Raw genomic sequence first — 144,179 nt, forward strand, 5'->3', positions numbered from 1 at the left:
TTAACCTCTTAAATATTTATGGTTTCAATGGAAAAATGACAGGTATGACCTTTTAGAAGATATACAGCTTTACATGCTAGGGCAAGTACCTTTAGTTGTAGCAGGATTTTAACTGTATCTTGAGCAGGAAAGATAGAAAAAGAGCAGGGGGAGATTTTAAAGTGGATAAGACTTCGATTTTACTTCAGGGCATATGCAGGGATTTTAAGCTTACTGACTGTTTTAAAACCATGCATCCCAGAGAGGAGGGCTTCACCTGGTTTAGTCATGATGGCACCAGAGCCTCTCGCATCGATTATTTCTTTACTAGAGATTGCCCACCCACTGATGTTAGATTAACCCCTGTTTTCTTTTCAAACCACCTTATGCTCTCCTGCACCCTTTCACCCCCTTCTGGTGTGACGGTAGGACGTGGTCTGTGGAAACTCAACTGTTCCCTGTTGGAGGATGAAATCATAGTCAGTCAGTACAGGGAATGTTATAAAGAGTGGCAGACCCTTCAAGACCTCTACGAAACACATGCACAATGGTGGGAAATGGTGAAGGAAACGACCCAGACTTTTTTTAAACAGCAAGGTAAACGTAAAAAAAGGAAAGAGAATAGATGTATGATGGGACAACAGAAACGCTTACAGCGCTACTTTAAACTAAATCAGTGTGGCATAAACTTTAATGAAGAAATCAAAGATGTCAAAAAGGAAATGTCAGTTTTAGCAGAAATAAAGAGTAAAGGAATTTTTGTAAGAAGCAGGGAGCAGGAAATTGAGGAAGGTGAAAAATGCACATGGTACTTTTTTAAGAAAGTTATAAATAAAAAGGAGTGTATTCAAAATCTAAAAAGAGAAGATGGGTTTTGAACAAAATCCACACAAGAGATGATTGAAACTGTACATACCTTTTATAGTAACATGTACAAAGAGAAACCAGTGCACTTGGAAACATCGGCAGAAATTTTAAAATTCGTTGACAAAACCGTAAAAGAGAATGCACACTTGACACAGGATTTTACTGCTTTAGAGTTAAAAAAAATGCCTAACAGGTTTTAAGAGAAGTCGAGCTCCGGGTTTAGACGGGCTTCCTGCAGAATTCTATCTGACCTTTTGGGACCTTTTATCATCAGACATTTTAGATGTTTTTAAAGATTTTGAAAAACTCGACCGACTGCCTGACAGTTTTAGAGTGGGAATAGTGATTCTACTTTATAAAAAAAATGATAAGACTGACCTAAAGAATTGGAGGCCCATCACACTTTTAAACTTTGACTGTAAACTTTTTAGCAAGGTTTTAGCGACACGGATGTCCTCTGTTTTAGAGGAGGTAATTCACCCAGACCAGGCTTGTGCAATCTCAGGGAGACAACTCACTGACAGCCTCGTACTGATTCGAGACATCATTGATTACGATAGAGAAAGAAACACCCGGCTTGTCATCTTAAATTTAGACTTTGAAAAAGCTTTTCATCAGGTCTCGCAAAGCAGTTTTAACATAGTTTGAGTGAAGGAATTCATTTTATAGATAAAATCCCAAGAGTCTGCTGAGAAAAGAGAGTGAATACGAAGTAGACTTTAACACGGCTCTGGGAGCAATCCGAGTGCGGGCTAACCGGGAGAATTGCTTGAAAGAAACGCGACACCGAATGAGCGGTCAGAAAAAAGCCTCAATACGGTGTTCCCATGGTGTTTTTGTTGCTGCCTTGTCTTTTGCACAGAGTAAAAGACAAGGCAGCCATCGAATAGGGCCCGATTGTTCCTACTTGGTCAGCCGAGGAGCAAGGGGGGGGAGCAAGCGTCTCCACCAAGCAAAGCTCACCATGGGGAAGGTGGCTATGCCAACTAGCCTGATGCCCTGCTCCTGCAGTGACGGATAATCGTACTCTGGTTTCTCTTCATAACGTACAAGTCTTTCGCCTTTTACTAAAGACTTCCGTGGAGAGCAGCACTAATGAGTTGTTTCTATTTTTGGCAGGCTTTACCTTTGCGGGTGAAGCCCTTTTTGTCTGTGCAAAAGAAATCTTGTTACTGTGCAGAGTGACTTCTCTGAGTAGAGTCGCCTTACTTGTTGCGACTGTGCCGATGTTCGAAGCTGGAGTGCAAAGTTGTTGCTTGAATGGTGCTTGCTGGAGCGTGCGGGAGTGCAAATTTATACCATTTGAAAGGGCTGAAGAGTGCTCAGTGCAGCGGGTGGGCGGAGGTGCAAAGTGACACTCTGGCCACCTATGGCCATAAAAAGAACACCGCTACAAGTGCGCATTGTGCCAGGAAGGGCCCTCGGACGTGAACCAGTGGACATTTATCGCTTCTCGGTCTTTTAGCTAAGATCAAGTGTGGTATCTGTTCTTATCAGTTTAATATTTGATATGTCCTCTATACGAGGACTACATATTAAATGGATTTTTAGCAATAGGAGTTGAAAAAGGAGCTGGCTCCGTTCACTCCAAACATCGACCCGGTACTGCAGTGCCGCTGGGAACGGTGCGATCTTCTCTGCTCTTGTGAAAAAGCAAACAGCGGTGCAGGATGGAAGTTTCAGGGTCCTATTCGATGGCTGCAACACCTGAAAGAGATATTGATGCGAGACCTGATGAAAAGCTTTTTCAAAGTCTAAATTTAAGATGACAAGCCGGGTGTTTCTTTCTCTATCGTAATCAATGATGTCTCGAATCAGTACGAGGCTGTCAGTGAGTTGTCTCCCTGAGATTGCACAAGCCTGGTCTGGGTGAATTACCTCCTCTAAAACAGAGGACATCCGTGTCGCTAAAACCTTGCTAAAAAGTTTACAGTCAAAGTTTAAAAGTGTGATGGGCCTCCAATTCTTTAGGTCAGTCTTATCATTTTTTTTATAAAGTAGAGTCACTATTCCCATTCTAAAACTGTCAGGCAGTCGGTCGAGTTTTTCAAAATCTTTAAAAACATCTAAAATGTCTGATGATAAAAGGTCCCAAAAGGTCAGATAGAATTCTGCAGGAAGCCCGTCTAAACCCGGAGCTCGACTTCTCTTAAAACCTGTTAGGCATTTTTTTTAACTCTAAAGCAGTAAAATCCTGTGTCAAGTGTGCATTCTCTTTTACGGTTTTGTCAACGAATTTTAAAATTTCTGCCGATGTTTCCAAGTGCACTGGTTTCTCTTTGTACATGTTACTATAAAAGGTATGTACAGTTTCAATCATCTCTTGTGTGGATTTTGTTCAAAACCCATCTTCTCTTTTTAGATTTTGAATACACTCCTTTTTATTTATAACTTTCTTAAAAAAGTACCGTGTGCATTTTTCACCTTCCTCAATTTCCTGCTCCCTGCTTCTTACAAAAATTCCTTTACTCTTTATTTCTGCTAAAACTGACATTTCCTTTTTGACATCTTTGATTTCTTCATTAAAGTTTATGCCACACTGATTTAGTTTAAAGTAGCGCTGTAAGCGTTTCTGTTGTCCCATCATACATCTATTCTCTTTCCTTTTTTTACGTTTACCTTGCTGTTTAAAAAAAGTCTGGGTCGTTTCCTTCACCATTTCCCACCATTGTGCATGTGTTTCGTAGAGGTCTTGAAGGGTCTGCCACTCTTTATAACATTCCCTGTACTGACTGACTATGATTTCATCCTCCAACAGGGAACAGTTGAGTTTCCACAGACCACGTCCTACCGTCACACCAGAAGGGGGTGAAAGGGTGCAGGAGAGCATAAGGTGGTTTGAAAAGAAAACAGGGGTTAATCTAACATCAGTGGGTGGGCAATCTCTAGTAAAGAAATAATCGATGCGAGAGGCTCTGGTGCCATCATGACTAAACCAGGTGAAGCCCTCCTCTCTGGGATGCATGGTTTTAAAACAGTCAGTAAGCTTAAAATCCCTGCATATGCCCTGAAGTAAAATCGAAGTCTTATCCACTTTAAAATCTCCCCCTGCTCTTTTTCTATCTTTCCTGCTCAAGATACAGTTAAAATCCTGCTACAACTAAAGGTACTTGCCCTAGCATGTAAAGCTGTATATCTTCTAAAAGGTCATACCTGTCATTTTTCCATTGAAACCATAAATATTTAAGAGGTTAAAGTCTTGCCCCATAAAATTCAAGTGTGCTAAAAGTGCCCGTCCGTCTCTCACCACTGTGCTACCTTTCACCAGAACATGCGGATTTTTAATTAGAATGGCCACACCATCATTTTTATTTTGATTTGAACCACTCCATATCGATAAATGGGGCCACATTTCCTCCCATTGTCTATGGTTTTTTAAAAAAGGTAGTCCACATTCTTGTATTAAAAACACATCTGATTTTATGGAGTCTAAGAAGGATAAAATACTCTGGGCTCTGGTCTTTGATTTCACACTTCTCACATTTAGTGTTGAGAAGGTGAGAACCATTAAAAGGATAAAGGAAAGTAGGTATGTCATTTTCGTTTTTCTAAGTTATCAAAACAAATTACACACTCAGGTTATTTCTTGGGAAACTAGCTCTTCCTTCATTTCTTTAGGTGAAAAGTGAGTAGGGTGATCTATATTTCCTTTTCGGACTCTCGGTGTTACCCGTTTGGGAGTAATTATGGCTGGACATTCACACCTACTTGCAGCCGAACACCACCTCTCCCGCTTTTGATGATGTATGGACCGGCATTCTTACCTTTTCTAACACATTTTCCAGCAATTATGGTCGGACATTCACACCTACTCACAGCCGAACAACTCCGCTACCGCAATTTCATGGTGTATAGTCAGGCATTCTCACCCTTTCTCATCAGCTTTTTGCAAATTATGATCTGACATTCACACCTACTTGCAGTCGAACAGCTCTGCTCCCGCTTTTGATTATGTTTGGTTAGATATTCGAAACTTTTCTTAACTGCTTTTTACAAACTTTGGTTGGACGTTCACACCTTCTTGCAGCCGAGCACCTCCGCTTCTGCTTTTGATAGTGTATATTTGGGCATACAAACCTTTTCTTACCCGCTTTTTACAAACCATGGTCGGGCTTTCACACCATCTCTTAGCTGAACAACTCCGCTCTCTCTTTTGATTGTGTACAGTCGGGTATTTTAACCTTTTCTTATCCGCTTTTTACAAACTATGGTCGGACATTCACACCTTACAGCGGAACACCTCCTCTCCCTCTTTTGATGGTGTATGTTTGGACATTGGAACCTTTTCTTACCCGCCTTTTACAAACTATGGTCGGACATTCAAACCTTCTTGTAGCCGAACACATCCACTCCTGCTTTTGATGATATATGGTTGGGCATTCGCACCTTTTCTTAACCATTTTTCAGTAATTATTGGTGGACATTCAGACCTTGAAGCTGAACCACCTCCGCTCCCTGTTTTGATCATGTATGGTCTGGCAATACTATCTTTTCTTACCCGTTTGTGAGTAATTATGGCTGGACATTCACACCTACTTGCAGCCGAACACCACCTCTCCCGCTTTTGATGATATATGGACCGGCATTCTTATCTTTTCTAACACATTTTCCAGCAATTATGGTCGGACATTCACACCTACTTGCAGTCGAACAGCTCTGCTCCCGCTTTTGATTATGTTTGGTTAGATATTCGAAACTTTTCTTAACTGCTTTTTACAAACTTTGGTTGGATGTTCACACCTTCTTGCAGCCGAACACCTCCGCTTCTGCTTTTGATAGTGTATATTAGGGCATACGAACCTTTTCTTACCCGCTTTTTACAAACCATGGTCGGACTTTCACACCATCTCTTAGCTGAACAACTCCGCTCCCTCTTTTGATTGTGTACAGTCGGGTATTTCAACCTTTTCTTACCCGGTTTTTACCAACTATGGTTTGGACATTCACACCTTCTTACAGCGGAACACCTCCGCTCCCTCTTTTGATGGTGTATGTTCGGGCATTCGGACCTTGTCTTACCCGCTTTTTACAAACTTTAGTCGAACATTCACACCTTTTTGCAGCTGAACACCACCTCTCCCGCTTTTGATGATGTATGTTCCGGCATTCTTACCTTTTCTAACACATTTTTCAGCAATTATGGTCGGACATTCACGCCTACTCTGAGCCGAACACCTCTGCTCCCGCATTTGATGGTGTATAGTCAGGCATTCTCACCTTTTCTCATCAGCTTTTTGCAAATTATGATCTGACATTCACACCTGCTTTTGATAATGTATGGTTGGGCATTCGCACCTTTTTTTACCCATTTTTCAGGAATTATGGGTGGACATTCACACCTTCTTGCAGCTGAACACCTCCTCTCCCGCTTATGATCATGTGCGGTTTGATATTCGAAAATTTTCATTCCTGTTTTAAAGCAATTATTGATGGACATTCAAACCTTCTTGTAGCCGAAAACATCCACTCCTGCTTTTGATGATGTATGGTTGGGCATTCGGACCCTTTTTTTACCCATTTTTCAGGAATTATGGGTAGACATTCAGAACTTCTTGCAGCCGAAAACCTCCGCTCACTCTTTTGATCATACATTGTCAGGCATTCGCACCTTGTCTTATCCGCTTTTTACAAACTTTAGTCGGACATTCACACCTTCTTGCAGCTGAACCACCTCCGCTCCCTGTTTTGATCATGTATGGTCTGGCAATACTACCTTTTCTTACCCGTTTGTGAGTAATTATGGCTGGACATTCACACCTACTTGCAGCCGAACACCACCTTTCTCGCTTTTGATGATGTATGGACCGGCATTCTTACCTTTTCTAACACATTTTTCAGCAATTATGGTCGGAGATTCACACCTACTCACAGCCGAAAAACCGTTCCCGCATTTGATGGTGTATAGTCAGGCATTCATACCTTTTCTTACCCGCTTTTTACAAACCATTTTTCAGTAATTATGGGTGGACATTCACACCTTCTTGCAGCTGAACACCTCCTCTCCCGCTTATGATCATGTGCGGTTTGATATTAGAAAATTTTCTTTCATGTTTTCTAGCAATTATTGATGGACATTCAGACCTTCTTGCAGCTGAACACCTCCGCTCCCTCTTTTGATCATACATTGTCGGGCATTCGCACCTTTTCTTACCCGCTTTTTACAAACCCTGGTCGGACTTTCACACCTTTTAGTAGCCGAACAACTCCGCTCCCGCTATTGATTGTGTACAGTCGGGTATTTTAACCTTTTCTTACCCGCTTTTTACCAACTATGGTCGGACATTCACACCTTCTTACAGCGGAACCCCTCCGCTCCCTCTTTTGATGGTGTATGTTCGGGCATTCAAACCTTTTCTTACCCGCTTTTTACAAACTATGGTCGGATATTCAAACCTTCTTGTAGCCGAACACATCCACTCCTGCTTTTGATGATGTATGGTTGGGCATTCGAACCTACTTGTTGCCCGCTTTTCATTAATTATGGGTGGACATTCACACCTTATCGCAGCCAAACACCTCCGCTCACTGTTTTGATCATGTATGGTTTGACATTCGCACCTTCTCTCACCCGCTTTCTACTATGGTCGGCCATTCACAGCTTCCTCTACACCATACTTGTATGGTGGGATATTCACACCCACTTGCATCCGAAGACCTCCGCCCCCACTTTTGTTGATATTTAGTCGGTCATTCGCACCTTACCCGCTTTTGGCAAACTATGGCCTTCTTGCAGCCAAACACCTCTGATCTCGCTTTTGATGATGTAAGGTTGGGCATTCAGACGTTGCTTCACCTGCTTTTCACCAAATATAGTCGGACATTCACACCTTCTTGCAGCCGAACACTTCCGCTCCACCTTTTAGTGTTCTATGGGGTATTCACACCTTTTTTTTCACCGCATTTTATAGATTATGGTTGGAAATTCTCACCCACTCTCATCCGAAGATCTCTCCTTCCGCTTTTGTTAATATATAGTCGGGCATTCGAACCTTTTCTTACCCGCTTTTTACAAATTATGGTCGAACAGTCACACCTACTTGCAGCCGAATACTTCCGCTCCACCTTTTAGTGATGTATGGTTGGCATTTGCACCTTTTCTTACCCTCTTTTTATACTGATAGCTGAAGATTAAGTTGTTCTTTCTCAAACTACAAAATTTTTTTAATTTTTGAAATTTGATTTGAAGTGGATAAATAAGGAGGACAAACAGTTTTAAGTCAGGCTGATAGAAGGAATTAATTTTATAGCAAAATCTGTATTTCGTCATATGTCGAGAGATGCTTATTGCTGAAGAAGTTCTTTCTCATTTTACAAAGTACAACGTTGTTTATTGTTGAAACTTGATTAGACATGAATAAATATGAAGGACAAAGCAGTCTTAACTTGGTTTGAGTTAAGGAATTTGTTTTATAGGAGAATCCGAATTTGTGCATAACTCGTGAAATAGAGCTTATTTTCGGATTCCTGAAGAATAAGTCTGGTTCTTTCTCATAATACAAAGTTTGTTGTTTATTGTTGAAACTTCATCAGAAATGAAGAAATAAGAACAAACCGTTTTAAGTCAGTTTGATAGAAGTATTTCATTTTATAGAAAAATCTGTATTCCTTCATATCTCCTCGAGAGAAGCTAATTGCTGAAAATTAGGTCTGGTTCTTTTTCATACTACAAAATACAGTGTTGTTTATTGTTGAAACTAGATTAGAAGTAGATAAATATGAAGGACAAAGCAGTTTGAACTTGGTTTGAGAGAAGGAATTAATTTTATTGCAAAATCCGAATTCATGCATAACTCGTCAAATAGATAGTGATGTGTCGTTCGTGAGCGATTCGTTCGATATAAACTAATTTTTTATATGACTCGGGAGTAACGAGTTGTCTCAGTGAGTGATTCGTTCATTTTCATGCAGTACCCTTCCTCACCACATGGCAGGCGGCAGCTTCATAAGCTCAGTCAGCAGGACAGGAAACAGTATTGATTCGTTCACGACTCAACTCCTCGGGAGACGGGTCCTCGCACAGGAAACAGTATTGATTCGTTCATGACTCAACTCCTCGGCTGACGGGTCCTTGCACAGGAAACAGTATTGATTTGTTTACGACTCAACTCCTTGGGTCTTCGTTCATTTGTCACGTTTCAAATTATACATTTCATTTGACAGGCTGAAGAGCAGTAGGCACAACGGTTCATTCACAAACCGGATCATTAATCTCAAAGACTATTCTACCATCAACAACTTGGAAGCCACAATCGACTCTATAGATGCAGAAAAAGCATTTGATGGAGTGAACTGGAAACTTTTATTCGCAGCATTAAACAAATTCGGGTTTGGGTCACACTTCATCAACTGGATAAGGATATTATATAGCTCCCCAAATGCAAGTGTCAGGACAAATGATCAAACTTCTCCAAGCTTCAGTCTGCAGAGAGGTACAAGACAAGGTTGCCCACTTTCTCCCTCACTTTTTGCTATTTTCATCAAACCTTTAGCAGTTTCTATCAGACAAGATAGAAATATTAAAGGCATCCAATCCCAAAATATTGAGCATAAAATAAGTCTTTATGCTGATGATGTATTACTTTTCCTTCAGAACTCACAGACGTCTCTCACTCACACGATCACACTCATAAATAAATTCTCAGCACTTTCTGACTACTCTATCAACTGGTCTAAGACCAAAGTTCTACCCATTAACTGCAGGGTCCAGAATATACCTGTGATCACTATACAGTCAGGAAATATTAGATATTTAGGCATAAACATTTCCTCCAGGCTCTCAGAGCTAACAAAGCTAAATTATGTGCAATTATTAAAGATAGAGATCTCTCTCGTTGGAAGTCCTCACCTATATCACTTATGGGGAGAGTTACAACCATTAAAATGATGATACTACCAAAAGTTAACTATTTAAGTTAACCATGAAGCGTTGTCCCTTTTTGTTTCTCTCTTTGTTCTTAAAATGCTGTTATGCATGTCTAAACCAATCCATTAAATTAGATCATTTTGGCAGTAAAGCGATCTACAATGTGCTTGGTCGCAAAGCTGCTCATCTGTGGTAAACAGCTCTTCAGAAAGGCATTCTTCAATTGATTTCACTAATTTTATGTAATAATTTTGTGATTTCCTACAAAACTACACTTCTTCTCCCATCTGTCTGAGTATTTAATATTGTCTGGGTCCCGTTAAAACATGTATTTTTCCCATCTAATTCCTTGTTTGCTTTAAAACAAGTATTCCCCATTTTCTATCCCTTCAGTAGCCAACCAGTTTGTATGGAGTACACTGGAAAACTTGACTGATCAGTAAAACACTGCTTTTGTTGTCACCGCAAGGCTTCCCCCGTCGGTTGTTTCACTGAGACACCACTGAGTAACTATAACCCAACACAGTTTATACACATAACATTCATATACATACTAACAAACAAACAATTATTTATCGCAATTTTTTCATCTCTGTTTGAACGTACACCCAGGTAAATATTCCTGTAGTCTTCTCATACCGACTATGGACCCATTCATTGTTTAACTTCACTGTTTTGCAAATCCTAATTGAATATTACACATTGACATTGAACTTTACTGGATAAGCAGGTCTTCATTGCATTCAGCAGCCTATATGTGAGCATCTATGTGTAAGCTGTTCTTCTTTGCATTTATCAGCAACAAGCAATTCTTCATTGCACATGCATATGAAAATAGTAAAACAATTCCAATGTGTTAGCGAAACCTTCTATATCAGGAGTGTCCATTATGACGCTGGGAATAGAACCTCTTTCCCAGAATAGTTCAACCTTCATTACTCAACTGAGCATAACTCCGCAATAAGCACATTTCAAAGTATCATTCCTCTACATGTATTCAAAAATCCATGTGTAAATGTTTAATATTTCTTATATTTGTTGAGGTCATTCTGTGTGCATGTGGCCTAAACCCAATCTCTGTGTGGCAATTTTAATTTAAACAAGTTGAACTCTGCCTCTGATCATTTAAAAAAGGTGTGTACCAATATCAACCTTTCTCAGGTAATTACTGATCCTACTAAACCAAACTTAAGAGATCCTTCAAGGTTGTCACTGATTGGCTCAATCTTAACAAATCAAAGGTAGAAAATCCGCATTATCTGAACTTGGTGTTAGTTATCACTGCTCAATAGCTTGTATCAGAATTGCAAAAATGAAAACATTAGGTCCACGGTTGGTATCCAGATCCTGAAACATCTCCATGAGCAGGCTTTTTTTTAACTGATCTGTTGAATAGTTCATGACACTGTTAAAATCCCAGATGAAGATCTAGCACTTGACCATTTTTGTAAATCTTCTAATTCTATAGTTGATAAACACGCCCCTTTTAAAAAGTATAGAACTTAGAACAGGTCTAGTCCCTGGCTTTCGGCAGAACTGTCTTCTTTACTTTTTTTTTTTTTTCCCTTGTCCTGTTCAGCATTATGGCAGCAGAATTGTAGTCTGAATACCTTTGATGCCAAACAGATTTGCTTTGCCAAGGGAAGTTTTATAAATGTAAAGCTCCCCTTGATGCCCATTTATTTATTTCTGTTTACAATATATGACATGTAATAGAACTGAACCTGACCGGGGGACAAGGAAAGAAGAAGAGGAAAGAAGAGGAAAGAGAACAAAAATAGAAACAAAAACCAGACAACCAGCTGCTACACCTGTAAAAAACAAAACAGACAACAATCCATGGCCTCTGAGGGGATTCCAGCCTTAGCGCCACCAGGAGCACCTGAAAGCAGACAAGCAGAGAAAAAACAAACACACAAACAAACAAAAACAAGCACAAGAAGCGGCAATCGCATACAACACAGCTGTGGATATAGATGACCTGAGACGACATGATAATACATCAACTGCTTAGCGACCATGCTACTGGACTAATGAATGTGTGTGTGTGTGTGCGAGAACATGCAACACCCATGGCACAGGACCTACATGATAACCGTGCTTAGTTATGAGTGTATAAGCGTACAGGGCCACAATCCACAGCCCCCCCAAGCAATCAGAAGCAGGCAGAGAGGGCCACAAGACCCAGGCCACCAGCAGCCCCCACAGAGCACAGAACCCAGGAAGCCCACCGCAGGGGCAACCATGCATTCACCCAGAAGACTGCAGAGGAATCCCCCGGAAAGAGCCCCCATAAGCATAGGGCAGAGGCCCTCCGGGAGCCTTTTCCTTCAGAACTCACAGACGTCTCTCACTCACACGATCACACTCATAAATAAATTCTCAGCACTTTCTGACTACTCTATCAACTGGTCTAAGACCAAAGTTCTGCCCATTAACTGCAGGGTCCAGAATATACCTGTGATCACTTTACAGTCAGGAAATATTAGATATTTAGGCATAAACATTTCCTCCAGGCTCTCAGAGCTAACAAAGCTAAATTATGTGCAATTATTAAAGAGAGTAGAGGACGATCTCTCTCGTTGGAAGTCCTCACCTATATCACTTATGGGGAGAGTTACAACCATTAAAATGATGATACTACCAAAAGTTAACTATTTGTTCTCAATGATCCCCATAAAACCATCTGCTACTTGGTTTAAGTCACTAGATTCATGCATCTCCAAATTTCTGTGGAAAAACAAACCACCACGTATTAGTTTAAAAACCCTATAGAAGACCAAGGACAGTAGTGGATTAGATTTACCTCATTTTCAGCACTATTCCTTAGCCAATAGGTTACAATATATATCAAAATGGTTTAAACCTTGTTGTTGTCACAGTTCCCAGAGACGTTGTAATTGTTGAGGATTCTATATTCACCCCCTCATTAGAGGCACGTGTTGCAGATTGATGACACTGAATCTTCTTCTCTGTTCATTGCTGGCATCATTCCCAGCATCGTAAGTGTTCGTGGCATTGTTAGCCTCTTCTTCTGGATCTTGATATCGAGCATCCTTTTGTATTTCTGGTTTGTCAGTCCTCTCTCTTCGTTCACCGGAGTCTTCGTCTCTTTGTCCTTGAGTTTGGTGATTTTTTCTTCTTTTGATGCCTTGAGACAGTGTGACAGGTGATACCACGTGGGAGATCCTTTAACTTGGACTGCTGTCCCTGTGCTGCGAAATGGCTGTGCTGCTCAAATGGTCTCTCCTTCATCATATACACAGTTATTTATACATCACCTTCCACCATGAAACGTTGTCCCTTTTTGTTTCTCTCTTTGTTCTTAAAATGCTGTTATGCATATCTAAAAAAATCCATTAAATTAGATCATTTTGGCAGTAAAGCGATCTACAATGTGCTTGGTCGCAAAGCTGCTCATCTGTGGTAAACAGCTCTTCAGAAAGGCATTCTTCAATTGATTTCACTAATTTTATGTAATACTTTTGTGATTTCCTACAAAACTACACTTCTTCTCCCATCTGTCTGAGTATTTAATATTGTCTGGGTCCCGTTAAAACATGTATTTTTCCCATCTAATTCCTTGTTTGCTTTAAAACAAGTATTCCCCATTTTCTATCCCTTCAGTAGCCAACCAGTTTGTATGGAGTACACTGGAAAACTTGACTGATCAGTAAAACACTGCTTTTGTTGTCACCGCAAGGCTTCCCCCGTCGGTTGTTTCACTGAGACACTACTGAGTAACTATAACCCAACACAGTTTATACACATAACATTCATATACATACTAACAAACAAACAATTATTTATCGCAATTTTTTCATCTCTGTTTGAACGTACACCCAGGTAAATATTCCTGTAGTCTTCTCATACCGACTATGGACCCATTCATTGTTTAACTTCACTGTTTTGCAAATCCTAATTGAATATTACACATTGACATTGAACTTTACTGGATAAGCAGGTCTTCATTGCATTCAGCAGCCTATATGTGAGCATCTATGTGTAAGCTGTTCTTCTTTGCATTTATCAGCAACAAGCCATTCTTCATTGCACATGCATATGAAAATAGTAAAACAATTCCAATGCGTTAGCGAAACCTTCTATATCAGGAGTGTCCATCATGATGCTGGGAATAGAACCTCTTTCCCAGAATAGTTCAACCTTCATTACTCAACTGAGCATAACTCCGCAATGAGCACATTTCAAAGTATCATTCCTCTACATGTATTCAAAAATCCATGTGTAAATGTTTAATATTTCTTATATTTGTTGAGGTCATTCTGTGTGCATGTGGCCTAAACCCAATCTCTGTGTGGCAATTTTAATTTAAACAAGTTGAACTCTGCCTCTGATCATTTAAAAAAGGTGTGTACCAATATCAACCTTTCTCAGGTAATTACTGATCCTACTAAACCAAACTTAAGAGATCCTTCAAGGTTGTCCCTGATTGGCTCAATCTTAACAAATCAAAGGTAGAAAATCCGCAGTATCTGAACTTGGTGTTAGTTATCACTGCTCAATAGCTTGTATCAGAATTGCAAAAATGAAAACATTAGGTCCACGGTTGGTATCCAGATCCTGAAACATCTCCATGAGCAGGCTTTTTTTTAACTGATCTGTTGAATAGTTCATGACACTGTTAAAATCCCAGATGAAGATCTAGCACTTGACCATTTTTGTAAATCTTCTAATTCTATAGTTGATAAACACGCCCCTTTTAAAAAGTATAGAACTTAGAACAGGTCTAGTCCCTGGCTTTCGGCAGAACTGTCTTCTTTACTTTTTTTTTTTTTTCCCCTTGTCCTGTTCAGCATTATGGCAGCAGAATTGTAGTCTGAATACCTTTGATGCCAAACAGATTTGCTTTGCCAAGGGAAGTTTTATAAATGTAAAGCTCCCCTTGATGCCCATTTATTTATTTCTGTTTACAATATATGACATGTAATAGAACTGAACCGGACCGGGGGACAAGGAAAGAAGAAGAGGAAAGAGAACAAAAATAGAAACAAAAACCAGACAACCAGCTGCTACACCTGTAAAAAACAAAACAGACAACAATCCATGGCCTCTGAGGGGATTCCAGGCTTAGCGCCACCAGGAGCACCTGAAAGCAGACAAGCAGAGAAAAAACAAACACACAAACAATCAAAAAACAAGCACAAGAAGCGGCAATCGCATACAACACAGCTGTGGATATAGATGACCTGAGACGACATGATAATACATCAACTGCTTAGCGACCATGCTACTGGACTAATGAATGTGTGTGTGTGTGTGCGAGAACATGCAACACCCATGGCACAGGACCTACATGATAACCGTGCTTAGTTATGAGTGTATAAGCGTACAGGGCCACAATCCACTGCCCCCCCAAGCAATCAGAAGCAGGCAGAGAGGGCCACAAGACCCAGGCCACCAGCAGCCCCCACAGAGCACAGAACCCAGGAAGCCCACCGCAGGGGCAACCATGCATTCACCCAGAAGACTGCAGAGGAATCCCCCGGAAAGAGCCCCCATAAGCATAGGGCAGAGGCCCTCCGGGAGCCTTTTCCTTCAGAACTCACAGACGTCTCTCACTCACACGATCACACTCATAAATAAATTCTCAGCACTTTCTGACTACTCTATCAACTGGTCTAAGACCAAAGTTCTGCCCATTAACTGCAGGATCCAGAATATACCTGTGATCACTTTACAGTCAGGAAATATTAGATATTTAGGCATAAACATTTCCTCCAGGCTCTCAGAGCTAACAAAGCTAAATTATGTGCAATTATTAAAGAGAGTAGAGGACGATCTCTCTCGTTGGAAGTCCTCACCTATATCACTTATGGGGAGAGTTACAACCATTAAAATGATGATACTACCAAAAGTTAACTATTTGTTCTCAATGATCCCCATAAAACCATCTGCTACTTGGTTTAAGTCACTAGATTCATGCATCTCCAAATTTCTGTGGAAAGACAAACCACCACGTATTAGTTTAAAAACCCTATAGAAGACCAAGGACAGTGGTGGATTAGATTTACCTCATTTTCAGCACTATTCCTTAGCCAATAGGTTACAATATATATCAAAATGGTTTAAACCTTGTTGTTGTCACAGTTCCCAGAGACGTTGTAATTGTTGAGGATTCTATATTCACCCCCTCATTAGAGGCACGTGTTGCAGATTGATGACACTGAATCTTCTTCTCTGTTCATTGCTGGCATCATTCCCAGCATCGTAAGTGTTCGTGGCATTGTTAGCCTCTTCTTCTGGATCTTGATATCGAGCATCCTTTTGTATTTCTGGTTTGTCAGTCCTCTCTCTTCGTTCACCGGAGTCTTCATCTCTTTGTCCTTGAGTTTGGTGATTTTTTCTTCTTTTGATGCCTTGAGACAGTGTGACAGGTGATACCACGTGGGAGATCCTTTAACTTGGACTGCTGTCCCTGTGCTGCGAAATGGCTGTGCTGCTCAAATGGTCTCTCCTTCATCATATACACAGTTATTTATACATCACCTTCCACCATGAAGCGTTGTCCCTTTTTGTTTCTCTCTTTGTTCTTAAAATGCTGTTATGCATGTCTAAACCAATCCATTAAATTAGATAATTTTGGCAGTAAAGCGATCTACAATGTGCTTGGTCGCAAACCTGCTCATCTGTGGTAAACAGCTCTTCAGAAAGGCATTCTTCAATTGATTTCACTAATTTTATGTAATAATTTTGTGATTTGCTACAAAACTACACTTCTTCTCCCATCTGTCTGAGTATTTAATATTGTCTGGGTCCCGTTAAAACATGTATTTTTCCCATCTAATTCCTTGTTTGCTTTAAAACAAGTATTCCCCATTTTCTATCCCTTCAGTAGCCAACCAGTTTGTATGGAGTACACTGGAAAACTTGACTGATCAGTAAAACACTGCTTTTGTTGTCACCGCAAGGCTTCCCCCGTCGGTTGTTTCACTGAGACACCACTGAGTAACTATAACCCAACACAGTTTATACACATAACATTCATATACATACTAACAAACAAACAATTATTTATCGCAATTTTTTCATCTCTGTTTGAACGTACACCCAGGTAAATATTCCTGTAGTCTTCTCATACCGACTATGGACCCATTCATTGTTTAACTTCACTGTTTTGCAAATCCTAATTGAATATTACACATTGACATTGAACTTTACTGGATAAGCAGGTCTTCATTGCATTCAGCAGCCTATATGTGAGCATCTATGTGTAAGCTGTTCTTCTTTGCATTTATCAGCAACAAGCAATTCTTCATTGCACATGCATATGAAAATAGTAAAACAATTCCAATGCGTTAGCGAAACCTTCTATATCAGGAGTGTCCATTATGACGCTGGGAATAGAACCTCTTTCCCAGAATAGTTCAACCTTCATTACTCAACTGAGCATAACTCCGCAATGAGCACATTTCAAAGTATCATTCCTCTACATGTATTAAAAAATCCATGTGTAAATGTTTAATATTTCTTATATTTGTTGAGGTCATTCTGTGTGCATGTGGCCTAAACCCAATTTCTGTGTGGCAATTTTAATTTAAACAAGTTGAACTCTGCCTCTGATCATTTAAAAAAGGTGTGTACCAATATCAACCTTTCTCAGGTAATTACTGATCCTACTAAACCAAACTTAAGAGATCCTTCAAGGTTGTCCCTGATTGGCTCAATCTTAACAAATCAAAGGTAGAAAATCCGCAGTATCTGAACTTGGTGTTAGTTATCACTGCTCAATAGCTTGTATCAGAATTGCAAAAATGAAAACATTAGGTCCACGGTTGGTATCCAGATCCTGAAACATCTCCATGAGCAGGCTTTTTTTTAACTGATCTGTTGAATAGTTCATGACACTGTTAAAATCCCAGATGAAGATCTAGCACTTGACCATTTTTGTAAATCTTCTAATTCTATAGTTGATAAACACGCCCCTTTTAAAAAGTATAGAACTTAGAACAGGTCTAGTCCCTGGCTTTCGGCAGAACTGTCTTCTTTACTTTTTTTTTTTTTCCCCTTTTCCTGTTCAGCATTATGGCAGCAGAATTGTAGTCTGAATACCTTTGATGCCAAACAGATTTGCTTTGCCAAGGGAAGTTTTATAAATGTAAAGCTCCCCTTGATGCCCATTTATTTATTTCTGTTTACAATATATGACATGTAATAGAACTGAACCGGACCGGGGGACAAGGAAAGAAGAAGAGGAAAGAGAACAAAAATAGAAACAAAAACCAGACAACCAGCTGCTACACCTGTAAAAAACAAAACAGACAACAATCCATGGCCTCTGAGGGGATTCCAGGCTTAGCGCCACCAGGAGCACCTGAAAGCAGACAAGCAGAGAAAAAACAAACACACAAACAAACAAAAACAAGCACAAGAAGCGGCAATCGCATACAACACAGCTGTGGATATAGATGACCTGAGACGACATGATAATACATCAACTGCTTAGCGACCATGCTACTGGACTAATGAATGTGTGTGTGTGTGTGCGAGAACATGCAACACCCATGGCACAGGACCTACATGATAACCGTGCTTAGTTATGAGTGTATAAGCGTACAGGGCCACAATCCACTGCCCCCCCAAGCAATCAGAAGCAGGCAGAGAGGGCCACAAGACCCAGGCCACCAGCAGCCCCCACAGAGCACAGAACCCAGGAAGCCCACCGCAGGGGCAACCATGCATTCACCCAGAAGACTGCAGAGGAATCCCCCGGAAAGAGCCCCCATAAGCATAGGGCAGAGGCCCTCCAGGAGCCTTTTCCTTCAGAACTCACAGACGTCTCTCACTCACACGATCACACTCATAAATAAATTCTCAGCACTTTCTGACTACTCTATCAACTGGTCTAAGACCAAAGTTCTGCCCATTAACTGCAGGGTCCAGAATATACCTGTGATCACTTTACAGTCAGGAAATATTAGATATTTAGGCATAAACATTTCCTCCAGGCTCTCAGAGCTAACAAAGCTAAATTATGTGCAATTATTAAAGAGAGTAGAGGACGATCTCTCTCGTTGGAAGTCCTCACCTATATCACTTATGGGGAGAGTTACAACCATTAAAATGATGATACTACCAAAAGTTAACTATTTGTTCTCAATGATCCCCATAAAACCATCTGCTACTTGGTTTAAGTCACTAGATTCATGCATCTCCAAATTTCTGTGGAAAAACAAACCACCATGTATTAGTTTAAAAACTCTATAGAAGACCAAGGACAGTGGTGGATTAGATTTACCTCATTTTCAGCACTATTCATTAGCCAATAGGTTACAATATATATCAAAATGGTTTAAACCTTGTTGTTGTCACAGTTCCCAGAGACGTTGTAATTGTTGAGGATTCTATATTCACCCCCTCATTAGAGGCACGTGTTGCAGATTGATGACACTGAATCTTCTTCTCTGTTCATTGCTGGCATCATTCCCAGCATCGTAAGTGTTCGTGGCATTGTTAGCCTCTTCTTCTGGATCTTGATATCGAGCATCCTTTTGTATTTCTGGTTTGTCAGTCCTCTCTCTTCGTTCACCGGAGTCTTCGTCTCTTTGTCCTTGAGTTTGGTGATTTTTTTCTTCTTTTGATGCCTTGAGACAGTGTGACAGGTGATACCACGTGGGAGATCCTTTAACTTGGACTGCTGTCCCTGTGCTGCGAAATGGCTGTGCTGCTCAAATGGTCTCTCCTTCATCATATACACAGTTATTTATACATCACCTTCCACCATGAAGCGTTGTCCCTTTTTGTTTCTCTCTTTGTTCTTAAAAGGCTGTTATGCATGTCTAAACCAATCCATTAAATTAGATCATTTTGGCAGTAAAGCGATCTACAATGTGCTTGGTCGCAAAGCTGCTCATCTGTGGTAAACAGCTCTTCAGAAAGGCATTCTTCAATTGATTTCACTAATTTTATGTAATAATTTTGTGATTTCCTACAAAACTACACTTCTTCTCCCATCTGTCTGAGTATTTAATATTGTCTGGGTCCCGTTAAAACATGTATTTTTCCCATCTAATTCCTTGTTTGCTTTAAAACAAGTATTCCCCATTTTCTATCCCTTCAGTAGCCAACCAGTTTGTATGGAGTACACTGGAAAACTTGACTGATCAGTAAAACACTGCTTTTGTTGTCACCGCAAGGCTTCCCCCGTCGGTTGTTTCACTGAGACACCACTGAGTAACTATAACCCAACACAGTTTATACACATAACATTCATATACATACTAACAAACAAACAATTATTTATAGCTATTTTTTCATCTCTGTTTGAACGTACACCCAGGTAAATATTCTTGTAGTCTTCTCATACCGACTATGGACCCATTCATTGTTTAACTTCACTGTTTTGCAAATCCTAATTGAATATTACACATTGACATTGAACTTTACTGGATAAGCAGGTCTTCATTGCATTCAGCAGCCTATATGTGAGCATCTATGTGTAAGCTGTTCTTCTTTGCATTTATCAGCAACAAGCAATTCTTCATTGCACATGCATATGAAAATAGTAAAACAATTCCAATGCGTTAGCGAAACCTTCTATATCAGGAGTGTCCATCATGATGCTGGGAATAGAACCTCTTTCCCAGAATAGTTCAACCTTCATTACTCAACTGAGCATAACTCCGCAATGAGCACATTTCAAAGTATCATTCCTCTACATGTATTCAAAAATCCATGTGTAAATGTTTAATATTTCTTATATTTGTTGAGGTCATTCTGTGCGCATGTGGCCTAAACCCAATCTCTGTGTGGCAATTTTAATTTAAACAAGTTGAACTCTGCCTCTGATCATTTAAAAAAGGTGTGTACCAATATCAACCTTTCTCAGGTAATTACTGATCCTACTAAACCAAACTTAAGAGATCCTTCAAGGTTGTCCCTGATTGGCTCAATCTTAACAAATCAAAGGTAGAAAATCCGCAGTATCTGAACTTGGTGTTAGTTATCACTGCTCAATAGCTTGTATCAGAATTGCAAAAATGAAAACATTAGGTCCACGGTTGGTATCCAGATCCTGAAACATCTCCATGAGCAGGCTTTTTTTTAACTGATCTGTTGAATAGTTCATGACACTGTTAAAATCCCAGATGAAGATCTAGCACTTGACCATTTTTGTAAATCTTCTAATTCTATAGTTGATAAACACGCCCCTTTTAAAAAGTATAGAACTTAGAACAGGTCTAGTCCCTGGCTTTCGGCAGAACTGTCTTCTTTACTTTTTTTTTTTTTCCCCTTGTCCTGTTCAGCATTATGGCAGCAGAATTGTAGTCTGAATACCTTTGATGCCAAACAGATTTGCTTTACCAAGGGAAGTTTTATAAATGTAAAGCTCCCCTTGATGCCCATTTATTTATTTCTGTTTACAATATATGACATGTAATAGAACTGAACCGGACCGGGGGACAAGGAAAGAAGAAGAGGAAAGAAGAGGAAAGAGAACAAAAATAGAAACAAAAACCAGACAACCAGCTGCTACACCTGTAAAAAACAAAACAGACAACAATCCATGGCCTCTGAGGGGATTCCAGGCTTAGCGCCACCAGGAGCACCTGAAAGCAGACAAGCAGAGAAAAAACAAACACACAAACAAACAAAAACAAGCACAAGAAGCGGCAATCGCATACAACACAGCTGTGGATATAGATGACCTGAGACGACATGATAATACATCAACTGCTTAGCGACCATGCTACTGGACTAATGAATGTGTGTGTGTGTGTGCGAGAACATGCAACACCCATGGCACAGGACCTACATGATAACCGTGCTTAGTTATGAGTGTATAAGCGTACAGGGCCACAATCCACTGCCCCCCCAAGCAATCAGAAGCAGGCAGAGAGGGCCACAAGACCCAGGCCACCAGCAGCCCCCACAGAGCACAGAACCCAGGAAGCCCACCGCAGGGGCAACCATGCATTCACCCAGAAGACTGCAGAGGAATCCCCCGGAAAGAGCCCCCATAAGCATAGGGCAGAGGCCCTCCGGGAGCCTTTTCCTTCAGAACTCACAGACGTCTCTCACTCACACGATCACACTCATAAATAAATTCTCAGCACTTTCTGACTACTCTATCAACTGGTCTAAGACCAAAGTTCTGCCCATTAACTGCAGGGTCCAGAATATACCTGTGATCACTTTACAGTCAGGAAATATTAGATATTTAGGCATAAACATTTCCTCCAGGCTCTCAGAGCTAACAAAGCTAAATTATGTGCAATTATTAAAGAGAGTAGAGGACGATCTCTCTCGTTGGAAGTCCTCACCTATATCACTTATGGGGAGAGTTACAACCATTAAAATGATGATACTACCAAAAGTTAACTATTTGTTCTCAATGATCCCCATAAAACCATCTGCTACTTGGTTTAAGTCACTAGATTCATGCATCTCCAAATTTCTGTGGAAAAACAAACCAACACGTATTAGTTTAAAAACCCTATAGAAGACCAAGGACAGTGGTGGATTAGATTTACCTCATTTTCAGCACTATTCCTTAGCCAATAGGTTACAATATATATCAAAATGGTTTAAACCTTGTTGTTGTCACAGTTCCCAGAGACGTTGTAATTGTTGAGGATTCTATATTCACCCCCTCATTAGAGGCACGTGTTGCAGATTGATGACACTGAATCTTCTTCTCTGTTCATTGCTGGCATCATTCCCAGCATCGTAAGTGTTCGTGGCATTGTTAGCCTCTTCTTCTGGATCTTGATATCGAGCATCCTTTTGTATTTCTGGTTTGTCAGTCCTCTCTCTTCGTTCACCGGAGTCTTCGTCTCTTTGTCCTTGAGTTTGGTGATTTTTTCTTCTTTTGATGCCTTGAGACAGTGTGACAGGTGATACCACGTGGGAGATCCTTTAACTTGGACTGCTGTCCCTGTGCTGCGAAATGGCTGTGCTGCTCAAATGGTCTCTCCTTCATCATATACACAGTTATTTATACATCACCTTCCACCATGAAGCGTTGTCCCTTTTTGTTTCTCTCTTTGTTCTTAAAATGCTGTTATGCATGTCTAAACCAATCCATTAAATTAGATCATTTTGGCAGTAAAGCGATCTACAATGTGCTTGGTCGCAAAGCTGCTCATCTGTGGTAAACAGCTCTTCAGAAAGGCATTCTTCAATTGATTTCACTAATTTTATGTAATAATTTTGTGATTTCCTACAAAACTACACTTCTTCTCCCATCTGTCTGAGTATTTAATATTGTCTGGGTCCCGTTAAAACATGTATTTTTCCCATCTAATTCCTTGTTTGCTTTAAAACAAGTATTCCCCATTTTCTATCCCTTCAGTAGCCAACCAGTTTGTATGGAGTACACTGGAAAACTTGACTGATCAGAAAAACACTGCTTTTGTTGTCACCGCAAGGCTTCCCCCGTCGGTTGTTTCACTGAGACACCACTGAGTAACTATAACCCAACACAGTTTATACACATAACATTCATATACATACTAACAAACAAACAATTATTTATCGCAATTTTTTCATCTCTGTTTGAACGTACACCCAGGTAAATATTCCTGTAGTCTTCTCATACCGACTATGGACCCATTCATTGTTTAACTTCACTGTTTTGCAAATCCTAATTGAATATTACACATTGACATTGAACTTTACTGGATAAGCGGGTCTTCATTGCATTCAGCAGCCTATATGTGAGCATCTATGTGTAAGCTGTTCTTCTTTGCATTTATCAGCAACAAGCAATTCTTCATTGCACATGCATATGAAAATAGTAAAACAATTCCAATGCGTTAGCGAAACCTTCTATATCAGGAGTGTCCATTATGACGCTGGGAATAGAACCTCTTTCCCAGAATAGTTCAACCTTCATTACTCAACTGAGCATAACTCCGCAATAAGCACATTTCAAAGTATCATTCCTCTACATGTATTCAAAAATCCATGTGTAAATGTTTAATATTTCTTATATTTGTTGAGGTCATTCTGTGTGCATGTGGCCTAAACCCAATCTCTGTGTGGCAATTTTAATTTAAACAAGTTGAACTCTGCCTCTGATCATTTAAAAAAGGTGTGTACCAATATCAACCTTTCTCAGGTAATTACTGATCCTACTAAACCAAACTTAAGAGATCCTTCAAGGTTGTCCCTGATTGGCTCAATCTTAACAAATCAAAGGTAGAAAATCCGCAGTATCTGAACTTGGTGTTAGTTATCACTGCTCAATAGCTTGTATCAGAATTGCAAAAATGAAAACATTAGGTCCACGGTTGGTATCCAGATCCTGAAACATCTCCATGAGCAGGCTTTTTTTTAACTGATCTGTTGAATAGTTCATGACACTGTTAAAATCCCAGATGAAGATCTAGCACTTGACCCTTTTTGTAAATCTTCTAATTCTATAGTTGATAAACACGCCCCTTTTAAAAAGTATAGAACTTAGAACAGGTCTAGTCCCTGGCTTTCGGCAGAACTGTCTTCTTTACTTTTTTTTTTTTTCCCCTTGTCCTGTTCAGCATTATGGCAGCAGAATTGTAGTCTGAATACCTTTGATGCCAAACAGATTAGCTTTGCCAAGGGAAGTTTTATAAATGTAAAGCTCCCCTTGATGCCCATTTATTTATTTCTGTTTACAATATATGACATGTAATAGAACTGAACCGGACCGGGGGACAAGGAAAGAAGAAGAGGAAAGAAAAGGAAAGAGAACAAAAATAGAAACAAAAACCAGACAACCAGCTGCTACACCTGTAAAAAACAAAACAGACAACAATCCATGGCCTCTGAGGGGATTCCAGCCTTAGCGCCACCAGGAGCACCTGAAAGCAGACAAGCAGAGAAAAAACAAACACACAAACAAACAAAAACAAGCACAAGAAGCGGCAATCGCATACAACACAGCTGTGGATATAGATGACCTGAGACGACATGATAATACATCAACTGCTTAGCGACCATGCTACTGGACTAATGAATGTGTGTGTGTGTGTGCGAGAACATGCAACACCCATGGCACAGGACCTACATGATAACCGTGCTTAGTTATGAGTGTATAAGCGTACAGGGCCACAATCCACAGCCCCCCCAAACAATCAGAAGCAGGCAGAGAGGGCCACAAGACCCAGGCCACCAGCAGCCCCCACAGAGCACAGAACCCAGGAAGCCCACCGCAGGGGCAACCATGCATTCACCCAGAAGACTGCAGAGGAATCCCCCGGAAAGAGCCCCCATAAGCATAGGGCAGAGGCCCTCCGGGAGCCTTTTCCTTCAGAACTCACAGACGTCTCTCACTCACACGATCACACTCATAAATAAATTCTCAGCACTTTCTGACTACTCTATCAACTGGTCTAAGACCAAAGTTCTGCCCATTAACTGCAGGGTCCAGAATATACCTGTGATCACTTTACAGTCAGGAAATATTAGATATTTAGGCATAAACATTTCCTCCAGGCTCTCAGAGCTAACAAAGCTAAATTATGTGCAATTATTAAAGAGAGTAGAGGACGATCTCTCTCGTTGGAAGTCCTCACCTATATCACTTATGGGGAGAGTTACAACCATTAAAATGATGATACTACCAAAAGTTAACTATTTGTTCTCAATGATCCCCATAAAACCATCTGCTACTTGGTTTAAGTCACTAGATTCATGCATCTCCAAATTTCTGTGGAAAAACAAACCACCACGTATTAGTTTAAAAACCCTATAGAAGACCAAGGACAGTGGTGGATTAGATTTACCTCATTTTCAGCACTATTCCTTAGCCAATAGGTTACAATATATATCAAAATGGTTTAAACCTTGTTGTTGTCACAGTTCCCAGAGACGTTGTAATTGTTGAGGATTCTATATTCACCCCCTCATTAGAGGCACGTGTTGCAGATTGATGACACTGAATCTTCTTCTCTGTTCATTGCTGGCATCATTCCCAGCATCGTAAGTGTTCGTGGCATTGTTAGCCTCTTCTTCTGGATCTTGATATCGAGCATCCTTTTGTATTTCTGGTTTGTCAGTCCTCTCTCTTCGTTCACCGGAGTCTTCGTCTCTTTGTCCTTGAGTTTGGTGATTTTTTCTTCTTTTGATGCCTTGAGACAGTGTGACAGGTGATACCACGTGGGAGATCCTTTAACTTGGACTGCTGTCCCTGTGCTGCGAAATGGCTGTGCTGCTCAAATGGTCTCTCCTTCATCATATACACAGTTATTTATACATCACCTTCCACCATGAAGCGTTGTCCCTTTTTGTTTCTCTCTTTGTTCTTAAAATGCTGTTATGCATGTCTAAACCAATCCATTAAATTAGATCATTTTGGCAGTAAAGCGATCTACAATGTGCTTGGTCGCAAAGCTGCTCATCTGTGGTAAACAGCTCTTCAGAAAGGCATTCTTCAATTGATTTCACTAATTTTATGTAATAATTTTGTGATTTCCTACAAAACTACACTTCTTCTCCCATCTGTCTGAGTATTTAATATTGTCTGGGTCCCGTTAAAACATGTATTTTTCCCATCTAATTCCTTGTTTGCTTTAAAACAAGTATTCCCCATTTTCTATCCCTTCAGTAGCCAACCAGTTTGTATGGAGTACACTGGAAAACTTGACTGATCAGAAAAACACTGCTTTTGTTGTCACCGCAAGGCTTCCCCCGTCGGTTGTTTCACTGAGACACCACTGAGTAACTATAACCCAACACAGTTTATACACATAACATTCATATACATACTAACAAACAAACAATTATTTATCGCAATTTTTTCATCTCTGTTTGAACGTACACCCAGGTAAATATTCCTGTAGTCTTCTCATACCGACTATGGACCCATTCATTGTTTAACTTCACTGTTTTGCAAATCCTAATTGAATATTACACATTGACATTGAACTTTACTGGATAAGCGGGTCTTCATTGCATTCAGCAGCCTATATGTGAGCATCTATGTGTAAGCTGTTCTTCTTTGCATTTATCAGCAACAAGCAATTCTTCATTGCACATGCATATGAAAATAGTAAAACAATTCCAATGCGTTAGCGAAACCTTCTATATCAGGAGTGTCCATTATGACGCTGGGAATAGAACCTCTTTCCCAGAATAGTTCAACCTTCATTACTCAACTGAGCATAACTCCGCAATAAGCACATTTCAAAGTATCATTCCTCTACATGTATTCAAAAATCCATGTGTAAATGTTTAATATTTCTTATATTTGTTGAGGTCATTCTGTGTGCATGTGGCCTAAACCCAATCTCTGTGTGGCAATTTTAATTTAAACAAGTTGAACTCTGCCTCTGATCATTTAAAAAAGGTGTGTACCAATATCAACCTTTCTCAGGTAATTACTGATCCTACTAAACCAAACTTAAGAGATCCTTCAAGGTTGTCCCTGATTGGCTCAATCTTAACAAATCAAAGGTAGAAAATCCGCAGTATCTGAACTTGGTGTTAGTTATCACTGCTCAATAGCTTGTATCAGAATTGCAAAAATGAAAACATTAGGTCCACGGTTGGTATCCAGATCCTGAAACATCTCCATGAGCAGGCTTTTTTTTAACTGATCTGTTGAATAGTTCATGACACTGTTAAAATCCCAGATGAAGATCTAGCACTTGACCCTTTTTGTAAATCTTCTAATTCTATAGTTGATAAACACGCCCCTTTTAAAAAGTATAGAACTTAGAACAGGTCTAGTCCCTGGCTTTCGGCAGAACTGTCTTCTTTACTTTTTTTTTTTTTCCCCTTGTCCTGTTCAGCATTATGGCAGCAGAATTGTAGTCTGAATACCTTTGATGCCAAACAGATTAGCTTTGCCAAGGGAAGTTTTATAAATGTAAAGCTCCCCTTGATGCCCATTTATTTATTTCTGTTTACAATATATGACATGTAATAGAACTGAACCGGACCGGGGGACAAGGAAAGAAGAAGAGGAAAGAAAAGGAAAGAGAACAAAAATAGAAACAAAAACCAGACAACCAGCTGCTACACCTGTAAAAAACAAAACAGACAACAATCCATGGCCTCTGAGGGGATTCCAGCCTTAGCGCCACCAGGAGCACCTGAAAGCAGACAAGCAGAGAAAAAACAAACACACAAACAAACAAAAACAAGCACAAGAAGCGGCAATCGCATACAACACAGCTGTGGATATAGATGACCTGAGACGACATGATAATACATCAACTGCTTAGCGACCATGCTACTGGACTAATGAATGTGTGTGTGTGTGTGCGAGAACATGCAACACCCATGGCACAGGACCTACATGATAACCGTGCTTAGTTATGAGTGTATAAGCGTACAGGGCCACAATCCACAGCCCCCCCAAACAATCAGAAGCAGGCAGAGAGGGCCACAAGACCCAGGCCACCAGCAGCCCCCACAGAGCACAGAACCCAGGAAGCCCACCGCAGGGGCAACCATGCATTCACCCAGAAGACTGCAGAGGAATCCCCCGGAAAGAGCCCCCATAAGCATAGGGCAGAGGCCCTCCGGGAGCCTTTTCCTTCAGAACTCACAGACGTCTCTCACTCACACGATCACACTCATAAATAAATTCTCAGCACTTTCTGACTACTCTATCAACTGGTCTAAGACCAAAGTTCTGCCCATTAACTGCAGGGTCCAGAATATACCTGTGATCACTTTACAGTCAGGAAATATTAGATATTTAGGCATAAACATTTCCTCCAGGCTCTCAGAGCTAACAAAGCTAAATTATGTGCAATTATTAAAGAGAGTAGAGGACGATCTCTCTCGTTGGAAGTCCTCACCTATATCACTTATGGGGAGAGTTACAACCATTAAAATGATGATACTACCAAAAGTTAACTATTTGTTCTCAATGATCCCCATAAAACCATCTGCTACTTGGTTTAAGTCACTAGATTCATGCATCTCCAAATTTCTGTGGAAAAACAAACCACCACGTATTAGTTTAAAAACCCTATAGAAGACCAAGGACAGTGGTGGATTAGATTTACCTAATTTTCAGCACTATTCCTTAGCCAATAGGTTACAATATATATCAAAATGGTTTAAACCTTGTTGTTGTCACAGTTCCCAGAGACGTTGTAATTGTTGAGGATTCTATATTCACCCCCTCATTAGAGGCACGTGTTGCAGATTGATGACACTGAATCTTCTTCTCTGTTCATTGCTGGCATCATTCCCAGCATCGTAAGTGTTCGTGGCATTGTTAGCCTCTTCTTCTGGATCTTGATATCGAGCATCCTTTTGTATTTCTGGTTTGTCAGTCCTCTCTCTTCGTTCACCGGAGTCTTCGTCTCTTTGTCCTTGAGTTTGGTGATTTTTTCTTCTTTTGATGCCTTGAGACAGTGTGACAGGTGATACCACGTGGGAGATCCTTTAACTTGGACTGCTGTCCCTGTGCTGCGAAATGGCTGTGCTGCTCAAATGGTCTCTCCTTCATCATATACACAGTTATTTATACATCACCTTCCACCATGAAGCGTTGTCCCTTTTTGTTTCTCTCTTTGTTCTTAAAATGCTGTTATGCATGTCTAAACCAATCCATTAAATTAGATCATTTTGGCAGTAAAGCGATCTACAATGTGCTTGGTCGCAAAGCTGCTCATCTGTGGTAAACAGCTCTTCAGAAAGGCATTCTTCAATTGATTTCACTAATTTTATGTAATAATTTTGTGATTTCCTACAAAACTACACTTCTTCTCCCATCTGTCTGAGTATTTAATATTGTCTGGGTCCCGTTAAAACATGTATTTTTCCCATCTAATTCCTTGTTTGCTTTAAAACAAGTATTCCCCATTTTCTATCCCTTCAGTAGCCAACCAGTTTGTATGGAGTACACTGGAAAACTTGACTGATCAGAAAAACACTGCTTTTGTTGTCACCGCAAGGCTTCCCCCGTCGGTTGTTTCACTGAGACACCACTGAGTAACTATAACCCAACACAGTTTATACACATAACATTCATATACATACTAACAAACAAACAATTATTTATCGCAATTTTTTCATCTCTGTTTGAACGTACACCCAGGTAAATATTCCTGTAGTCTTCTCATACCGACTATGGACCCATTCATTGTTTAACTTCACTGTTTTGCAAATCCTAATTGAATATTACACATTGACATTGAACTTTACTGGATAAGCGGGTCTTCATTGCATTCAGCAGCCTATATGTGAGCATCTATGTGTAAGCTGTTCTTCTTTGCATTTATCAGCAACAAGCAATTCTTCATTGCACATGCATATGAAAATAGTAAAACAATTCCAATGCGTTAGCGAAACCTTCTATATCAGGAGTGTCCATTATGACGCTGGGAATAGAACCTCTTTCCCAGAATAGTTCAACCTTCATTACTCAACTGAGCATAACTCCGCAATAAGCACATTTCAAAGTATCATTCCTCTACATGTATTCAAAAATCCATGTGTAAATGTTTAATATTTCTTATATTTGTTGAGGTCATTCTGTGTGCATGTGGCCTAAACCCAATCTCTGTGTGGCAATTTTAATTTAAACAAGTTGAACTCTGCCTCTGATCATTTAAAAAAGGTGTGTAGCAATATCAACCTTTCTCAGGTAATTACTGATCCTACTAAACCAAACTTAAGAGATCCTTCAAGGTTGTCCCTGATTGGCTCAATCTTAACAAATCAAAGGTAGAAAATCCGCATTATCTGAACTTGGTGTTAGTTATCACTGCTCAATAGCTTGTATCAGAATTGCAAAAATGAAAACATTAGGTCCACGGTTGGTATCCAGATCCTGAAACATCTCCATGAGCAGGCTTTTTTTTAACTGATCTGTTGAATAGTTCATGACACTGTTAAAATCCCAGATGAAGATCTAGCACTTGACCATTTTTGTAAATCTTCTAATTCTATAGTTGATAAACACGCCCCTTTTAAAAAGTATAGAACTTAGAACAGGTCTAGTCCCTGGCTTTCGGCAGAACTGTCTTCTTTACTTTTTTTTTTTTTTCCCTTGTCCTGTTCAGCATTATGGCAGCAGAATTGTAGTCTGAATACCTTTGATGCCAAACAGATTTGCTTTGCCAAGGGAAGTTTTATAAATGTAAAGCTCCCCTTGATGCCCATTTATTTATTTCTGTTTACAATATATGACATGTAATAGAACTGAACCTGACCGGGGGACAAGAAAAGAAGAAGAGGAAAGAAGAGGAAAGAGAACAAAAATAGAAACAAAAACCAGACAACCAGCTGCTACACCTGTAAAAAACAAAACAGACAACAATCCATGGCCTCTGTGGGGATTCCAGCCTTAGCGCCACCAGGAGCACCTGAAAGCAGACAAGCAGAGAAAAAACAAACACACAAACAAACAAAAACAAGCACAAGAAGCGGCAATCGCATACAACACAGCTGTGGATATAGATGACCTGAGACGACATGATAATACATCAACTGCTTAGCGACCATGCTACTGGACTAATGAATGTGTGTGTGTGTGTGCGAGAACATGCAACACCCATGGCGCAGGACCTACATGATAACCGTGCTTAGTTATGAGTGTATAAGCGTACAGGGCCACAATCCACAGCCCCCCCAAGCAATCAGAAGCAGGCAGAGAGGGCCACAAGACCCAGGCCACCAGCAGCCCCCACAGAGCACAGAACCCAGGAAGCCCACCGCAGGGGCAACCATGCATTCACCCAGAAGACTGCAGAGGAATCCCCCGGAAAGAGCCCCCATAAGCATAGGGCAGAGGCCCTCCGGGAGCCTTTTCCTTCAGAACTCACAGACGTCTCTCACTCACACGATCACACTCATAAATAAATTCTCAGCACTTTCTGACTACTCTATCAACTGGTCTAAGACCAAAGTTCTGCCCATTAACTGCAGGGTCCAGAATATACCTGTGATCACTTTACAGTCAGGAAATATTAGATATTTAGGCATAAACATTTCCTCCAGGCTCTCAGAGCTAACAAAGCTAAATTATGTGCAATTATTAAAGAGAGTAGAGGACGATCTCTCTCGTTGGAAGTCCTCACCTATATCACTTATGGGGAGAGTTACAACCATTAAAATGATGATACTACCAAAAGTTAACTATTTGTTCTCAATGATCCCCATAAAACCATCTGCTACTTGGTTTAAGTCACTAGATTCATGCATCTCCAAATTTCTGTGGAAAAACAAACCACCACGTATTAGTTTAAAAACCCTATAGAAGACCAAGGACAGTAGTGGATTAGATTTACCTCATTTTCAGCACTATTCCTTAGCCAATAGGTTACAATATATATCAAAATGGTTTAAACCTTGTTGTTGTCACAGTTCCCAGAGACGTTGTAATTGTTGAGGATTCTATATTCACCCCCTCATTAGAGGCACGTGTTGCAGATTGATGACACTGAATCTTCTTCTCTGTTCATTGCTGGCATCATTCCCAGCATCGTAAGTGTTCGTGGCATTGTTAGCCTCTTCTTCTGGATCTTGATATCGAGCATCCTTTTGTATTTCTGGTTTGTCAGTCCTCTCTCTTTGTTCACCGGAGTCTTCGTCTCTTTGTCCTTGAGTTTGGTGATTTTTTCTTCTTTTGATGCCTTGAGACAGTGTGACAGGTGATACCACGTGGGAGATCCTTTAACTTGGACTGCTGTCCCTGTGCTGCGAAATGGCTGTGCTGCTCAAATGGTCTCTCCTTCATCATATACACAGTTATTTATACATCACCTTCCACCATGAAGCGTTGTCCCTTTTTGTTTCTCTCTTTGTTCTTAAAATGCTGTTATGCATGTCTAAAAAAATCCATTAAATTAGATAATTTTGGCAGTAAAGCGATCTACAATGTGCTTGGTCGCAAAGCTGCTCATCTGTGGTAAACAGCTCTTCAGAAAGGCATTCTTCAATTGATTTCACTAATTTTATGTACTAATTTTGTGATTTCCTACAAAACTACACTTCTTCTCCCATCTGTCTGAGTATTTAATATTGTCTGGGTCCCGTTAAAACATGTATTTTTCCCATCTAATTCCTTGTTTGCTTTAAAACAAGTATTCCCCATTTTCTATCCCTTCAGTAGCCAACCAGTTTGTATGGAGTACACTGGAAAACTTGACTGATCAGTAAAACACTGCTTTTGTTGTCACCGCAAGGCTTCCCCCGTCGGTTGTTTCACTGAGACACCACTGAGTAACTATAACCCAACACAGTTTATACACATAACATTCATATACATACTAACAAACAAACAATTATTTATCGCAATTTTTTCATCTCTGTTTGAACGTACACCCAGGTAAATGTTCCTGTAGTCTTCTCATACCGACTATGGACCCATTCATTGTTTAACTTCACTGTTTTGCAAATCCTAATTGAATATTACACATTGACATTGAACTTTACTGGATAAGCAGGTCTTCCTTGCATTCAGCAGCCTATATGTGAGCATCTATGTGTAAGCTGTTCTTCTTTGCATTTATTAGCAACAAGCAATTCTTCATTGCACATGCATATGAAAATAGTAAAACAATTCCAATGCGTTAGCGAAACCTTCTATATCAGGAGTGTCCATCATGATGCTGGGAATAGAACCTCTTTCCCAGAATAGTTCAACCTTCATTACTCAACTGAGCATAACTCCGCAATGAGCACATTTCAAAGTATCTTTCCTCTACATGTATTCAAAAATCCATGTGTAAATGTTTAATATTTCTTATATTTGTTGAGGTCATTCTGTGTGCATGTGGCCTAAACCCAATCTCTGTGTGGCAATTTTAATTTAAACAAGTTGAACTCTGCCTCTGATCATTTAAAAAAGGTGTGTACCAATATCAACCTTTCTCAGGTAATTACTGATCCTACTAAACCAAACTTAAGAGATCCTTCAAGGTTGTCCCTGATTGGCTCAATCTTAACAAATCAAAGGTAGAAAATCCGCAGTATCTGAACTTGGTGTTAGTTATCACTGCTCAATAGCTTGTATCAGAATTGCAAAAATGAAAACATTAGGTCCACGGTTGGTATCCAGATCCTGAAACATCTCCATGAGCAGGCTTTTTTTTAACTGATCTGTTGAATAGTTCATGACACTGTTAAAATCCCAGATGAAGATCTAGCACTTGACCATTTTTGTAAATCTTCTAATTCTATAGTTGATAAACACGCCCCTTTTAAAAAGTATAGAACTTAGAACAGGTCTAGTCCCTGGCTTTCGGCAGAACTGTCTTCTTTACTTTTTTTTTTTTTCCCCTTGTCCTGTTCAGCATTATGGCAGCAGAATTGTAGTCTGAATACCTTTGATGCCAAACAGATTTGCTTTGCCAAGGGAAGTTTTATAAATGTAAAGCTCCCCTTGATGCCCATTTATTTATTTCTGTTTACAATATATGACATGTAATAGAACTGAACCGGACCGGGGGACAAGGAAAGAAGAAGAGGAAAGAGAACAAAAATAGAAACAAAAACCAGACAACCAGCTGCTACACCTGTAAAAAACAAAACAGACAACAATCCATGGCCTCTGAGGGGATTCCAGCCTTAGCGCCACCAGGAGCACCTGAAAGCAGACAAGCAGAGAAAAAACAAACACACAAACAAACAAAAACAAGCACAAGAAGCGGCAATCGCATACAACACAGCTGTGGATATAGATGACCTGAGACGACATGATAATACATCAACTGCTTAGCGACCATGCTACTGGACTAATGAATGTGTGTGTGTGTGTGCGAGAACATGCAACACCCATGGCACAGGACCTACATGATAACCGTGCTTAGTTATGAGTGTATAAGCGTACAGGGCCACAATCCACAGCCCCCCCAAACAATCAGAAGCAGGCAGAGAGGGCCACAAGACCCAGGCCACCAGCAGCCCCCACAGAGCACAGAACCCAGGAAGCCCACCGCAGGGGCAACCATGCATTCACCCAGAAGACTGCAGAGGAATCCCCCGGAAAGAGCCCCCATAAGCATAGGGCAGAGGCCCTCCGGGAGCCTTTTCCTTCAGAACTCACAGACGTCTCTCACTCACACGATCACACTCATAAATAAATTCTCAGCACTTTCTGACTACTCTATCAACTGGTCTAAGACCAAAGTTCTGCCCATTAACTGCAGGGTCCAGAATATACCTGTGATCCCTTTACAGTCAGGAAATATTAGATATTTAGGCATAAACATTTCCTCCAGGCTCTCAGAGCTAACAAAGCTAAATTATGTGCAATTATTAAAGAGAGTAGAGGACGATCTCTCTCGTTGGAAGTCCTCACCTATATCACTTATGGGGAGAGTTACAACCATTAAAATGATGATACTACCAAAAGTTAACTATTTGTTCTCAATGATCCCCATAAAACCATCTGCTACTTGGTTTAAGTCACTAGATTCATGCATCTCCAAATTTCTGTGGAAAAACAAACCACCACGTATTAGTTTAAAAACCCTATAGAAGACCAAGGACAGTGGTGGATTAGATTTACCTCATTTTCAGCACTATTCCTTAGCCAATAGGTTACAATATATATCAAAATGGTTTAAACCTTGTTGTTGTCACAGTTCCCAGAGACGTTGTAATTGTTGAGGATTCTATATTCACCCCCTCATTAGAGGCACGTGTTGCAGATTGATGACACTGAATCTTCTTCTCTGTTCATTGCTGGCATCATTCCCAGCATCGTAAGTGTTCGTGGCATTGTTAGCCTCTTCTTCTTGATCTTGATATCGAGCATCCTTTTGTATTTCTGGTTTGTCAGTCCTCTCTCTTCATTCACCAGAGTCTTCGTCTCTTTGTCCTTGAGTTAGGTGATTTTTTCTTCTTTTGATGCCTTGAGACAGTGTGACAGGTGATACCACGTGGGAGATCCTTTAACTTGGACTGCTGTCCCTGTGCTGCGAAATGGCTGTGCTGCTCAAATGGTCTCTCCTTCATCATATACACAGTTATTTATACATCACCTTCCACCATGAAGCGTTGTCCCTTTTTGTTTCTCTCTTTGTTCTTAAAATGCTGTTATGCATGTCTAAAAAAATCCATTAAATTAGATCATTTTGGCAGTAAAGCGATCTACAATGTGCTTGGTCGCAAAGCTGCTCATCTGTGGTAAACAGCTCTTCAGAAAGGCATTCTTCAATTGATTTCACTAATTTTATGTAATAATTTTGTGATTTCCTACAAAACTACACTTCTTCTCCCATCTGTCTAAGTATTTAATATTGTCTGGGTCCCGTTAAAACATGTATTTTTCCCATCTAATTCCTTGTTTGCTTTAAAACAAGTATTCCCCATTTTCTATCCCTTCAGTAGCCAACCAGTTTGTATGGAGTACACTGGAAAACTTGACTGATCAGTAAAACACTGCTTTTGTTGTCACCGCAAGGCTTCCCCCGTCGGTTGTTTCACTGAGACACCACTGAGTAACTATAACCCAACACAGTTTATATACATAACATTCATATACATACTAACAAACAAACAATTATTTATCGCAATTTTTTCATCTCTGTTTGAACGTACACCCAGGTAAATGTTCCTGTAGTCTTCTCATACCGACTATGGACCCATTCATTGTTTAACTTCACTGTTTTGCAAATCCTAATTGAATATTACACATTGACATTGAACTTTACTGGATAAGCAGGTCTTCATTGCATTCAGCAGCCTATATGTGAGCATCTATGTGTAAGCTGTTCTTCTTTGCATTTATTAGCAACAAGCAATTCTTCATTGCACATGCATATGAAAATAGTAAAACAATTCCAATGCGTTAGCGAAACCTTCTATATCAGGAGTGTCCATCATGATGCTGGGAATAGAACCTCTTTCCCAGAATAGTTCAACCTTCATTACTCAACTGAGCATAACTCCGCAATGAGCACATTTCAAAGTATCTTTCCTCTACATGTATTCAAAAATCCATGTGTAAATGTTTAATATTTCTTATATTTGTTGAGGTCATTCTGTGTGCATGTGGCCTAAACCCAATCTCTGTGTGGCAATTTTAATTTAAACAAGTTGAACTCTGCCTCTGATCATTTAAAAAAGGTGTGTACCAATATCAACCTTTCTCAGGTAATTACTGATCCTACTAAACCAAACTTAAGAGATCCTTCAAGGTTGTCCCTGATTGGCTCAATCTTAACAAATCAAAGGTAGAAAATCCGCAGTATCTGAACTTGGTGTTAGTTATCACTGCTCAATAGCTTGTATCAGAATTGCAAAAATGAAAACATTAGGTCCACGGTTGGTATCCAGATCCTGAAACATCTCCATGAGCAGGCTTTTTTTTAACTGATCTGTTGAATAGTTCATGACACTGTTAAAATCCCAGATGAAGATCTAGCACTTGACCATTTTTGTAAATCTTCTAATTCTATAGTTGATAAACACGCCCCTTTTAAAAAGTATAGAACTTAGAACAGGTCTAGTCCCTGGCTTTCGGCAGAACTGTCTTCTTTACTTTTTTTTTTTTTCCCCTTGTCCTGTTCAGCATTATGGCAGCAGAATTGTAGTCTGAATACCTTTGATGCCAAACAGATTTGCTTTGCCAAGGGAAGTTTTATAAATGTAAAGCTCCCCTTGATGCCCATTTATTTATTTCTGTTTACAATATATGACATGTAATAGAACTGAACCGGACCGGGGGACAAGGAAAGAAGAAGAGGAAAGAGAACAAAAATAGAAACAAAAACCAGACAACCAGCTGCTACACCTGTAAAAAACAAAACAGACAACAATCCATGGCCTCTGAGGGGATTCCAGCCTTAGCGCCACCAGGAGCACCTGAAAGCAGACAAGCAGAGAAAAAACAAACACACAAACAAACAAAAACAAGCACAAGAAGCGGCAATCGCATACAACACAGCTGTGGATATAGATGACCTGAGACGACATGATAATACATCAACTGCTTAGCGACCATGCTACTGGACTAATGAATGTGTGTGTGTGTGTGCGAGAACATGCAACACCCATGGCACAGGACCTACATGATAACCGTGCTTAGTTATGAGTGTATAAGCGTACAGGGCCACAATCCACAGCCCCCCCAAACAATCAGAAGCAGGCAGAGAGGGCCACAAGACCCAGGCCACCAGCAGCCCCCACAGAGCACAGAACCCAGGAAGCCCACCGCAGGGGCAACCATGCATTCACCCAGAAGACTGCAGAGGAATCCCCCGGAAAGAGCCCCCATAAGCATAGGGCAGAGGCCCTCCGGGAGCCTTTTCCTTCAGAACTCACAGACGTCTCTCACTCACACGATCACACTCATAAATAAATTCTCAGCACTTTCTGACTACTCTATCAACTGGTCTAAGACCAAAGTTCTGCCCATTAACTGCAGGGTCCAGAATATACCTGTGATCCCTTTACAGTCAGGAAATATTAGATATTTAGGCATAAACATTTCCTCCAGGCTCTCAGAGCTAACAAAGCTAAATTATGTGCAATTATTAAAGAGAGTAGAGGACGATCTCTCTCGTTGGAAGTCCTCACCTATATCACTTATGGGGAGAGTTACAACCATTAAAATGATGATACTACCAAAAGTTAACTATTTGTTCTCAATGATCCCCATAAAACCATCTGCTACTTGGTTTAAGTCACTAGATTCATGCATCTCCAAATTTCTGTGGAAAAACAAACCACCACGTATTAGTTTAAAAACCCTATAGAAGACCAAGGACAGTGGTGGATTAGATTTACCTCATTTTCAGCACTATTCCTTAGCCAATAGGTTACAATATATATCAAAATGGTTTAAACCTTGTTGTTGTCACAGTTCCCAGAGACGTTGTAATTGTTGAGGATTCTATATTCACCCCCTCATTAGAGGCACGTGTTGCAGATTGATGACACTGAATCTTCTTCTCTGTTCATTGCTGGCATCATTCCCAGCATCGTAAGTGTTCGTGGCATTGTTAGCCTCTTCTTCTTGATCTTGATATCGAGCATCCTTTTGTATTTCTGGTTTGTCAGTCCTCTCTCTTCATTCACCGGAGTCTTCGTCTCTTTGTCCTTGAGTTAGGTGATTTTTTCTTCTTTTGATGCCTTGAGACAGTGTGACAGGTGATACCACGTGGGAGATCCTTTAACTTGGACTGCTGTCCCTGTGCTGCGAAATGGCTGTGCTGCTCAAATGGTCTCTCCTTCATCATATACACAGTTATTTATACATCACCTTCCACCATGAAGCGTTGTCCCTTTTTGTTTCTCTCTTTGTTCTTAAAATGCTGTTATGCATGTCTAAAAAAATCCATTAAATTAGATCATTTTGGCAGTAAAGCGATCTACAATGTGCTTGGTCGCAAAGCTGCTCATCTGTGGTAAACAGCTCTTCAGAAAGGAATTCTTCAATTGATTTCACTAATTTTATGTAATAATTTTGTGATTTCCTACAAAACTACACTTCTTCTCCCATCTGTCTAAGTATTTAATATTGTCTGGGTCCCGTTAAAACATGTATTTTTCCCATCTAATTCCTTGTTTGCTTTAAAACAAGTATTCCCCATTTTCTATCCCTTCAGTAGCCAACCAGTTTGTATGGAGTACACTGGAAAACTTGACTGATCAGTAAAACACTGCTTTTGTTGTCACCGCAAGGCTTCCCCCGTCGGTTGTTTCACTGAGACACCACTGAGTAACTATAACCCAACACAGTTTATATACATAACATTCATATACATACTAACAAACAAACAATTATTTATCGCAATTTTTTCATCTCTGTTTGAACGTACACCCAGGTAAATGTTCCTGTAGTCTTCTCATACCGACTATGGACCCATTCATTGTTTAACTTCACTGTTTTGCAAATCCTAATTGAATATTACACATTGACATTGAACTTTACTGGATAAGCAGGTCTTCATTGCATTCAGCAGCCTATATGTGAGCATCTATGTGTAAGCTGTTCTTCTTTGCATTTATTAGCAACAAGCAATTCTTCATTGCACATGCATATGAAAATAGTAAAACAATTCCAATGCGTTAGCGAAACCTTCTATATCAGGAGTGTCCATCATGATGCTGGGAATAGAACCTCTTTCCCAGAATAGTTCAACCTTCATTACTCAACTGAGCATAACTCCGCAATGAGCACATTTCAAAGTATCATTCCTCTACGTGTATTCAAAAATCCATGTGTAAATGTTTAATATTTCTTATATTTGTTGAGGTCATTCTGTGTGCATGTGGCCTAAACCCAATCTCTGTGTGGCAATTTTAATTTAAACAAGTTGAACTCTGCCTCTGATCATTTAAAAAAGGTGTGTACCAATATCAACCTTTCTCAGGTAATTACTGATCCTACTAAACCAAACTTAAGAGATCCTTCAAGGTTGTCCCTGATTGGCTCAATCTTAACAAATCAAAGGTAGAAAATCCGCAGTATCTGAACTTGGTGTTAGTTATCACTGCTCAATAGCTTGTATCAGAATTGCAAAAATGAAAACATTAGGTCCACGGTTGGTATCCAGATCCTGAAACATCTCCATGAGCAGGCTTTTTTTTAACTGATCTGTTGAATAGTTCATGACACTGTTAAAATCCCAGATGAAGATCTAGCACTTGACCATTTTTGTAAATCTTCTAATTCTATAGTTGATAAACACGCCCCTTTTAAAAAGTATAGAACTTAGAACAGGTCTAGTCCCTGGCTTTCGGCAGAACTGTCTTCTTTACTTTTTTTTTTTTTCCCCTTGTCCTGTTCAGCATTATGGCAGCAGAATTGTAGTCTGAATACCTTTGATGCCAAACAGATTTGCTTTGCCAAGGGAAGTTTTATAAATGTAAAGCTCCCCTTGATGCCCATTTATTTATTTCTGTTTACAATATATGACATGTAATAGAACTGAACCGGACCGGGGGACAAGGAAAGAAGAAGAGGAAAGAAGAGGAAAGAGAACAAAAATAGAAACAAAAACCAGACAACCAGCTGCTACACCTGTAAAAAACAAAACAGACAACAATCCATGGCCTCTGAGGGGATTCCAGCCTTAGCGCCACCAGGAGCACCTGAAAGCAGACAAGCAGAGAAAAAACAAACACACAAACAAACAAAAACAAGCACAAGAAGCGGCAATCGCATACAACACAGCTGTGGATATAGATGACCTGAGACGACATGATAATACATCAACTGCTTAGCGACCATGCTACTGGACTAATGAATGTGTGTGTGTGTGTGCGAGAACATGCAACACCCATGGCACAGGACCTACATGATAACCGTGCTTAGTTATGAGTGTATAAGCGTACAGGGCCACAATCCACAGCCCCCCCAAACAATCAGAAGCAGGCAGAGAGGGCCACAAGACCCAGGCCACCAGCAGCCCCCACAGAGCACAGAACCCAGGAAGCCCACCGCAGGGGCAACCATGCATTCACCCAGAAGACTGCAGAGGAATCCCCCGGAAAGAGCCCCCATAAGCATAGGGCAGAGGCCCTCCGGGAGCCTTTTCCTTCAGAACTCACAGACGTCTCTCACTCACACGATCACACTCATAAATAAATTCTCAGCACTTTCTGACTACTCTATCAACTGGTCTAAGACCAAAGTTCTGCCCATTAACTGCAGGGTCCAGAATATACCTGTGATCACTTTACAGTCAGGAAATATTAGATATTTAGGCATAAACATTTCCTCCAGGCTCTCAGAGCTAACAAAGCTAAATTATGTGCAATTATTAAAGAGAGTAGAGGACGATCTCTCTCGTTGGAAGTCCTCACCTATATCACTTATGGGGAGAGTTACAACCATTAAAATGATGATACTACCAAAAGTTAACTATTTGTTCTCAATGATCCCCATAAAACCATCTGCTACTTGGTTTAAGTCACTAGATTCATGCATCTCCAAATTTCTGTGGAAAAACAAACCACCACGTATTAGTTTAAAAACCCTATAGAAGACCAAGGACAGTGGTGGATTAGATTTACCTCATTTTCAGCACTATTCCTTAGCCAATAGGTTACAATATATATCAAAATGGTTTAAACCTTGTTGTTGTCACAGTTCCCAGAGACGTTGTAATTGTTGAGGATTCTATATTCACCCCCTCATTAGAGGCACGTGTTGCAGATTGATGACACTGAATCTTCTTCTCTGTTCATTGCTGGCATCATTCCCAGCATCGTAAGTGTTCGTGGCATTGTTAGCCTCTTCTTCTGGATCTTGATATCGAGCATCCTTTTGTATTTCTGGTTTGTCAGTCCTCTCTCTTCGTTCACCGGAGTCTTCGTCTCTTTGTCCTTGAGTTTGGTGATTTTTTCTTCTTTTGATGCCTTGAGACAGTGTGACAGGTGATACCACGTGGGAGATCCTTTAACTTGGACTGCTGTCCCTGTGCTGCGAAATGGCTGTGCTGCTCAAATGGTCTCTCCTTCATCATATACACAGTTATTTATACATCACCTTCCACCATGAAGCGTTGTCCCTTTTTGTTTCTCTCTTTGTTCTTAAAATGCTGTTATGCATGTCTAAACCAATCCATTAAATTAGATCATTTTGGCAGTAAAGCGATCTACAATGTGCTTGGTCGCAAAGCTGCTCATCTGTGGTAAACAGCTCTTCAGAAAGGCATTCTTCAATTGATTTCACTAATTTTATGTAATAATTTTGTGATTTGCTACAAAACTACACTTCTTCTCCCATCTGTCTGAGTATTTAATATTGTCTGGGTCCCGTTAAAACATGTATTTTTCCCATCTAATTCCTTGTTTGCTTTAAAACAAGTATTCCCCATTTTCTATCCCTTCAGTAGCCAACCAGTTTGTATGGAGTACACTGGAAAACTTGACTGATCAGTAAAACACTGCTTTTGTTGTCACCGCAAGGCTTCCCCCGTCGGTTGTTTCACTGAGACACCACTGAGTAACTATAACCCAACACAGTTTATACACATAACATTCATATACATACTAACAAACAAACAATTATTTATCGCAATTTTTTCATCTCTGTTTGAACGTACACCCAGGTAAATATTCCTGTAGTCTTCTCATACCGACTATGGACCCATTCATTGTTTAACTTCACTGTTTTGCAAATCCTAATTGAATATTACACATTGACATTGAACTTTACTGGATAAGCAGGTCTTCATTGCATTCAGCAGCCTATATGTGAGCATCTATGTGTAAGCTGTTCTTCTTTGCATTTATCAGCAACAAGCAATTCTTCATTGCACATGCATATGAAAATAGTAAAACAATTCCAATGCGTTAGCGAAACCTTCTATATCAGGAGTGTCCATTATGACGCTGGGAATAGAACCTCTTTCCCAGAATAGTTCAACCTTCATTACTCAACTGAGCATAACTCCGCAATGAGCACATTTCAAAGTATCATTCCTCTACATGTATTCAAAAATCCATGTGTAAATGTTTAATATTTCTTATATTTGTTGAGGTCATTCTGTGTGCATGTGGCCTAAACCCAATCTCTGTGTGGCAATTTTAATTTAAACAAGTTGAACTCTGCCTCTGATCATTTAAAAAAGGTGTGTACCAATATCAACCTTTCTCAGGTAATTACTGATCCTACTAAACCAAACTTAAGAGATCCTTCAAGGTTGTCCCTGATTGGCTCAATCTTAACAAATCAAAGGTAGAAAATCCGCAGTATCTGAACTTGGTGTTAGTTATCACTGCTCAATAGCTTGTATCAGAATTGCAAAAATGAAAACATTAGGTCCACGGTTGGTATCCAGATCCTGAAACATCTCCATGAGCAGGCTTTTTTTTAACTGATCTGTTGAATAGTTCATGACACTGTTAAAATCCCAGATGAAGATCTAGCACTTGACCATTTTTGTAAATCTTCTAATTCTATAGTTGATAAACACGCCCCTTTTAAAAAGTATAGAACTTAGAACAGGTCTAGTCCCTGGCTTTCGGCAGAACTGTCTTCTTTACTTTTTTTTTTTTTCCCCTTGTCCTGTTCAGCATTATGGCAGCAGAATTGTAGTCTGAATACCTTCGATGCCAAACAGATTTGCTTTGCCAAGGGAAGTTTTATAAATGTAAAGCTCCCCTTGATGCCCATTTATTTATTTCTGTTTACAATATATGACATGTAATAGAACTGAACCGGACCGGGGGACAAGGAAAGAAGAAGAGGAAAGAAGAGGAAAGAGAACAAAAATAGAAACAAAAACCAGACAACCAGCTGCTACACCTGTAAAAAACAAAACAGACAACAATCCATGGCCTCTGAGGGGATTCCAGGATTAGCGCCACCAGGAGCACCTGAAAGCAGACAAGCAGAGAAAAAACAAACACACAAACAAACAAAAACAAGCACAAGAAGTGGCAATCGCATACAACACAGCTGTGGATATAGATGACCTGAGACGACATGATAATACATCAACTGCTTAGCGACCATGTTACTGGACTAATGAATGTGTGTGTGTGTGTGCGAGAACATGCAACACCCATGGCACAGGACCTACATGATAACCGTGCTTAGTTATGAGTGTATAAGCGTACAGGGCCACAATCCACTGCCCCCCCAAGCAATCAGAAGCAGGCAGAGAGAGCCACAAGACCCAGGCCACCAGCAGCCCCCACAGAGCACAGAACCCAGGAAGCCCACCGCAGGGGCAACCATGCATTCACCCAGAAGACTGCAGAGGAATCCCCCGGAAAGAGCCCCCATAAGCATAGGGCAGAGGCCCTCCGGGAGCCTTTTCCTTCAGAACTCACAGACGTCTCTCACTCACACGATCACACTCATAAATAAATTCTCAGCACTTTCTGACTACTCTATCAACTGGTCTAAGACCAAAGTTCTGCCCATTAACTGCAGGGTCCAGAATATACCTGTGATCACTTTACAGTCAGGAAATATTAGATATTTAGGCATAAACATTTCCTCCAGGCTCTCAGAGCTAACAAAGCTAAATTATGTGCAATTATTAAAGAGAGTAGAGGACGATCTCTCTCGTTGGAAGTCCTCACCTATATCACTTATGGGGAGAGTTACAACCATTAAAATGATGATACTACCAAGAGTTAACTATTTGTTCTCAATGATCCCCATAAAACCATCTGCTACTTGGTTTAAGTCACTAGATTCATGCATCTCCAAATTTCTGTGGAAAAACAAACCACCACGTATTAGTTTAAAAACTCTATAGAAGACCAAGGACAGTGGTGGATTAGATTTACCTCATTTTCAGCACTATTACTTAGCCAATAGGTTACAATATATATCAAAATGGTTTAAACCTTGTTGTTGTCACAGTTCCCAGAGACGTTGTAATTGTTGAGGATTCTATATTCACCCCCTCATTAGAGGCACGTGTTGCAGATTGATGACACTGAATCTTCTTCTCTGTTCATTGCTGGCATCATTCCCAGCATCGTAAGTGTTCGTGGCATTGTTAGCCTCTTCTTCTGGATCTTGATATCGAGCATCCTTTTGTATTTCTGGTTTGTCAGTCCTCTCTCTTCGTTCACCGGAGTCTTCGTCTCTTTGTCCTTGAGTTTGGTGATTTTTTTCTTCTTTTGATGCCTTGAGACAGTGTGACAGGTGATACCACGTGGGAGATCCTTTAACTTGGACTGCTGTCCCTGTGCTGCGAAATGGCTGTGCTGCTCAAATGGTCTCTCCTTCATCATATACACAGTTATTTATACATCACCTTCCACCATGAAGCGTTGTCCCTTTTTGTTTCTCTCTTTGTTCTTAAAATGCTGTTATGCATGTCTAAACCAATCCATTAAATTAGATCATTTTGGCAGTAAAGCGATCTACAATGTGCTTGGTCGCAAAGCTGCTCATCTGTGGTAAACAGCTCTTCAGAAAGGCATTCTTCAATTGATTTCACTAATTTTATGTAATAATTTTGTGATTTCCTACAAAACTACACTTCTTCTCCCATCTGTCTGAGTATTTAATATTGTCTGGGTCCCGTTAAAACATGTATTTTTCCCATCTAATTCCTTGTTTGCTTTAAAACAAGTATTCCCCATTTTCTATCCCTTCAGTAGCCAACCAGTTTGTATGGAGTACACTGGAAAACTTGACTGATCAGTAAAACACTGCTTTTGTTGTCACCGCAAGGCTTCCCCCGTCGGTTGTTTCACTGAGAAACCACTGAGTAACTATAACCCAACACAGTTTATACACATAACATTCATATACATACTAACAAACAAACAATTATTTATCGCAATTTTTTCATCTCTGTTTGAACGTAAACCCAGGTAAATATTCCTGTAGTCTTCTCATACCGACTATGGACCCATTCATTGTTTAACTTCACTGTTTTGCAAATCCTAATTGAATATTACACATTGACATTGAACTTTACTGGATAAGCAGGTCTTCATTGCATTCAGCAGCCTATATGTGAGCATCTATGTGTAAGCTGTTCTTCTTTGCATTTATCAGCAACAAGCAATTCTTCATTGCACATGCATATGAAAATAGTAAAACAATTCCAATGCGTTAGCGAAACCTTCTATACCAGGAGTGTCCATCATGATGCTGGGAATAGAACCTCTTTCCCAGAATAGTTCAACCTTCATAACTCAACTGAGCATAACTCCGCAATGAGCACATTTCAAAGTATCATTCCTCTACATGTATTCAAAAATCCATGTGTAAATGTTTAATATTTCTTATATTTGTTGAGGTCATTCTGTGTGCATGTGGCCTAAACCCAATCTCTGTGTGGCAATTTTAATTTAAACAAGTTGAACTCTGCCTCTGATCATTTAAAAAAGGTGTGTACCAATATCAACCTTTCTCAGGTAATTACTGATCCTACTAAACCAAACTTAAGAGATCCTTCAAGGTTGTCCCTGATTGGCTCAATCTTAACAAATCAAAGGTAGAAAATCCGCAGTATCTGAACTTGGTGTTAGTTATCACTGCTCAATAGCTTGTATCAGAATTGCAAAAATGAAAACATTAGGTCCACGGTTGGTATCCAGATCCTGAAACATCTCCATGAGCAGGCTTTTTTTTAACTGATCTGTTGAATAGTTCATGACACTGTTAAAATCCCAGATGAAGATCTAGCACTTGACCATTTTTGTAAATCTTCTAATTCTATAGTTGATAAACACGCCCCTTTTAAAAAGTATAGAACTTAGAACAGGTCTAGTCCCTGGCTTTCGGCAGAACTGTCTTCTTTACTTTTTTTTTTTTTTCCCTTGTCCTGTTCAGCATTATGGCAGCAGAATTGTAGTCTGAATACCTTTGATGCCAAACAGATTTGCTTTGCCAAGGGAAGTTTTATAAATGTAAAGCTCCCCTTGATGCCCATTTATTTATTTCTGTTTACAATATATGACATGTAATAGAACTGAACCTGACCGGGGGACAAGAAAAGAAGAAGAGGAAAGAAGAGGAAAGAGAACAAAAATAGAAACAAAAACCAGACAACCAGCTGCTACACCTGTAAAAAACAAAACAGACAACAATCCATGGCCTCTGAGGGGATTCCAGCCTTAGCGCCACCAGGAGCACCTGAAAGCAGACAAGCAGAGAAAAAACAAACACACAAACAAACAAAAACAAGCACAAGAAGCGGCAATCGCATACAACACAGCTGTGGATATAGATGACCTGAGACGACATGATAATACATCAACTGCTTAGCGACCATGCTACTGGACTAATGAATGTGTGTGTGTGTGTGCGAGAACATGCAACACCCATGGCACAGGACCTACATGATAACCGTGCTTAGTTATGAGTGTATAAGCGTACAGGGCCACAATCCACAGCCCCCCCAAACAATCAGAAGCAGGCAGAGAGGGCCACAAGACCCAGGCCACCAGCAGCCCCCACAGAGCACAGAACCCAGGAAGCCCACCGCAGGGGCAACCATGCATTCACCCAGAAGACTGCAGAGGAATCCCCCGGAAAGAGCCCCCATAAGCATAGGGCAGAGGCCCTCCGGGAGCCTTTTCCTTCAGAACTCACAGACGTCTCTCACTCACACGATCACACTCATAAATAAATTCTCAGCACTTTCTGACTACTCTATCAACTGGTCTAAGACCAAAGTTCTGCCCATTAACTGCAGGGTCCAGAATATACCTGTGATCCCTTTACAGTCAGGAAATATTAGATATTTAGGCATAAACATTTCCTCCAGGCTCTCAGAGCTAACAAAGCTAAATTATGTGCAATTATTAAAGAGAGTAGAGGACGATCTCTCTCGTTGGAAGTCCTCACCTATATCACTTATGGGGAGAGTTACAACCATTAAAATGATGATACTACCAAAAGTTAACTATTTGTTCTCAATGATCCCCATAAAACCATCTGCTACTTGGTTTAAGTCACTAGATTCATGCATCTCCAAATTTCTGTGGAAAAACAAACCACCACGTATTAGTTTAAAAACCCTATAGAAGACCAAGGACAGTGGTGGATTAGATTTACCTCATTTTCAGCACTATTCCTTAGCCAATAGGTTACAATATATATCAAAATGGTTTAAACCTTGTTGTTGTCACAGTTCCCAGAGACGTTGTAATTGTTGAGGATTCTATATTCACCCCCTCATTAGAGGCACGTGTTGCAGATTGATGACACTGAATCTTCTTCTCTGTTCATTGCTGGCATCATTCCCAGCATCGTAAGTGTTCGTGGCATTGTTAGCCTCTTCTTCTGGATCTTGATATCGAGCATCCTTTTGTATTTCTGGTTTGTCAGTCCTCTCTCTTCGTTCACCGGAGTCTTCGTCTCTTTGTCCTTGAGTTAGGTGATTTTTTCTTCTTTTGATGCCTTGAGACAGTGTGACAGGTGATACCACGTGGGAGATCCTTTAACTTGGACTGCTGTCCCTGTGCTGCGAAATGGCTGTGCTGCTCAAATGGTCTCTCCTTCATCATATACACAGTTATTTATACATCACCTTCCACCATGAAGCGTTGTCCCTTTTTGTTTCTCTCTTTGTTCTTAAAATGCTGTTATGCATGTCTAAAAAAATCCATTAAATTAGATCATTTTGGCAGTAAAGCGATCTACAATGTGCTTGGTCGCAAAGCTGCTCATCTGTGGTAAACAGCTCTTCAGAAAGGCATTCTTCAATTGATTTCACTAATTTTATGTAATAATTTTGTGATTTCCTACAAAACTACACTTCTTCTCCCATCTGTCTGAGTATTTAATATTGTCTGGGTCCCGTTAAAACATGTATTTTTCCCATCTAATTCCTTGTTTGCTTTAAAACAAGTATTCCCCATTTTCTATCCCTTCAGTAGCCAACCAGTTTGTATGGAGTACACTGGAAAACTTGACTGATCAGTAAAACACTGCTTTTGTTGTCACCGCAAGGCTTCCCCCGTCGGTTGTTTCACTGAGACACCACTGAGTAACTATAACCCAACACAGTTTATATACATAACATTCATATACATACTAACAAACAAACAATTATTTATCGCAATTTTTTCATCTCTGTTTGAACGTACACCCAGGTAAATGTTCCTGTAGTCTTCTCATACCGACTATGGACCCATTCATTGTTTAACTTCACTGTTTTGCAAATCCTAATTGAATATTACACATTGACATTGAACTTTACTGGATAAGCAGGTCTTCATTGCATTCAGCAGCCTATATGTGAGCATCTATGTGTAAGCTGTTCTTCTTTGCATTTATTAGCAACAAGCAATTCTTCATTGCACATGCATATGAAAATAGTAAAACAATTCCAATGCGTTAGCGAAACCTTCTATATCAGGAGTGTCCATCATGATGCTGGGAATAGAACCTCTTTCCCAGAATAGTTCAACCTTCATTACTCAACTGAGCATAACTCCGCAATGAGCACATTTCAAAGTATCATTCCTCTACATGTATTCAAAAATCCATGTGTAAATGTTTAATATTTCTTATATTTGTTGAGGTCATTCTGTGTGCATGTGGCCTAAACCCAATCTCTGTGTGGCAATTTTAATTTAAACAAGTTGAACTCTGCCTCTGATCATTTAAAAAAGGTGTGTACCAATATCAACCTTTCTCAGGTAATTACTGATCCTACTAAACCAAACTTAAGAGATCCTTCAAGGTTGTCCCTGATTGGCTCAATCTTAACAAATCAAAGGTAGAAAATCCGCAGTATCTGAACTTGGTGTTAGTTATCACTGCTCAATAGCTTGTATCAGAATTGCAAAAATGAAAACATTAGGTCCACGGTTGGTATCCAGATCCTGAAACATCTCCATGAGCAGGCTTTTTTTTAACTGATCTGTTGAATAGTTCATGACACTGTTAAAATCCCAGATGAAGATCTAGCACTTGACCATTTTTGTAAATCTTCTAATTCTATAGTTGATAAACACGCCCCTTTTAAAAAGTATAGAACTTAGAACAGGTCTAGTCCCTGGCTTTCGGCAGAACTGTCTTCTTTACTTTTTTTTTTTTTCCCCTTGTCCTGTTCAGCATTATGGCAGCAGAATTGTAGTCTGAATACCTTTGATGCCAAACAGATTTGCTTTGCCAAGGGAAGTTTTATAAATGTAAAGCTCCCCTTGATGCCCATTTATTTATTTCTGTTTACAATATATGACATGTAATAGAACTGAACCGGACCGGGGGACAAGGAAAGAAGAAGAGGAAAGAAGAGGAAAGAGAACAAAAATAGAAACAAAAACCAGACAACCAGCTGCTACACCTGTAAAAAACAAAACAGACAACAATCCATGGCCTCTGAGGGGATTCCAGCCTTAGCGCCACCAGGAGCACCTGAAAGCAGACAAGCAGAGAAAAAACAAACACACAAACAAACAAAAACAAGCACAAGAAGCGGCAATCGCATACAACACAGCTGTGGATATAGATGACCTGAGACGACATGATAATACATCAACTGCTTAGCGACCATGCTACTGGACTAATGAATGTGTGTGTGTGTGTGCGAGAACATGCAACACCCATGGCACAGGACCTACATGATAACCGTGCTTAGTTATGAGTGTATAAGCGTACAGGGCCACAATCCACAGCCCCCCCAAACAATCAGAAGCAGGCAGAGAGGGCCACAAGACCCAGGCCACCAGCAGCCCCCACAGAGCACAGAACCCAGGAAGCCCACCGCAGGGGCAACCATGCATTCACCCAGAAGACTGCAGAGGAATCCCCCGGAAAGAGCCCCCATAAGCATAGGGCAGAGGCCCTCCGGGAGCCTTTTCCTTCAGAACTCACAGACGTCTCTCACTCACACGATCACACTCATAAATAAATTCTCAGCACTTTCTGACTACTCTATCAACTGGTCTAAGACCAAAGTTCTGCCCATTAACTGCAGGGTCCAGAATATACCTGTGATCACTTTACAGTCAGGAAATATTAGATATTTAGGCATAAACATTTCCTCCAGGCTCTCAGAGCTAACAAAGCTAAATTATGTGCAATTATTAAAGAGAGTAGAGGACGATCTCTCTCGTTGGAAGTCCTCACCTATATCACTTATGGGGAGAGTTACAACCATTAAAATGATGATACTACCAAAAGTTAACTATTTGTTCTCAATGATCCCCATAAAACCATCTGCTACTTGGTTTAAGTCACTAGATTCATGCATCTCCAAATTTCTGTGGAAAAACAAACCACCACGTATTAGTTTAAAAACCCTATAGAAGACCAAGGACAGTGGTGGATTAGATTTACCTCATTTTCAGCACTATTACTTAGCCAATAGGTTACAATATATATCAAAATGGTTTAAACCTTGTTGTTGTCACAGTTCCCAGAGACGTTGTAATTGTTGAGGATTCTATATTCACCCCCTCATTAGAGGCACGTGTTGCAGATTGATGACACTGAATCTTCTTCTCTGTTCATTGCTGGCATCATTCCCAGCATCGTAAGTGTTCGTGGCATTGTTAGCCTCTTCTTCTGGATCTTGATATCGAGCATCCTTTTGTATTTCTGGTTTGTCAGTCCTCTCTCTTCGTTCACCGGAGTCTTCGTCTCTTTGTCCTTGAGTTTGGTGATTTTTTCTTCTTTTGATGCCTTGAGACAGTGTGACAGGTGATACCACGTGGGAGATCCTTTAACTTGGACTGCTGTCCCTGTGCTGCGAAATGGCTGTGCTGCTCAAATGGTCTCTCCTTCATCATATACACAGTTATTTATACATCACCTTCCACCATGAAGCGTTGTCCCTTTTTGTTTCTCTCTTTGTTCTTAAAATGCTGTTATGCATGTCTAAACCAATCCATTAAATTAGATCATTTTGGCAGTAAAGCGATCTACAATGTGCTTGGTCGCAAAGCTGCTCATCTGTGGTAAACAGCTCTTCAGAAAGGCATTCTTCAATTGATTTCACTAATTTTATGTAATAATTTTGTGATTTCCTACAAAACTACACTTCTTCTCCCATCTGTCTGAGTATTTAATATTGTCTGGGTCCCGTTAAAACATGTATTTTTCCCATCTAATTCCTTGTTTGCTTTAAAACAAGTATTCCCCATTTTCTATCCCTTCAGTAGCCAACCAGTTTGTATGGAGTACACTGGAAAACTTGACTGATCAGAAAAACACTGCTTTTGTTGTCACCGCAAGGCTTCCCCCGTCGGTTGTTTCACTGAGACACCACTGAGTAACTATAACCCAACACAGTTTATACACATAACATTCATATACATACTAACAAACAAACAATTATTTATCGCAATTTTTTCATCTCTGTTTGAACGTACACCCAGGTAAATATTCCTGTAGTCTTCTCATACCGACTATGGACCCATTCATTGTTTAACTTCACTGTTTTGCAAATCCTAATTGAATATTACACATTGACATTGAACTTTACTGGATAAGCGGGTCTTCATTGCATTCAGCAGCCTATATGTGAGCATCTATGTGTAAGCTGTTCTTCTTTGCATTTATAAGCAACAAGCAATTCTTCATTGCACATGCATATGAAAATAGTAAAACAATTCCAATGCGTTAGCGAAACCTTCTATATCAGGAGTGTCCATTATGACGCTGGGAATAGAACCTCTTTCCCAGAATAGTTCAACCTTCATTACTCAACTGAGCATAACTCCGCAATAAGCACATTTCAAAGTATCATTCCTCTACATGTATTCAAAAATCCATGTGTAAATGTTTAATATTTCTTATATTTGTTGAGGTCATTCTGTGTGCATGTGGCCTAAACCCAATCTCTGTGTGGCAATTTTAATTTAAACAAGTTGAACTCTGCCTCTGATCATTTAAAAAAGGTGTGTACCAATATCAACCTTTCTCAGGTAATTACTGATCCTACTAAACCAAACTTAAGAGATCCTTCAAGGTTGTCCCTGATTGGCTCAATCTTAACAAATCAAAGGTAGAAAATCCGCAGTATCTGAACTTGGTGTTAGTTATCACTGCTCAATAGCTTGTATCAGAATTGCAAAAATGAAAACATTAGGTCCACGGTTGGTATCCAGATCCTGAAACATCTCCATGAGCAGGCTTTTTTTTAACTGATCTGTTGAATAGTTCATGACACTGTTAAAATCCCAGATGAAGATCTAGCACTTGACCCTTTTTGTAAATCTTCTAATTCTATAGTTGATAAACACGCCCCTTTTAAAAAGTATAGAACTTAGAACAGGTCTAGTCCCTGGCTTTCGGCAGAACTGTCTTCTTTACTTTTTTTTTTTTTTCCCTTGTCCTGTTCAGCATTATGGCAGCAGAATTGTAGTCTGAATACCTTTGATGCCAAACAGATTTGCTTTGCCAAGGGAAGTTTTATAAATGTAAAGCTCCCCTTGATGCCCATTTATTTATTTCTGTTTACAATATATGACATGTAATAGAACTGAACCGGACCGGGGGACAAGGAAAGAAGAAGAGGAAAGAAGAGGAAAGAGAACAAAAATAGAAACAAAAACCAGACAACCAGCTGCTACACCTGTAAAAAACAAAACAGACAACAATCCATGGCCTCTGAGGGGATTCCAGGATTAGCGCCACCAGGAGCACCTGAAAGCAGACAAGCAGAGAAAAAACAAACACACAAACAAACAAAAACAAGCACAAGAAGCGGCAATCGCATACAACACAGCTGTGGATATAGATGACCTGAGACGACATGATAATACATCAACTGCTTAGCGACCATGCTACTGGACTAATGAATGTGTGTGTGTGTGTGCGAGAACATGCAACACCCATGGCACAGGACCTACATGATAACCGTGCTTAGTTATGAGTGTATAAGCGTACAGGGCCACAATCCACTGCCCCCCCAAGCAATCAGAAGCAGGCAGAGAGGGCCACAAGACCCAGGCCACCAGCAGCCCCCACAGAGCACAGAACCCAGGAAGCCCACCGCAGGGGCAACCATGCATTCACCCAGAAGACTGCAGAGGAATCCCCCGGAAAGAGCCCCCATAAGCATAGGGCAGAGGCCCTCCGGGAGCCTTTTCCTTCAGAACTCACAGACGTCTCTCACTCACACGATCACACTCATAAATACATTCTCAGCACTTTCTGACTACTCTATCAACTGGTCTAAGACCAAAGTTCTGCCCATTAACTGCAGGGTCCAGAATATACCTGTGATCACTTTACAGTCAGGAAATATTAGATATTTAGGCATAAACATTTCCTCCAGGCTCTCAGAGCTAACAAAGCTAAATTATGTGCAATTATTAAAGAGAGTAGAGGACGATCTCTCTCGTTGGAAGTCCTCACCTATATCACTTATGGGGAGAGTTACAACCATTAAAATGATGATACTACCAAAAGTTAACTATTTGTTCTCAATGATCCCCATAAAACCATCTGCTACTTGGTTTAAGTCACTAGATTCATGCATCTCCAAATTTCTGTGGAAAAACAAACCACCACGTATTAGTTTAAAAACTCTATAGAAGACCAAGGACAGTGGTGGATTAGATTTACCTCATTTTCAGCACTATTCGTTAGCCAATAGGTTACAATATATATCAAAATGGTTTAAACCTTGTTGTTGTCACAGTTCCCAGAGACGTTGTAATTGTTGAGGATTCTATATTCACCCCCTCATTAGAGGCACGTGTTGCAGATTGATGACACTGAATCTTCTTCTCTGTTCATTGCTGGCATCATTCCCAGCATCGTAAGTGTTCGTGGCATTGTTAGCCTCTTCTTCTGGATCTTGATATCGAGCATCCTTTTGTATTTCTGGTTTGTCAGTCCTCTCTCTTCGTTCACCGGAGTCTTCGTCTCTTTGTCCTTGAGTTTGGTGATTTTTTCTTCTTTTGATGCCTTGAGACAGTGTGACAGGTGATACCACGTGGGAGATCCTTTAACTTGGACTGCTGTCCCTGTGCTGCGAAATGGCTGTGCTGCTCAAATGGTCTCTCCTTCATCATATACACAGTTATTTATACATCACCTTCCACCATGAAGCGTTGTCCCTTTTTGTTTCTCTCTTTGTTCTTAAAATGCTGTTATGCATGTCTAAACCAATCCATTAAATTAGATCATTTTGGCAGTAAAGCGATCTACAATGTGCTTGGTCGCAAAGCTGCTCATCTGTGGTAAACAGCTCTTCAGAAAGGCATTCTTCAATTGATTTCACTAATTTTATGTAATAATTTTGTGATTTCCTACAAAACTACACTTCTTCTCCCATCTGTCTGAGTATTTAATATTGTCTGGGTCCCGTTAAAACATGTATTTTTCCCATCTAATTCCTTGTTTGCTTTAAAACAAGTATTCCCCATTTTCTATCCCTTCAGTAGCCAACCAGTTTGTATGGAGTACACTGGAAAACTTGACTGATCAGAAAAACACTGCTTTTGTTGTCACCGCAAGGCTTCCCCCGTCGGTTGTTTCACTGAGACACCACTGAGTAACTATAACCCAACACAGTTTATACACATAACATTCATATACATACTAACAAACAAACAATTATTTATCGCAATTTTTTCATCTCTGTTTGAACGTACACCCAGGTAAATATTCCTGTAGTCTTCTCATACCGACTATGGACCCATTCATTGTTTAACTTCACTGTTTTGCAAATCCTAATTGAATATTACACATTGACATTGAACTTTACTGGATAAGCGGGTCTTCATTGCATTCAGCAGCCTATATGTGAGCATCTATGTGTAAGCTGTTCTTCTTTGCATTTATCAGCAACAAGCAATTCTTCATTGCACATGCATATGAAAATAGTAAAACAATTCCAATGCGTTAGCGAAACCTTCTATATCAGGAGTGTCCATTATGACGCTGGGAATAGAACCTCTTTCCCAGAATAGTTCAACCTTCATTACTCAACTGAGCATAACTCCGCAATAAGCACATTTCAAAGTATCATTCCTCTACATGTATTCAAAAATCCATGTGTAAATGTTTAATATTTCTTATATTTGTTGAGGTCATTCTGTGTGCATGTGGCCTAAACCCAATCTCTGTGTGGCAATTTTAATTTAAACAAGTTGAACTCTGCCTCTGATCATTTAAAAAAGGTGTGTAGCAATATCAACCTTTCTCAGGTAATTACTGATCCTACTAAACCAAACTTAAGAGATCCTTCAAGGTTGTCCCTGATTGGCTCAATCTTAACAAATCAAAGGTAGAAAATCCGCATTATCTGAACTTGGTGTTAGTTATCACTGCTCAATAGCTTGTATCAGAATTGCAAAAATGAAAACATTAGGTCCACGGTTGGTATCCAGATCCTGAAACATCTCCATGAGCAGGCTTTTTTTTAACTGATCTGTTGAATAGTTCATGACACTGTTAAAATCCCAGATGAAGATCTAGCACTTGACCATTTTTGTAAATCTTCTAATTCTATAGTTGATAAACACGCCCCTTTTAAAAAGTATAGAACTTAGAACAGGTCTAGTCCCTGGCTTTCGGCAGAACTGTCTTCTTTACTTTTTTTTTTTTTTCCCTTGTCCTGTTCAGCATTATGGCAGCAGAATTGTAGTCTGAATACCTTTGATGCCAAACAGATTTGCTTTGCCAAGGGAAGTTTTATAAATGTAAAGCTCCCCTTGATGCCCATTTATTTATTTCTGTTTACAATATATGACATGTAATAGAACTGAACCGGACCGGGGGACAAGGAAAGAAGAAGAGGAAAGAAGAGGAAAGAGAACAAAAATAGAAACAAAAACCAGACAACCAGCTGCTACACCTGTAAAAAACAAAACAGACAACAATCCATGGCCTCTGAGGGGATTCCAGGATTAGCGCCACCAGGAGCACCTGAAAGCAGACAAGCAGAGAAAAAACAAACACACAAACAAACAAAAACAAGCACAAGAAGCGGCAATCGCATACAACACAGCTGTGGATATAGATGACCTGAGACGACATGATAATACATCAACTGCTTAGCGACCATGCTACTGGACTAATGAATGTGTGTGTGTGTGTGCGAGAACATGCAACACCCATGGCACAGGACCTACATGATAACCGTGCTTAGTTATGAGTGTATAAGCGTACAGGGCCACAATCCACTGCCCCCCCAAGCAATCAGAAGCAGGCAGAGAGGGCCACAAGACCCAGGCCACCAGCAGCCCCCACAGAGCACAGAACCCAGGAAGCCCACCGCAGGGGCAACCATGCATTCACCCAGAAGACTGCAGAGGAATCCCCCGGAAAGAGCCCCCATAAGCATAGGGCAGAGGCCCTCCGGGAGCCTTTTCCTTCAGAACTCACAGACGTCTCTCACTCACACGATCACACTCATAAATACATTCTCAGCACTTTCTGACTACTCTATCAACTGGTCTAAGACCAAAGTTCTGCCCATTAACTGCAGGGTCCAGAATATACCTGTGATCACTTTACAGTCAGGAAATATTAGATATTTAGGCATAAACATTTCCTCCAGGCTCTCAGAGCTAACAAAGCTAAATTATGTGCAATTATTAAAGAGAGTAGAGGACGATCTCTCTCGTTGGAAGTCCTCACCTATATCACTTATGGGGAGAGTTACAACCATTAAAATGATGATACTACCAAAAGTTAACTATTTGTTCTCAATGATCCCCATAAAACCATCTGCTAACTTGGTTTAAGTCACTAGATTCATGCATCTCCAAATTTCTGTGGAAAAACAAACCACCACGTATTAGTTTAAAAACCCTATAGAAGACCAAGGACAGTGGTGGATTAGATTTACCTCATTTTCAGCACTATTCGTTAGCCAATAGGTTACAATATATATCAAAATGGTTTAAACCTTGTTGTTGTCACAGTTCCCAGAGACGTTGTAATTGTTGAGGATTCTATATTCACCCCCTCATTAGAGGCACGTGTTGCAGATTGATGACACTGAATCTTCTTCTCTGTTCATTGCTGGCATCATTCCCAGCATCGTAAGTGTTCGTGGCATTGTTAGCCTCTTCTTCTGGATCTTGATATCGAGCATCCTTTTGTATTTCTGGTTTGTCAGTCCTCTCTCTTCGTTCACCGGAGTCTTCGTCTCTTTGTCCTTGAGTTTGGTGATTTTTTTCTTCTTTTGATGCCTTGAGACAGTGTGACAGGTGATACCACGTGGGAGATCCTTTAACTTGGACTGCTGTCCCTGTGCTGCGAAATGGCTGTGCTGCTCAAATGGTCTCTCCTTCATCATATACACAGTTATTTATACATCACCTTCCACCATGAAGCGTTGTCCCTTTTTGTTTCTCTCTTTGTTCTTAAAATGCTGTTATGCATGTCTAAACCAATCCATTAAATTAGATCATTTTGGCAGTAAAGCGATCTACAATGTGCTTGGTCGCAAAGCTGCTCATCTGTGGTAAACAGCTCTTCAGAAAGGCATTCTTCAATTGATTTCACTAATTTTATGTAATAATTTTGTGATTTCCTACAAAACTACACTTCTTCTCCCATCTGTCTGAGTATTTAATATTGTCTGGGTCCCGTTAAAACATGTATTTTTCCCATCTAATTCCTTGTTTGCTTTAAAACAAGTATTCCCCATTTTCTATCCCTTCAGTAGCCAACCAGTTTGTATGGAGTACACTGGAAAACTTGACTGATCAGTAAAACACTGCTTTTGTTGTCACCGCAAGGCTTCCCCCGTCGGTTGTTTCACTGAGAAACCACTGAGTAACTATAACCCAACACAGTTTATACACATAACATTCATATACATACTAACAAACAAACAATTATTTATCGCAATTTTTTCATCTCTGTTTGAACGTACACCCAGGTAAATATTCCTGTAGTCTTCTCATACCGACTATGGACCCATTCATTGTTTAACTTCACTGTTTTGCAAATCCTAATTGAATATTACACATTGACATTGAACTTTACTGGATAAGCAGGTCTTCATTGCATTCAGCAGCCTATATGTGAGCATCTATGTGTAAGCTGTTCTTCTTTGCATTTATCAGCAACAAGCAATTCTTCATTGCACATGCATATGAAAATAGTAAAACAATTCCAATGCGTTAGCGAAACCTTCTATATCAGGAGTGTCCATCATGATGCTGGGAATAGAACCTCTTTCCCAGAATAGTTCAACCTTCATAACTCAACTGAGCATAACTCCGCAATGAGCACATTTCAAAGTATCATTCCTCTACATGTATTCAAAAATCCATGTGTAAATGTTTAATATTTCTTATATTTGTTGAGGTCATTCTGTGTGCATGTGGCCTAAACCCAATCTCTGTGTGGCAATTTTAATTTAAACAAGTTGAACTCTGCCTCTGATCATTTAAAAAAGGTGTGTACCAATATCAACCTTTCTCAGGTAATTACTGATCCTACTAAACCAAACTTAAGAGATCCTTCAAGGTTGTCCCTGATTGGCTCAATCTTAACAAATCAAAGGTAGAAAATCCGCAGTATCTGAACTTGGTGTTAGTTATCACTGCTCAATAGCTTGTATCAGAATTGCAAAAATGAAAACATTAGGTCCACGGTTGGTATCCAGATCCTGAAACATCTCCATGAGCAGGCTTTTTTTTAACTGATCTGTTGAATAGTTCATGACACTGTTAAAATCCCAGATGAAGATCTAGCACTTGACCATTTTTGTAAATCTTCTAATTCTATAGTTGATAAACACGCCCCTTTTAAAAAGTATAGAACTTAGAACAGGTCTAGTCCCTGGCTTTCGGCAGAACTGTCTTCTTTACTTTTTTTTTTTTTCCCCTTGTCCTGTTCAGCATTATGGCAGCAGAATTGTAGTCTGAATACCTTTGATGCCAAACAGATTTGCTTTGCCAAGGGAAGTTTTATAAATGTAAAGCTCCCCTTGATGCCCATTTATTTATTTCTGTTTACAATATATGACATGTAATAGAACTGAACCGGACCGGGGGACAAGGAAAGAAGAAGAGGAAAGAAGAGGAAAGAGAACAAAAATAGAAACAAAAACCAGACAACCAGCTGCTACACCTGTAAAAAACAAAACAGACAACAATCCATGGCCTCTGAGGGGATTCCAGCCTTAGCGCCACCAGGAGCACCTGAAAGCAGACAAGCAGAGAAAAAACAAACACACAAACAAACAAAAACAAGCACAAGAAGCGGCAATCGCATACAACACAGCTGTGGATATAGATGACCTGAGACGACATGATAATACATCAACTGCTTAGCGACCATGCTACTGGACTAATGAATGTGTGTGTGTGTGTGCGAGAACATGCAACACCCATGGCACAGGACCTACATGATAACCGTGCTTAGTTATGAGTGTATAAGCGTACAGGGCCACAATCCACTGCCCCCCCAAGCAATCAGAAGCAGGCAGAGAGGGCCACAAGACCCAGGCCACCAGCAGCCCCCACAGAGCACAGAACCCAGGAAGCCCACCGCAGGGGCAACCATGCATTCACCCAGAAGACTGCAGAGGAATCCCCCGGAAAGAGCCCCCATAAGCATAGGGCAGAGGCCCTCCGGGAGCCTTTTCCTTCAGAACTCACAGACGTCTCTCACTCACACGATCACACTCATAAATAAATTCTCAGCACTTTCTGACTACTCTATCAACTGGTCTAAGACCAAAGTTCTGCCCATTAACTGCAGGGTCCAGAATATACCTGTGATCACTTTACAGTCAGGAAATATTCGATATTTAGGCATAAACATTTCCTCCAGGCTCTCAGAGCTAACAAAGCTAAATTATGTGCAATTATTAAAGAGAGTAGAGGACGATCTCTCTCGTTGGAAGTCCTCACCTATATCACTTATGGGGAGAGTTACAACCATTAAAATGATGATACTACCAAAAGTTAACTATTTGTTCTCAATGATCCCCATAAAACCATCTGCTACTTGGTTTAAGTCACTAGATTCATGCATCTCCAAATTTCTGTGGAAAAACAAACCACCACGTATTAGTTTAAAAACCCTATAGAAGACCAAGGACAGTGGTGGATTAGATTTACCTCATTTTTAGCACTATTCCTTAGCCAATAGGTTATGTGAGTGGGGATAGCCTTATAAGGAAATATCATGTATAACCGGCTTGCTCATTTCTGTGCTTGCACAGCAGCTTTATAAGGAGATAGCTCTGAGAAAGACATGTTGTGAAACTAGGACCGCACTCACAACGGTCTTCTGAAAGTAACGCCTTATACAGGCACACACACGCACACACATAGAGGAAGAGACAAGATATTGACGCACACACATCTCATAAGGTGGAGACTGAACTCAAGTCTATATAACATCACACCCCTAGACAAAGACAGAGCTTTTCCGTACTTTGTGCTGTTCGCATGTGGTGTACTGAACTGCTCTCCGCACTTTGCAAACTGCGCAAATAAAACTGTGTTGATTCTTATATCGTCTCCTCTGTCTTCCTCCTTCACTGCATCAACGGACTCGGAAAGAGGTACAGGTTGACCTCAACAATTTTGGGGGCTCGTTCGGGATGTGGTGAGGAGAGGACGGAGTTCATTCGGATAAAAGATTCCTTCACGGTGACAGAGACGGGACACGAGCCGGCACGTTAACACAGAGGTAAGCAGAACCTGTTTTATCAAACTCTGCACATTGAATATCTTAAAACAACGTGTCCTGTCCTGAAACTGGTGATTGAATCAGCAAAAGACGATAAGAGTTAATGTTGATAACTGCGTGAAATTATAAGAGAAAAGTGAATAGAAAAGAGGATAAAACAGACTGTCTTTGGTCGTGGCGGACCCCACCGGTTGCCTGACGAGGAACCGGAAGCCTGAGAGGCTGCTGGGTTAGAGTCCCGGGGAGGTGAAGACACCCCGAATTCTACTGGGTTTGAGTCCCTGGGGTTAGAGTCCCCTAAAGTAGTATACTCTACGGAGTTGGGTTAGAGTCCCTTGAGGTTATACTCCTCATAAATTCTTGAAGTCTGTTTGGGGCTAGAGTCCCCTATACTAGAGTACAGGAACAGGGTTCCTGAGGTATTTTTCTATAAGTGCATTTTGAAAAAGTTTGAAGATTTTAACGTGCTTTGTGTGTTTTGTATTTGTTTGAGAGAAATAAGGAGAAGCGGGCTGTGGGAAAAATAAAATTCTGAGGTGTCTAAAGGTGAATGGGTACATAAAACGGTGTCTTGACAAACTCGACAATCAGACAGAGGAAACCTAACGGTGATAACGTAATCTGTCTGAGCCATCGAAACCTAGCGGTGCTAACATAAGTGGCTTGGTTTGTCAAAAGGGTCAGTTGCTCGGGTGTTATGCCACACTAACTGACTGGCCGTTAATAAATCATCACCTTACAAGGCCTGTTGCTCGGACGTACGTCATACAAACCGGCTGGCCTCAGAATTTAGAAAAAGAGAAGTAAAATGGAGGGAGAGTTTGACAGGGAAATAGATGATGGGGGATGGGGCCCAGGTATGGGTGCCTGGAGGCCCCTCGAGCTGCAGTTAGAGAATACGTTAAAAGCAGCAGGGGCAGTGTTACCTAAAAAGGGTAGGGACAGGAAATTAGCCGACATGAAGGGACAAGTGGAACAATTGGTGAGATATAAGGGCAAGAAAATGTCAGACCCCGGTCCGTTAGGGGCCTGGTTGTGGGAAAAGGAGAAAGAATGTAAGGTGAGGAAAGAAGAGCTGGCAGAGCAGGGACAAAAGGCAGGTGTGCTGCAACGTTCAAAATTAAAAAAAGGAGGCGAAAGAGCAGGAGGAGCGACGACGGGGCTGGTCTGAGCTGGCGGTCTTCTGGCAAAGTGTGAGACATCTCCATGAGAACGCAGGAAAACCAGGAGGCAAACAAATGGTAACTGCACCTGACACTCCTACATGCCCACCTCCATATGCACCGCCTGCTGCACCGACACCAGGGTTATATCCCACACTATATGTGACTAGTGGTACACTTCAGGTTGGAGCCTCAGAAGAGACACTTGTAAGTGACAGTGTGACTGATGCAAGTGCAGCCACGCCTACAGCATCAATCTCTGAGACGTCCGTAAGGACAGGGACGACGTCCAAATCCTCTTATAACCCCTTCACAGGTGATAACCTTTCGGCGCCCCCAGACCCATTCTCGCAGAGACAGGCAAGAGAACAGGCTCCACAGCACACGGTAAAACGAAAAGTCACACCACAGCCACGGAGGCAGGTCATGAGGGGAAGTGAGATTTCAGATTGTGAGGAGGAAGCAGAAGCAGCAGGGACAGCTTCTTTTCAAGGAAAGGGACAGTGGGAAGGTGAAAGACAAGAAGTACCAGTAAGTTTTAGCTTGGCAGGAACATGGAGGGAGGATGATGAAGATTCAGCCGTCAGGAAAGAGAGAGAGCTAGATGAGTTATGTCGGAGAGAGATAGAAGAGCTCTGTCAAAAAAGGGACGGACTGGTGAGAAGTGTAGAGAAAGGAATGAAGGTGGCAGAGGAACTGACAGATACGATAGGCAGAAGAGTTAGCCAGCGCCGACGTGGTGGGACAATCCTTCCGGTCACAATGTACCCACTAACAGCAGTACCAGGACAAGGTGACCAGTACCGACCATTCACTATAGGGGACATACAGGCCATAGTGGAGAAATTACCACCTGTAGCCGAGGGTGGAAATTTGTGGCTCAGCAAATTGGATTCTCTGACGGCAGGACAGAAATTGGCATTGGGGGACTTTAGAGCGATTGCAGGACGATGCATGACGGGCGGGGACATGAGAGAAATTGAGACTATCGCTCATACAGCAGATGACAGATGACACCCCTTTCACGCATCATAGCACTGAAATAGGGAAAGCTATGAGAGAAAAATATCCACTACCTAACGCCACCGTAATGCCAAAGATGAGATGGGACCCCAAACAAAATCCCAGGGAGTATGTGGATCAGAGCAAGGATTTATGGTTGAAACACACAGGATGCCACCCAGGGAAAGCTGGAGCTCAGAGGGAGTGGTTTAGACAGGCTATACTGGAAGGAGTGCCGGAGAATGTCAAAACAGCCATGGTAAATAACCCGGACATGCTCGGTGCTGAATCACATGTCTGGGAGAAACACTTAATTCACCATCTCACCCGTGCACAAGATAATACACAGAAAGAACAGGATGACTTAAAAGAATTGCAGGTTCAGCTGTTAAAATTACAATTAACGGAAGCCAGACAGAAATGTAATGATAAAAATAAAAAACAAAAAGGGGAAGCTGCGAGGGTCATGTTGGCTGCCGAGCCACCACAGGTTCCTGATTTATTTCCGGTCCCACCATGGGTACCGCAGCCCCCATCAGGCGGGAGAAGACATGGGGGAGGACCAATGCGGGGTGGAGGCTTTGGGGGAGAGGTCGGGGACTAAGGGGCGGTACAGGAAGAGGACAGTCAGGGGAGACTCGTTGTTGTTATCTCTGTGGAGACCCTAATCATTGGATAAGAAGCTGCCCACATAATCCAAGAGCACAGAAAGGTGTGGATAGTGGTCCTCCTGGGAGAGGCAGGGGTCGCGGCTCCGGACCTCCTGTTACTGCACCTATGTATCCTCAGCAGCCTTGGGGAGCAGCTGCTGCTGGTCAGTTCCCATTGTGGGACAATGGGGAGAACCCTGACCAGTCCGGTCAGTATTGACACACCCCACAGAGACTCTCAGACAGCATCACTACGGCAGAACCGATGCTGTCAGTTCAGATTGAGAAAAAAGATCTGCCTTTCTTGGTTGACACTGGAGCCACATGTTCCACATTGAAAGTTGTACCATCTGGTTCCCTGTCATCGCATACCATCACGCTTATGGGCTTCTCTGGGGAGAAAAAGACACTGCCGTTCACTAAGCCGCTACTCACCCATGTGGGAAAACAGACTGTGACACATCCATTTGTACATTCACCTTCTGTACCGATGAACTTGCTGGGAAGAGATCTCCTGATAAAACTGGGGGCCACGATACTCTGCAGCGCCGATGGCCTGGTTGTTGTCATGCCTGATGGATCTCATTTGCCGTGCTCTGGACCGATGGAGAACATCACTGGTCAATATCTTGTGCAGCCAGTGAATGAACAATACGCGGACATATACTGGGGTCTATTACAGCCGGAAACATCTGAGCGGCGTGGTATCCTCTCGGCTTACCTCCAGTGGAAACCCTGGATTTCCCAACTCGAACCCTATGTCTCACCTCCAGATTCCCCCCATGTTACTCTATTTTATGATGGGTTACAGACAGATTGGTATCAGGAAAATTTAGTGGTTTACCTGCATTGACTTGGCTAATGCATTCTTTTGTCTTCCCTTGGCGGAAGACTGCAGGCACATTTTCTCATTTTCGTATCAGCACAAGCAGCTACAGTACACCAGGCTGCCACAAGGGTTCGCTTTGTCCCCAGGGATTTTTAACCAGGTTCTAAAAGATATCCTGAGTGATTGCCCACTACCAGAGCAGGTGACTCTCGTTCAGTATGTAGATGATTTGTTGTTGGCAGCGCCCACTGCGGCTCTGTGTTTGGAAGCAACTAAAAATGTCCTTTTACATCTTGCAAGAACAGGGTTCAAGGTCAGCAAAGCCAAACTTCAGGTTGCACGGCGGCAGGTAGCGTTTTTGGGCAGGCAAATTTCCCAAAAAGGAGCAGGGCTCTCCCCTCAGCACAGGTCTACTATTCTCCATCACTCTAAGCCAGTGAAGGTAAAGGACATGTTGTCTTTCTTAGGGTTGACGGGCTATAGTAGGACTTACATAGCCAATTACACCGGCTTAACTAGACCTCTGCGGGCCCTAGTGAAAGAACAAGGCATGCGCAACCTGTCAGCGACCCTGAATTGGACTCAGGAGGCGGAGGAAGCCTTTATTGCACTAAAACAGGCCCTCTCCACAGCAGCAGACCTAGCTATACCCGATTATAGCTTACCATTCTACTTGGATGTCTCTGGAACAGAACTTTGCACTAATGGCGTCCTGTTCCAGAGAAAAGGGGGTGAGAGAGTAGTACTAATGTATATCAGTGTGATGCTAGACAATATGGAAAAGCGCCATCCTATGTGTACACAACAGGCAGCAGGGATAGCAAAGCTCATTCAAAAAACTGCACACATTGTCATGGGACATCAACTGCACATTCTGACCACACATAGCGTTGTGGCCTATGTGAACTCACAGACTTTTACGCTGACTGCTCTGAGACAAAGACGACTGAGCAAAATTCTCGAGGCACCAAACCTGACTTTCACTCATGAAGGCATAAACATGGCAGATCAGCTAGGAACAGGTGAGCCACATGAGTGTACGGACAGAATGCAGAAAGAGGAGAAAGTGCGACTGGACCTACAAACAGAGCCGATACCAGGGGCCAGAGAACTGTACACAGACGGCTGTTGCTTCAGGGATGAACGAGAAGGACTGAAAGCAGCATATGCAGTTGTAGAGGACGTCCAAGGGGAACTGATCACACGACAAGCAGAGAGACTGGAAGGACAGCAGTCAGCACAAAGAGCAGAAGTACTGGCAGTAATAGCAGCACTGAGGCTAGGGGAAGGGCAGGAAGTAAACATTTACACAGATTCAGCCTATGCAGCAGGAGCAGTACATGTGGAACTGAAACAGTGGTTGAGGGCTGGATTTCTAACCGCAACAAATAAACCCATCAGACATGAGGCAGAAATGAAAGAGCTAGCGGAGGCCCTACTACTCCCGAGCAAAGTAGCTGTTATCAAATGTAAGGGCCATGAGAAAAATGACTCACCTACAAAAAAGGGAAACGACGCAGCAGATATGGCAGCTATAACCGCGGCAGGATATGTGGTGAAGGCGATCCTCATGTGCGCTGAGACAGAGAAAGACACAGACATGACCGCACTGATAGCTGAGCAAGCTGCGGCCTCTCCACAAGAAAAGACATTATGGAAAGCGAGAGGGGCGACAGAAGTACACGGCCTCTGGAGGGGCCCAGATGGACGACCTATATTACCTCCAGGGATCAGACAGACAGCGTTGGCAGAGGCACATGGAGTGGGACATGTGGGGGTAGCTCAAATGATGAGAAATCTAGAGCACTGGTGGCATCCATACCTAAAGGACATGGCCAAACATTTTGTGGGGTCATGCGAGGAGTGTCTAAAGTACAATGTCAGACCAACAGTGAAACCACACCCTGGACGTTATCCATTGGAGGTAAAGCCAGGGAAAGAAATCATCATTGATTACACAGACATGATCACACCGGTGAAAGGGTATAGGTATATTCTGATGTGTGTGGATGCATATTCAGGATGGCCTGAAGCACGGCCTACCAAGAAAGAGGATGGTAAGTCGGTAATAAAATTTCTGATCAACCATTATATCCCCAGGCATGGATTTCCAGAAAGGATCAGGTCAGACAACGGCACTCACTTCAAAAACCAAGAGTTGCAACAGGTTGAGGCCATGCTAGGGCTAAAACACAAGTTTGGTACTGTCTACCATCCACAATCACAGGGTAAGGTTGAGAGAATGAATCAGACAGTGAAGAGCAAATTGGCTAAAATCTGTGCACAGACCAAAATGAATTGGCTAGATGCGTTGCCCTTAGCCTTAATGTCCATCAGGAGCTCTGTTAATCAGTCCACAAGGTTTACACCACATGAGCTCCAGACAGGGAGAGCTTTTCCTGGACCTCAATCTAAGTTGCCAGGAACAGGACATATTGAACAACACCTAACCCACAAAATGTATTTCCATGAACTCCAAAGTCTCGTTGCAGAATTTTCAAAGCAGGTGGCGAGTAGCCGAGGAGAGGGCCAAACAGCGCCGGCTCCAGAGGCTGAGTGGGTATTGCTGAGGGTCATCAAACGAAAGTGGTCGGAGCCAAGGTGGACAGGGCCCTATCAGGTGACCGAAAGGACCTCCCACGCAGTCCGAGTCAAAGGGAAAGGTGATACGTGGTTCCATTGGAGCCAGTGCGCTGCAGCCGAGGAACCTCAGCGCTCCCTAGCAGCCACTCACCAGGCGCTGACAGATTTGTACACTGTACCAGCTGGTACAGAGGAAAAGACCACCAACCAACAAGGGGCAGAATAATCCCCTGGTGGCATTTTGCAGGCAGAAGTAGTACACTTCTGCCTCCTTGCAACGACATCATTGACGAGCAGGACGGGTGTTAGACCCGGGCTCCAACTCAACCCTCATCTGGAAACGTCAGCCCTCACCCTCTTCATATTACCAGCGACTGACTTTCCTTAAAGAGCACCCGGAGTTGTGCTTCTCAGAAGAACGGGACCAGATGACGTCATCGCAGTTGAATTCTTTTATTTTTGGATTTGTTATACTCATAATCGTGTTTGCTGGGGCTTTGCTTAAACTTGCTCTTACAGGTCATACCAAATTATAATCATGATAATGTTTGCTATTTGCTAAGGAGTTGGGTAATGTTGACAAACTATAAGGTTTTAAGCTCCTCTAGGGGTAACCCCGCCTAGAGCACCCTGACGGATAAGGTCTGAATTACCAAGAAAGTTTTGCTTGCTATTTTTATCATACTTGAGACACAGTGAAACATATTAGAATGTTATTGTTTGGGAGTTGGAAAATTCTCACATGTTGTGCAGCCATCACGTGCGTGATTGTCCCCCTGATCTTCTGGTTATGTGAACCCAGTCCTGCACACAAACGACCCAAACGACAAACTCAAAAACAAGATTTTTGTTTGAACCAATATGGCGGCTTGGAGTTGAATTACACAGTAGGCTCCACCACAGCGTTTCAATTCGATTTGTGCGACGTTATTAAATGCGGAGGCAATGCAGCGGGTTGGAGAGGATATGATGTTTATCTCTGTGCTGACTCCTTTGTAAGTGAAGATTGCGCAAGGCGCCGAACGCCAGGTGGCTCCACGTGGTGGAAGCGTCTGTGCCACTCGTGGGGTCAGGCGGTGGGTTATACAGGGCCATGGACGCCCACTTATACGTATGGGAATGCAACCAAAGCTGCGAAAGTCGCCTTAGCCAGAGAAGGATGGGTTAATGATAAGCAAGGTCTGAACCCTCCCGATCCTGATACAGATGAAGACGATATCATCAGAATGTCAGAGATTGTGTGATCACCTTGTAGTGATCAAAAGGGGGCGTGAGGTTTTTCAATTTCTTTTTAGTCATGTATTGTTACTCAACTATTTGTGTGATCTCTTAATAGAGATCAAAAGGGGGTATTGTGAGTGGGGATAGCCTTATAAGGAAATATCATGTATAACCGGCTTGCTCATTTCTGTGCTTGCACAGCAGCTTTATAAGGAGATAGCTCTGAGAAAGACATGTTGTGAAACTAGGACCGCACTCACAACGGTCTTCTGAAAGTAACGCCTTATACAGGCACACACACGCACACACATAGAGGAAGAGACAAGATATTGACGCACACACATCTCATAAGGTGGAGACTGAACTCAAGTCTATATAACATCACACCCCTAGACAAAGACAGAGCTTTTCCGTACTTTGTGCTGTTCGCATGTGGTGTACTGAACTGCTCTCCGCACTTTGCAAACTGCGCAAATAAAACTGTGTTGATTCTTATATCGTCTCCTCTGTCTTCCTCCTTCACTGCATCAACGGACTCGGAAAGAGGTACAGGTTGACCTCAACAGTTACAATATATATCAAAATGGTTTAAACCTTGTTGTTGTCACAGTTCCCAGAGACGTTGTAATTGTTGAGGATTCTATATTCACCCCCTCATTAGAGGCACGTGTTGCAGATTGATGACACTGAATCTTCTTCTCTGTTCATTGCTGGCATCATTCCCAGCATCGTACGTGTTCGTGGCATTGTTAGCCTCTTCTTCTGGATCTTGATATCGAGCATCCTTTTGTATTTCTGGTTTGTCAGTCCTCTCTCTTCGTTCACCGGAGTCTTCGTCTCTTTGTCCTTGAGTTTGGTGATTTTTTCTTCTTTTGATGCCTTGAGACAGTGTGACAGGTGATACCACGTGGGAGATCCTTTAACTTGGACTGCTGTCCCTGTACTGCGAAATGGCTGTGCTGCTCAAATGGTCTCTCCTTTATCATATACACAGTTATTTATACATCACCTTCCACCATGAAGCGTTGTCCCTTTTTGTTTCTCTCTTTGTTCTTAAAATGCTGTTATGCATGTCTAAACCAATCCATTAAATTAGATCATTTTGGCAGTAAAGCGATCTACAATGTGCTTGGTTGCAAAGCTGCTCATCTGTGGTAAACAGCTCTTCAGAAAGGCATTCTTCAATTGATTTCACTAATTTTATGTAATAATTTTGTGATTTCCTACAAAACTACACTTCTTCTCCCATCTGTCTGAGTATTTAATATTGTCTGGGTCCCGTTAAAACATGTATTTTTCCCATCTAATTCCTTGTTTGCTTTAAAACAAGTATTCCCCATTTTCTATCCCTTCAGTAGCCAACCAGTTTGTATGGAGTACACTGGAAAATTTGACTGATCAGTAAAACACTGCTTTTGTTGTCACCGCAAGGCTTCCCCCGTCGGTTGTTTCACTGAGACACCACTGAGTAACTATAACCCAACACAGTTTATACACATAACATTCATATACATACTAACAAACAAACAATTATTTATAGCAATTTTTTCATCTCTGTTTGAACGTACACCCAGGTAAATATTCCTGTAGTCTTCTCATACCGACTATGGACCCATTCATTGTTTAACTTCACTGTTTTGCAAATCCTAATTGAATATTACACATTGACATTGAACTTTACTGGATAAGCAGGTCTTCATTGCATTCAGCAGCCTATATGTGAGCATCTATGTGTAAGCTGTTCTTCTTTGCATTTATCAGCAACAAGCAATTCTTATTTGCACATGCATATGAAAATAGTAAAACAATTCCAATGCGTTAGCGAAACCTTCTATATCAGGAGTGTCCATCATGATGCTGGGAATAGAACCTCTTTCCCAGAATAGTTCAACCTTCATTACTCAACTGAGCATAACTCCGCAATGAGCACATTTCAAAGTATCATTCCTCTACATGTATTCAAAAATCCATGTGTAAATGTTTAATATTTCTTATATTTGTTGAGGTCATTCTGTGTGCATGTGGCCTAAACCCAATCTCTGTGTGGCAATTTTAATTTAAACAAGTTGAACTCTGCCTCTGATCATTTAAAAAAGGTGTGTACCAATATCAACCTTTCTCAGGTAATTACTGATCCTACTAAACCAAACTTAAGAGATCCTTCAAGGTTGTCCCTGATTGGCTCAATCTTAACAAATCAAAGGTAGAAAATCTGCAGTATCTGAACTTGGTGTTAGTTATCACTGCTCAATAGCTTGTATCAGAATTGCAAAAATGAAAACATTAGGTCCACGGTTGGTATCCAGATCCTGAAACATCTCCATGAGCAGGCTTTTTTTTAACTGATCTGTTGAATAGTTCATGACACTGTTAAAATCCCAGATGAAGATCTAGCACTTAACCATTTTTGTAAATCTTCTAATTCTATAGTTGATAAACACGCCCCTTTTAAAAAGTATAGAACTTAGAACAGGTCTAGTCCCTGGCTTTCGGCAGAACTGTCTTCTTTACTTTTTTTTTTTTTCCCCTTGTCCTGTTCAGCATTATGGCAGCAGAATTGTAGTCTGAATACCTTTGATGCCAAACAGATTTGCTTTGCCAAGGGAAGTTTTATAAATGTAAAGCTCCCCTTGATGCCCATTTATTTATTTCTGTTTACAATATATGACATGTAATAGAACTGAACCGGACCGGGGGACAAGGAAAGAAGAAGAGGAAAGAAGAGGAAAGAGAACAAAAATAGAAACAAAAACCAGACAACCAGCTGCTACACCTGTAAAAAACAAAACAGACAACAATCCATGGCCTCTGAGGGGATTCCAGCCTTAGCGCCACCAGAAGCACCTGAAAGCAGACAAGCAGAGAAAAAACAAACACACAAACAAACAAAAACAAGCACAAGAAGCGGCAATCGCATACAACACAGCTGTGGATATAGATGACCTGAGACGACATGATAATACATCAACTGCTTAGCGACCATGCTACTGGACTAATGAATGTGTGTGTGTGTATGCGAGAACATGCAACACCCATGGCACAGGACCTACATGATAACCGTGCTTAGTTATGAGTGTATAAGCGTACAGGGCCACAATCCACTGCCCCCCCAAGCAATCAGAAGCAGGCAGAGAGGGCCACAAGACCCAGGCCACCAGCAGCCCCCACAGAGCACAGAACCCAGGAAGCCCACCGCAGGGGCAACCACGCATTCACCCAGAAGACTGCAGAGGAATCCCCCGGAAAGAGCCCCCATAAGCATAGGGCAGAGGCCCTCCGGGAGCCTTTTCCTTCAGAACTCACAGACGTCTCTCACTCACACGATCACACTCATAAATAAATTCTCAGCACTTTCTGACTACTCTATCAACTGGTCTAAGACCAAAGTTCTGCCCATTAACTGCAGGGTCCAGAATATACCTGTGATCACTCTACAGTCAGGAAATATTAGATATTTAGGCATAAACATTTCCTCCAGGCTCTCAGAGCTAACAAAGCTAAATTATGTGCAATTATTAAAGAGAGTAGAGGACGATCTCTCTCATTGGAAGTCCTCACCTATATCACTTATGGGGAGAGTTACAACCATTAAAATGATGATACTACCAAAAGTTAACTATTTGTTCTCAATGATCCCCATAAAACCATCTGCTACTTGGTTTAAGTCACTAGATTCATGCATCTCCAAATTTCTGTGGAAAAACAAACCACCACGTATTAGTTTAAAAACCCTATAGAAGACCAAGGACAGTGGTGGATTAGATTTACCTAATTTTCAGCACTATTCCTTAGCCAATAGGTTACAATATATATCAAAATGGTTTAAACCTTGTTGTTGTCACAGTTCCCAGAGACGTTGTAATTGTTGAGGATTCTATATTCACCCCCTCATTAGAGGCACGTGTTGCAGATTGATGACACTGAATCTTCTTCTCTGTTCATTGCTGGCATCATTCCCAGCATCGTAAGTGTTCGTGGCATTGTTAGCCTCTTCTTCTGGATCTTGATATCGAGCATCCTTTTGTATTTCTGGTTTGTCAGTCCTCTCTCTTCGTTCACCGGAGTCTTCGTCTCTTTGTCCTTGAGTTTGGTGATTTTTTCTTCTTTTGATGCCTTGAGACAGTGTGACAGGTGATACCACGTGGGAGATCCTTTAACTTGGACTGCTGTCCCTGTGCTGCGAAATGGCTGTGCTGCTCAAATGGTCTCTCCTTCATCATATACACAGTTATTTATACATCACCTTCCACCATGAAGCGTTGTCCCTTTTTGTTTCTCTCTTTGTTCTTAAAATGCTGTTATGCATGTCTAAACCAATCCATTAAATTAGATCATTTTGGCAGTAAAGCGATCTACAATGTGCTTGGTCGCAAAGCTGCTCATCTGTGGTAAACAGCTCTTCAGAAAGGCATTCTTCAATTGATTTCACTAATTTTATGTAATAATTTTGTGATTTCCTACAAAACTACACTTCTTCTCCCATCTGTCTGAGTATTTAATATTGTCTGGGTCCCGTTAAAACATGTATTTTTCCCATCTAATTCCTTGTTTGCTTTAAAACAAGTATTCCCCATTTTCTATACCTTCAGTAGCCAACCAGTTTGTATGGAGTACACTGGAAAACTTGACTGATCAGTAAAACACTGCTTTTGTTGTCACCGCAAGGCTTCCCCCGTCGGTTGTTTCACTGAGACACCACTGAGTAACTATAACCCAACACAGTTTATACACATAACATTCATATACATACTAACAAACAAACAATTATTTATCGCAATTTTTTCATCTCTGTTTGAACGTACACCCAGGTAAATATTCCTGTAGTCTTCTCATACCGACTATGGACCCATTCATTGTTTAACTTCACTGTTTTGCAAATCCTAATTGAATATTACACATTGACATTGAACTTTACTGGATAAGCAGGTCTTCATTGCATTCAGCAGCCTATATGTGAGCATCTATGTGTAAGCTGTTCTTCTTTGCATTTATCAGCAACAAGCAATTCTTCATTGCACATGCATATGAAAACAGTAAAACAATTCCAATGCGTTAGCGAAACCTTCTATATCAGGAGTGTCCATCATGATGCTGGGAATAGAACCTCTTTCCCAGAATAGTTCAACCTTCATTACTCAACTGAGCATAACTCCGCAATGAGCACATTTCAAAGTATCATTCCTCTACATGTATTCAAAAATCCATGTGTAAATGTTTAATATTTCTTATATTTGTTGAGGTCATTCTGTGTGCATGTGGCCTAAACCCAATTTCTGTGTGGCAATTTTAATTTAAACAAGTTGAACTCTGCCTCTGATCATTTAAAAAAGGTGTGTACCAATATCAACCTTTCTCAGGTAATTACTGATCCTACTAAACCAAACTTAAGAGATCCTTCAAGGTTGTCCCCTATTGGCTCAATCTTAACAAATCAAAGGTAGAAAATCCGCAGTATCTGAACTTGGTGTTAGTTATCACTGCTCAATAGCTTGTATCAGAATTGCAAAAATGAAAACATTAGGTCCACGGTTGGTATCCAGATCCTGAAACATCTCCATGAGCAGGCTTTTTTTTAACTGATCTGTTGAATAGTTCATGACACTGTTAAAATCCCAGATGAAGATCTAGCACTTGACCATTTTTGTAAATCTTCTAATTCTATAGTTGATAAACACGCCCCTTTTAAAAAGTATAGAACTTAGAACAGGTCTAGTCCCTGGCTTTCGGCAGAACTGTCTTCTTTACTTTTTTTTTTTTTCCCCTTGTCCTGTTCAGCATTATGGCAGCAGAATTGTAGTCTGAATACCTTTGATGCCAAACAGATTTGCTTTGCCAAGGGAAGTTTTATAAATGTAAAGCTCCCCTTGATGCCCATTTATTTATTTCTGTTTACAATATATGACATGTAATAGAACTGAACCGGACCGGGGGACAAGGAAAGAAGAAGAGGAAAGAAGAGGAAAGAGAACAAAAATAGAAACAAAAACCAGACAACCAGCTGCTACACCTGTAAAAAACAAAACAGACAACAATCCATGGCCTCTGAGGGGATTCCAGCCTTAGCGCCACCAGGAGCACCTGAAAGCAGACAAGCAGAGAAAAAACAAACACACAAACAAACAAAAACAAGCACAAGAAGCGGCAATCGCATACAACACAGCTGTGGATATAGATGACCTGAGACGACATGATAATACATCAACTGCTTAGCGACCATGCTACTGGACTAATGAATGTGTGTGTGTGTGTGCGAGAACATGCAACACCCATGGCACAGGACCTACATGATAACCGTGCTTAGTTATGAGTGTATAAGCGTACAGGGCCACAATCCACTGCCCCCCCAAGCAATCAGAAGCAGGCAGAGAGGGCCACAAGACCCAGGCCACCAGCAGCCCCCACAGAGCACAGAACCCAGGAAGCCCACCGCAGGGGCAACCATGCATTCACCCAGAAGACTGCAGAGGAATCCCCCGGAAAGAGCCCCCATAAGCATAGGGCAGAGGCCCTCCGGGAGCCTTTTCCTTCAGAACTCACAGACGTCTCTCACTCACACGATCACACTCATAAATAAATTCTCAGCACTTTCTGACTACTCTATCAACTGGTCTAAGACCAAAGTTCTGCCCATTAACTGCAGGGTCCAGAATATACCTGTGATCACTTTACAGTCAGGAAATATTCGATATTTAGGCATAAACATTTCCTCCAGGCTCTCAGAGCTAACAAAGCTAAATTATGTGCAATTATTAAAGAGAGTAGAGGACGATCTCTCTCGTTGGAAGTCCTCACCTATATCACTTATGGGGAGAGTTACAACCATTAAAATGATGATACTACCAAAAGTTAACTATTTGTTCTCAATGATCCCCATAAAACCATCTGCTACTTGGTTTAAGTCACTAGATTCATGCATCTCCAAATTTCTGTGGAAAAACAAACCACCACGTATTAGTTTAAAAACCCTATAGAAGACCAAGGACAGTGGTGGATTAGATTTACCTAATTTTCAGCACTATTCCTTAGCCAATAGGTTACAATATATATCAAAATGGTTTAAACCTTGTTGTTGTCACAGTTCCCAGAGACGTTGTAATTGTTGAGGATTCTATATTCACCCCCTCATTAGAGGCACGTGTTGCAGATTGATGACACTGAATCTTCTTCTCTGTTCATTGCTGGCATCATTCCCAGCATCGTAAGTGTTCGTGGCATTGTTAGCCTCTTCTTCTGGATCTTGATATCGAGCATCCTTTTGTATTTCTGGTTTGTCAGTCCTCTCTCTTCGTTCACCGGAGTCTTCGTCTCTTTGTCCTTGAGTTTGGTGATTTTTTCTTCTTTTGATGCCTTGAGACAGTGTGACAGGTGATACCACGTGGGAGATCCTTTAAGTTGGACTGCTGTCCCTGTGCTGCGAAATGGCTGTGCTGCTCAAATGGTCTCTCCTTCATCATATACACAGTTATTTATACATCACCTTCCACCATGAAGCGTTGTCCCTTTTTGTTTCTCTCTTTGTTCTTAAAATGCTGTTATGCATGTCTAAACCAATCCATTAAATTAGATCATTTTGGCAGTAAAGCGATCTACAATGTGCTTGGTCGCAAAGCTGCTCATCTGTGGTAAACAGCTCTTCAGAAAGGCATTCTTCAATTGATTTCACTAATTTTATGTAATAATTTTGTGATTTCCTACAAAACTACACTTCTTCTCCCATCTGTCTGAGTATTTAATATTGTCTGGGTCCCGTTAAAACATGTATTTTTCCCATCTAATTCCTTGTTTGCTTTAAAACAAGTATTCCCCATTTTCTATCCCTTCAGTAGCCAACCAGTTTGTATGGAGTACACTGGAAAACTTGACTGATCAGTAAAACACTGCTTTTGTTGTCACCGCAAGGCTTCCCCCGTCGGTTGTTTCACTGAGACACCACTGAGTAACTATAACCCAACACAGTTTATACACATAACATTCATATACATACTAACAAACAAACAATTATTTATCGCAATTTTTTCATCTCTGTTTGAACGTACACCCAGGTAAATATTCCTGTAGTCTTCTCATACCGACTATGGACCCATTCATTGTTTAACTTCACTGTTTTGCAAATCCTAATTGAATATTACACATTGACATTGAACTTTACTGGGTAAGCAGGTCTTCATTGCATTCAGCAGCCTATATGTGAGCATCTATGTGTAAGCTGTTCTTCTTTGCATTTATCAGCAACAAGCAATTCTTCATTGCACATGCATATGAAAATAGTAAAACAATTCCAATGCGTTAGCGAAACCTTCTATATCAGGAGTGTCCATCATGATGCTGGGAATAGAACCTCTTTCCCAGAATAGTTCAACCTTCATTACTCAACTGAGCATAACTCCGCAATGAGCACATTTCAAAGTATCATTCCTCTACATGTATTCAAAAATCCATGTGTAAATGTTTAATATTTCTTATATTTGTTGAGGTCATTCTGTGTGCATGTGGCCTAAACCCAATCTCTGTGTGGCAATTTTAATTTAAACAAGTTGAACTCTGCCTCTGATCATTTAAAAAAGGTGTGTACCAATATCAACCTTTCTCAGGTAATTACTGATCCTACTAAACCAAACTTAAGAGATCCTTCAAGGTTGTCCCTGATTGGCTCAATCTTAACAAATCAAAGGTAGAAAATCTGCAGTATCTGAACTTGGTGTTAGTTATCACTGCTCAATAGCTTGTATCAGAATTGCAAAAATGAAAACATTAGGTCCACGGTTGGTATCCAGATCCTGAAACATCTCCATGAGCAGGCTTTTTTTTAACTGATCTGTTGAATAGTTCATGACACTGTTAAAATCCCAGATGAAGATCTAGCACTTGACCATTTTTGTAAATCTTCTAATTCTATAGTTGATAAACACGCCCCTTTTAAAAAGTATAGAACTTAGAACAGGTCTAGTCCCTGGCTTTCGGCAGAACTGTCTTCTTTACTTTTTTTTTTTTTCCCCTTGTCCTGTTCAGCATTATGGCAGCAGAATTGTAGTCTGAATACCTTTGATGCCAAACAGATTTGCTTTGCCAAGGGAAGTTTTATAAATGTAAAGCTCCCCTTGATGCCCATTTATTTATTTCTGTTTACAATATATGACATGTAATAGAACTGAACCGGACCGGGGGACAAGGAAAGAAGAAGAGGAAAGAAGAGTAAAGAGACCAAAAATAGAAACAAAAACCAGACAACCAGCTGCTACACCTGTAAAAAACAAAACAGACAACAATCCATGGCCTCTGAGGGGATTCCAGCCTTAGCGCCACCAGGAGCACCTGAAAGCAGACAAGCAGAGAAAAAACAAACACACAAAGAAACAAAAACAAGCACAAGAAGCGGCAATCGCATACAACACAGCTGTGGATATAGATGACCTGAGACGACATGATAATACATCAACTGCTTAGCGACCATGCTACTGGACTAATGAATGTGTGTGTGTGTGTGTGCGAGAACATGCAACACCCATGGCACAGGACCTACATGATAACCGTGCTTAGTTATGAGTGTATAAGCGTACAGGGCCACAATCCACAGCCCCCCCCAAGCAATCAGAAGCAGGCAGAGAGGGCCACAAGACCCAGGCCACCAGCAGCCCCCACAGAGCACAGAACCCAGGAAGCCCACCGCAGGGGCAACCACGCATTCACCCAGAAGACTGCAGAGGAATCCCCCGGAAAGAGCCCCCATAAGCATAGGGCAGAGGCCCTCCGGGAGCCTTTTCCTTCAGAACTCACAGACGTCTCTCACTCACACGATCACACTCATAAATAAATTCTCAGCACTTTCTGACTACTCTATCAACTGGTCTAAGACCAAAGTTCTGCCCATTAACTGCAGGGTCCAGAATATACCTGTGATCACTTTACAGTCAGGAAATATTAGATATTTAGGCATAAACATTTCCTCCAGGCTCTCAGAGCTAACAAAGCTAAATTATGTGCAATTATTAAAGAGAGTAGAGGACGATCTCTCTCGTTGGAAGTCCTCACCTATATCACTTATGGGGAGAGTTACAACCATTAAAATGATGATACTACCAAAAGTTAACTATTTGTTCTCAATGATCCCCATAAAACCATCTGCTACTTGGTTTAAGTCACTAGATTCATGCATCTCCAAATTTCTGTGGAAAAACAAACCACCACGTATTAGTTTAAAAACCCTATAGAAGACCAAGGACAGTGGTGGATTAGATTTACCTCATTTTCAGCACTATTCCTTAGCCAATAGGTTACAATATATATCAAAATGGTTTAAACCTTGTTGTTGTCACAGTTCCCAGAGACGTTGTAATTGTTGAGGATTCTATATTCACCCCCTCATTAGAGGCACGTGGTGCAGATTGATGACACTGAATCTTCTTCTCTGTTCATTGCTGGCATCATTCCCAGCATCGTAAGTGTTCGTGGCATTGTTAGCCTCTTCTTCTGGATCTTGATATCGAGCATCCTTTTGTATTTCTGGTTTGTCAGTCCTCTCTCTTTGTTCACCGGAGTCTTCGTCTCTTTGTCCTTGAGTTTGGTGATTTTTTCTTCTTTTGATGCCTTGAGACAGTGTGACAGGTGATACCACGTGGGAGATCCTTTAACTTGGACTGCTGTCCCTGTGCTGCGAAATGGCTGTGCTGCTCAAATGGTCTCTCCTTCATCATATACACAGTTATTTATACATCACCTTCCACCATGAAGCGTTGTCCCTTTTTGTTTCTCTCTTTGTTCTTAAAATGCTGTTATGCATGTCTAAACCAATCCATTAAATTAGATCATTTTGGCAGTAAAGCGATCTACAATGTGCTTGGTCGCAAAGCTGCTCATCTGTGGTAAACAGCTCTTCAGAAAGGCATTCTTCAATTTCTATCCCTTCAGTAGCCAACCAGTTTGTATGGAGTACACTGGAGCAACTTGACTGATCAGTAAAACACTGCTTTTGTTGTCACCGCAAGGCTTCCCCCGTCGGTTGTTTCACTGAGACACTACTGAGTAACTATAACTCAACACAGTTTATACACATAACATTCACATACATACTAACAAACAAACAAACAATTATTTATCGCAATTTTTTCATCTCTGTTTGAACGTACACCCAGGTAAATATTCCTATAGTCTTCTCATACCGACTATGGACCCATTCATTGTTTAACTTCACTGTTTTGCAAATCCTAATTGAATATTACACATTGACATTGAACTTTACTGGATAAGCAGGTCTTCGTTGCATTCAGCAGCCTATATGTGAGCATCTATGTGTAAGCTGTTCTTCTTTGCATTTATCAGCAACAAGCAATTCTTCATTGCACATGCATATGAAAATAGTAAAACAATTCCAATGCGTTAGCGAAACCTTCTATATCAGGAGTGTCCATCATGATGCTGGGAATAGAACCTCTTTCCCAGAATAGTTCAACCTTCATTACGCAACTGAGCATAACTCCGCAATGAGCACATTTCAAAGTATCATTCCTCTACATGTATTCAAAAATCCATGTGTAAATGTTTAATATTTCTTTTATTTGTTGAGGGCATTCTGTGTGCATGTGGCCTAAACCCAATCTCTGTGTGGCAATTTTAATTTAAACAAGTTGAACTCTGCCTCTGATCATTTAAAAAAGGTGTGTACCAATATCAACCTTTCTCAGGTAATTACTGATCCTACTAAACCAAACTTAAGAGATCCTTCAAGGTTGTCCCTGATTGGCTCAATCTTAACAAATCAAAGGTAGAAAATCCGCAGTATCGGAACTTGGTGTTAGTTATCACTGCTCAATAGCCTGTATCAGAATTGCAAAAAATGAAAACATTAGGTCCACGCTTGGTATCCAGATCCTGAAACATCTCCATGAGCAGGCTTTTTTTTAACTGATCTGTTGAATAGTTCATGACACTGTTAAAATCCCAGATGAAGATCTAGCACTTGACCATTTTTGTAAATCTTCTAATTCTATAGTTGATAAACATGCCCCTTTTAAAAAGTATAGAACTTAGAACAGGTCTAGTCCCTGGCTTTCGGCAGAACTGTCTTCTTTACTTTTTTTTTTTTCCCTTGTCCTGTTCAGCATTATGGCAGCAGAATTGTAGTCTGAATACCTTTGATGCCAAACAGATTTGCTTTGCCAAGGGAAGTTTTATAAATGTAAAGCTCCCCTTGATGCCCATTTATTTATTTCTGTTTACAATATATGACATGTAATAGAACTGAACCGGACCGGGGGACAAGGAAAGAAGAAGAAGAGGAAAGAAGAGGAAACAGAACAAAAATAGAAACAAAAACCAGACAACCAGCTGCTACACCTGTAAAAAACAAAACAGACATGATAATACATCAACTGCTTAGCGACCATGCTACTGGACTAATGAATGTGTGTGTGTGTGTGCGTGCGAGAACATGCAACACCCATGGCACAGGACCTACATGATAACCGTGCTTAGTTATGAGTGTATAAGCGTATAATGCCACAATCCACAGCCCCCCCAAGCAATCAGAAGCAGGCAGAGAGGGCCACAAGACCCAGGCCACCAGCAGCCCCCACAGAGCACAGAACCCAGGAAGCCCACCGCAGGGGCAACCACGCATTCACCCAGAGGACTGCAGAGGAATCCCCCGGAAAGAGCCCCCATAAGCATAGGGCAGAGGCCCTCCGGGAGCCAGGGGCAACAGCCCACCGACCCTGCCAGGCCCCAGCCGCCCAGACATGGGCTGTGCACTGGACCCAGGCCCCAGGAGCCCGAGCGCCCCCAAACCCCCCGGCAGAGGCCCCACCCAATACCCAGGAGGGCCAAGCACCCCAGACAGCCACACAGTGGGTCAGCGCCTGCCCCAGCGCCCCTGGCCAAGTGCCCTGGGAGTCAAGACGTGCCCACAGATGGGTGAAGTCGCGAGCAGCGGGGAGAGGCAACGCTGCCCCCCCATCGGGATGGCAGTAGAAGCACAGGCAGGCCAGGCGACAGCAAGTCCCAGATCCAGGCCCAATCATTACCACACACACTTTCACGTCCCATACATCCACACATCCACACGTCCTCCCTCCCTCGACTCCGCTGGGGTGTAGTGCAGCGGGCACACCAGGGGGCCAGCAGCCCCCCAGCCACCACAGACCCCGAACCAGCAGAACAATTAATTAATCCTCCTGGCCCCTCCCGCCCCGAGCAGCAACCAGGAAGCAGGGGTGTGCGAAGAAGACCCCTCCACTCACCCTTCTGGCTCTTCAATATTTTCTAATAGTGAGCAATTAAAATTGAGGGGCAGCCAAACTGGGAGCGCGGCCCTCTGGGCAGCCTACATACCCAAAGAGACCCGCCCACCAGATGCCACTCAGTGTAACCACCCCCCAAGACCTAATGTGTGTTTGTGAGTGTGTTTGATAAGTAGAAATGTCTAAGGTGTAATTAAAACAGGGGCGGGGAACTGCAGAGTGCAACCAAAGGGGACCACCTACGTGGCCCCATCCACTACACCCCACCGAACACACACGCCCCCAAAACCCTTCATGTGTGAGTGTGTGCTGTGTACAGGAGCCAGAAGGGAGAGGGGTATGGGGATATACACCGGGGGAGCTTCTCTCCCCCAGAGAGGGCAGCCAGGGACTGGCTGCAATAGGCATCCCCGCTACCTGGGAGCCAACACAGGGCAGGAGGGCCTGATGTCCACCAGATTCGGGGCCTGCAGCGACCATATTCCGGGAGCTACTGTACCCCCAGAAGGTACCCATCCCGCCCCACCCCACTCAACCCCACCCCGGAGGACCTCTACCAAAAACAAACAAACAACAACAAAAAGCAAACAAACAAACCACCCGGTCACACCAGTCGCAGCAGCCCGGGCCTCAGACCCAGCATCACCCAGGCCCCCCCCTAACAGGGGAAAAGCCCCCCCCCCCACCGCACGCCCCAACACCCTGAAAAAAAAACAACCATCTGCGGACACCTTGGAGGTCCCAGAGCAACAAGCCCGGCACCAGGACCTGCACCAACCCACCCATACTGTGGCGCGTCCAGGGCAACCCAGCCCCCCCAGGCACAGGCAGGGACCCCCTCCGGGCGCAAGGCAGCGCCCAGCCACCAGGTCCCAGGCCCAGCACCACCACCCACGCCAGAGCGGCCCGGCCAACCGGCATAGAGCCAGCAGCCACCACCCCAAGGCCCCTAAGGGACCCCGCCCCACACCGCAAGACAGCACCACTCGCAAGCCCCCAAAACTGCCCTCCAAGCCCGAAGCCACACAGCCCCCCCCAGCACACACCCAACCGCCCAGAGCGACGGGACAGCAACCCACCACCACCACTATGTGATAAAGCTAATCAGAGGGGACCAGAGAGAATGAAATTCAGCCAATTGATGTTTTGAGGAGGCAGACATTGTTTCCATGCTAATATAATCTAAAAGAAAATTTCTAAACTGGTTAATACACAGATTGTTCTTCGCTTTCCAGTTCATGAGAATAGTTTTCTTTGCGATACATAACACTGTGAGAACCATGTGTGCTGAGTTCATTTCCATGTTGATGTTGTCTAAGTCACCCAGTATGCACAGTGTGGGGCATGCAGGGATGCTACACTTTAGCCATGTTGATAGGTCCTCACAGACTTCAAGACAGAACTTCTGGACAGGAGCACGGAACCACAAAGCGTGTGCATAATCATCAGGTGTGTTATCTGTGCAATGTGAGCAGATGTTTGACTGTGTTAGACCCATCCTGAACATCCTTTGTCCTGTATAGTGTGTTCTATGAAGGATTTTGTATTGAATGAGCTGTAAATTAGGATTTCGAGTCATTCTGAAGGTGTTCAAACATATTTGCGGCCAGAAGCTATGACTAGAACTGATGGATAAATCTGCCTCCCATTTTGAGGATGGAAGAGACATTGTGTCATCTATGTTAGACAATAATTTATATATTTTTGATAGTAGTTTTGGGGTGCAGATGCTTAGAAATTCTGCTACCCTAGTCGGGAGTTGTAAGTCTGGTTGGTGGAGGATATATTTCTTTGTTATTATAGACTTAAGTTGTTGATATTCTAGGAATTTATTGCTGCCTATCTCATGTTGTGATATGAGCTCATCAAATGAAATAAAATTTCCATTTTGGATTATATGTTCCAGATGTTTGATTCCTTTGATCTTCCACAGAGTAAAGTTTAGCATTTTTTTGTTTTGCAGTAAGTCAGGATTGTTCCAGATGGGTGTAAGCTTACACGGGACAAGTGAGGACTTTGTTATTTTAAAAAATTCCCACCAGGCTGCCAGAGAGGTGTTGATGTTAATGCTTTTGAAACTTTTGTGATTTTTTACGTTTTGACTAATAAGTGGCAGGTCAGAGATTCCAGATTATCACACAATGCTTGTTCTATATTTATCCATGGTTCATCTATTGGGCTAGGTTTAAACCATTTTGATATATATTGTAACCTATTGGCTAAGGAATAGTGCTGAAAATGAGGTAAATCTAATCCACCACTGTCCTTGGTCTTCTGTAGGGTTTTTAAACTAATACGTGATGGTTTGTTTTTCCACAGAAATTTGGAGATGCATGAATCTAGTGACTTAAACCATGAAGCAGATGGTTTTATGGGGATCATTGAGAACAAATAGTTAACTTTTGGTAGTATCATCATTTTAATGGTTGTAACTCTCCCCATAAGTGATATAGGTAAGGACTTCCAACGAGAGAGATCGTCCTCTACTCTCTTTAATAATTGCACATAATATAGCTTTGTTAGCTCTGAGAGCCTGGCGGAAATGTTTATGCCTAAATATCTAATATTTCCTGACTGTAAAGTGATCGCAGGTATATTCTGGACCCTGCAGTTAATAGGCAGAACTGTGGTCTTAGATCAGTTGATAGAGTAGTCAAAAAGTGCTGAGAATTTATTTATGAGTGTGATCGTGTGAGTGAGAGACGTCTGTGAGTTCTGAAGGAAAAGTAATACATCATCAGCATAAAGACTTATTTTATGCTCAATATTTTGGGATTGGATGCCTTTAATATTTCTATCTTGTCTGATAGAAGCTGCTAAAGGTTTGATGAAAATAGCAAAAAGTGAGGGAGAAAGTGGGCAACCCTGTCTTGTACCTCTCTGCAGACTGAAGCTTGGAGAAGTTTGATCATTTGTCCTGACACTTGCATTTGGGGAGCTATATAATATCCTTATCCAGTTGATGAAGTGTGACCCAAACCCGAATTTGTTTAATGCTGCGAATAAAAATTTCCAGTTCACTCCAGCAAATGCTTTTCTGCATCTAGAGAGTCGATTGTGGTTTCCAAGTTGTTGATGGTAGAATTGTCTATGAGATTAATGATCCGGTTTGTGAACGGACTGTTGTGCCTACTGCTCTTCAGCCTGTCAAATGAAACGTAGAAATTGAAACGTGACAAATGAACCCAAGGAGTTGAGTCGTAAACGAATCAATACTGTTTCCTGTGCGAGGACCCGTCACCCGAGGAGTTGAGTCATGAACGAATCAATACTGTTTCCTGTCCTGCTGACTGAGCTTATGAAGCTGCCGCCTGCCAACAACACTGTATTTTGTAGTATGAAAAAGAACCTGACCTAATTTTCAACAATAAGCTTCTCTCGAGGAGACATGAAGGAATATAGATTTTTCTATAAAATGAAATCCTTCTATCAAACTGACTTAAAACGGTTTGTCCTTATTTCTTCACTTCTGATGAAGTTTCAACAATAAACAACAAACTTTGTATTATGAGAAAGAACCAGACTTATTCTTCAGGAATCCGAAAATAAACTCTATTTCACGAGTTATGCACGAATTCGGATTCTCCTATAAAACGAATTCCTTAACTCAAACCAAGTTAAGACTGCTTTGTCCTTCATATTTATTCATGTCTAATCAAGTTTCAACAATAAACAACGTTGTACTTTGTAGAATGAGAAAGAACTTCTTCAGCAATAAGCATCTCTCGACATATGACGAAATACAGATTTTGCTATAAAATTAATTCCTTCTATCAGCCTGACTTAAAACTGTTTGTCCTCCTTATTTATCCACTTCAAATCAAGTTTCAAAAATTAAAAAAATTTTGTAGTTTGACAAAGAACAACTTAATCTTCAGCAATCAGTATAAAAAGAGGGTAAGAAAAGGTGCAAATGCCAACCATATATCACTAAAAGGTGGAGCGGAAGTATTCGGCTGCAAGTAGGTGTGACTGTTCGACCATAATTTGTAAAAAGCGGGTAAGAAAAGGTTCGAATGCCCGACTATATATTAACAAAAGCGGAAGGAGAGGTCTTCAGATGAGAGTGGGTGAGAATTTCCAACCATAATCTATAAAATGCGGTGAAAAAAAAGGTGTGAATACCCCATAGAACACTAAAAGGTGGAGCGGAAGTGTTCGGCTGCAAGAAGGTGTGAATGTCCGACTATATTTGGTGAAAAGCAGGTGAAGCAAGGTCTGAATGCCCAACCTTACATCATCAAAAGCGAGATCAGAGGTGTTTGGCTGCAAGAAGGCCATAGTTTGCCAAAAGCGGGTAAGGTGCGAATGACCGACTAAATATCAACAAAAGTGGGGGCGGAGGTCTTCGGATGCAAGTGGGTGTGAATATCCCACTATACAAGTATGGTGGAGAGGAAGCTGTGAATGGCCGACCATAGTAAAAAGCGGGTGAGAAAAGGTGCAAATGTCCAACCATACATGATCAAAACAGGGAGCGGAGGTGTTTGGCTGCGACAAGGTGTGAATGTCCACCCATAATTAATGAAAAGCGGGCAACAAGTAGGTTCGAATGCCCAACCATACATCAAAAGCAGGAGTGGATATGTTCGGCTACAAGAAGGTTTGAATGTCCGACCATAGTTTGTAAAAGGCGGGTAAGAAAAGGTTCGAATATATATATTTATCCATGGTTCATCTATTGGGCTAGGTTTAAACCATTTTGATATATATTGTAACCTATTGGCTAAGGAATAGTGCTGAAAATGAGGTAAATCTAATCCACCACTGTCCTTGGTCTTCTGTAGGGTTTTTAAACTAATACGTGGTGGTTTGTTTTTCCACAGAAATTTGGAGATGCATGAATCTAGTGACTTAAACCAAGTAGCAGATGGTTTTATGGGGATCATTGAGAACAAATAGTTAACTTTTGGTAGTATCATCATTTTAATGGTTGTAACTCTCCCCATAAGTGATATAGGTAAGGACTTCCAACGAGAGAGATCGTCCTCTACTCTCTTTAATAATTGCACATAATTTAGCTTTGTTAGCTCTGAGAGCCTGGAGGAAATGTTTATGCCTAAATATCTAATATTTCCTGACTGTAAAGTGATCGCAGGTATATTCTGGACCCTGCAGTTAATAGGCAGAACTGTGGTCTTAGATCAGTTGATAGAGTAGTCAGAAAGTGCTGAGAATTTATTTATGAGTGTGATCGTGTGAGTGAGAGACGTCTGTGAGTTCTGAAGGAAAAGTAATACATCATCAGCATAAAGACTTATTTTATGCTCAATATTTTGGGATTGGATGCCTTTAATATTTCTATCTTGTCTGATAGAAGCTGCTAAAGGTTTGATGAAAATAGCAAAAAGTGAGGGAGAAAGTGGGCAACCCTGTCTTGTACCTCTCTGCAGACTGAAGCTTGGAGAATTTTGATCATTTGTCCTGACACTTGCATTTGGGGAGCTATATAATATCCTTATCCAGTTGATGAAGTGTGACCCAAACCCGAATTTGTTTAATGCTGCGAATAAAAATTTCCAGTTCACTCCATCAAATGCTTTTTCTGCATCTAGAGAGTCGATTGTGGTTTCCAAGTTGTTGATGGTAGAATAGTCTATGGGATTAATGATCTGGTTTGTGAACGAACTGTTGTGCCTACTGCTCTTCAGCCTGTCAAATGAAACGTAGAATTTGAAACGTGACAAATGAACGAAGACCCAAGGAGTTGAGTCGTAAATGAATCAATACTGTTTCCTGTGCGAGGACCCGTCAGCCGAGGAGTTGAGTCATGAACGAATCAATACTGTTTCCTGTGCGAGGACCCGTCACCCGAGGAGTTGAGTCGTGAACGAATCAATACTGTTTCCTGTCCTGCTGACTGAGCTTATGAAGCTGCCGCCTGCCATGTGGTGAGGAAGGGTACTGCATGAAAATGAACGAATCACTCACTGAGACAACTCGTTACTCCCGAGTCATATAAAAAATTAGTTCATATCGAACGAATCGCTCACGAACGACACATCACTATCTATTTGACGAGTTATGCATGAATTCGGATTTTGCAATAAAATTAATTCCTTCTCTCAAACCAAGTTCACACTGCTTTGTCCTTCATATTTATCTACTTCTAATTTAGTTTCAACAATAAACAACACTGTATTTTGTAGTATGAAAAAGAACCAGAACTAATTTTCAACAATAAGCTTCTCTCGAGGAGATATGAAGCAATACAGATTTTGCTATAAAAGGAAATCCTTCTATCAAACTGACTTAAAACGGTTTGTCCTTATTTCTTCACTTCTGATGAAGTTTCAACAATAAACAACAAACTTTGTATTATGAGAAAGAACCAGACTCATTCTTCAGGAATCCGAAAATAAGCTCTATTTTACGAGTTATGCACGAATTCGGATTCTCCTATAAAACGAATTCCTTAACTCAAACCAAGTTAAGACTGCTTTGTCCTTCATATTTATTCGTGTCTAATCAAGTTTCAACAATAAACAACGTTGTACTTTGTAGAATGAGAAAGAACTTCTTCAGCAATAAGCATCTCTCGACATATGACGAAATACAGATTTTGCTATAAAATTAATTCCTTCTATCAGCCTGACTTAAAACTGTTTGTCCTCCTTATTTATCCACTTCAAATCAAGTTTCAACAATTAAAAAAATGTTGTAGTTTGAGAAAGAACAACTTAATCTTCAGCAATCAGTATAAAAAGAGAGTAAGAAAAGGTGCAAATGCAAACCATACATCACTAAAAGGTGGAGCGGAAGTATTCGGCTGCAAGTAGGTGTGAATGTTCGACCATAATTTGTAAAAAGCGGGTAAGAAAAGGTTCCAATACCCGACTATATATTAACAAAAGCAGGAGGAGAGGTCTTCGGATGAGAGTGGGTGAGAATTTCCAACCATAATCTATAAAATGCGGTGAAAAAAAGGTGTGAATACCCCATAGAACACTAAAAGGTGGAGCGGAAGTGTTCGGCTGCAAGAAGGTGTGAATGTCCACCCATAATTACTGAAAAATTGGTAAGAAAAGGTGTGAATGTCCAACCATGCATCATCAAAAGCAGGAGTGGATGTGTTCGGCTGCAAGAAGGTCTGAATGTCCATCAATAATTGCTAGAAAACATGAAGGAGAATTTTCGAATATCAAACCGCACATGATCATAACAGGGAGCGGACGTAGTTCAGCTGCAAGAAGGTCTGAATGTCCAATCATAATTCCTGAAAAATGGGTAAAAAAAAGGGTGCGAATGTCCAACCATACATCATCGAAAGCAGGAGTGGATGTGTTCAGCTGCAAGAAGGTGTGAATGTCCAACCATAATTACTGAAAAATTGGTAAGAAAAGGTGCGAATGCCAAACCATACATCATCAAAAGCAGGAGTGGATGCGTTCGGCTACAAGAAGGTTTGAATGTCCGACCATAGTTGGTAAAAAGTGGGTAAGAACAGGTTCGAATGCCCGAACATACACCATCAAAAGAGGCAGTGGAGGTGTTCTGCTGTAAGACGGTGTGAATGTCCGACCATAGTTGGTAAAAATCGGGTAAGAAAAGGTTAAAATACCCGACTGTACACAATCAATAGTGGGAGCGGAGTTGTTCGGCTGCAAGAAGGTGTGAATGTCCGACTCTATGTGGTGAAAAGCAGTTGAAGCAAGGTCTGAATGCCCAACCTTACATCATCAAAAGCGAGATCAGAGGTGTTTGGCTGCAAGAAGGCCATAGTTTGCCAAAAGCGAGTAAGGTGCGAATGACCAACTAAATATCAACAAAAGTGGGGGCGGAGGTCTTCGGATGCAAGTGGGTGTGAATATCCCACCATACCAGTATGGTGGAGAGGAAGCTGTGAATGGCCGACCATGATAAAAAGCGGGTGAGAAAAGGTGCAAATGTCAAACCATACATCATCAAAACAGGGAGCGGAGGTGTTCAGCTGCAGGGTCTGAATGTCCATCAATAATTGCTAGAAAACATGAAAGAGAATTTTCGAATATCAAACCGCACATGATCATAAACGGGAGAGGAGGTGTTCAGCTGCAAGAAGGTGTGAATGTCCACCCATAATTACTGACAAATGGGTAAGAAAAGGTTTGAATGCCCGAACATACACCATCAAAAGAGGGAGCGGAGGTGTTCCTCTGCAAGAAGGTGTGAATGTCCGACCATAGTTGGTAAAAAGCGGGTAAGAAAAGGTGAAAATACCTGACTGTACACAATCAATAGCGGGAGCGGAGTTGTTCAGCTACTAAAAGGTGTGAAAGTCCGACCCTGGTTTGTAAAAAGCGGGTAAGAAAAGATGCGAATGCCCGACAATGTATGATCAAAAGAGGGAGCGGAGGTGTTCCGCTTTAAGAAGGTGTGAATGTCCAACCTTAGTTGGTAAAAAGCGGGTAAGAAAAGGCTCGAAATTCCTGACTGTACACAATCAAAAGAGGGAGCGGAGTTTTTCAGCTACAAGTAGGTGTGAATCTCCGACCATGGTTTGTAAAAAGCGGGTAAGATAAGGTTCGTATGCCCGAATATACACCATCAAAAGTAGAAGCGGTGTATGTTCGGGCATTCGAACCTTTTCTTACCCGCTTTTTACAAACTATGGTCAGACGTTCAAACCTTCTTGTAGCCGAACATATCCACTCCTGCTTTTGATGATGTATGGTTGGGCATTCGAACCTACTTGTTGCCCGCTTTTCATTAATTATGGGTGGACATTCACACCTTGTCTCAGCCAAACACCTCCGCTCCCTGTTTTGATCATGTATGGTTTGACATTCGCACCTTTGCTTACCCTCTTTTTATACTGATTGCTCAAGATTAAGTTGTTCTTTCTCAAACTACAAAATTTTTTTAATTGTTGAAACTTGATTTGAAGTGGATAAATAAGGAAGACAAACAGTTTTAAGTCAGGCTGATAGAAGGAATTAATTTAATAGCAAAATCTGTATTTCGTCATATGTCGAGAGATGCTTATTGCTGAAGAAGTTCTTTCTCATTCTACAAAGTACAACGTTGTTTATCGTTGAAACTTGATTAGACATGAATAAATATGAAGGACAAAGCAGTCTTAACTTGGTTTGAGTTAAGGAATTCGTTTTATAGGAGAATCCGAATTCGTGCATAACTCGTAAAATAGAGCTTATTTTCGGATTCCTGAAGAATGAGTCTGGTTCTTTCTCATAATACAAAGTTTGTTGTTTATTGTTGAAACTTCATCAGACCGTTAGATATAGTCGGACTCACCTCGACGCACGGCTTGGGATCTGGAACCAGTACTCTTGAGAGGGGTTGGACTCTCTTCCACTCTGGAGTTGCCCGTGGTGAGAGGCGCAGAGCAGGTGTGGGCATACTTATTGCCCCCCGGCTGTGTGCCAGTACATTGGGGTTTACCCCAGTGAACGAGAGGGTAGCCTCCCTCCGCCTTGGGTGGGGGGACGAGTCCTGACTGTTGTTTGTGCCTATGCGCCAAACAGCAGTTCAGAGTACCTACCCTTTTTGGAGTCTCTGGGGGAGGCACTGGAGAATGCTCCTACCGGAGACTCCCTCATTCTGCTGGGGGACTTCAATGCTCACGTGGGCAATGACAGTGAGACCTGGAGGGGTGTGATTGGGAGGAACGGCCCCCCCGATCTGAATCAGAGTGGTGTTATGTTGTTGGACTTCTGTGCCAGTCATAGACTGTCCATAACGAACACCATGTTCAGGTATAAGGGTGTCCATATGTGCACTTGGCACCAGGACACCCTTGGCCGCAGTTCGATGATCGACTTTGTGGTTGTATCATCGGACTTGCGGCCGTATGTCCTGGACACTCGGGTGAAGAGAGGGGCGGAGCTGTCAACTGATCACCACCTGGTGGTGAGTTGGCTCCGCTGGTGGGGGAGGATGCCGATCAGACCTGGCAGGCCCAAACGTATTGTGAGGGTCTGCTGGGAGCGTTTGTCAGAATCCCCCGTCAGAAGGAGCTTTAACTCCCACCTCCGGCAGAGCTTCAACCATATTTGAGGTGGGGGACATTGAGTCCGAATGGGCCATGTTCCGTGACTCCATTGCCGAGGCAGCTGGTCGGAGTTGTGGCCGTAAGGTGGTCGGTGCCTGTCGTGGCGGCAACCCTCGAACCTGCTGGTGGACACCAGTGGTGAGGGAAGCCGTCAAGCTGAAGAAGGAGTCCTATCGGGCCTTTTTGGCCAGTGGGACCCTGGAAGAAGCTGATAGGTACCGACGGGCCAGACGGGCCACGGCTTCGGCGGTTGCTGAGGCAAAAACTCGGGCCTGGAAGGAGTTCGGTGAGACCATGGAGAACGATTTCCGGACGGCCTCGAAAAGATTCTGGTCCACCATCCGGCGTCTCAGGGGGGGGAAGCGGCTCACAGTCAACACTGTTTACAGTGGGGACGGGGCTTTGCTGACCTCAACTAGGGATGTTGTGAGTCGGTGGGGGGAGTACTTCGAGGAACTCCTCAATCCTACCAACACGTGCTCGGAAGAGGCAGAGTCGGAGAGCTCGGAGACGGGGCCTCCCATTTCTGGGGCTGAGGTTGCCGAGGTGGTTAAAAAGCTCCTCGGTGGCAAGGCCCCGGGGGTGGATGAGGTCCGTCCTGAGTTTCTCAAGGCTCTGGATGTTGTAGGGCTGTCTTGGCTGACACGCCTCTGCAGTATCGCGTGGACATCGGGGACAGTGCCTCTGGACTGGCAGATTGGGGTGGTGGTCCCCCTCTTTAAAAAGGGGGACCGGAGGGTGTTTTCCAACTATAGGGGTATCACACTCCTCAGCCTCCCTGGTAAGGTCTATTCGGGGGTATTGGAGAGGAGGATCCATCGGATAATCGAGCCTCGGATTCAGGAGATGCAGTGTGGCTTTCGTCCTGGCCGTGGAACAGTGGACCAGCTCTATACCTTCGGCAGGATCCTGGAGGGTGCATGGGAGTTCGCCCAACCAGTCTACATGTGTTTTGTGGACTTGGAGAAAGCGTTCGACCGTGTCCCTCGTGGAGTCCTGTGGGGGGTGCTCCGGGAATATGGAGTGCCGGACCCCTTGATAGGGGCCGTTCGGTCTCTGTATGACCGGTGCCAGAGTTTGGTCCGCATTGCCGGCAGTAAGTCGGATACGTTTCCGGTGAGAGTTGGACTCCGTCAGGGCTGCCCTTTGTCACCGATTCTGTTCCTAACTTTTATGGACAGAATTTCTAGGCGGAGCCAGGGCGTTGAGGGTGTCCCATTTGGCGACCTCAGAATCGGGTCTCTGCTTTTTGCAGATGATGTGGTTCTGTTAGCGTCGTCAGGCCGTGACCTTCAGCTCTCACTGGAGTGATTCGCAGCCGAGTGTGAAGCGGCTGGGATGAGAATCAGCACCTCCAAATCCGAGACTATGGTTCTCAGCCGGAAAAGGGTGGAATGCTCTCTTCGGGTCGGGAATGAGATCCTTCCCCAAGAGGAGGAGTTCAAGTATCTCGGGGTCTTGTTCACGAGTGACGGACGAATGGAGCGGGAGATTGACGGGCGGATCGGTGCGGCGCCTGCAGTGTTGCAGGCTCTGCACCGACCCGTCGTTGTGAAGAGGGAGCTGAGCCAGAAGGCGAAGCTCTCTACTTACTGGTCAATCTACGTTCCCATCCTCACCTATGGTCACGAGTTGTGGGTAGTGACCGAAAGAACAAGATCGCGAATACAAGCGGCCAAAATGGGTTTCCTCCGCAGGGTGTCTGGGCTCTCCCTTAGAGATAGGGTGAGAAGCTCAGTCATCCGGGAGGGGCTCGGAGTAGAACCACTGCTCCTCCGCATTGAGAGGAGTCAGATGAGGTGGCTCGGGCATCTGGTTAGGATGCCCCCTGGGCGCCTCCCTGGGGAGGTGTTCCGGGCACGTCCCACTGGGAGGAGACCCCGGGGGAGACCCAGGACACGTTGGAGAGACTATGTCTCTCGGCTGGCCTGGGAACGCCTCGGGGTCCCCCCGGAAGAGCTGGAGGAAGTGGCCGGGGACCGAGACGTCTGGGTTTCTCTGCTCAAGCTGCTGCACCCGCGACCCGACCCCCGGATAAGCGGCAGATAATGGATGGATGGATGGATATATCCTCCACCAACCAGACTTACAACCCCCGACTAGGGTAGCAGAATTTCTAAGCATCTGTACCCCAAAACTACTATCAAAAATATATAAATTATTGTCTAAGATAGATGACACAATGTCTTTTCCATCATCAAAATGGGAGGCAGATTTATCCATCAGTTCTGGTCATAGCTTCTAACCACAAATATGTTTGAACACCTTCATAAAGACTCGAAATCCTAATTTACAGCTCATACAATACAAAATCCTTCATAGAACACACTATACAGGACAAAGGATGTTCAGGATGGGTCTAACACACTCAAACATCTGCTCACATTGCACAGATAACACACCTGATGATTATGCACACGCTTTGTGGTTTTCTGCGCCTGTCCAGAAGTTCTGGCTTGAAGTCTGTGAGGACCTATCAACATGGCTAAAGTGTAGCATCCCTGCATGCCCCACACTGTGCATACTGGGTGACTTAGACAACATCAACATGGAAATGAACTCAGCACACATGGTTGTCACAGTGTTATGTATCGCAAAGAAAACTATTCTCATGAACTGGAAAGCGAAGAACAATCTGTGTATTAACCAGTTTAGAAATTTTCTTTTAGATTATATTAGCATGGAAACAATGTCTGCCTCCTCAAAACATCAATTGGCTGAATTTCATTCTCTCTGGTCCCCTCTGATTAGTTTTATCACATAGTGGTGGTGGTGGGTTGCTGGGTGATGGTGGGTCTCAGGCCCGGGCTGCTGCGACTGGTGTGACCGGGTGGTTTGTTTGTTTGTTTTTTGATGTTGTTTGTTTGTTTTTTGTAGTGGTCCTCCTGGGTGGGGTTGGGTTGAGTGGGGTGGGGCGGGATGGGTACCTTCTGGGGGTACAGTAGCTCCCGGAATATGGTCGCTGCAGGCCCCGAGCCTGGTGGACATCAGGCCCTCCTGCCCATTGTTGGCTCCCAGGTAGCGCGGATGCCTATTGCAGCCAGTCCCTGGCTGCCCTCTCTGGGGGAGAGTAGCTCCCCCGGTATATATCCCCATACCCCTCTCCCTTCTGGCTCCTGTACACAGCACACACTCACACATGAAGGGTTTTGGGGGCGTGTGTGTTCGGTGGGGTGTAGTGGATGGGGCCACGTAGGTGGTCCCCTTTGGTTGCACTCTGCAGTTCCCTGCCCCTGTTTTAATTACACCTTAGACATTACTACTTATCAAACACACTCACACACACACATTAGGTCTTGGGGGGTGGTTACACTGAGTGGCATCTGGTGGGCGGGGCTCTTTGGGTATGTAGGCTGCCCAGAGTGCCGCGCTCCCAGTTCTACAAGTTTGGCTGCCCCTCAATTTTAATTGCTCACTATTAGAAAATATTGAAGAGCCAGAAGGGTGAGGGGAGGGGTCTTCTTCGCACACCCCTGCTTCCTGGTGTCTGCTCGGGGCAGGAGGGGCCAGGAGGATTAATTAATTGTTCTGCTGGTTCGGGGTCTGTGGTGGCTGGGGGGTTGCTGGCCTCCTGGTGTGCCCGCTGCACTACACCCCAGCAGAGTCGAGGGAGGTAGGATGTGTGGATGTGTGGATGTATGGGACGTGAAAGTGTGTGTGGTAATGATTGGGCCTGGATCTGGGACTTGCTGTCGCCTGGCCTGCCTGTGTTTCTCCCGATGGGGCATCAGCGTTGCCTCTCCCCACTGCTCGCGACTTCACCCACCTGTGGGCACGTCTTGACTCCCAGGGCACTTGGCCAGGGGCGCTGGGGCAGGCGCTGACCCACTTTGTGGCTGTCTGGGGCGCTTGGCCCTCCTGGGTATTGGGTGGGGCCTCTGCCGGGGGGTTTGGGGGCGCTCGGGCTCCTGGGGCCCAGGTCCAGTGCACGGCCCATGTCTGGGCGGCTGGGGCCTGGCGGGGTCGGTGGGCTGTTGCCCCTGGTTCCCGGAGTGCCTCTGCCCTATGCTTATGGGGGCTCTTTCCGGGGGCTTCCTCTGCAGTCGTCTGGGAGGATGCGTGGTTGCCCCTGCAGTGGGCTGCCTGGGTTCTGTGCTCTGTGGGGGCTGCTGGTGGCCTGGGTCTTGTGGCCCTCTCTGCCTGCTTCTGATTGCTTGGGGGGGGGGGGGGGGGGGCTGTGGATTGTGGCCCTGTACGCTTATACACTCATAACTAAGCACGGTTATCATGTAGGTCCTGTGCCATGGGTGTTGCATGTTCTCACACACACACACACACATTCATTAGTCCAGTAGCATGGTCACTAAGCAGTTGATGTATTATCATGTCGTCTCAGGTCATCTATATCCACAGCTGTGTTGTATGCGATTGCCGCTTCTTGTGCTTGTTTTTGTTTGTTTGTGTGTTTGTTTTTTCTCTGCTTGTCTGCTTTCAGGTGCTCCTGGTGGCGCTAAGGCTGGATTCCCCTCATAGGCCATGGATTGTTGTCTGTTTTGTTTTTTACAGGTGTAGCAGCTGGTTGTCTGGTTTTTGTTTCTATTTTTGTTCTGTTTCCTCTTCTTTCCTCTTCTTCTTTCCTTGTCCCCCGGTCCGGTTCAGTTCAGTTCATGTCATATATTGTAAACAGAAATAAATAAATGGGCATCAAGGGGAGCTTTACATTTATAAAACTTCCCTTGGCAAAACAAATCTGTTTGGCATCAAAGGTATTCAGACTACAATTCTTCTGACATAATGCTGAACAGGACAAGGGGAAAAAAAAGTAAAGAAGACAGTTCTGCCGAAAGCCAGGGATAGACCTGTTCTAAGTTCTATACTTTTTAAAAGGGGCGTGTTTATCAACTATGGAATTAGAAGATTTACAAAAATGGTCAAGTGCTAGATCTTCATCTGGGATTTTAACAGTGTCATATAACTATTCAACAGATCAGTTAAAAAAAAAGCCTGCTCATGGAGATGTTTCAGGATCTGGATACCAAGCGTGGACCTAATGTTTTCATTTTTGCAATTCTGATACAGGCTATTGAGCAGTGATAACTAACACCAAGTTCAGATACTGCGGATTTTCTACCTTTGATTTGTTAAGATTGAGCCAATCAGGGACAACCTTGAAGGATCTCTTTGGTTTTTTAGGATCTGTAATTACCTGAGAAAGGTTGATATTGGTACACGCCTTTTTTAAATGATCAGAGGCAGAGTTCAACTTGTTTAAATTAAAATTGCCACACAGAGATTGGGTTTAGGCCACATGCACACAGAATGACATCAACAAATATAAGAAATATTAAACATTTACACATAGATTTTTGAATATATGTAGAGGAATGATACTTTGAAATGTGCTCATTGCGGAGTTATGATCAGTTGAGTAATGAAGGTTGAACTATTCTGGGAAAGAGGTTCTATTCCCAGCATCATGATGGACACTCCTGATATAGAAGGTTTCGCTAACGCATTGGAATTGTTTTACTATTTTCATATGCATGTGCAATGAAGAATTGCTTGCTGCTGATAAATGCAAAGAAGAACAGCTTACACATAGATGCTCACATATAGGCTGCTGAATGCAATGAAGACCTGCTTATCAAGTAAAGTTCAATGTCAATGTGTAATATTCAATTAGGATTTGCAAAACAGTGAAGTTAAACAATGAATGGGTCCATAGTCGGTATGAGAAGACTACAGGAATATTTACCTGGGTGTACGTTCAAACAGAGATGAGAAAATTGCGATAAATAATTGTTTGTTTGTTTGTTAGTATGTATATGAATGTTATGTGTATAAACTGTGTTGAGTTATAGTTACTCAGTAGTGTCTCAGTGAAACAACCGACGGGGGAAGCCTTGCGGTGACAACAAAAGCAGTGTTTTACTGATCAGTCAAGTTGCTCCAGTGTACTCCATACAAACTGGTTGGCTACTGAAGGGATAGAAAATGGGGAATACTTGTTTTAAAGCAAACAAGGAATTGGGAAAAATACATGTTTTAACGGGACCCAGACAATATTAAATACTCAGACAGATGGGAGAAGAAGTGTAGTTTTGTAGGAAATCACAAAATTATTACATAGAATTAGTGAAATCAATTGAAGAATGCCTTTCTGAAGAGCTGTTTACCACAGATGAGCAGCTTTGCGACCAAGCACATTGTAGATCGCTTTACTGCCAAAATGATCTAATTTAATGGATTGCTTTAGACATGCATAACAGCATTTTAAGAACAAAGAGAGAAACAGAAAGGGACAACGCTTCATGGTGGAAGGTGATGTATAAATAACTGTATATGATGAAGGGGGTGGCAACACCCATTCCGAAATCCCGCCATTCCGACATCCCGCTATTCCGACATCCCACCATTCCGACATACCACCATTCCGACATGCAAACGTCCCACCATTCCGACATCCCACCATTGCGACATCCCGCTATTCTGACGTTCAAATGTCCCACCATTCCGACAAGGCTTTCCGTATAAGGAAATGTGTGTTACTCAACAGGTGAGTCCCTTCTTTCTGTTCATGCAATTTATATGTTTAACACATGTTTATAGACAAGCGTTATTAAAAACACAAAGTCTCGGCAACTGGAGGAGGAGAAGCAGTCCGCGGTGGTTTTCAATCACACACTCCAATGCCACTTGTTTCAACTTCCGAAAATTTAATCCAGGAAAAAAAGGCTTACAAACATGGACCAAAACGGCTCCATAACACGCACAAGAATCCAAAAGAAACGAAAGTTAACTAAAAGAAAGCAAATAAACAGTATGAAGTGGTCAAAATTGGTTTTACGCATGCCTATGTGCGTCTGGCACATGCGTCTTCGGGCTCTCCCACGTTGGTTTGTGGATGAAAGCTATATGTTCAGCTGTAATGTCATGTAAAAACAATCTCTACATGACATTTACTCCCAGGTGTGACCAGTTAGGTCCTTAAGATATCAACAGGCTGTATAAAGCTACAACCGTTGCGGCTGTGTGTTTGTGCCAAATGCGCAAAACCCATCCGCGTTTCCCAAAATTGGAGTGAGTACTCATAAATCACGTGAATAACATGAATAAAGGTTTTTACTGCATTTTGTTGTGTTTTATACGTTCTATGCTGTCATTTCTCTCTTCTCCTATTGGCAAGGCAAGGCAGAGTGCTCGCAACTGTGTCCTGTGCCGTAGCCGTGATATCTGTTATTGCAATTATTACTTTTGCATATGATGACAGCGTGCAAAAGACGCATGGGCTCTGTGGAGAGCTCCGCTCCAGCTGGCTGCTGTGACAGCTCACTGACAATGTATTTCTGCTTAATCAGTTTCAGTCTCGCCAGAGTTACATTAATATCTGTATTTTTATATTTGAAATTCAGGGGATTTTGATAATAGATTATTAAAGTTTGTTTGCGAGGCTGTGGCCTCTGCATGTGCAGAGCTTGTGCGCCAAACTTTAGGGCGTATTTGCGCCGGCATATCATTAGTGCAAAATGTTTTGGGTAAAAAATAGGCTATTAAAAGGAACTGTCGGAATGGCGGTATGTTAAAAAAAAAAAAACATACCGCCATTCCGACCATAGGAGGAAAAAAGTGTCGGAATGGTGGGACGTTTGATAAAAAATTAAGTGTCGCCATTCCGACAATTGGAGACCCATGACGGAATGGCGAGATGTCGGAATAGCAGCATGTAACCATGATGAAGGAGAGACCATTTGAGCAGCACAGCCATTTCGCAGCACAGGGACAGCAGTCCAAGTTACAGGATCTCCCACGTGGTATCACCTGTCACATTGTGTCAAGGCATCAAAAGAAGAAAAAATCACCAAACTCAAGGACAAAAAGACGAAGACGCCGGTGAACGAAGAGAGAGTACTGACAAACCAGAAATACAAAAGGATTCTCGATATCAAAATCCAGAAGAAGAGGCTAACAATGCCACGAACACTTACGATGCTGGGAATGATGCCAGCAATGAACAGAGAAGAAGATTCAGTGTCATCAATCTGCAACACGTGCCTCTAATGAGGGGGTGAATATAGAATCCTCAACGATTACAACGTCTCTGGGAACTGTGACAAAAACAAGGTTTAAACCATTTTGATATATATTGTAACCTATTGGCTAAGGAATAGTGCTGAAAATGAGGTAAATCTAATCCACCATTGTCCTTGGTCTTCTGTAGGGTTTTTAAACTAATACGTGGTGGTTTGTTTTTCCACAGAAATTTGGAGATGCATGAATCTAGTTACTTAAACCAAGTAGCAGATGGTTTTATGGGGATCATTGAGAACAAATAGTTAACTTTTGGTAGTATCATCATTTTAATGGATGTAATTCTCCCCATAAGTGATATAGGTAAGGACTTCCAACGAGAGAGATCGTCCTCTACTGTCTTTAATAATTGCACATAATTTAGCTTTGTTAGCTCTGAGAGCCTGGAGGAAATGTTTATGCCTAAATATCTAATATTTCCTGACTGTAAAGTGATCGCAGGTATATTATGGACCCTGCAGTTAATGGGCAGAACTTTGGTCTTAGACCAGTTGATAGAGTAGTCAGAAAGTGCTGAGAATTTATTTATGAGTGTGATCGTGTGAGTGAGAGACGTCTGTGAGTTCTGAAGGAAAAGGCTCCCGGAGGGCCTCTGCCCTATGCTTATGGGGGCTCTTTCCGGGGGATTCCTCTGCAGTCTTCTGGGTGAATGCATGGTTGCCCCTGCGGTGGGCTTCCTGGGTTCTGTGCTCTGTGGGGGCTGCTGGTGGCCTGGGTCTTGTGGCCCTCTCTGCCTGCTTCTGATTGCTTGGGGGGGCAGTGGATTGTGGCCCTGTACGCTTATACACTCATAACTAAGCACGGTTATCATGTAGGTCCTGTGCCATGGGTGTTGCATGTTCTCGCACACACACACACACATTCATTAGTCCAGTAGCATGGTCGCTAAGCAGTTGATGTATTATCATGTCGTCTCAGGTCATCTATATCCACAGCTGTGTTGTATGCGATTGCCGCTTCTTGTGCTTGTTTTTGTTTGTTTGTGTGTTTGTTTTTTCTCTGCTTGTCTGCTTTCAGGTGCTCCTGGTGGCGCTAAGCCTGGAATCCCCTCAGAGGCCATGGATTGTTGTCTGTTTTGTTTTTTACAGGTGTAGCAGCTGGTTGTCTGGTTTTTGTTTCTATTTTTGTTCTGTTTCCTCTTCTTTCCTCTTCTTCTTTCCTTGTCCCCCGGTCCGGTTCAGTTCAGTTCATGTCATATATTGTAAACAGAAATAAATAAATGGGCATCAAGGGGAGCTTTACATTTATAAAACTTCCCTTGGCAAAACAAATCTGTTTGGCATCAAAGGTATTCAGACTACAATTCTTCTGACATAATGCTGAACAGGACAAGGGGAAAAAAAAGTAAAGAAGACAGTTCTGCCGAAAGCCAGGGATAGACCTGTTCTAAGTTCTATACTTTTTAAAAGGGGCGTGTTTATCAACTATGGAATTAGAAGATTTACAAAAATGGTCAAGTGCTAGATCTTCATCTGGGATTTTAACAGTGTCATATAACTATTCAACAGATCAGTTAAAAAAAAGCCTGCTCATGGAGATGTTTCAGGATCTGGATACCAAGCGTGGACCTAATGTTTTCATTTTTGCAATTCTGATACAGGCTATTGAGCAGTGATAACTAACACCAAGTTCAGATACTGCGGATTTTCTACCTTTGATTTGTTAAGATTGAGCCAATCAGGGACAACCTTGAAGGATCTCTTTGGTTTTGTAGGATCTGTAATTACCTGAGAAAGGTTGATATTGGTACACACCTTTTTTAAATGATCAGAGGCAGAGTTCAACTTGTTTAAATTAAAATTGCCACACAGAGATTGGGTTTAGGCCACATGCACACAGAATGACCTCAACAAATATAAGAAATATTAAACATTTACACATGGATTTTTGAATACATGTAGAGGAATGATACTTTGAAATGTGCTCATTGCGGAGTTATGCTCAGTTGAGTAATGAAGGTTGAACTATTCTGGGAAAGAGGTTCTATTCCCAGCATCATGATGGACACTCCTGATATAGAAGGTTTCGCTAACGCATTGGAATTGTTTTACTATTTTCATATGCATGTGCAATGAAGAATGGCTTGTTGCTGATAAATGCAAAGAAGAACAGCTTACACATAGATGCTCACATATAGGCTGCTGAATGCAATGAAGACCTGCTTATCCAGTAAAGTTCAATGTCAATGTGTAATATTCAATTAGGATTTGCAAAACAGTGAAGTTAAACAATGAATGGGTCCATAGTCGGTATGAGAAGACTACAGGAATATTTACCTGGGTGTACGTTCAAACAGAGATGAAAAAATTGCGATAAATAATTGTCTGTTTGTTAGTATGTATATGAATGTTATGTGTATAAACTGTGTTGGGTTATAGTTACTCAGTAGTGTCTCAGTGAAACAACCGACGGGGGAAGCCTTGCGGTGACAACAAAAGCAGTGTTTTACTGATCAGTCAAGTTTTCCAGTGTACTCCATACAAACTGGTTGGCTACTGAAGGGATAGAAAATGGGGAATACTTGTTTTAAAGCAAACAAGGAATTAGATGGGAAAAATACATGTTTTAACGGGACCCAGACAATATTAAATACTCAGACAGATGGGAGAAGAAGTGTAGTTTTGTAGGAAATCACAAAATTATTACATAAAATTAGTGAAATCAATTGAAGAATGCCTTTCTGAAGAGCTGTTTACCACAGATGAGCAGCTTTGCAACCAAGCACATTGTAGATCGCTTTACTGCCAAAATGATCTAATTTAATGGATTGGTTTAGACATGCATAACAGCATTTTAAGAACAAAGAGAGAAACAAAAAGGGACAACGCTTCATGGTGGAAGGTGATGTATAAATAACTGTGTATATGATGAAGGAGAGACCATTTGAGCAGCACAGCCATTTCGCAGCACAGGGACAGCAGTCCAAGTTAAAGGATCTCCCACGTGGTATCACCTGTCACACTGTCTCAAGGCATCAAAAGAAGAAAAAATCACCAAACTCAAGGACAAAGAGACGAAGACTCCGGTGAACGAAGAGAGAGGACTGACAAACCAGAAATACAAAAGGATGCTCGATATCAAGATCCAGAAGAAGAGGCTAACAATGCCACGAACACTTACGATGCTGGGAATGATGCCAGCAATGAACAGAGAAGAAGATTCAGTGTCATCAATCTGCAACACGTGCCTCTAATGAGGGGGTGAATATAGAATCCTCAACAATTACAACGTCTCTGGGAACTGTGACAACAACAAGGTTTAAACCATTTTGATATATATTGTAACCTATTGTCTAAGGAATAGTGCTGAAAATGAGGTCAATCTAATCCACCACTGTCCTTGGTCTTCTGTAGGGTTTTTAAACTAATACGTGGTGGTTTGTTTTTCCACAGAAATTTGGAGATGCATGAATCTATTGACTTAAACCAAGTAGCAGATGGTTTTATGGGGATCATTGAGAACAAATAGTTAACTTTTGGTAGTATCATCATTTTAATGGATGTAACTCTCCCCATAAGTGATATAGGTAAGGACTTCCAACGAGAGATCGTCCTCTACTGTCTTTAATAATTGCACATAATTTAGCTTTGTTAGCTCTGAGAGCCTGGAGGAAATGTTTATGCCTAAATATCTAATATTTCCTGACTGTAAAGTGATCGCAGGTATATTATGGACCCTACAGTTAATGGGCAGAACTGTGGTCTTAGACCAGTTGATAGAGTAGTCAGAAAGTGCTGAGAATTTATTTATGAGTGTGATCGTGTGACTGAGAGACGTCTGTGAGTTCTGAAGGAAAAGTAATACATCATCAGCATAAAGACTTATTTTATGCTCAATATTTTGGGATTAATTACTCACAAACGGGTAAGAAAAGGTAGTATTGCCAGACCATACATGATCAAAACAGGGAGCGGAGGTGGTTCAGCTGCAAGGTGTGAATGTCTGACTATAGTTTGTAAAAAGCGGGTAAGATAAGGTGCGAATGCCCGACAATGTATGATCAAAAGAGGGAGCGGAGGGTTTTGGCTACAAGAAGGTTTGAATATCCGACCATAGTTTGTAAAAAGCGGGTAAGAAAAGGTTACCATACATCATCAAAAGCAGGAGTGGATGTGTTCGGCTACAAGAAGATTTGAATGTCCATCAATAATTGCTTTAAAACATGAAAGAAAATTTTCGAATATCAAACCGCACATGATCATAAGCGGGAGAGGAGTTGTTCAGCTGCAAGAAGGTGTGAATGTCCACCCATAATTACTGAAAAATGGGTAAGAAAAGGTGAAAATGCCCAACCACACATCATCAAAAGCAGGAGTGGATGTGTTCGGCTACAAGAAAGTTTGAATGTCCGACCATAGTTTGTAAAAAGCGGGTAAGAAAAGGTTCGAATGCCCGAACATAGACCATCAAAAGAGGGAGCGGAGGTGTTCCGCTGTAAGAAGGTATAAATGTCCGACCATAGTTGGTAAAAAACGGGTAAGAAAAGGTTAAAATACCCGACTGTACACAATCAATAGGGGGAGCGGAGTTGTTTGGCTACAAGAAGGTGTGAAAGTCCGACCATGGTTTGTAAAAAGCGGGTAAGAAAAGGTTCGAATGCCCGAATATATACCATCAAAAGTGGAAGTGGATGTGTTCGGCTGCAAGAAGGTGTGAACGTCCGACCAAAGTTTGTAAAAAGCAGTTAAGAAAAGGTTCGAATATCCAACCAAACATAATCAAAAGCGGGAGCAGAGCTGTTCGACTGCAAGTAGGTGTGAATGTCAGATCATAATTTGCAAAAAGCTGATGAGAAAAGGTGAGAATGCCCGGCTATACACCATCAAATGCGGGAGCGGAAGTGTTCGGCTGTGAGTAGGTGTGAATGTCCAACCATAATTGCTGAAAAATGTGTTAGAAGAGACTAGAATGCCGGACAAGACATCATCAAATGCGGGAGCGGAGTTGTTCGGCTGTGAGTAGGTGTGAATCTCCGAGCATAGTTTGTAAAAAGGGGGTAAGAATAGGTTCGAATGCCCGAACATACACTATCAAAACAGGGAGCTGAGGTGGCTCAGCTGCAAGGTGTGAATGTCTGACTATAGTTTGTAAATAAGGTGCGAATGCCCAACAATGTATAATCAAAAGAGGGAGCGGAGGTTTTCGGCTACAAGAAGGTTTGAATGTCCGACCATAGTTTGTAAAAAGCGGGTAAGAAAAGGTTCAAATGCCTGACTATACACCATCAAAAGCGGGAGCAGAGGTGTTCCGCTGTAAGACGGTGTGAATGTCCGACCATATTTGGTAAAAAGCGGGTAAGAAAAGGTTAAAATACCCGACTGTACACAATCAATAGCGGGAGAGGAGGTGTTCAGCTGCAAGAAGGTGTGAATGTCCACCCATAATTACTGAAAAATGGGTAAGAAAAGGTGCGAATGCCAAACCATACATTATCAAAAGCAGGTGTGAATGTCAGATCATAATTTGCAAAAAGCTGATGAGAAAGGGTGAGAATGCCCGACTATACACCATCAAATGCGGGAGCGGAGTTGTTCGGCTGTGAGTAAGTGTGAATCTCCGACCATAATTGCTGAAAAATGTGTTAGAAAAGGTAAGAATGCCGGTCCATACATCATCAAAAGCGGGAGAGGTGGTGTTCGGCTGCAAGTAGGTGTGAATGTCCAGCCATAATTACTAACAAACGGGTAAGAAAAGGTAGTATTGCCAGACCATACATGATCAAAACAGGGAGCGGAGGTGGTTCAACTGCAAGAAGGTGTGAATGTCCGACTAAAGTTCAAATATATTAACAAAAGCGGGAGGAGAGGTCTTCGGATGAGAGTGGTTGAGAATTTCCAACCATAATCTATAAAATGCGGTGAAAAAAAAGGTGTGATAGAACACTAAAAGGTGGAGCGGAAGTGTTCGGCTGCAAGAAGGTGTGAATGTCCGACTATATTTGGTGAAAAGCAGGTGAAGCAAGGTCTGAATGCCCAACCTTACATCATCAAAAGCGAGATCAGAGGTGTTTGGCTGCATGAAGGCCATAGTTTGCCAAAAGCGGGTAAGCTGCGAATGACCGACTAAATATCAACAAAAGGTCTTCGGATGCATGTGGGTGTGAATATCCCACCATACAAGTATGGTGGAGAGGAAGCTGTGAACAGCCGACCATAGTTGGCAAAAAGCGGGTGAGAAAAGGTGCGAATGTCCAACCATACATGATCAAAACAGGGAGCGGAGGTGTTTGGCTGTGACAAGGTGTGAATGTCCACCCAAAATTAATGAAAAGCGGGCAACAAGTAGGTTTGAATGCCCAACCATACATCATCAAAAGCAGGAGTGGATGTGTTCGGCTAGAAGAAGGTTTGAATGTCCGACCATAGTTTGTAAAAAGCGGGTAAGAAAAGGTTCGAATGCCCAAACATAGACCATCAAAAGAGGGAGCGGAGGTGTTCCGCTGTAAGAAGGTGTAAATGTCCGACCATAGTTGGTAAAAAGCGGGTAAGAAAAGGTTAAAATACCCGACTGTACACAATCAATAGCGGGAGCGGAGTTGTTCGGCTACAAGAAGGTGTGAAAGTCCGACCACGGTTTGTAAAAAGCGGGTAAGAAAAGGTTCGAATGCCCGAATATATACCATCAAAAGTGGAAGTGGAGGTGTTCGGCTGCAAGAAGGTGTGAACGTCCGACCAAAGTTTGTAAAAAGCAGTTAAGAAAAGGTTCGAATATCCAACCAAACATAATCAAAAGCCGGAGCAGAGCTGTTCGACTGCAAGTAGGTGTGAATGTGAGATCATAATTTGCAAAAAGCTGATGAGAAAGGGTGAGAATGCCCGGCTATACACCATCAAATGCGGGAGCGGAAGTGTTCGGCTGTGAGTAGGTGTGAATGTCCGACCATAATTGCTGAAAAATGTGTTAGAAGAGACTAGAATGCCGGACAATACATCATCAAAAGCGGGAGAGGTGGTGTTCGGCTGCAAGTAGGTGTGAATGTCCAGCCATAATTACTCACAAATGGGTAAGAAAAGGTAGTATTGCCAGACCATACATGATCAAAACAGGGAGCGGAGGTGGTTCAGCTGCAAGGTGTGAATGTCTGACTAAAATTTGTAAAAAGCGGGTAAGACAAGGTGCGAATGCCCGACAATGTATGATCAAAAGAGGGAGCAGAGGTGTTCAGCTGCAAGAAGGTCTGAATGTCCACCAATAATTACTGAAAAATGGGTAAGAAAAGGTGCGAATGCCCAACCATACATCATCAAAAGCAGGAGTGGATGTGTTCGGCTACAAGAAGGTTTGAATGTCCGACCAAAGTTTGTAAAAAGCAGGTAAGAAAAGGTGAAAATACCCGACTGTACACAATCAAAAGAGGGAGCGGAGTTGTTCAGCAACAAAGAGTGAAAGTCTGACCATGGTTTGTAAAAAGTGGGTAAGAAAAGGTTTGTATGCCCGAATATACAACATCAAAAGCAGAAGCGGAGGTGTTCGGCTGCTTGAAAGTTTGAACGTCCTACCAAAGTTTGTAAAAAGCAGTTAAGAAAAGTTTCGAATATCCAACCAAACATATTCAAAAAGCGGGAACAGAGTGGTTCAGCTGCAAGAAGGTCTGAATGTCCATCAATAATTGCTTTAAAACATGAAAGAAAATTTTCGAATATCATCCGCACATGATCATAAGAAGGAGAGGTGTTCAGCTGCAAGAAGGTGTGAATGTCCACCCATAATTCCTGAAAAATGGGTAAAAAAAAGGTGCGAATGCCCAACCATACATCATCAAAAGCAGGAGTGGATGTGTTCGGCTACAAGAAGGTGTGAACGTCCAACCAAAGTTTGTAAAAAGCAGTTAAGAAAAGGTTTGAATATCCAACCAAACATAATCAAAAGCGGGAGCATAGCTTTTCGACTGCAAGTAGGTGTGAATGTCAGATCATAATTTGCAAAAAGCTGATGAGAAAGGGTGAGAATGTCCGACTGCACACCATCAAATGCGGGAGCGGAGTTGTTCGGCTGTGAGTAAGTGTGACTCTCTGACCATAATTGCTGAAAAATGTGTTAGAAAAGGTAAGAATGCCGGTCCATACATCATCAAAAGCGAGAGAGGTGGTGTTCGGCTGCAAGTAAGTGTGAATGTCCAGCCATAATTACTCACAAACGGGTAAGAAAAGGTAGTATTGCCAGACCATACATGATCAAAACAGGGAGCGGAGGTGGTTCAGCTGCAAGAAGGTGTGAATGTCCGACTAAAGTTCAAATATATTAACAAAAGCGGGAGGAGAGGTCTTCGGATGAGAGTGGTTGAGAATTTCCAACCATAATCTATAAAATTCGGTGAAAAAAAGGTGTTATAGAACACTAAAAGGTGGAGCGGAAGTGTTCGGCTGCAAGAAAGGTGTGAATGTCCGACTATATTTGATGAAAAGCAGGTGAAGCAAGGTCTGAATGCCCAACCTTACATCATCAAAAGCGAGATCAGAGGTGTTTGGCTGCAAGAAGGCCATAGTTTGCCAAAAGCGGGTAAGCTGCGAATGACCAACTAAATATCAACAAAAGTGGGGGCGGAGGTCTTCGGATGCAACTGGGTGTGAACATCCCAACATACAAGTATGGTGGAGAGGAAGCTGTGAACAGCCAACCATAGTTTGCAAAAAGCGGGTGAGAAAAGGTGCGAATGTCCAACCATACATGATCAAAACAGGGAGCGGAGGTGTTTGGCTGTGACAAGGTGTGAATGTCCACCCAAAATTAATGAAAAGCGGGCAAAAAATTAGGTTTGAATGCCCAAGCATACATCATCAAAAGAAGGAGTGGATGTGTTCGGCTAGAAGAAGGTTTGAATGTCCGAGCATAGTTTGTAAAAAGCGGGTAAGAAAAGGTTCGAATGCCCAAACATACACCATCAAAAGAGGGAGCGGAGGTGTTCCGCTGTAAGAAGGTATGAATGTCCGACCATAGTTGGTAAAAAGTGGGTAAGAAAAGGTTAAAATACCCGACTGTACACAATCAATAGCGGGAGCGGATGTGTTTGGCTACAAGAATGTGTGAAAGTCCGACCATGGTTTGTAAAAAACGGGTAAGAAAAGGTGCGAATAACCGACAATGTATGATCAAAAGAGGGAGCGGAGGTTTTTGGCTACAAGAAGGTTTGAATGTCCGACCATAGTTTGTAAAAAGCGGGTAAGAAAAGGTTCAAATGCCTGACTATACACCATCAAAAGCGGGAGCGGAGGTGTTCCGCTGTAAGACAGTGTGAATGTCCGACCATAGTTGGTAAAAAGCGGGTAAGAAAAGGTTAAAATACCCGACTGTACACAATCAATAGGGGGAGCGGAGTTGTTCGGCTACAAGAAGGTGTGAAAGTCCAACCATGGTTTGTAAAAAGCTGGTAAGAAAAGGTTCGAATGCCCGAATATATACCATCAAAAGCGGAAGCGGAGGTGTTCGGCTGCAAGAAGGTGTGAACGTCCGACCAAAGTTTGTAAAAAGCAGTTAAGAAAAGGTTCGAATATCCAACCAAACATAATCAAAAGCGGGAGCAGAGCTGTTCGACTGCAAGTAGGTGTGAATGTCCAGCCATAATTACTCACAAACGGGTAAGAAAAGGTAGTATTGCCAGACCATACATGATCAAAACAGGGAGCTGAGGTGGTTCAGCACCAAGGTGTGAATGTCTGACTATAGTTTGTACAAATCGTGTAAGATAAGGTGCGAATGCCCGACAATGTATAATCAAAAGAGGGAGCAGAGGTTTTTGGCTACAAGAAGGTTTGAATGTCCGACCATAGTTTGTAAAAAGCGGGTAAGAAAAGGTTCAAATGCCTGACTATACACCATCAAAAGCGGGAGCGGAGGTGTTCCGCTGTAAGACAGTGTGAATGTCCGACCATAGTTGGTAAAAAGCGGGTAAGAAAAGGTTAAAATACCCGACTGTACACAATCAATAGGGGGAGCGGAGTTGTTCGGCTACAAGAAGGTGTGAAAGTCCAACCATGGTTTGTAAAAAGCTGGTAAGAAAAGGTTCGAATGCCCGAATATATACCATCAAAAGCGGAAGCGGAGGTGTTCGGCTGCAAGAAGGTGTGAACGTCCGACCAAAGTTTGTAAAAAGCAGTTAAGAAAAGGTTCGAATATCCAACCAAACATAATCAAAAGCGGGAGCAGAGCTGTTCGACTGCAAGTAGGTGTGAATGTCCAGCCATAATTACTCACAAACGGGTAAGAAAAGGTAGTATTGCCAGACCATACATGATCAAAACAGGGAGCTGAGGTGGTTCAGCACCAAGGTGTGAATGTCTGACTATAGTTTGTACAAATCGTGTAAGATAAGGTGCGAATGCCCGACAATGTATAATCAAAAGAGGGAGCAGAGGTTTTCGGCTACAAGAAGGTTTGAATGTCCGACCATAGTTTGTAAAAAGCGGGTAAGAAAAGGTTCAAATGCCTGACTATACACCATCAAAAGAGGGAGCGGAGATGTTCCGCTGTAAGACGGTGTGAATGTCCGACCATAGTTGGTAAAAAGCGGGTTAGAAATGGTTAAAATACCCGACTGTACACAATCAATAGCGGGAGCGGAGTTGTTCGGCTACAAGAAGGTGTGAAAGTCCAACCATGGTTTGTAAAAAGCTGGTAAGAAAAGGTTCGAATGCCCGAATATATACCATCAAAAGCGGAAGCGGAGGTGTTCGGCTGCAAGAAGGTGTGAACGTCCGACCAAAGTTGGCAAAAAGCAGTAAAGAAAAGGTTCGAATATCCAAACATAATTAAAAGCGAGAGAGATTGTGTTCAGCTGCAAGTAGGTGTGAATATCCAGCCATAATTACTCACAAACGGGTAAGAAAATGTAGTATTGCCAGACCATACCTGATCAAAACAGGGAGCGGAGGTGGTTTAGCTGCAAAAAGGGGTGAATGTCCAACTAAAGTTCAAATATATTAACAAAAGCGGGAGGAGAGGTCTTCGGATTAGAGTGGTTGAGAATTTCCAACCATAATCTATAAAATGTGGTGAAAAAAAAAGGTGTGAAGGAATGAATTTTATAGCAAAATCCGAAATCATGCATAACTCCGCGTATTGCTCAACCAAAGGGATGCTTCTTTCTCATTCAGGGTAATATGAGGAACTTTATGCTTGATACATTTTAGACATGGATAACTATGAAGGACAAAGCAATTTTAACTTGGTTTGAGCAAAGCAATTCATTTTATAGGAAAATCCGAAATCGTGCAGGACTCATGAAAGTAAGCTTTTTCTCGGATTCCTGATCCTCCAGTGTTGCTCTTTCCTATAATGAAAAATACAGCCTTGTTCTTTGTTGAAATTTATATAGACATTGATAAATATGAAGAACAAAGCAGTTTCCACTTTGTTTGAGTGAAGGAATTAATTTTATAGCAAAATCCCAAATCAAGCAGAACGGATTCCAAGTTTTCGGATTCCTGATCCTTCAGTGTTGCTATTTCTTCTACTGCAAAATACAATGTTGTTCTTTGTTGAAGTAAATCTAGACATTGATAAATATGAAGGACAAAGCAGTTTTCACTTGGTTTGAGTGAAGGAATTCATTTTATACATAAAATCCCAAATCATGCAAAACGTATGAAAAGAAGCTTATTCTCGGATTCCTGATCCTTCAGTGTTGCTTTTTCTTCTACTGCAAAATACAATGTTGTTCTTTGTTGAAGTCGATCTAGACATTGATAAATATGAAGGACAAAGCAGTTTTAACTTGGTTTGAGTGAAGGAATTCATTTTATACATAAAATCCCAAATCATGCAGAACGTATGAAAATAAGCTTATTCTCGGATTACTGATCCTTCAGTGTTGCTCTTTCTTCTACTGCAAAATCCAGTGTTGTTCTTTGTTGAAGTCAATCTAGACATTGATAAATATGAAGGACAAAGCAGTTTTAACATAGTTTGAGTGAAGGCGTTCATTTATAGTAAAATCAATAATCGTGCAGAACTCATGAAAATAAGCTTATTCTCGGATTCCTAAAACTTTTGATTTTGCTCTTTCTTTACTACAAAGTACAATGTTGTTCTTTGTTGAAGTCGATCTAGTCATTGATAAATATGAAGGACAAAGCAGTTTTCACTTGGTTTGAGTGAAGGATTTGCAGCTGAAAACCTCCCGCTCCCGCTTTTGATTGTGTATAGTCGGGCTTTCGAGCCTTTTCTTACCCGGTTTTTAGAAATTATGGTTGGACATTCAGACCTTGCAGCCGAAGACCTCCACTCCCTCTTTTGATCATACATTGTCGGGCATTCGCACCTTGTCTTACCCGCTTTTTACAAACTATAGTCAGACATTCACACCTTGCAGCTGAACCACCTCAGCTCCCTGTTTTGATCATGTATGGTCTGGCAATACTACCTTTTCTTACCCGTTTGTGAGTAATTATGGCTGGACATTCACACCTACTTGCAGTCGAACAGCTCTGCTCCCGCTTTTGATGGTATATATTCGGGCATTCGAACCTTTTCTTAACTGCTTTTTGCAAACTTTGGTCGGGCGTTCACACCTTCTTGCAGCCGAACACCTCCGCTTCCGCTTTTGATGGTATATATTCGGGCATTCGAACCTTTACTTAGCAGCTTTTTACAAACCATGGTTGAACTTTCACACCTTCTTGTAGCCGAACAACTCCGCTCCCGCTATTGATTGTGTACAGTCAGGTATTTTAACCTTTTCTTACCCGCTTTTTACACACAATGGTCGGATATTCACACCGTCTTACAGCGGAACACCTCCGCTCCCTCTTTTGATGGTGTATGTTTGGGCATTCGAACCTTTTCTTACCCGCTTTTTACAAACTATGCTCGGACATTCAAACCTTGTAGCCGAACACATCCACTCCTGCTTTTGATGATGTATGGTTGGGCATTCAAACCTACTTGTTGCCCGCTTTTCATTAATTTTGGGTGGACATTCACACCTTGTCACAGCCAAACACCTCCGCTCCCTGTTTTGATCATGTATGGTTGGACATTCGCACCTTTTCTCACCCGCTTTTTGCCAACTATGGTCGGCTGTTCACAGCTTCCTCTCCACCATACTTGTATGGTGGGATATTAACACCCACTTGCATCCGAAGACCTTTTGTTGATATTTAGTCGGTCATTCGCATCTTACCCGCTTTTGGCAAACTATGGCCTTCATGCAGCCAAACACCTCTGATCTCGCTTTTGATGATGTAAGGTTGGGCATTCAGACCTTGCTTCACCTGCTTTTCACCAAATATAGTCGGACATTCACACCTTCTTGCAGCCGAACACTTCCGCTCCACCTTTTAGTGTTCTATCACACCTTTTTTTTCACCGCATTTTATAGATTATGGTTGGAAATTCTCAACCACTCTCATCCGAAGACCTCTCAACCCGCTTTTGTTAATATATTTGAACTTTAGTCGGACATTCACACCTTCTTGCAGCTGAACCACCTCCGCTCCCTGTTTTGATCATGTATGGTCTGGCAATACTACCTTTTCTTACCCGTTTGTTAGTAATTATGGCTGGACATTCACACCTACTTGCAGCCGAACACCACCTCTCCCGCTTTTGATGATGTATGGACCGGCATTCTTACCTTTTCTAACACATTTTTCAGCAATTATGGTCGGAGATTCACACTTACTCACAGCCGAACAACTCCGCTCCCGCATTTGATGGTGTATAGCTTTATACAGCCTGTTGATATCTTAAGGACCTAACTGGTCACACCTGGGACTAAATGTCATGTAGAGATTGTTTTTACATGACATTACAGCTGAACATATAGCTTTCATCCACAAACCAACGTGGGAGAGCCCGAAGACGCATGTGCCAGACGCACATAGGCATGCGTAAAACCAATTTTGACCACTTCATACTGTTTATTTGCTTTCTTTTAGTTAACTTTCGTTTCTTTTGGATTCTTGTGCGTGTTATGGAGCCGTTTTGGTCCATGTTTGTAAGCCTTTTTTTCCTGGATTAAATTTTCGGAAGTTGAAACAAGTGGCATTGGAGTGTGTGATTGAAAACCACCGCGGACTGCTTCTCCTCCTCCAGTTGCCGAGACTTTGTGTTTTTAATAACGCTTGTCTATAAACATGTTAAACATATAAATTGCATGAACAGAAAGAAGGGACTCACCTGTTGAGTAATACACATTTCCTTATACGGAAAGCCTTGTCGGAATGGTGGGACATTTGAACGTCAGAATAGCGGGATGTCGCAATGGTGGGATGTCGGAATGGTGGGACGTTTGCATGTCGGAATGGTGGTTTGTCAGAATGGTGGTATGTCGGAATGGTGGGATGTCGGAATAGCGGGATGTCGGAATGGCGGGATTTCGGAATGGGTGTTGCCACCCCCTTCATCATATACACAGTTATTTATACATCACCTTCCACCATGAAGCGTTGTCCCTTTTTGTTTCTCTCTTTGTTCTTAAAATGCTGTTATGCATGTCTAAACCAATCCATTAAATTAGATCATTTTGGCAGTAAAGCGATCTACAATGTGCTTGGTCGCAAAGCTGCTCATCTGTGGTAAACAGCTCTTCAGAAAGGCATTCTTAAATTGATTTCACTAATTCTATGTAATAATTTTGTGATTTCCTACAAAACTACACTTCTTCTCCCATCTGTCTGAGTATTTAATATTGTCTGGGTCCCGTTAAAACATGTATTTTTCCCATCTAATTCCTTGTTTGCTTTAAAACAAGTATTCCCCATTTTCTATCCCTTCAGTAGCCAACCAGTTTGTATGGAGTACACTGGAGCAACTTGACTGATCAGTAAAACACTGCTTTTGTTGTCACCGCAAGGCTTCCCCCGTCGGTTGTTTCACTGAGACACTACTGAGTAACTATAACTCAACACAGTTTATACACATAACATTCCTATACATACTAACAAACAAACAAACAATTATTTATCGCAATTTTCTCATCTCTGTTTGAACGTACACCCAGGTAAATATTCCTGTAGTCTTCTCATACCGACTATGGACCCATTCATTGTTTAACTTCACTGTTTTGCAAATCCTAATTGAATAGTACACATTGACATTGAACTTTACTTGATAAGCAGGTCTTCATTGCATTCAGCAACCTATATGTGAGCATCTATGTGTAAGCTGTTCTTCTTTGCATTTATCAGCAGCAAGCAATTCTTCATTGCACATGCATATGAAAATAGTAAAACAATTCCAATGCGTTAGCGAAACCTTCTATATCAGGAGTGTCCATCATGATGCTGGGAATAGAACCTCTTTCCTAGAATAGTTCAACCTTCATTACTCAACTGATCATAACTCCGCAATGAGCACATTTCAAAGTATCATTCCTCTACATGTATTCAAAAATCTATGTGTAAATGTTTAATATTTCTTATATTTGTTGATGTCATTCTGTGTGCATGTGGCCTAAACCCAATCTCTGTGTGGCAATTTTAATTTAAACAAGTTGAACTCTGCCTCTGATCATTTAAAAAAGGTGTGTACCAATATCAACCTTTCTCAGGTAATTACTGATCCTACAAAACCAAAGAGATCCTTCAAGGTTGTCCCTGATTGGCTCAATCTTAACAAATCAAAGGTAGAAAATCCGCAGTATCTGAACTTGGTGTTAGTTATCACTGCTCAATAGCCTGTATCAGAATTGCAAAAATGAAAACATTAGGTCCACGCTTGGTATCCAGATCCTGAAACATCTCCATTAGCAGGCTTTTTTTTAACTGATCTGTTGAATAGTTATATGACACTGTTAAAATCCCAGATGAAGATCTAGCACTTGACCATTTTTGTAAATCTTCTAATTCCATAGTTGATAAACACGCCCCTTTTAAAAAGTATAGAACTTAGAACAGGTCTATCCCTGGCTTTCGGCAGAACTGTCTTCTTTACTTTTTTTTCCCCTTGTCCTGTTCAGTATTATGTCAGAAGAATTGTAGTCTGAATACCTTTGATGCCAAACAGATTTGTTTTGCCAAGGGAAGTTTTATAAATGTAAAGCTCCCCTTGATGCCCATTTATTTATTTCTGTTTACAATATATGACATGAACTGAACTGAACCGGACCGGGGGACAAGGAAAGAAGAAGAGGAAAGAAGAGGAAACAGAACAAAAATAGAAACAAAAACCAGACAACCAGCTGCTACACCTGTAAAAAACAAAACAGACAACAATCCATGGCCTATGAGGGGAATCCAGCCTTAGCGCCACCAGGAGCACCTGAAAGCAGACAAGCAGAGAAAAAACAAACACACAAACAAACAAAAACAAGCACAAGAAGCGGCAATCAAATACAACACAGCTGTGGATATAGATGACCTGAGACGACATGATAATACATCATCTGCTTAGTGACCATGCTACTGGACTAATGAATGTGTGTGTGTGTGTGTGAGAACATGCAACACCCATGGCACAGGACCTACATGATAACCGTGCTTAGTTATGAGTGTATAAGCGTACAGGGCCACAATCCACAGCCCCCCCCCCCAAGCAATCAGAAGCAGGCAGAGAGGGCCACAAGACCCAGGCCACCAGCAGCCCCCACAGAGCACAGAACCCAGGCAGCCCACCGCAGGGGCAACCACGCATCCACCCAGAAGACTGCAGAGGAAGCCCCCGGAAAGAGCTCCCATAAGCACAGGGCAGAGGCACTCCGGGAACCAGGGGTAACAGCCCACCGACCCCGCCAGGCCCCAGCCGCCCAGACACTTCATACTGTTTATTTGCTTTCTTTTAGTTAACTTTCGTTTCTTTTGGATTCTTGTGCGTGTTATGGAGCCGTTTTGGTCCATGTTTGTAAGCCTTTTTTTCCTGGATTAAATTTTCGGAAGTTGAAACAAGTGGCATTGGAGTGTGTGATTGAAAACCACCGCGGACTGCTTCTCCTCCTCCAGTTGCCGAGACTTTGTGTTTTTAATAACGCTTGTCTATAAACATGTTAAACATATAAATTGCATGAACAGAAAGAAGGGACTCACCTGTTGAGTAATACACATTTCCTTATACGGAAAGCCTTGTCGGAATGGTGGGACATTTGAACGTCAGAATAGCGGGATGTCGCAATGGTGGGATGTCGGAATGGTGGGACGTTTGCATGTCGGAATGGTGGTTTGTCAGAATGGTGGTATGTCGGAATGGTGGGATGTCGGAATAGCGGGATGTCGGAATGGCGGGATTTCGGAATGGGTGTTGCCACCCCCTTCATCATATACACAGTTATTTATACATCACCTTCCACCATGAAGCGTTGTCCCTTTTTGTTTCTCTCTTTGTTCTTAAAATGCTGTTATGCATGTCTAAACCAATCCATTAAATTAGATCATTTTGGCAGTAAAGCGATCTACAATGTGCTTGGTCGCAAAGCTGCTCATCTGTGGTAAACAGCTCTTCAGAAAGGCATTCTTAAATTGATTTCACTAATTCTATGTAATAATTTTGTGATTTCCTACAAAACTACACTTCTTCTCCCATCTGTCTGAGTATTTAATATTGTCTGGGTCCCGTTAAAACATGTATTTTTCCCATCTAATTCCTTGTTTGCTTTAAAACAAGTATTCCCCATTTTCTATCCCTTCAGTAGCCAACCAGTTTGTATGGAGTACACTGGAGCAACTTGACTGATCAGTAAAACACTGCTTTTGTTGTCACCGCAAGGCTTCCCCCGTCAGTTGTTTCACTGAGACACTACTGAGTAACTATAACTCAACACAGTTTATACACATAACATTCCTATACATACTAACAAACAAACAAACAATTATTTATCGCAATTTTCTCATCTCTGTTTGAACGTACACCCAGGTAAATATTCCTGTAGTCTTCTCATACCGACTATGGACCCATTCATTGTTTAACTTCACTGTTTTGCAAATCCTAATTGAATATTACACATTGACATTGAACTTTACTTGATAAGCAGGTCTTCATTGCATTCAGCAACCTATATGTGAGCATCTATGTGTAAGCTGTTCTTCTTTGCATTTATCAGCAGCAAGCAATTCTTCATTGCACATGCATATGAAAATAGTAAAACAATTCCAATGCGTTAGCGAAACCTTCTATATCAGGAGTGTCCATCATGATGCTGGGAATAGAACCTCTTTCCTAGAATAGTTCAACCTTCATTACTCAACTGATCATAACTCCGCAATGAGCACATTTCAAAGTATCATTCCTCTACATGTATTCAAAAATCTATGTGTAAATGTTTAATATTTCTTATATTTGTTTATGTCATTCTGTGTGCATGTGGCCTAAACCCAATCTCTGTGTGGCAATTTTAATCTAAACAAGTTGAACTCTGCCTCTGATCATTTAAAAAAGGTGTGTACCAATATCAACCTTTCTCAGGTAATTACTGATCCTACAAAACCAAAGAGATCCTTCAAGGTTGTCCCTGATTGGCTCAATCTTAACAAATCAAAGGTAGAAAATCCGCAGTATCTGAACTTGGTGTTAGTTATCACTGCTCAATAGCCTGTATCAGAATTGCAAAAATGAAAACATTAGGTCCACGCTTGGTATCCAGATCCTGAAACATCTCCATGAGCAGGCTTTTTTTTAACTGATCTGTTGAATAGTTATATGACACTGTTAAAATCCCAGATGAAGATCTAGCACTTGACCATTTTTGTAAATCTTCTAATTCCATAGTTGATAAACACGCCCCTTTTAAAAAGTATAGAACTTAGAACAGGTCTATCCCTGGCTTTCGGCAGAACTGTCTTCTTTACTTTTTTTTCCCCTTGTCCTGTTCAGCATTATGTCAGAAGAATTGTAGTCTGAATACCTTTGATGCCAAACAGATTTGTTTTGCCAAGGGAAGTTTTATAAATGTAAAGCTCCCCTTGATGGTGTATAGTCGGGCATTCTCACCCTTTCTCATCAGCTTTTTTCAAATTATGATCTGACATTCACACCTGCTTTTGGTAATGTATGGTTGGGCATTCGCACCTTTTCTTACCCATTTTTCAGGAATTATGGTTGGACATTCACACCTTCTTGCAGCTGAACACCTCCTCTCCCGCTATTGATTGTGTACAGTCGGGTATTTTAACCTTTTCTTACCCGCTTTTTACCAAATATGGTCGGACATTCACACCGTCTTACAGCGGAACACCTCTGCTCCCGCTTTTGATGGTGTATAGTCAGGCATTTTAACTTTTTCTTACCCGCTTTTTACAAACTATGGTCGGACATTCAAACCTTCTTGTAGCCGAAAACCTCCGCTCCCTCTTTTGATTATACATTGTTGGGCATTCGCACCTTATTTACAAACTATAGTCAGACATTCACACCTTGCAGCTGAGCCACCTCAGCTCCCTGTTTGGATAGTGTATGTTCGGGCATTCGAAACTATTCTTACCCCCTTTTTACAAACTATGCTCGGAGATTCACACCTACTCACAGCCGAACAACTCCGCTCCCGCATTTGATGATGTATTGTCCGGCATTCTAGTCTCTTCTAACACATTTTTCAGCAATTATGGTCGGACATTCACACCTACTCACAGCCGAACACTTCCGCTCCCGCATTTGATGGTGTATAGCCGGGCATTCTCACCCTTTCTCATCAGCTTTTTGCAAATTATGATCTGACATTCACACCTACTTGCAGTCGAACAGCTCTGCTCCCGCTTTTGATTATGTTTGGTTGGATATTCGAACCTTTTCTTATGTGCTTTTTACAAACTTTGGTCGGACGTTCACACCTTCTTGCAGCCGAACCCATCCACTTCCACTTTTGATGGTATATATTCGGGCATTCGAACCTTTTCTTACCCGCTTTTTACAAACCGTGGTCGGACTTTCACACCTTCTTGTAGCCAAACAACTCCGCTCCCCCTATTGATTGTGTACAGTCGGGTATTTTAACCTTTTCTTACCCGTTTTTTACCAACTATGGTCGGACATTTACACCTTCTTACAGCGGAACACCTCCGCTCCCTCTTTTGATGGTCTATGTTCGGGCATTCGAACCTTTTCTTACCCGCTTTTTACAAACTATGGTCGGACATTCAAACTTTCTTGTAGCCGAACACATCCACTCCTGCTTTTGATGATGTATGGTTGGGCATTTTCACCTTTTCTTACCCATTTTTCAGTAATTATGGGTGGACATTCACACCTTTTTGCAGCTCAACAACTCCTCTCCCGCTTATGATCATGTGCGGTTTGATATTCGAAAATTTTCTTTCATGTTTTAAAGCAATTATTGATGGACATTCAAATCTTCTTGTAGCCGAACACATCCACTCCTGCTTTTGATGATGTATGGTAACCTTTTCTTACCCGCTTTTTACAAACTATGGTCGGATATTCAAACCTTCTTGTAGCCAAAACCCTCCGCTCCCTCTTTTGATCATACATTGTCGGGCATTCGCACCTTATCTTACCCGCTTTTTACAAATTATAGTCAGACATTCACACCTTGCAGCTGAACCACCTCCGCTCCCTGTTTTGATCATGTATGGTCTGGCAATACTACCTTTTCTTACCCGTTTGTGAGTAATTAATCCCAAAATATTGAGCATAAAATAAGTCTTTATGCTGATGATGTATTACTTTTCCTTCAGAACTCACAGACGTCTCTCAGTCACACGATCACACTCATAAATAAATTCTCAGCACTTTCTGACTACTCTATCAACTGGTCTAAGACCACAGTTCTGCCCATTAACTGTAGGGTCCATAATATACCTGCGATCACTTTACAGTCAGGAAATATTAGATATTTAGGCATAAACATTTCCTCCAGGCTCTCAGAGCTAACAAAGCTAAATTATGTGCAATTATTAAAGACAGTAGAGGACGATCTCTCGTTGGAAGTCCTTACCTATATCACTCATGGGGAGAGTTACATCCATTAAAATGATGATACTACCAAAAGTTAACTATTTGTTCTCAATGATCCCCATAAAACCATCTGCTACTTGGTTTAAGTCACTAGATTCATGCATCTCCAAATTTCTGTGGAAAAACAAACCACCACGTATTAGTTTAAAAACCCTACAGAAGACCAAGGACAGTGGTGGATTAGATTTACCTCATTTTCAGCACTATTCCTTAGACAATAGGTTACAATATATATCAAAATGGTTTAAACCTTGTTGTTGTCACAGTTCCCAGAGACGTTGTAATCGTTGAGGATTCTATATTCACCCCCTCATTAGAGGCACGTAATGCAGATTGATGACACTGAATCTTCTTCTCTGTTCATTGCTGGCATCATTCCCAGCATCGTAAGTGTTCGTGGCATTGTTAGCCTCTTCTTCTGGATCTTGATATCGAGAATCCTTTTGTATTTCTGGTTTGTCAGTCCTCTGTCTTCGTTCACCGGAGTCTTTGTCTTTTTGTCCTTGAGTTTGGTGATTTTTTCTTCTTTTGATGCCTTGACACAATGTGACAGGTGATACCACGTGGGAGATCCTGTAACTTGGATTGCTGTCCCTGTGCTGCGAAATGGCTGTGCTGCTCAAATGGTCTCTCCTTCATCATGGTTACATGCTGCCATTCCGACATCTCGCCATTCCGACATGGGTCTCCAATTGTCGGAATGGCGACACTTAATTTTTTATCAAACGTCCCACACTTTTCCGACACTTTTTTCCTCCTATGGTCGGAATGGCGGTATGTTTTTTGTTTTTTTTAACATACCGCCATTCCGACAGTTCCTTTTAATAGCCTATTTTTTACCCAAAACATTTTGCACTAATGATATGCCGGCGCAAATACGCCCTAAAGTTTGGCGCACAAGCTTTGCACATGCAGAGGCCACAGCCTCGCAAACAAACTTTAATAATCTATTATCAAAATCCCCTGAATTTCAAAAATAAAAATACAGATATTAATGTAACTCTGGCGAGACTGAAACTGATTAAGCAGAAATACAGTGTCAGTGAGCTGTCACAGCAGCCAGCTGGAGCGGAGCTCTCCACAGAGCCCATGCGTCTTTTGCACGCTGTCATCATATGCAAAAGTAATAATTGCAATTACAGATATCACGGCTACTGCACAGGACACAGTTGCGAGCACTCTGCCTTGCCTTGCCAATAGGAGAAGAGAGAAATGACAGCATAGAACGTATAAAACACAACAAAATGCAGTAAAAACGTTTATTCATGATATTCACGTGATTTATGAGTACTCACTCCAATTTTGGGAAGCGCGGATGGGTTTTGCGCATTTGGCACAAACACACAGCCGCAACGGTTGTAGCTTTATACAGCCTGTTGATATCTTAAGGACCTAACTGGTCACACCTGGGACTAAATGTCATGTAGAGATTGATTTTACATGACATTACAGCTGAACATATAGCTTTCATCCACAAACCAACGTGGGAGAGCCCGAAGACGCATGTGCCAGACGCACATAGGCATGCGTAAAACCAATTTTGACCACTTCATACTGTTTATTTGCTTTCTTTTAGTTAACTTTCGTTTCTTTTGGATTCTTGTGCGTGTTATGGAGCCGTTTTGGTCCATGTTTGTAAGCCTTTTTTTCCTGGATTAAATTTTCGGAAGTTGAAACAAGTGGCATTGGAGTGTGTGATTGAAAACCACCGCGGACTGCTTCTCCTCCTCCAGTTGCCGAGACTTTGTGTTTTTAATAACGCTTGTCTATAAACATGTTAAACATATAAATTGCATGAACAGAAAGAAGGGACTCACCTGTTGAGTAACACACATTTCCTTATACGGAAAGCCTTGTCGGAATGGTGGGACATTTGAACGTCAGAATAGCGGGATGTCGCAATGGTGGGATGTCGGAATGGTGGGACGTTTGCATGTCGGAATGGTGGTATGTCGGAATGGTGGTATGTCGGAATGGTGGGATGTCGGAATAGCGGGATGTCGGAATGGCGGGATTTCGGAATGGGTGTTGCCACCCCCTTCATCATATACACAGTTATTTATACATCACCTTCCACCATGAAGCGTTGTCCCTTTTTGTTTCTCTCTTTGTTCTTAAAATGCTGTTATGCATGTCTAAAAAAATCCATTAAATTAGATCATTTTGGCAGTAAAGCGATCTACAATGTGCTTGGTCGCAAAGCTGCTCATCTGTGGTAAACAGCTCTTCAGAAAGGCATTCTTCAATTGATTTCACTAATTCTATGTAATAATTTTGTGATTTCCTACAAAACTACACTTCTTCTCCCATCTGTCTGAGTATTTAATATTGTCTGGGTCCCGTTAAAACATGTATTTTTCCCATCTAATTCCTTGTTTGCTTTAAAACAAGTATTCCCCATTTTCTATCCCTTCAGTAGCCAACCAGTTTGTATGGAGTACACTGGAGCAACTTGACTGATCAGTAAAACACTGCTTTTGTTGTCACCGCAAGGCTTCCCCCGTCGGTTGTTTCACTGAGACACTACTGAGTAACTATAACTCAACACAGTTTATACACATAACATTCATATACATACTAACAAACAAACAAACAATTATTTATCGCAATTTTCTCATCTCTGTTTGAACGTACACCCAGGTAAATATTCCTGTAGTCTTCTCATACCGACTATGGACCCATTCATTGTTTAACTTCACTGTTTTGCAAATCCTAATTGAATATTACACATTGACATTGAACTTTACTTGATAAGCAGGTCTTCATTGCATTCAGCAGCCTATATGTGAGCATCTATGTGTAAGCTGTTCTTCTTTGCATTTATCAGCAGCAAGCAATTCTTCATTGCACATGCATATGAAAATAGTAAAACAATTCCAATGCGTTAGCGAAACCTTCTATATCAGGAGTGTCCATCATGATGCTGGGAATAGAACCTCTTTCCCAGAATAGTTCAACCTTCATTACTCAACTGATCATAACTCCGCAATGAGCACATTTCAAAGTATCATTCCTCTACATATATTCAAAAATCTATGTGTAAATGTTTAATATTTCTTATATTTGTTGATATCATTCTTTGTGCATGTGGCCTAAACCCAATCTCTGTGTGGCAATTTTAATTTAAACAAGTTGAACTCTGCCTCTGATCATTTAAAAAAGGTGTGTACCAATATCAACCTTTCTCAGGTAATTACAGATCCTACAAAACCAAAGAGATCCTTCAAGGTTGTCCCTGATTGGCTCAATCTTAACAAATCAAAGGTAGAAAATCCGCAGTATCTGAACTTGGTGTTAGTTATCACTGCTCAATAGCCTGTATCAGAATTGCAAAAATGAAAACATTAGGTCCACGCTTGGTATCCAGATCCTGAAACATCTCCATGAGCAGGCTTTTTTTTAACTGATCTGTTGAATAGTTATATGACACTGTTAAAATCCCAGATGAAGATCTAGCACTTGACCATTTTTGTAAATCTTCTAATTTCATAGTTGATAAACACGCCCCTTTTAAAAAGTATAGAACTTAGAACAGGTCTATCCCTGGCTTTCGGCAGAACTGTCTTCTTTAATTTTTTTTCCCCTTGTCCTGTTCAGCATTATGTCAGAAGAATTGTAGTCTGAATACCTTTGATGCCAAACAGATTTGTTTTGCCAAGGGAAGTTTTATAAATGTAAAGCTCCCCTTGATGCCCATTTATTTATTTCTGTTTACAATATATGACATGAACTGAACTGAACCGGACCGGGGGACAAGGAAAGAAGAAGAGGAAAGAAGAGGAAACAGAACAAAAATAGAAACAAAAACCAGACAACCAGCTGCTACACCTGTAAAAAACAAAACAGACAACAATCCATGGCCTATGAGGGAAATCTAGCCTTAGCGCCACCAGGAGCACCTGAAAGCAGACAAGCAGAGAAAAAACAAACACACAAACAAACAAAAACAAGCACAAGAAGCGGCAATCGCATACAACACAGCTGTGGATATAGATGACCTGAGACGACATGATAATACATCAACTGCTTAGTGACCATGCTACTGGACTAATGAATGTGTGTGTGTGTGTGTGAGAACATGCAACACCCATGGCACAGGAGCTACATGATAACCGTGCTTAGTTATGAGTGTATAAGCGTACAGGGCCACAATCCACAGCCCCCCCCCAAGCAATCAGAAGCAGGCAGAGAGGGCCACAAGACCCAGGCCACCAGCAGCCCCCACAGAGCACAGAACCCAGGCAGCCCACCGCAGGGGCAACCACGCATCCACCCAGAAGACTGCAGAGGAAGCCCCCGGAAAGAGCCCCCATAAGCATAGGGCAGAGGCACTCCGGGAACCAGGGGCAACAGCCCACCGACCCCGCAAGGCCCCAGCCGCCCAGACATGGGCCGTGCACTGGACCTGGGCCCCAGGAGCCCGAGCGCCCCCAAACCCCCCGGCAGAGGCCCCACCCAATACCCAGGAGGGCCAAGCGCCCCAGACAGCCACAAAGTGGGTCAGCGCCTGCCCCAGCGCCCCTGGCCAAGTGCCCTGGGAGTCAAGACGTGCCCACAGGTGGGTGAAGTCGCGAGCAGTGGGGAGAGGCAACGCTGATGCCCCATCGGGAGAAACACAGGCAGGCCAGGCGACAGCAAGTCCCAGATCCAGGCCCAATCATTACCACACACACTTTCACGTCCCATACATCCACACATCCACACATCCTACCTCCCTCGACTCTGCTGGGGTGTATTGCAGCGGGCAAACCAGGAGGCCAGCAACCCCCCAGCCACCACAGACCCCGAACCAGCAGAACAATTAATTAATCCTCCTGGCCCCTCCTGCCCCGAGCAGACACCAGGAAGCAGGGGTGTGCGAAGAAGACCCCTCCCCTCACCCTTCTGGCTCTTCAATATTTTCTAATAGTGAGCAATTAAAATTGAGGGGCAGCCAAACTTGTAGAACTGGGAGCGCGGCACTCTGGGCAGCCTACATACCCAAAGAGCCCCGCCCACCAGATGCCACTCAGTGTAACCACCCCCCAAGACCTAATGTGTGTTTCTGAGTGTGTTTGATAAGTAGTAATGTCTAAGGTGTAATTAAAACAGGGGCAGGGAACTGCAGAGTGCAACCAAAGGGGACCACCTACGTGGCCCCATCCACTACACCCCACCGAACACACACGCCCCCAAAACCCTTCATGTGTGAGTGTGTGCTGTGTACAGGAGCCAGAAGGGAGAGGGGTATGGGGATATATACCGGGGGAGCTACTCTCCCCCAGAGAGGGCAGCCAGGGACTGGCTGCAATAGGCATCCCCGCTACCTGGGAGCCAACAATGGGCAGGAGGGCCTGATGTCCACCAGGCTCGGGGCCTGCAGCGACCATATTCCGGGAGCTACTGTACCCCCAGAAGGTACCCATCCCGCCCCACCCCACTCAACCCAACCCCACCCAGGAAGACCTCTACAAAAAACAAACAAACAAACCACCCGGTCACACCAGTCGCGGTAGCCCGGGCCTGAGACCCACCATCACCCAGCAACCCACCACCACCACTATGTGATAAAACTAATCAGAGGGGACCAGAGAGAATGAAATTCAGCCAATTGATGTTTTGAGGAGGCAGACATTGTTTCCATGCTAATATAATCTAAAAGAAAATTTCTAAACTGGTTAATACACAGATTGTTTTTCGCTTTCCAGTTCATGAGAATAGTTTTCTTTGCGATACATAACACTGTGACAACCATGTGTGCTGAGTTAATTTCCATGTTGATGTTGTCTAAGTCACCCAGTATGCACAGTGTGGGGCATGCAGGGATGCTACACTTTAGCCATGTTGATAGGTCCTCACAGACTTCAAGCCAGAACTTCTGGACAGGCGCAGAAAACCACAAAGTGTGTGCATAATCATCAGGTGTGTTATCTGTGCAATGTGAGCAGATGTTTGAGTGTGTTAGACCCATCCTGAACATCCTTTGTCCTGTATAGTGTGTTCTATGAAGGATTTTGTATTGTATGAGCTGTAAATTAGGATTTCGAGTCTTTATGAAGGTGTTCAAACATATTTGTGGTTAGAAGCTATGACCAGAACTGATGGATAAATCTGCCTCCCATTTTGAGGATGGAAGAGACATTGTGTCATCTATCTTAGACAATAATTTATATATTTTTGATAGTAGTTTTGGGGTACAGCTGCTTAGAAATTCTGCTACCCTAGTCGGGGGTTGTAAGTCTGGTTGGTGGAGGATATATCCATCCATCCATCCATCATCTGCCGCTTATCCGGGGGTCGGGTCGCGGGGGCAGCAGCTTGAGCAGAGAAACCCAGACGTCTCTGTCCCCGGCCACTTCCTCCAGCTCTTCCGGGGGGACCCCGAGGCGTTCCCAGGCCAGCCGAGAGACATAGTCTCTCCAACGTGTCCTGGGTCTCCCCCGGGGTCTCCTCCCAGTGGGACGTGCCCGGAACACCTCCCCAGGGAGGCGCCCAGGGGGCATCCTAACCAGATGCCCGAGCCACCTCATCTGACTCCTCTCAATGCGGAGGAGCAGCGGTTCTACTCCGAGCCCCTCCCGGATGACTGAGCTTCTCACCCTATCTCTAAGGGAGAGCACAGACACCCTGCGGAGGAAACCCATTTTGGCCGCTTGTATTCGCGATCTTGTTCTTTCGGTCACTACCCACAACTCGTGACCATAGGTGAGGATGGGAACGTAGATTGACCAGTAAGTAGAGAGCTTCGCCTTCTGGCTCAGCTCCCTCTTCACAACGACGGGTCGGTGCAGAGCCTGCAACACTGCACGCGCCGCACCGATCCGCCCGTCAATCTCCCGCTCCATTCGTCCGTCACTCGTGAACAAGACCCCGAGATACTTGAACTCCTCCTCTTGGGGAAGGATCTCATTCCCGACCCGGAGAGAGCATTCCACCCTTTTCCGGCTGAGAACCATAGTCTCGGATTTGGAGGTGCTGATTCTCATCCCAGCCGCTTCACACTCGGCTGCGAATCACTCCAGTGAGAGCTGAAGGTCACGGCCTGACGACGCTAACAGAACCACATCATCTGCAAAAAGCAGAGACCCGATTCTGAGGTCGCCAAATGGGACACCCTCAACGCCCTGGCTCCGCCTAGAAATTCTGTCCATAAAAGTTAGGAACAGAATCGGTGACAAAGGGCAGCCCTGACGGAGTCCAACTCTCACCGGAAACGTATCCGACTTACTGCCGGCAATGCGGACCAAACTCTGGCACCGGTCATACAGAGACCGAACGGCCCCTATCAAGGGGTCCGGCACTCCATATTCCCGGAGCACCCCCCACAGGACTCCACGAGGGACACGGTCGAACGCTTTCTCCAAGTCCACAAAACACATGTAGACTGGTTGGGCGAACTCCCATGCACCCTCCAGGATCCTGCCAAGGGTATAGAGCTTGTCCACTGTTCCACGGCCAGGACGAAAGCCACACTGCATCTCCTGAATCCGAGGCTCGATTATCCGACGGATCCTCCTCTCCAATACCCCCGAATAGACCTTACCAGGGAGGCTGAGGAGTGTGATACCCCTATAGTTGGAACACACCCTCCGGTCCCCCTTTTTAAAGAGGGGGACCACCACCCCAATCTGCCAGTCCAGAGGCACTGTCCCCGATGTCCACGCGATACTGCAGAGGCGTGTCAGCCAAGACAGCCCTACAACATCCAGAGCCTTGAGAAACTCAGGACGGACCTCATCCACCCCCGGGGCCTTGCCACCGAGGAACTTTTTAACCACCTCGGCAACCTCAGCCCCAGAAATGGGAGGCCCCGTCTCCGAGCTCTCCGACTCTGCCTCTTCCGAGCACGTGTTGGTAGGATTGAGGAGTTCCTCGAAGTACTCCCCCCACCAACTCACAACATCCCTAGTTGAGGTCAGCAAAGCCCCGTCCGCACTGTAAACAGTGTTGACTGTGAGCCGCTTCCCCCCCCTGAGATGCCGGATGGTGGACCAGAATCTTTTCGAGGCCGTCCGGAAATCGTTCTCCATGGTCTCACCGAACTCCTCCCAGGCCCGAGTTTTTGCCTCAGCAACCGCCAAAGCCGCGGCCCGTCTGGCCCGTCGGTACATATCAGCTTCTTCCAGGGTCCCACTGGCCAAAAAGGCCCGAAAGGACTCCTTCTTCAGCTTGACGGCTTCCCTCACCACTGGTGTCCACCAGCAGGTTCGAGGGTTGCCGCCACGACAGGCACCGACCACCTTACGGCCACAACTCCGACCAGCTGCCTCGGCTGGGGCCACAATACGTTTGGGCCTGCCAGGTCTGATCGGCATCCTCCCCCACCAGCGGAGCCAACTCACCACCAGGTGGTGATCAGTTGACAGCTCCGCCCCTCTCTTCACCCGAGTGTCCAGGACATACGGCCGCAAGTCCGATGATACAACCACAAAGTCGATCATCGAACTGCGGCCAAGGGTGTCCTGGTGCCAAGTGCACATATGGACACCCTTATGCCTGAACATGGTGTTCGTTATGGACAGTCTATGACTGGCACAGAAGTCCAACAACATAACACCACTCTGATTCAGATCGGGGGGGCCGTTCCTCCCAATCACACCCCTCCAGGTCTCACTGTCATTGCCCACGTGAGCATTGAAGTCCCCCAGCAGAATGAGGGAGTCTCCGGTAGGAGCATTCTCCAGTGCCTCCCCCAGAGACTCCAAAAAGGGTAGGTACTCTGAACTGCTGTTTGGCGCATAGGCACAAACAACAGTCAGGACTCGTCCCCCCACCCAAGGCGGAGGGAGGCTACCCTCTCGTTCACTGGGGTAAACCCCAATGTACTGGCACACAGCCGGGGGGCAATAAGTATGCCCACACCTGCTCTGCGCCTCTCACCACGGGCAACTCCAGAGTGGAAGAGAGTCCAACCCCTCTCAAGAGTACTGGTTCCAGATCCCAAGCCGTGCGTCGAGGTGAGTCCGACTATATCTAACGGTCTGATCAAGTTTCAACAATAAACAACAAACTTTGTATTATGAGAAAGAACCAGACTCATTCTTTAGGAATCCGAAAATAAGCTCTATTTTACGAGTTATGCACGAATTCGGATTCTCCTATAAAACGAATTCCTTAACTCAAACCAAGTTAAGACTGCTTTGTCCTTCATATTTATTCATGTCTAATCAAGTTTCAATGATAAACAACGTTGTACTTTGTAGAATGAGAAAGAACTTCTTCAGCAATAAGCATCTCTCGACAAATGACGAAATACAGATTTTGCTATAAAATTAATTGCTATCAGCCTGACTTAAAACTGTTTGTCTTCCTTATTTATCCACTTCAAATCAAGTTTCAACAATTAAAAAAATTTTGTAGTTTGAGAAGCTCTCTCCGGGTCGGGAATGAGATCCTTCCCCAAGAGGAGGAGTTCAAGTATCTCGGGGTCTTGTTCACGAGTGACGGACGAATGGAGCGGGAGATTGACGGGCGGATCGGTGCGGCGCCTGCAGTGTTGCAGGCTCTGCACCGACCCGTCGTTGTGAAGAGGGAGCTGAGCCAGAAGGCGAAGCTCTCTACTTACTGGTCAATCTACGTTCCCATCCTCACCTATGGTCACGAGTTGTGGGTAGTGACCGAAAGAACAAGATCGCGAATACAAGCGGCCGAAATGGGTTTCCTCCGCAGGGTGTCTGGGCTCTCCCTTAGAGATAGGGTGTACAAGCTCTCCCGCTTTTGATGATGTATGGACCGGCATTCTTACCTTTTCAGACCTGGCAGGCCCAAACGTATTGTGAGGGAGGGGTCTTCTTCGCACACCCCTGCTTCCTGGTGTCTGCTCGGGGCAGGAGGGGCCAGGAGGATTAATTAATTGTTCTGCTGGTTCGGGGTCTGTGGTGGCTGGGGGGTTGCTGGCCTCCTGGTGTGCCCGCTGCAATACACCCCAGCAGAGTCGAGGGAGGTAGGATGTGTGGATGTGAGGATGTATGGGACGTGAAAGTGTGTGTGGTAATGATTGGGCCTGGATCTGGGACTTGCTGTCGCCTGGCCTGCCTGTGTTTCTCCCGATGGGGCATCAGCGTTGCCTCTCCCCACTGCTCGCGACTTCACCCACCTGTGGGCACGTCTTGACTCCCAGGGCACTTGGCCAGGGGCGCTGGGGCAGGCGCTGACCCACTTTGTGGCTGTCTGGGGCGCTTGGCCCTCCTGGGTATTGGGTGGGGCCTCTGCCGGGGGGTTTGGGGGCGCTCGGGCTCCTGGGGCCCAGGTCCAGTGCACGGCCCATGTCTGGGCGGCTGGGGCCTGGCGGGGTCGGTGGGCTGTTGCCCCTGGTTCCCGGAGTGCCTCTGCCCTATGCTTATGGGGGCTCTTTCCGGGGGCTTCCTCTGCAGTCTTCTGGGTGGATGCGTGGTTGCCCCTGCGGTGGGCTGCCTGGGTTCTGTGCTCTGTGGGGGCTGCTGGTGGCCTGGGTCTTGTGGCCCTCTCTGCCTGCTTCTGATTGCTTGGGGGGGGGCTGTGGATTGTGGCCCTGTACGCTTATACACTCATAACTAAGCACGGTTATCATGTAGCTCCTGTGCCATGGGTGTTGCATGTTCTCACACACACACACACACATTCATTAGTCCAGTAGCATGGTCACTAAGCAGTTGATGTATTATCATGTCGTCTCAGGTCATCTATATCCACAGCTGTGTTGTATGCGATTGCCGCTTCTTGTGCTTGTTTTTGTTTGTTTGTGTGTTTGTTTTTTCTCTGCTTGTCTGCTTTCAGGTGCTCCTGGTGGCGCTAAGGCTGGATTCCCCTCAGAGGCCATGGATTGTTGTCTGTTTTGTTTTTTACAGGTGTAGCAGCTGGTTGTCTGGTTTTTGTTTCTATTTTTGTTCTGTTTCCTCTTCTTTCCTCTTCTTCTTTCCTTGTCCCCCGGTCCGGTTCAGTTCAGTTCATGTCATATATTGTAAACAGAAATAAATAAATGGGCATCAAGGGGAGCTATACATTTATAAAACTTCCCTTGGCAAAGCAAATCTGTTTGGCATCAAAGGTATTCAGACTACAATTCTTCTGACATAATGCTGAACAGGACAAGGGGAAAAAAAAAAAAAAGTAAAGAAGACAGTTCTGCCGAAAGTCAGGGACTAGACCTGTTCTAAGTTCTATACTTTTTAAAAGGGGCATGTTTATCAACTATGGAATTAGAAGATTTACAAAAATGGTCAAGTGCTAGATCTTCATCTGAGATTTTAACAGTGTCATATAACTATTCAACAGATCAGTTAAAAAAAAGCCTGCTCATGGAGATGTTTCAGGATCTGGATACCAAGCGTGGACCTAATGTTTTCATTTTTGCAATTCTGATACAGGCTATTGAGCAGTGATAACTAACACCAAGTTCAGATACTGCGGATATTCTACCTTTGATTTGTTAAGATTGAGCCAATCAGGGATAACCTTGAAGGATCTCTTTGGTTTTGTAGGATCAGTAATTACCTGAGAAAGGTTGATATTGGTACACACCTTTTTTAAATGATCAGAGGCAGAGTTCAACTTGTTTAAATTAAAATTGCCACACAGAGATTGGGTTTAGGCCACATGCACACAGAATGACATCAACAAATATAAGAAATATTAAACATTTACACATAGATTTTTGAATACATGTAGAGGAATGATACTTTGAAATGTGCTCATTGCGGAGTTATGATCAGTTGAGTAATGAAGGTTGAACTATTCTGGGAAAGAGGTTCTATTCCCACCATCATGATGGACACTCCTGATATAGAAGGTTTCGCTAACGCATTGGAATTGTTTTACTATTTTCATATGCATGTGCAATGAAGAATTGCTTGCTGCTGATAAATGCAAAGAAGAACAGCTTACACATAGATGCTCACATATAGGTTGCTGAATGCAATGAAGACCTGCTTATCCAGTAAAGTTCAATGTCAATGTGTAATATTCAATTAGGATTTGCAAAACAGTGAAGTTAAACAATGAATGGGTCCATAGTCGGTATGAGAAGACTACAGGAATATTTACCTGGGTGTACGTTCAAACAGAGATGAGAAAATCGCGATAAATAATTGTTTGTTTGTTTGTTAGTATGTATATGAATGTTACGTGTATAAACTGTGTTGAGTTATAGTTACTCAGTAGTGTCTCAGTGAAACAACCGACGGGGGATGCCTTGCGGTGACAACAAAAGCAGTGTTTTACTGATCAGTCAAGTTGCTCCAGTGTACTCCATACAAACTGGTTGGCTACTGAAGGGATAGAAAATGGGAAATTCTTGTTTTAAAGCAAACAAGGAATTAGATGGGAAAAATACATGTTTTAACGGGACCTAGACAATATTAAATACTCAGACAGATGGGAGAAGAAGTGTAGTTTTGTAGGAAATCACAAAATTATTACATAGAATTAGTGAAATCAATTGAAGAATGCCTTTCTGAAGAGCTGTTTACCACAGATGAGCAGCTTTGCGACCAAGCACAATGTAGATCGCTTTACTGACAAAATTATCTAATTTAATGGATTGGTTTAGACATGCATAACAGCATTTTAAGAACAAAGAGAGAAACAAAAAGGGACAACGCTTCATGGTGGAAGGTGATGTATAAATAAAAGTTTATATGATGAAGGGGGTGGCAACACCCATTCCAAAATCCCGCCATTCCGACATCCCGCTATTCCGACATCCCACCATTCCGACATACCACCATTCCGACATACCACCATTCCGACATGCAAACGACCCACCATTCCGACGTTCAAATGTCCCACCATTCCGACAAGGCTTTCTGTATAAGGAAATGTGTGTTACTCAACAGGTGAGTCCCTTCTTTCTGTTCATGCAATTTATATGTTTAACATGTTTATAGACAAGCGTTATTAAAAACACAAAGTCTCGGCAACTGGAGGAGGAGAAGCAGTCCGCGGTGGTTTTCAATCACACACTCCAATGCCACTTGTTTCAACTTCCGAAAATTTAATCCAGGAAAAAAAGGCTTACAAACATGGACCAAAACGGCTCCATAACACGCACAAGAATCCAAAAGAAACGAAAGTTAACTAAAAGAAAGCAAATAAACAGTATGAAGTGGTCAAAATTGGTTTTACGCATGCCTATGTGCGTCTGGCACATGCGTCTTCGGGCTCTCCCACATTGGTTTGTGGATGAAAGCTATATGTTCAGCTGTAATGTCATGTAAAAACAATCTCTACATGACATTTACTACCAGGTGTGACCAGTTACGTCCTTAAGATATCAACAGGCTGTATAAAGCCTTGCGCAACGGCTGTGTGTTTGTGCCAAATGCGCAAAGCCCATCCGCGCTTCCCAAAATTGGAGCGAGTACTCATAAATCACGTGAATAACATGAATAAACGTTTTTACTGCATTTTGTTGTGTTTTATACGTTCTATGCTGTCATTTCTCTCTTCTCCTATTGGCAAGGCAAGGCAGAGTGCTCGCAACTGTGTCCTGTGCCGTAGCCGTGATATCTGTGCAATTATTACTTTTGCATATGATGACAGCGTGCAAAAGACACATGGGCTCTGTGGAGAGCTCCGCTCCAGCTGGCTGCTGTGACAGCTCACTGACAATGTATTTCTGCTTAATCAGTTTCAGTCTCGCCAGAGTTACATTAATATCTGTATTTTTATATTTGAAATTCAGGGGATTTTGATAATAGATTATTAAAGTTTGTTTGCGAGGCTGTGGCCTCTGCATGTGCAGAGCTTGTGCGCCAAACTTTAGGGCGTATTTGCGCCGGCATATCATTAGTGCAAAATGTTTTGGGTAAAAAATAGGCTATTAAAAGGAACTGTCGGAATGGCGGTATGTTAAAAAAAAAAAAACATACCGCCATTCCGACCATAGGAGGAAAAAAGTGTCGGAATGGTGGGACGTTTGATAAAAAATTAAGTGTCGCCATTCCGACAATTGGAGACCCATGTCGGAATGGCGAGATGTCGGAATGGCAGCATGTAACCATGATGAAGGAGAGACCATTTGAGCAGCACAGCCATTTCGCAGCACAGGGACAGCAGTCCAAGTTACAGGATCTCCCACGTGGTATCACCTGTCACATTGTGTCAAGGCATCAAAAGAAGAAAAAATCACCAAACTCAAGGACAAAAAGACGAAGACGCCGGTGAACGAAGAGAGAGCACTGACAAACCAGAAATACAAAAGGATTCTCGATATCAAGATCCAGAAGAAGAGGCTAACAATGCCACGAACACTTACGATGCTGGGAATGATGCCAGCAATGAACAGAGAAGAAGATTCAGTGTCATCAATCTGCAACACGTGCCTCTAATGAGGGGGTGAATATAGAATCCTCAACGATTACAACGTCTCTGGGAACTGTGACAAAAACAAGGTTTAAACCATTTTGATATATATTGTAACCTATTGGCTAAGGAATAGTGCTGAAAATGAGGTAAATCTAATCCACCATTGTCCTTGGTCTTCTGTAGGGTTTTTAAACTAATACGTGGTGGTTTGTTTTTCCACAGAAATTTGGAGATGCATGAATCTAGTTACTTAAACCAAGTAGCAGATGGTTTTATGGGGATCATTGAGAACAAATAGTTAACTTTTGGTAGTATCATCATTTTAATGGATGTAATTCTCCCCATAAGTGATATAGGTAAGGACTTCCAACGAGAGAGATCGTCCTCTACTGTCTTTAATAATTGCACATAATTTAGCTTTGTTAGCTCTGAGAGCCTGGAGGAAATGTTTATGCCTAAATATCTAATATTTCCTGACTGTAAAGTGATCGCAGGTATATTATGGACCCTACAGTTAATGGGCAGAACTGTGGTCTTAGACCAGTTGATAGAGTAGTCAGAAAGTGTTGAGAATTTATTTATGAGTGTGATCGTGTGAGTGAGAGACGTCTGTGAGTTCTGAAGGAAAAGTAATACATCATCAGCATAAAGACTTATTTTATGCTCAATATTTTGGGATTAATTACTCACAAACGGGTAAGAAAAGGTAGTATTGCCAGACCATACATGATCAAAACAGGGAGCGGAGGTCGTTCAGCTGCAAGAAGGTGTGAATGTCCAACTAAAGTTTATAAAAAGCGGGTAAGACAAGGTGCGAATGCCCGACAATGCATGATCAAAAGAGGGAGCGGAGGTTTTCGGCTGCAAGAAGGTCTGAATGTCCACCCATAATTCCTGAAAAATGGGTAAAAAAAGGGTGCGAATGCCAAACCATACATCATCAAAAGCAGGAGTGGATGTGTTCGGCTAGAAGAAGGTTTGAATGTCCGACCATAGTTTGTAAAAAGCGGGTAAGAAAAGGTTCGAATGCCCAAACATAGACCATCAAAAGAGGGAGCGGAGGTGTTCCGCTGTAAGAAGGTGTAAATGTCCGACCATAGTTGGTAAAAAGCGGGTAAGAAAAGGTTAAACTACCCGACTGTACACAATCAATAGCGGGAGCGGAGTTGTTCGGCTACAAGAAGGTGTGAAAGTCCGACCACGGTTTGTAAAAAGCGGGTAAGAAAAGGTTTGAATGCCCGAATATATACCATCAAAAGTGGAAGTGGAGGTGTTCGGCTGCAAGAAGGTGTGAACGTCCGACCAAAGTTTGTAAAAAGCAGTTAAGAAAAGGTTCGAATATCCAACCAAACATAATCAAAAGCGGGAGCAGAGCTGTTCGACTGCAAGTAGGTGTGAATGTCAGATCATAATTTGCAAAAAGCTGATGAGAAAGGGTGAGAATGCCCGGCTATACACCATCAAATGCGGGAGCGGAAGTGTTCGGCTGTGAGTAGGTGTGAATGTCCGACCATAATTGCTGAAAAATGTGTTAGAAGAGACTAGAATGCCGGACAATACATCATCAAAAGCGGGAGAGGTGGTGTTCGGCTGCAAGTAGGTGTGAATGTCCAGCCATAATTACTCACAAATGGGTAAGAAAAGGTAGTATTGCCAGACCATACATGATCAAAAGAGGGAGCAGAGGTGTTCAGCTGCAAGAAGGTCTGAATGTCCACCAATAATTACTGAAAAATGGGTAAGAAAAGGTGCGAATGCCCAACCATACATCATCAAAAGCAGGAGTGGATGTGTTCGGCTACAAGAAGGTTTGAATGTCCGACCAAAGTTTGTAAAAAGCAGGTAAGAAAAGGTGAAAATACCCGACTGCACACAATCAAAAGAGGGAGCGGAGTTGTTCAGCAACAAAGAGTGAAAGTCTGACCATGGTTTGTAAAAAGTGGGTAAGAAAAGGTTTGTATGCCCAAATATACAACATCAAAAGCGGAAGCGGAGGTGTTCGGCTGCTTGAAAGTTTGAACGTCCTACCAAAGTTTGTAAAAAGCAGTTAAGAAAAGTTTCGAATATCCAACCAAACATAATCAAAAGCGGGAGCAGAGCATTTCGACTGCAAGTAGGTGTGAATGTCAGATAATAATTTGCAAAAAGCTGATGAGAAAGGGTGAGAATGCCCGACTATACACCATCAAATGCGGGAGCGGAGTTGTTCGGCTGTGAGTAGGTGTGAATCTCCGAGCATATTTTTTAAAAAGGGGGTAAGAATAGATTCGAATGCCCGAACATACACTATCAAAAGAGGGAGCGGAGGTGTTCCGCTGTAAGAAGGTGTGAATGTCCGACCATAGTTGGTAAAAAAACGGGTAAGAAAAGGTTAAAATACCCGACTGTACACAATCAATAGTGGGAGCGGATGTGTTTGGCTACAAGAATGTGTGACAGTCCGACCATGGTTTGTAAAAAACGGGTAAGAAAAGGTGCGAATGCCCGACAATGTATGATCAAAAGAGGGAGCGGAGGTTTTCGGCTACAAGAAGGTTTAAATGTCCGACCATAGTTTGTGAAAAGCGGGTAAGAAAAGGTTAAAATACCTGACTGTACACTATCAAAAGCGGGAGCGGAGTTGTTCCGCTGTAAGACGGTGTGAATGTCCGACCATAGTTGGTAAAAAGCGGGTAAGAAAAGGTTAAAATACCTGACTGTACACAATCAATAGCGGGAGCGGAGTTGTTCGGCTACAAGAAGGTGTGAAAGTTCAACCATGGTTTGTAAAAAGCTGCTAAGAAAAGGTTGGAATGCCCGAATATATACCATCAAAAGCGGAAGCGGAGGTGTTCGGCTGCAAGAAGGTGTGAACGTCCGACCAAAGTTTGTAAAAAGCAGTTAAGAAAAGTTTCGAATATCCAACCAAACATAATCAAAAGCGGGAGCAGAGCTTTTCGACTGCAAGTAGGTGTGAATGTCCAGCCATAATTACTCACAAACGGGTAAGAAAAGGTAGTATTGCCAGACCATACATGATCAAAACAGGGAGCTGAGGTTGTTCAGCTGCAAGGTGTGAATGTCTGACTATAGTTTGTAAAAAGCGGGTAAGATAAGGTGCGAATGCCCAACATTGTATAATCAAAAGAGAGAGCAGAGGTTTTCGGCTACAAGAAGGTTTGAATGTCCGACCATAGTTTGTAAAAAGCGGGTAAGAAAAGGTTCAAATGCCTGACTATACACCATCAAAAGCGCGGAGCGGAGGTGTTCCGCTGTAAGACGGTGTGAAAGTCCGACCATAGTTGGTAAAAAGTGGGTAAGAAAAGGTTAAAATACCCGACTGTACACAATCAATAGGGGGAGCGGAGTTGTTCGGCTACAAGAAGGTGTGAAAGTCCAACCATGGTTTGTAAAAAGCTGGTAAGAAAAGGTTCGAATGCCCGAATATATACCATCAAAAGCGGAAGCGGAAGTGTTCGGCTGCAAGAAGGTGTGAACGTCCGACCAAAGTTTGTAAAAAGCAGTTAAGAAAAGGTTCGAATATCCAACCAAACATAATCAAAAGCGGGAGCAGAGCTGTTCGACTGCAAGTAGGTGTGAATGTCCAGCCATAATTACTCACAAACGGGTAAGAAAAGGTAGTATTGCCAGACCATACATGATCAAAACAGGGAGCTGAGGTGGTTCAGCACCAAGGTGTGAATTTCTGACTATAGTTTGTACAAAGCGGGTAAGATAAGGTGCGAATGCCCGACAATGTATAATCAAAAGAGGGAGCAGAGGTTTTCGGCTACAAGAAGGTTTGAATGTCCGACCATAGTTTGTAAAAAGCGGGTAAGAAAAGGTTCAAATGCCTGACTATACACCATCAAAAGCGGGAGCGGAGATGTTCCGCTGTAAGACGGTGTGAATGTCCGACCATAGTTGGTAAAAAGCGGGTAAGAAAAGGTTAAAATACCCGACTGTACACAATCAATAGCGGGAGCGGAGTTGTTCGGCTACAAGAAGGTGTGAAAGTCCAACCATCGTTTGTAAAAAGCTGGTAAGAAAAGGTTCGAATGCCCGAATATATACCATCAAAAGCGGAAGCGGAGGTGTTCGGCTGCAAGAAGGTGTGAACGTCCAACCAAAGTTGGCAAAAAGCAGTAAAGAAAAGGTTCGAATATCCAAACATAATTAAAAGCGAGAGAGATTGTGTTCAGCTGCAAGTAGGTGTGAATATCCAGCCATAATTACTCACAAACGGGTAAGAAAATGTAGTATTACTTGACCATACATGATCAAAACAGGGAGCGGAGGTGGTTTAGCTGCAAAAAGGGGTGAATGTCCAACTAAAGTTCAAATATATTAACAAAAGCGGGAGGAGAGGTCTTCGGATTAGAGTGGTTGAGAATTTCCAACCATAATCTATAAAATGTGGTGAAAAAAAAGGTGTGAAGGAATGAATTTTATAGCAAAATCCGAAATCATGCATAACTCCGCAAAAGGAACGTATTGCTCAACCAAAGGGATGCTTCTTTCTCATTCAGGGTAATATGAGGAACTTTATGCTTGATACATTTTAGACATGGATAACTATGAAGGACAAAGCCATTTTAACTTGGTTTGAGCAAAGCAATTCATTTTATAGGAAAATCCGAAATCGTGCAGGACTCATGAAAGTAAGCTTTTTCTCGGATTCCTGATCCTCCAGTGTTGCTCTTTCCTATAATGAAAAATACAGCCTTGTTCTTTGTTGAAATTTATATAGACATTGATAAATATGAAGGACAAAGCAGTTTCCACTTTGTTTGAGTGAAGGAATTAATTTTATAGCAAAATCCCAAATCAAGCAGAACGTATGAAAATAAGCTTGTTTTCGGATTCCTGATCCTTCAGTGTTGCTATTTCTTCTACTGCAAAATACAATGTTGTTCTTTGTTGAAGTCAATCTAGACATTGATAAATATGAAGGACAAAGCAGTTTTCACTTGGTTTGAGTGAAGGAATTCATTTTATACATAAAATCCCAAATCATTCAAAACGTATGAAAAGAAGCTTATTCTCGGATTCCTGATCCTTCAGTGTTGCTTTTTCTTCTACTGCAAAATACAATGTTGTTCTTTGTTGAAGTCAATCTAGACATTGACAAATATGAAGGACAAAGCAGTTTTAACTTGGTTTGAGTGAAGGAATTCATTTTATACATAAAATCCCAAATCATGCAGAACGTATGAAAATAAGCTTATTCTCGGATTACTGATCCTTCAGTGTTGCTCTTTCTTCTACTGCAAAATCCAGTGTTGTTCTTTGTTGAAGTCAATCTAGACATTGATAAATATGAAGGACAAAGCAGTTTTAACATAGTTTGAGTGAAGGCATTCATTTATAGTAAAATCAATAATCGTGCAGAACTCATGAAAATAAGCTTATTCTCGGATTCCTAAAACTTTTGATTTGCTCTTTCTTTACTGCAAAGTACAATGTTGTTCTTTGTTGAAGTCGATCTAGACATTGATAAATATGAAGGACAAAGCAGTTTTCACTTGGTTTGAGTGAAGGATTTGCAGCTGAAAACCTCCCGCTCCCGCTTTTGATTGTGTATAGTTGGGCTTTCGAGCCTTTTCTTACCCGGTTTTTAGAAATTATGGTTGGACATTCAGACCTTGCAGCCGAAGACATCCACTCCCTATTTTGATCATACATTGTCGGGCATTCGCACCTTGTCTTACCCGCTTTTTACAAACTATAGTCAGACATTCACACCTTGCAGCTGAACCACCTCAGCTCCCTGTTTTGATCATGTATGGTCTGGCAATACTACATTTTCTTACCCGTTTGTGAGTAATTATGGCTGGACATTCACACCTACTTGCAGTCGAACAGCTCTGCTCCCGCTTTTGATGGTATATATTCGGGCATTCGAACCTTTTCTTAACTGCTTTTTGCAAACTTTGGTCGGACGTTCACACCTTCTTGTAGCCGAACAACTCCGCTCCCGCTATTGATTGTGTACAGTCAGGTATTTTAACCTTTTCTTACCCGCTTTTTACCAACTATGGTCGGACATTCACACCGTCTTACAGCGGAACACCTCCGCTCCCGCTTTTGATGGTGTATAGTCAGGCATTTGAACCTTTTCTTACCCGCTTTTTACAAACTATGGTCGGACATTCAAACCTTCTTGTAGCCGAAAACCTCCGCTCCCTCTTTTGATAATACATTGTCGGGCATTCGCACCTTTTCTTACCCGTTTTTTACAAACTATGCTCGGACATTCAAACCTTCTTGGAGCCGAACACATCCACTCCTGCTTTTGATGATGTATGGTTGGGCATTCAAACCTACTTGTTGCCCGCTTTTCATTAATTTTGGGTTGACATTCACACCTTGTCACAGCCAAACACCTCCGCTCCCTGTTTTGATCATGTATGGTTGGACATTCGCACCTTTTCTCACCCGCTTTTTGCCAACTATGGTCAGCTGTTCACAGCTTCCTCTCCACCATACCTGTATGGTGGGATATTCACACCCACTTGCATCCGAAGACCTTTTGTTGATATTTAGTCGGTCATTCGCAGCTTACCCGCTTTTGGCAAACTATGGCCTTCATGCAGCCAAACACCTCTGATCTCGCTTTTGATGATGTAAGGTTGGGCATTCAGACCTTGCTTCACCTACTTTTCACCAAATATAGTCGGACATTCACACCTTCTTGCAGCCGAACACTTCCGCTCCACCTTTTAGTGTTCTATCACACCTTTTTTATCACCGCATTTTATAGATTATGGTTGGAAATTCTCAACCACTCTCATCCGAAGACCTCTCCTCCCGCTTTTGTTAATATATTTGAACTTTAGTCGGACATTCACACCTTCTTGCAGCTGAACCACCTCCGCTCCCTGTTTTGATCATGTATGGTCTGGCAATACTACCTTTTCTTACCCGTTTGTTAGTAATTATGGCTGGACATTCACACCTACTTGCAGCCGAACACCACCTCTCCCGCTTTTGATGATGTATGGACCGGCATTCTTACCTTTTCTAACACATTTTTTAGCAATTATGGTCGGAGATTCACACTTACTCACAGCCGAACAACTCCGCTCCCGCATTTGATGGTGTATAGTCGGGCATTCATACCCTTTCTCATCAGCTTTTTGCAAATTATGATCTGACATTCACACCTGCTTTTGATAATGTATGGTTGGGCATTCGCACCTTTTCTTACCCATTTTTCAGTAATTATGGGTGGACATTCACACCTTCTTGCAGCTGAACACCTCCTCTCCCGCTATTGATTGTGTACAGTAGGGTATTTTAACCTTTTCTTACCCGCTTTTTACCAACTATGGTCGGACATTCACACCGTCTTACAGCGGAACACCTCTGCTCCCGCTTTTGATGGTGTATAGTCAGGCGCTTGAACCTTTTCTTACCCGCTTTTTACAAACTATGGTCGGACATTCAAACCTTCTTGTAGCCGAAAACCTCCGCTCCCTCTTTTGATTATACATTGTTGGGCATTCGCACCTTATTTACAAACTATAGTCAGACATTCACACCTTGCAGCTGAGCCACCTCAGCTCCCTGTTTTGATAGTGTATGTTCGGGCATTCGAACCTATTCTTACCCCCTTTTTACAAACTATGCTCGGAGATTCACACCTACTCACAGCCGAACAACTCCGCTCCCGCATTTGATGATGTATTGTCCGGCATTCTAGTCTCTTCTAACACATTTTTCAGCAATTATGGTCGGACATTCACACCTACTCACAGCCAAAAACTTCCGCTCCCGCATTTGATGGTGTATAGCCGGGCATTCTCACCCTTTCTCATTAGCTTTTTGCAAATTATGATCTGACATTCACACCTACTTGCACTCGAACAGCTCTTTTCCCGCTTTTGATTATGTTTGGCTGGATATTCGAACCTTTTCTTAACTGCTTTTTACAAACTTTGGTCGGACGTTCACACCTTCTTGCAGCCGAACACATCCACTTCCACTTTTGATGGTATATATTCGGGCATTCGAACCTTTTCTTACCCGCTTTTTACAAACCGTGGTCGGACTTTCACACCTTCTTGTAGCCAAACAACTCCGCTCCCGCTATTGATTGTGTACAGTCGGGTATTTTAACCTTTTCTTACCCGCTTTTTACCAACTATGGTCGGACATTTACACATTCTTACAGCGGAACACCTCCGCTCCCTCTTTTGATGGTCTATGTTCGGGCATTCGAACCTTTTCTTACCCGCTTTTTACAAACCGTGGTCGGACTTTCACTTCTTCTTGTAGCCAAACAACTCCGCTCCCGCTATTGATTGTGTACAGTCGGGTATTTTAACCTTTTCTTACCCGCTTTTTACCAACTATGGTCGGACATTTACACATTCTTACAGCGGAACACCTCCGCTCCCTCTTTTGATGGTCTATGTTCGGGCATTCGAACCTTTTCTTACCCGCTTTTTACAAACTATGGTCGGACATTCAAACCTTCTTGTAGCCGAACACATCCACTCCTGCTTTTGATGATGTATGGTTTGGCATTTTCACCTTTTCTTACCCATTTTTCAGTAATTATGGGTGGACATTCACACCTTCTTGCAGCTGAACAACTCCTCTCCCGCTTATGATCATGTGCGGTTTGATATTCGAAAATTTTCTTTCATGTTTTAAAGCAATTATTGATGGACATTCAAATCTTCTTGTAGCCGAACACATCCACTCCTGCTTTTGATGATGTATGGTTTGGCATTCGCACCCTTTTTTTACCCATTTTTCAGGAATTTTGGGTGGACATTCAGACCTTCTTGCAGCGGAACACCTCCGCTCCCTCTTTTGATGGTCTATA

At 42.3% G+C, this 144,179-nt stretch overlaps 2 non-coding genes across 2 annotated transcripts; both read left to right on the plus strand.

The window, feature by feature from the left end:
* Positions 1-1,869: 1,869 nt before the first annotated feature.
* LOC140285187 (U5 spliceosomal RNA) lies at positions 1,870-1,983 on the plus strand. Its single transcript, XR_011910326.1, has one exon. It is a non-coding gene; the product is annotated as a U5 spliceosomal RNA (small nuclear RNA).
* Positions 1,984-2,291: 308 nt separating this feature from the next.
* Positions 2,292-2,482, plus strand: LOC140285181 (U2 spliceosomal RNA). Its single transcript, XR_011910320.1, has one exon. It is a non-coding gene; the product is annotated as a U2 spliceosomal RNA (small nuclear RNA).
* Positions 2,483-144,179: the final 141,697 nt, after the last annotated feature.

This window comes from Leuresthes tenuis, unplaced genomic scaffold (assembly GCF_036924035.1).
Source record: "Leuresthes tenuis unplaced genomic scaffold, fLeuTen1.0.hap1 SCAF_32, whole genome shotgun sequence".
Lineage (NCBI taxonomy): Eukaryota > Metazoa > Chordata > Actinopteri > Atheriniformes > Atherinopsidae > Leuresthes > Leuresthes tenuis.